Here is a 142,195-nt window from a genome sequence, read left to right as displayed (position 1 = left end):
AACGTTTTCTTCTTTGTAATTCCTCACCTGCCAGCACGTTTCTCTTTCTGGGGTAAGAGAGGGGGAGGGAAGAAGCGGGGAAGGTGGGGGCACGGGGACTCTCTTTCAGAGGACGCTAGTCAGGGATGGCTGACAGCCGTTTGAATCTAGTCAACTGCTTTATCCAGTGCTGGCATTCATGCTTATACATGAACTTGTTTATACAGCAACCTGTTTCCGTGGGTGAGCATTTCGTCCTCACAAAAGGCCTGTGAGGTAGGCCCTGGGAAACCGAGGCACGGTGAGAGGAGTAACTTCCCCCGAGTCATAACTGGCGAGCGGTAGACGTGGGCTTTGAGCCTGTCTGACCCCCAGAAACGGCACTCCTAACCGCTCCTCTGTGCCTCTCCTTGTCGTTAGGTTTCTCTCTCTCATAACATCCTGTGGGCTCTCCCTGTGATTCTCATTCTGTCTTTCAGAAAATAGAGGTCCAGAGAGGTTAAGCCACTTGCCTAGGGTCACACAGTTGCTAAGAGATGGCTATGAGATCTGATCGGAACTCTTACATCTGATTGTAACCCTACATTTCTGATGAAAAGTTTGGGGTGGCTTTGGGGCCCATGCTGTGTGCAGGGACCTCCGTGGAGCAGGAAGGGAATCCTTACACCCCCACATCCCACTGGTGCCCCAGTGCTGTTGCTTCCCCGCTACGCCCCCTCCCCCCCCATCATCTCAGAGCTACCCCCACCTCTGCCCTGACCTGAGGCTCTGCTGCCCCCTGGCTGTCACAGAACTTCTGGAACACAAATCTTACCCTGTAACTCAGCTAACTGAAGAAGAAAAATCGTCACTGGCTCCCCATCAGTTTCAGGATAAAGCCCAAACTTCTTAGGAATGCCATATAAAATCGTAAGGATCAGCCCTGCCTGTCCCTCCTGCTTCCCTTCCTCCCTTCCTCCTTGGCACGGCCAGAGCTGACCATCTAGGAGCCTGGAGGCTGAGCCTCCAGGATACTTGGTTTGGCTGCATGGAATCTACAGAAAAATAGGTTTATCTGCCTTTAAATGGGGCTTGCACCCTCTGGTTCACTCTGCTCCCCTCCCCTTAGCTCATCTTATGGCCATTCCCACATTCATCTTGTTGGTTTCTAATGGCAATCGAGTCTACTATCACTGTCCCATCCTGAACCTCTTGCTCCTACACTGGTTTACTAACTCCTACACACCCTTCAAAACCCAACCTAAATGCTCCCCTGACTCATGTTCGCTATTTCTTTCTTTGAGCTTTATAAGCACCTTACCCATCACCCCATCAGCACCTATCTCATTCTATTGCATTGGCGTAGTGACATGTATGTCTTTCTCCCAGCGACTGGTCATGCCTGAATTCTTCAATCAATGAGAGTTGACCGAAAGGAACCGAGAAATCTCAAACAAAGCAGAGAGATTCTCCCAGAGTGCCTCTAGGCTGCAGCGTCCCCCTCCTCCCCAGCCAAGCTCCCGGAAGGCCAAGAGGGATGGTCCCTGAATTCCTTCAGCAGTCCCCTCTGCTGCCGTATTGGACCAAGCAGAGAGAGAGAGAGAGAGAAGTCTCTGGCAGGTTTATTTTATTTTTCTCTGTTCTGGAGAATTCTGAGAGCTTAGGCTACATTTCTTAAAGGTGGAAAGGGCACCTCCGGGCTGCTCATTCAAACTGTGAAAAAGACCAGCTCAGCCCGGATTTGGCATTTTCATTTTGTGTAACAGAAACTCAACTCCCTCACCCACCCTTGCTCCCTGCAGGGCAGACGAAGAGAGAAAAACAGACCTGCCCACCAACCGTCTAAAGGTTGTTCTGACCGAAAGCTGTCAGTGTTTCGGGCTTGGCCGTTGGGCTCTCTCTGACTGAGCAAAGCAATGAGAGCATCCCTTTCTCTTGGGCTAGACGTTGCCTTCCCTTCCCACAGCTAGCCTGTGAGTCTAGGACCCCCAAACCGAGGCCTAGCGGAGGATCCTCCGTGGGGTGCTGGCAGTTCATAGGCTCATTCGCCAGTGCCATCTCTCTCTCCGATTCTGGGTTCAGTCATTCCATGGTTTAATATTAGTGGGAATCCTGAAATCAGCGATGGTGGGAGAATTTACACCATGGTCATTGGCAGGCACTACAAATCAGAGCCAGTTTCCCAGCATTTCCCAGCCCACTACTGCTTGGTCCCGTTCACAGAGGTCAAGCAGGGTCTGTGGTGGGTGAAGGCTGCATCCTGTGTCTGTGGTCAGTGGGGGGGGGGGTCAATGGCTGGGGAGTGGGATTAGAGGGTAGGCTGCTGGGAGGAGAGAGAGGAAGGTGGAAGAGATTTTGAAAACACTAAAAACAGCTCAGAATTCTTGACACCATTCAATCATTCATTCATTCATTCATTCATTCCAGAAACATTTTTCTGCTCCCCCTTCCCTCCCCCAAAGCACAGATTCAGAGATGCAAGGATCAGACCCTGCCTTCCAGGAGTCCAGTCCGTGCACGGCGTGGCCACTCTAACCCTGTCACAGCGGTTTGCTGGGTCCGCCCAGGTTTCTGGGCGGGGAGGCGGGGAGGAAAGGCAGAGACAGTGGTGGCAGCGAGGGCTGTGAGGACAGCAGGGAACCTTCACTTTTCAAAGCCAACCGCTTGTGGCTTTGAGGCCACCGGGGTGCTTGCTCGCTGGTGAGAATGAGCCATCCAGGAACCTGGCCTGCGCAACCTCCGCAGGGTCTGACTCCAGGGCTGAGATTTACAAACGGGGCACCTGGAGCTGGACGGACCCCTCCGAACCCCTCCCAACCTCTCAGGGCTTCCCTGGTGCTCTCTCCAGTGAAGAGCAGGGTTCGATGGGAGGATGGGCTTTTTAGAGGGAAGAGTCCTTTGTAGAAACAGCGACTAAAGGAGGCAGGTGACTGCGCTGAGGCGCTGGCTATGACTTCTCCGGGCTGAATGACCCTCGCTGGTCCATTTGATGTTGCTCATCAGCCTTTCACACGCAGGAGGCACGAGCAAGGCTGGTGGGATGTGCGGCCGAAAGAAACAACCAGCTGGCATTGGCGTGCATAGTACCATTTGCACAACGCAGTCACCTTGCATTTGCACCTCCTCCTAACCTCAAGAGAAGGGAGAGCCTGACCCCTATTCAGCAGGGCAGTAGGGTGGGAGTCGGAGGGGGAGGGAAGGGTCCGGAGCTCCCTGAGGACCTCTCCCTGGTGAGACAGGTCTGGAGAGCCTCACCCATCACCCTCCACCCCCTTGAACACCTGAAGCGAGAGCAGGTGCTGTCCAGATCAGCGCCAACACCAGCCCCGCCACCTTCTTCTGTCCCACTGTACTGGAAAGACACGACCTCGACCCCTTTGTCTGTCCTGGTACCAATGGTTACCCCCTCCCCTAGGGTCTGAAGGGCGCACCCTTCCTGCCTGGCATTCTGACTTCCACCAAAGCAGACCAGGACGTCTTCGGTAGGGTTTCCCGCCTTCCACCCCCACCCACCACCCCCACTCCCCGGAGTCAATCTGGGGACTGTTCTCTCCCACTCGGAGGCCCCCACTCACCCAAGTCCATGGTTCGCGCAGGGCAGCTGAAACCACACAGGAAGGCTGGGCCCCGGCTTGCGCTCCCCTGTCTGGGGAGGAAGTGGTATGAGCCCCTTTTAAGTCGTGAAGAAGAGCCACCCTCTTCTCTGCCCCTCCCACACCTGCTCCTCCCTCTAGTCCAGCCTCACAGGGACCCAGGGTTTGAGATGTGAACCAGTGCCAGCCCACGTGCTGGTCACAGGATCGTGAATCACTGAGTCATTTACAGTCAGAAAGCCCCCATGCAATCCTTCAGAACAAAGAAGGGCCCAAACTGAAATGTCATTTCTGACATGAACACATAAGGAACCGTTTGACACTGAAATTGGGTCTCAAAAGAACTGGTGGTTCAGAAAGAAGCTCACTACAGACTGATTCATATGCCTTTCAGCATAATGATTATTGCTTGTCTCATTTTTGATTCTTATAAGTATATTTCCAGTAGGACATGATCTCACTCATCTAGGGGAAATGGTGAACATACACTGATGAACAAGAACAGACCCAGAGATAAGGAGCCATGGGTCAGACTGTTGGACCTCTAAGGGAGGTTTGGAGATAAAAGGGAGAGATCAACCAAAGGACTTATGTGCACACATATGAGCCTAACCAGTGGTCAAGGACATTAGTGGGGAGGGGGCATGAGTGGGAGGGAGTGGGGGATTGGAATGGGGAGTTTAGGACAAATATGTGATACCTTAATCAATAAGAAATTAAAAAACAAAACAAAAACAAAAAACAAACAAACAAATAAAAAAAACCAAAAAAACAAAAAAAAACAGGGCAGGGGAATAGGGGCCATTTATTGATTCAATAAATATTTATAGACCGAATACCACGCACAGGGGAATCAGAGCCCAGTGACAGTGTGAGCTGTGTCTCCATCCTTTCCTGGCCCTGCCCAGTGCCACAGGGAACTACATTCCCAACTGCTTTGCCCTCTGGCTTCTGGGTAGGTTTGACCAAAGAGAGGCTCTGACAGATGATGGATAGCAGAAGAGAAGGGATATATGCCCAAAGGGAGTTTATTTTCTTGCGTTGCGTTTGTGTGATTTTGGTATCAGGGTAAGTCTAGTTGAAGGTTTGTCAAGTTTGCTGATCTTTTCCCTTACCAACTTTTGGTTTTATTGATTTTTCTCCTCCTTTCCAAAATTCTCTAGTTCATCTATTCCATCCTAGTCTTTATTATTTCCTCACTTATGCATGGTTTAGGTTTAGTTTGCTTTTTCTGATTTCTTAGGGTAAAAGATTGGGTTCTTTATTGAGACCTTTATTTTTTTAATTTTTTTAATTAATATAGGCATTTATAGCTCTAAATTCCTCTCTAAGCACTGCTTTAGCTACATCTCATAGATTTTGATATGTTGTGTTTTTATCTTCATTCATTTCAAAGTATTTTCTAATTTCCCTTGTGAGTCTTCTTTGACCCATTGATTATTTAGGAGTGAGTGTGTTGTGAACTCTTCAAATTTCCTCCTTTTATTGATTGTAGGGAAAAAAAAAGAAGTACTTTGTATGATCCTAATTTTTAAAAATGTATTGAGATTTATTTTATGTCCCAACATATGGTCTATCCTGTAAAATGTTCTATGTACACCTGAGAAGATGTGCATTCTGTTAATGTTGGGTGAAGTATTTTATAGATGTAAAGTGAAGAGATTGGATCACCTAGTCCAGTGATCGGCAAACTCATTAGTCAACAGAGCCAAATATCAATAGTACAACGATTGACATTTCTTTTGAGAGCCAAAATTTTTTAAACTTAAACTTCTTCTAACGCCACTTCTTCAACATAGACTCACCCAGGTCATGGTAGTTTGTGGAAGAGCCACACTCAAGGGGCCACAGAGCCGCATGTGGCTCGCGAGCCGCAGTTTGTCGACCATGGACCTAGGAGAGATCTAAACGTTGGCATCTGAGAGTGTGAAGTGCAGGACTTTCTCGTGGCATCCTGACCACTGCTTAACCACTCTCTGTTATTCCAAATTCCCTGACAGGGACAGGAGAAGCCTCACTGAACCTCCCCTCTAGCCCTCAGGCTTTTAGGAATTCAGCAATCTCTTGAACTAGGTGGGAAGGACTTTTATGGGTTATATCTGGGCAGGGTGTTGGGTCAGGAGGAGAAGAGCAACTTCAGTTTGGAACTATTCCAGAAGCTTCCTCCTGGAGCCCTTTTTCAGGTGCCAGGTGCTTCTAAGAAAACACAGAAGAACCGTGTGTCAGCCTTGCCTCTGCTCTAACTGACTATGTGACCCTGGGCAAGTCACTTTCTCTCGCAGGTTCTTGGATGCCCATCTAAAAAGTAGTGGGATTGGACCGTGTAAGCTCCAGGCTTTCTTCTCCGGATATTCCTCATTGTCCTCAAGGATTTTCTTGGTTCTCCAGCTGGTAGAGGCCCTTATGGAAGGTTCCATGTCAAGAGTGTCCACAGTATCCGGGGCAAGACTGGGGGGCTTTGTGGTAGATGCACCGTGTTGTCAGGGGGATAAAGGGCTGCTCCTGATTCTAATCTCAGCAGTCTCAGCTGGATGCCAAGTGGTGGTGCCCAACTCAGACCCTTTTCCTCCTCTTACTGTCCTTCCCAACCCCTTCAACTCTGGTTGCGTGGACATTGCTCACTTTGGTGTTTAGTTTTCGTTTCTGAGCTGGTCTCTGAGGTGGACAATGGGGATTCTCTAATACTTCTCAACGCTAACTGGGAGCTCCCCCTCTGTCTGTTCAGGTGCAATTAGTGGCTGTGAATCCACTCTCTGTGAGAGGGCCAGTGTGTGAGAGGAACCCAGTAAGACTTGTCAAACCCCATCCCAACTTGTAGGCCCAGGCAGGCCTACCTTCCCTGTGCTCCCTCCTCTGAACTCCCACAGCACTTAACTTTAGCGACAGCCACACTGGCGTGTACAGCGATGGCATGTGAACTGCTTTCTATTCTAGAATAGGCTTTGTGCTTCTTTAAAACAAGATGGTGCCATGTACCTTTAGGGTAGTCTTTTCATTGCCCCCAATGAGTGCTGTGATTTTAAAAACAGATTTTAAAAAATGTAGTTTGGCATAGTTCAATAATGGGTGATATCCTCTGTCACAGAAGGTTCTGTCTCATCCATCCTGTTGAGAGCGTGTGTTGCATGCCTAGCAAGGGACTAGAAGCTGGCTCCTTGAGACTGCTGCCTCCTCACCCTGGAGAACCTTAAAAGTCAGAGCAGGGACTTGAGAAGGGAAGTCCCTTATCGATGCACAAGGGTTTATGAGAGCTCTGTGGAGGATGCGCTTTGTTTTATAAGGGAAGGCATGCTCTCGGTTTCCTGTTCTCTGATTGAAGCGCCATGGATCCTCCCATGTGTCTGAACCAAGGACATGCCCATTACAGAGGCCAATGCATTGTGCTTGCTCATTCCTGGAGCATCTCTGGACCCCCAGGCCTTTGTTCCGTTTTGATTGCCTTCCAGAAATGGAGGCTGTTCAACACTGGATGCCTACTAAGTAGGTACTTAGTTCACATTTGATGGATTGATGAAATGACTTCAACTTTTTCCTAAGATGCCACCACTTTCTCCACCTCATTCCTGGGAACGCCTTTCTCTTCCTTTTCAATTTCCTTCATTGGGAGCTGTCTGCAGATCCTGGTCTCGGCAGCAACTTGAAGAGGACCTGCATCATGGCACAGCAGAGAACAGCCTGCTCTCGGGGAATGGGTCCTAGGACACCTGTTTTGCTTCTGCAGTGACTTCCTTCAACAAGTATTTGATGAGCTCTCATGTGGCAAGCACAGCGCGAGACTCTACAGACACAGAGATGAACACCCATGCTCCCTGGCTCACCAAGTTCACATCGAGCATGGTGGGTGTGTTAGTCAGTTCGGCTGCCGTAACAAAATGCCACAGGCCGATTGGCTTACAGAACAAAAACTCATTTTCTCACAGTTCTGAAGCTTGGAAATCCCAGATGAAGGTCCAGCTGGGTCAGCCTTTTTTTCCTGGCTTGTAGATGGCTGCCTTCTCACCTGTCCTTACATGGCCTTTCTGCACATGTGCAAGGGTTGAGACAGGGAGAAAAAGTGAGCTCACCGGTGTCTCTTCTTCTAAGAACATCCATCCTGTTGAGCCAGGGCCCCACTCTTATCACCTTACTCAGCTTAATAACTTTCTTACGGGTCCCGTCTGAAAATGCAAACCCTGGGTGTTAGGGCTTCAACATGTGAATGTGAGGGGACACAAACATTCATTCCATAACAGCGGGGGAGATAGAAAAAGAATGAGGCAATTACTCAGAAGCACTAAAAGTGTGAAAACATGCATGGGAAGGTGAGCATTAAATTTAGGATGGGGAAAGAGGAGGATGCAAATAGAAAAGAAAATCCAGGAGCACCAACTATGCTGATAAAGCTTTGTGGTGGACAAAGGTATCCCTGTGTTCTTTGAAACTTTATGCATTAAATAATTCATAATGTTTAAAAATAGTTGTCCTAAATGGTTTGGCTCAGTGGATAGAGCGTCGGCCTGTGGACTTAAGGGTCCCAGGTTCCATTCCGGTCAAGGGCATGCACCTTGGTTGCAGGCACATCTCCAGTAGGGAGTGTGCAAGAGGCAGCTGATTGATGCTTCTCTCTCATTGATGTTTCTAACTCTCTATTCCTCTCCCTTCCTCTCTGTAAAAAAAAAAAAAAAAATCAATAAAATATGTTTTAAAAATAAAAATAGTGGAAAAAATTATAGAACAATGTAGTAAGAGCGAATGTTGGGGACTGGCAAAGCCCAGCGCACCATAGGAGCACATAGGCGGGGAATTGGGAAAACCTTGGGGAAAGTGGAATTTATGGGACGTAGGAGGGACCCAGGCAAAGAGAGGACGGTATTGGTGAGTGGTCAGTAGCAAGTGTCAAGGCAGATGTTGGGCAGTTTGCCTACTTTCTCAGAATCGCTCAGTTTGAGAGTTCAGGAGCCAGGGAGAGCCACCCTGTTAAACTTGGCCTCCTTGCAATAAGCCCTGGTCACTACTGGCCAGAGAGCATGCCAGCTCACAGAAAACAATGTCTCCACGTGTGCACGGGGCTTCCACATTTCTAAGTACATTCTTATATCTTATCTCATTTAACCCACAGAGTTGCTATTCGGTAGGTTTCAATTTTCTGATTGAAGAAACAGAGACTTCGAAGAGAAGAAGTGGCTTGACCTTTGACTTCAAGCTCAGGGACTTTTCCCGCCACGCCAGGCTGACGCTAGGCATGACCTGAAGGGCCCAGGCCCTGGCTGTTCTGTCCCCGCCTGGAAAAGATGCCATCAGGCGAGGCTCCGTGTTCTCTGAGAACGTGCGCACTGTGTTTGGGGAAGTCCTGCTCCTGAGCAAAGGTTTCTGAGAAGGAGCAGTAATCAGAACCTGGGAGAAACCTTCAGAGTCATTCAGTCCAACTGTGACCACTTGGTTTCTTAGGAGGAAAACAGGCACATGATTTAGCCTTCCATAAACTCAGCCTCCTGTTATCCTAAGACAAAACAGGGCCGGAAAGAACAAAGACCTTCTAGAGAAGGTCTCTGATCTGGGAAGATCCAAAGAAGGAAGCAGACCCAGAAACCCAGTTCTGCCTTTCCTGCACATGGAGCTCTGGTCAAAGTGCCCATTTCTGGGCTCTACCTAGAGTGTCCTATGGCTCCCAGTCTCTCTGGGCTTGTAATTCAATGGGCAAAGTCTAAGATCACACCTCTTAACCCCTCCCCCTCCCTCTAACCCTATTTTATTTCATTTGAGTACAATCTATTCCCATGTAATGCCAAGGAAAGTGGCTGGGCAACCCAACAGGCAGATTTGGCCTTGAGTTAGGGCCCTGGCCCAACAGGGATGCTCCAAAGTTGAGGAAGGTTCTGCTTTGGACTTACCTAGAATTTTTGTCATCAGAACAATCTAGAAAAGAAGCTCCTTGAAGTTCAGCATATGTGTGTATATTTTATGCTGGCTGGTATTAGGAATTATATCTAGAGAGAGACTATAATTTTTTTTAGAGTTTACAATCTTTTAAAGTCTTGTTCAGATCTTGGGCCACAAAGAAGGAAAGAACCAACATGTGAGAGGCGAGGGATGAAGGGGCAGCTCGCCAGGACGAAGAAAAGGGAAGGTTGGCGGGAAGCCTCAGGTCACCCTCGCACCTGTTGCCACGGCCCGGTGGCGGTTTCCTGCCACTTGTCTGCGCGTGCACAGAGAACACAATGAGCTTGCCTTGACAAGAAGATGCTTCCTGTTTTGCTCTGTGGGCATTGAGATACAGGGTTTATGGGTCTGTGTTTTTCATGTCGCCAAGCTCCCTGAGGGAAGGGGTGGGGGCAGGTGAGGATGGGGGTCTGCAGGCAGGTGAAAAGGAAGGTAAGGGAGCAAGTTATTCTTCCAGAATTGCTCAGCAAAACCTCATGCCATTCTAGTTTCTGCCAATTGGGGGGAAGGGGGAAAGGAGGGGCGGGTTGACCACAATGTCCTACTGTCCCCAGTAGCTCCAAGCCAGAGACTTTTTACGTGGCTGAGGGTTGCACAGAGTCCCCATGGTTCTCTTTGTCCCTCAGTGAAACTGGTGTTGACTTCGAAAGCAAGGTGGCAAGGGCAATGGAAAACTTTGCCTGAAATAGCCTGTGTAGTAAAAGCAGGGGCAAGAAATGATGACGTTGGTCTCGTGGCAAGTGATGAATGAGAAGTGAGAAATCGAATGCCCACTCCTGCCCCACCCCCTGATTGAGCCCATCACTGGGCCAATCCGGCATATTTCACTATGGAGTTTCTGCATTTTCATTATTAGAAAGCCCAGGTGTCTTGATGCTTGCTTAGCTTGAGACTGTTGGTTTGGGTGGAAGAGTGTGGGGTCCCAGTTTCAGCTCATCCAGCCAAGCACCCAAAAGCCCCTCCTCTCTTGTTTCCTTCCCTGGGGGTTGAGCCAGATGATGTTGGATGTCCTCTCTGGCCACATATTTGGAGATCCCATTGAGCATCTCCCGGAGGGGCTGTAGAGAAGTGTAGGTTGTGCATTTAGGAAATCCCAGTAGAGCTCTGGTCAGAAAGGACAGCTCGGGGGGAGTCCTGAAACCATCCTGCTCCTTCTCACAATGGTTGAAGGAGCTCATGCTGCTCTCCCTCCTCTGGGCCCTCTTCGTGGCAATCAAAGCCCTTTTCAACCCAGCCCATTCACTAGCTCCGGCCTCAATCTCTGACTTCCCACATGTATCCACTGTGTATTCCAACCATTCTGGGCCAGCTGTGGGCTCCCTGCAAGGCACCGAGTGCTTTAATTCACCCGGGCTTTTCCCATGCTCTTCTCGCAGGCTAAGACGTCTCTGGCTCCTGGATCTCCACCTGTTAGATTCTAACTCATCACTTAAGACCTAGCTCAAAGAGCCCCACCCCCGGAAGAATTCCCGACACTGCGTGCCCACAGCACGCTGTTCATAATGCCATGATAGCATCTCTCGGTCTAATTTGTATCAGAGGCATATATCCATCTTTCTCCCTCCATCAGGTTACCATTAAGTGGCACCTTACTTACTTCTTAGGTGTTTAACATAGCAACTGGCATGGTCTTGGTGCTCAACCAGGGGGCATTCCATTAAACTGAAGCATGTTTCTATTGGTTTGACCACCCACAAGCTCTACCTAGAGCTCACGAAAGAGTGGTCACTCCTTGGGACAGCTAGGGAGGAGTTGGGCAGAAGAGGGACGCTTAGTGGGCATATCTCTTGCTATCTGCATGGCCATCTGCCCATGCTCTCCAAAGGTTAGTGCCAACTTTGGCTGTTGTGTAAAGCTCGTGGGTTCTGGGGAAGTGCCCAGGCTGATGAGGCAGATCGCCAATTTCCAGGATCATCTATTGTTTGAGGAACGACAGGAGCTAATACTTGTTCAGTACCTGCTGTCGGTGAGGCCTTGAGTTGACTCATGTAATCCCACAACCATTCTGTGAGGTAAGCACTGTGATGTCCATTCTACAAATGAGGAAACAGAGACTTGGAGAAGTTCAGAAGTTCCCCCGAAGGAGGCTCAGTCAGTAGCAGAGAACAAGGAGTGGAACTCCCCTCTCCCTCCTCTTTCCCTGCCACAACACTAGTTGGTGACCAGGAACTTAACTTCACAACCAGTGAAAGCCTCAAGGTAAAAAGTGGCCCAAAGTGGCTGTTTATGGGGGTGAGGACGTACCACATGTGTCAAACACAAGGCCTGCGGGCTAAATCCAGCCCGCCAGGCCTTGCAATGTGGCCCGCACCGCGCTGTCATCACTGCACTCCGCTGTCAGTTTATGACATTGTCAGTTTATGACTGTTCAGTAAACCATTCGGCCCGCGATTTAGGCTGGATTTTAGATTTTGGCCCCTTCTCTGATTGAGTTCGACACCCCTAATAGACAAAGCTTAGCTGGCAGCCCGGGGGCTAGGAAGAGAAGGGAAATGAGCCACAAGCCCAGGCTGGGGGCCAGGAGTCCGAGAATTCTAAATTTGAACATGGCCATCTAGATCATTATGAGATATATTTTTCATTATGGAAAATATATTTTTTCAAAATGGGATAGAACCCATTTTATTGAACAGTTTATTAGCTTGGTTGGCATATAAATATCTGGGCATATGGTATGGAGGTCTCTATGGGTACTCTTGCCAGGCCTACATGAGTCTATTGAGCCTTATCAGAGGTAGGCACCAGAGTTCCCTGCAGGCCAGGCTCCCTGGTGGAAGCCCTGTACCCCTCTCTTGAGGAGGTGAGAGAGGAAGAGAAGGAAACATTAAAGATGATGCCCATGTGCCCGAATCTGGCCTGGGCCCTTTCTCTCAGATAGTCTCATTCAGGTGTCTCAACTACCCTGCCACGTGGGCATTTCCTTGCCGATGTATAGATGAGGAGGAGAGGCTTAGTGACATGGAAGTGCCTTAGTGTTCAGACTGGGATTCCACCGCAGATCTGCGTAGCTCCAAACCTAGCAGTCTCCCATGCTGCTGTCCATGAGCTCCAACTCACTTCTGCTTTGCCCCCACCAGGATCCACAGGGAGCAAGAAGTCTTTTACTGACGTGGGTCAGAATGAAGCCTATGCCACTGCTTTGGAATGTGTGGACCCTTATGTTTCTAGATAGGCTGATCCTATCTTTGTTCCGAAGCAGAAAAGAGCAAGGTGCGGGCACCTAAGGCAGGAAGAGTGTGAACACGCAGGTAAAGAAGGTCTCTCTGCTCTGGAACTGGAGGAAGATGGAGAGGGGGAGCGTTCAGTACGAAGAACGCTGGCATTTGAGTAAGTTCTGGTTTCAGCTCCAGGTCCCACCACTGAAGAGTCGCTTAACTCCCCAGACCTCAGTTTCACTATCCGACAATGAGTGATGGATCGCAGGGCTTTTTCTCTGAGTCCCTGTGAGGATGAAATGAAGTGGAATCAGTGTGGTGCCTGCCCTCCTCCCCCCCCCCCCCCCCCCCGTTCCCCCCAGCAGGTTCTCAACTGCGCTCCTGTCTCCCCTTCTCCTCCTTCTTGTTGACTGAATCGCAGGAGCCCATTTTGAGCATTTTCTAGGTTTCTACAGCTGAGAAACCTAAAAATAGGCTTGAATTATGGTGGGTTGAGCACAGAGGTCCCTGGTAGGTACTTATGTGTAAATAGCAGAAGTGAAAAATAAAAAAAGGGCCATTTCATTTCTAGGCATTTGAAACTTGAGTTGAAGAACCCGCATCGTGTGGGCGTCCCCCCGTGGAGTGGCGGGGGCGGGAAGGGGGAGGTTGGGTAGTTTTTCTTTGTTGTTTTTGTTTTTGTTCTGTGATGATGTGGGGACTCTCCGTGGACATGTGTCACAGAGCTGGGAGGAGAAGAGGGAGGTGAAGGCATGGCCGGTGGGAAATTTGATTCTGTCCCTGACGACGTAATGGGGCAGAATTAGGGAAAGGGGGACTGTCGGTCAACAGATGGAAAACGAGACCCAAGACTCAAAGGTTCCAGGATTGCCATACCCTTCTTACCTCTCTGCTCCGAGTCACAGCTGGGCAAGTTCCTTAATTCATTTTCAGTGAACTTCTGAAGAAAGGCCAGGCCTTATTCCTGAAATGCTAGTACGTCAGAGACTTGGCATAAAGGGTGTGTGTGTGTGTGTGGGTGTGTGTGTGTGTGTGTCTGTGGTGGGTTATAGATACTCATGAAAATAGAAGGCAAGAGGCTGGCTAACTTGAGTCACAGGTTATTCTTATTATTGTTATTTTTAATGCATTCTATTCCTCAAGTCTAATTTTCCACTCTTCCTACTACCCACGATTTGCAGGGGTCCTCAAACTTTTTAAAGTGGGGGCCAGATCACGGTCCCTCAGAGAGCTGGAGGGCCGGACTATATGAACTACTAATCCCTACTGTAACACCTTGGCTGCGCTCACTGCCCAAAAAACCTGGCGGGCAGGATCAGACTCCCCTGGGGGCTGCATGTGGCCCGCGGGCCGTAGTTTGAAGACCCCTGACTAGAGGCTCAAGGAGATGTCCTTGGTGGACATCGAACTGGCTGCCTCCTTCTTTTATATTAGCCATCCTAAGAATGGTGTGTAAGTTGAGCTTGGGACCTGAGGCCTAAGGAACCCAAGTTATCCCAACATGTGCCCCGTGAGCTGGACTTCTGCAACTCTGTTTTTCAGATGAACATAATGACATTCTATGTCATGGCTGTTCTTTTTATTTTCTTATTTTTATTGATTTCAGAGAGGGAGAGAGAACTAGAAACATCAATGATGAGAGAAAATCATTGATCGGCTTCCTCCTGCAAGTCTCCAACTATGGATTGAGGCTGCAAACCCACAACCTGGACATTTGCCCCAACCGGGAATTGAACTGTGACCTCCTGATTCATAGGTTGATGCTCAACCACAGAGCCATACTGGCCAGGCATAGTTGTTATTGTTAATATATATATTTTTTAGAGGAGTGACTAATCCAAACAGAAACACAGTCTATCCTTCTTGGTATTTGTACTGATCTAGAAGATTCTGAAGGTGACTTTGTGGAGAATGAAACCAGTTGTTTACTGCTCCCCCTGCAAACAGCCAGAGGGAAGGGATTTCAGCTGCCCTGTGGGGCTGTGGGATAGATAGAAGGACAAGCTTCCTGGCTGTAGGGGGTTAATAAATGTAGGAGCTGTAACACCTTTGCAGACCCCTGAGCACCCAGCACCTTGCAGAGTTTGCCGGATATGTCAGTCTTAGTTCACCAGAGCCTGTGTTCATCCTTCTGGAGCCAGCTCAAGTGCCTCCCTGCAGACTTGCCAGCATTGCCACGGGGAATCACGGACTGTTCTTCTCTGCTCCACAGTGTGACTCTGGCACCCTCAGTGAGCACACATGTTGTTCTTCCTGACTTAAAGCCAAGCCCTTGATCTCCTCCTCTCCCTGAGATCTCAGAGGGCTGCGATGCAGTCCCACCTCTGTCACCAGGACCTCAGGCAGCACCTGGCTCATGGTGCTCACAAAGGATGTGCTGAACTTCACAACAAGGAGTCCTTGGGTTTTTAAAAAACGTGTTAAATTCGAAAATCTCAGTCTCCAATGTCAGCAGGCATAAAAGCAGGTACTCTCACCTCCTGTTGGTAGGAATGTAACCAGGTTCAACTTTTCTGGAGAGTAATTTGAATTACTTAGGATTTTGTATGTGTTTTGAGTACGTTATTTTATTTTTTATCTTTCTTCCCCTCTCCACCCCTCTCCTTTCTTTTCTTCCTAAGGGGTTAGTGAATGGCTTTGCATAAAGATATTGCTATTATTATATTCATAGCAATGTGTTTTTTTTAAAACAATAGCGAAGTTGGGACTAATATTAACATGGACTTGTTTAAATTGTGGTTGATATATATAGTATTAGAATATCATGTAGCCATTCCAGTGGGTGATATATGAATACTTGTTAACCAAAAGAAGCAAAATGACAAAAGCCGATTATAAAATAGAAAGTGTGATTCCAACCTTGCAGAAACCGTAAGAATATATCCACGGGGAAACTCCTGGAAGCGTTTACGCCTGAATGTTTAACCTTTCATTTGGGAGGTGGGATTTTAACGTTACTTTTTTTCTTCTTCTCTGAATGTTCTGCAAGGAACATATATTCTGCTTAGCACATGGGCTCCTTGGCCCTCAAATTTAGAAAACTGTAGAAACCAAATCAAAATCCAGGAAGGCAGAGTCGGGAGAGCTGCTGGGAGTCCTGTGGGCCAGAGGGGCTCAAACTGGGCTGCGCGTTAGAGTCACCTGTTCAGCTTTCCAGCCTCACACCAGCGCTGGTCCACTCGGTCCGCACCTGATGTCAATGAACAGAAATGTCCAGGATGGGTCAGGGCATCCCAGGCCTTCCATCTCCCCAGGTGATTCTACTGTGAGGACCATTGCTGTCCACACGTAGCTATTTATGTTTAATTGGCATCAAATAAGAGAAAATGAGGTGAAAAATCCAGTTGCTTAGTCCCCCTAGCCACATGGTCAGTGCTCCAGAGCCCTGTGGGGTTAGGGGCTGCCTGCTAGACAGGATAGCTCTAGATCTAGCCCTCCGTTTTCAGCAGAGGAGACCAGAGAGGCACCTGGCAGGCATGTGCCCTCCATAGAGCAGGCCTGATGCTCGTGGAAGGAGAGGGACCCTGTGCTGACCTGCTCCGGGCCTGCAGTCCCTATGAGCCTGGAACAGAGCTGCCTGGCCATCGGTGACTGTGCCTAGAAAGCTGCTCTGCTTCCTTGGCCTACCCTGTCCTCCTCCTTGAACTTGGGCAAGCTTTGCTCCACAGAATTCCTTCCGCGGGCTGGGAGCCTGGGCAGGCCACCGGCGAGCTGTTGACATGGAATCCAGGCGCGGCGGCCGGCAGAGCAGGGCTGAGTGTTTTCCACGCGGCGGGGAGGCTGAGAAAGGTGAGTGAGCCGAGGCAGAATAACAAAAAGCCACTTCAAAACACCCCAGAAAAAGTCAGAAACCGGAGCCCATCGGAGGTCTGACGAGAGAGCAAAAACAAGTCCCGGGGGAGCCTCTAGCCCCGATGGTTTCGAGACTGTCTGTGGTGGTTGCTGACTTGAGAACGGGCCTGTCCCAGTTCTGCGAGGAGGTGGGAGCTGGGGCTGTGGGGGCTCAGAAACCTCACCTGAGTTCTGAGAACGGTGCCAGCCGGGTGGCGGGACAGTCCCTGGGTGGCTGTGTCTCTGGGAAGGCGCGGGGGGGGGGGTGTGTGTGTGTGTGTGAGGGTGATGGTGGGAATGGGGCCCCCACGGACACAGTGCCCCGGGGAACTCAAAGGCCCATGGCCACTCGTGTCCAGGAGGTGCCTCCTCAGCGCCCAATCATGAAGACGCCAAGCCAGAAAGGGAAGCCCGGGGCTCCCTCCCCCCACCCCATTTCCCAGACTCTGCTGCGGGGGAGCGAGCCTGGGGGTCGGAGGGCTGGCCCCTCTCTTGCTGTGTGACTCTGGGCAGGCCTGCTGATTCCTCCGGACTGTTGTTTCTTGACTTGTAAATTGGAGGGTTGGTCCAGACCAGTCATTTTCAACCGGTGTGCTGCAAGAATTTTTAAAACATGCAATACCTGGCTATGTAGCCAGGAGCACTGACCTCTCTGCCCTTAGACCAGTGATCGGCAAACTCATGAGTCCACAGAGCCAAATAGCAACAGGACAACGATTGACATTTCTTTGGAGAGCCACATTTTTAAAACTTAAACTTCTAGCACCACTTCTTCAACATAGACTCGCCCAGGCTGTGGTATTTTGTGGGAGAGTCACCCTGAAGGGGTCAAAGAGCCGCATTGTGGCTCAAGGGCCGCAGTTTGCCGACCATGCCTTAGACTCAAAAACAATGGCAACAGCCACCACAATAGCCATCGAGTGCGAATGAGTCAAAATTATACCGATTTTGTGGTCAGATCGGCAAAATACATATATATTTTTTTTTGTGTGTGTGTGTGTGTGCCACAGGATTTTAGTCATGAGTTCATGTGCCATGAGATGAAAAGAGTTGAAAATTGCTGGTCTATCCCAATCCAATGGTTCTCACCTGGGCTGTGTATTGGACTAACCAACTGAGCTGCTTTAAAAGTAAACAAAACTCTAATTGTTCTGGTTTACAATGTGGCATCGGGATTTTTAAAAGCTCCTTTGATGATTCCTGTGTGTGGCAAAGACTGAGAAGCACTGGTCTATGCAGCGCTTCTCAAGATTAGGGTGCAAAGGTGTCCCCAGGTTAAAACTCAGAGTCTTATTCCTTAGGTCTCGGTGGTGCTCAGGGACCACACGTGGATAAGTCTGTCTTTAAAGTTCACATCACTCTCACCAGCAAGCTCTACCGCAACCTCTAGCAAATGTGTTTTGGTAGCTGGCGGTAACTGTGTCTTCTGCTAGTAGACATCCTTCTAAGTTCTTTCTTTTTCTCCCCTCTCTCCTTTGAATTCTCACTCATCATTTGAATTCTTACTGGAGGCTGTGGGTGTGAATGAAACAGGGATCTTTCCATCAAGGGCAGAAATGGAAAGATAAAGCCAGACTGTGATGCAAGTTCAAGGTGAAGCAGAAGCCACTTTTATTGGGAGGATTGGGGGAGACTCCATGTAGCTGATAATGATGGTTAACAAATAGTGAGCCTCCACTTCTGCTGGGCCCTCTTGAAGTGCTTTACGCTAGTTATTTAGTCCTCACAGCACCCCATGGTAAGTACTGATAATGGTCCCCAGTTTGTACATGAGGAAGCTGAAGCTTAAAGAGAGTCAGAGGTTTTGGAAGCAAGGCAAGAGACTTGCAATGCTGGGACTTGAACTCAGGTCTCTGTGTCGACCACTAGTTCACGTAAGGGCTTGGGCAGTATTTGAGCTCCATGCCTGACCAGATCTGACCAGACCCAACCAGGTGCAACCAGACCCAGCCTCTTGGCACTAAGTTGTTGTTGGCAGGGAAAGGGGTGAGATGGGGTTTGGGTGAGTTTAGTCTATTTATGTACCTCTCTGCTTGCCTTTTATACTTCTCCAGCCAGAAAAGGGCAGGTGGTCATAGCTCCCCACACTCCCAGCCCCAGGCCCAGGCCTCAGGGCCCTTGCACGGAGATCTGGGTTCGTACTATCTCCATTTGGCTGCCTGTCCCAGCCTAAATCTCTGCTGCCTGCATCTTTTTCAATGTGCACCTTTCCTTTCTCCAGGGGAGCAGGAAGTATATCCAGCTTTATGACTGTTTTAACTTCTTTTTATAAGCTTGTCCCTTACTAAGAGCCTAGACTATCCCTCCCTCCAAATAGTGCTATGTAGAAGGTCCTCTGAGACGGTCACAATTGCTGCAAATTCTAACCTTCTCAGATTCTACTGGGTTCTTAGCCAACGTGGTAGTCAACAGCCCAACCCAACAGTTTTTCCAACTTGACTCAACCCATCTTGTCTCACCTCCCTATATCGGGGTTACAGGGCTGGGGTGGGGGTGGCGGGTGAGGAAGAAGGAATGGAGACTTCTTTGTGGCTCCACTAGATCTTGAGTTCCTGGAGGCAGGACAGAATAGGGTGCCTGGCAGAGAGATTCTGGCATCATCATGTTGATCAGATGAATGAATGAAGGTGACTTGGGTACATTGCCTGAGTGCAGTGGTCAGCAAATTCATGAGTTAACAGAGCTAAATACCAGTAGTACAACGATCAAATTTCTTTTGAGAGCCAGATGTTTTAAACTTAAACTTCTTCTAATGCCACTTCTTCAAAATAGACTTGCCCAGGCCGTGGTATTTTGTGGAAGAGACACACTCAAGGGGCCAAAGAGCCGCATGTGGCTCGAAAGCCACAGTTTGCCAACCACGGCCTTAGTGCATAGAACGAAGAGCAGTGCTGATGGCTTGTCCTGCTTAGCCCTCAGGTAGGAGAGCCTCCTGGCACGGCTCCAGCTTGTGAAGGCCCCGAGCCTGTGGGTGCAGTTACTGGGAAATGGTTCTCTTTCATCTTCTCAGGTTCTGCAGCCGCTCAGGAAGAACGAGGTTTTCTGACAGAGCCCGACCCCTTGCCATGCGGGAGGGGCGAGGGTGGGTTGTAGAAAGCCAACTCTGAGAGCAATCAGCAGAGGCCCCGTACCACGGAGGCAACCCCGAGATTGTAGAATGGGACACCCCTGGAGAGAAGAGACCCTTCTCTTCTTTACCTTCCAGAGGGAGGATCACCTCGTGGTAGCATATGTTCCTAAAACTGTGTCTGGATAGCTAGACTTGGAGACTGGAATGAGAGAGGGAAGGGCTCAATGTACAGGTGAAGGAGTGCCTCTGCAGATGGTTTTTGTCCTGTAATTAAAAAAGAAAGGCCCTCGCTGGTTTGGCTCAGTGGATAGAGTGTCAGCCTGCGGACTGGAGGGTCCCGGGTTTGATTGCCGTTAGGGACACATGCCTGAGTTGTAGACACTCAGTTCCCAGTGGTGTGCATGCAGAAGGTAGCTGATCAATGATTCTCTCTCATCATTGATGTTTCTATCTCTCTCTCCCTCTCCTTTCCTCTCTGAAATCAATAAAAGTATATTAAAAAATGCAAAGAAAAATAAATCAGATACATACTGAGGAGCTAAATGTGCTCAAGATTGAATCCAAAGTGACTTCCCGTTGATCAATTGGACCCGGCCATGGAAATGTTCCCATTTATTCAACTTGTGTACTTAAGAAAATGTTGTCAAAGCAACTCTTTAAGACTCCCTCTTGTCTCTTGAGTCTTATGAGAAACCAGCCAATGAGAGGTGTGCCCTCATTGCCTGCGGGGCCTGTTCCACTCGGAGAGGGTCCAGCAAGAGGCAGAAGTTAAGAGAGGCCACCCCCAAGTTCCAGCTCTGGGTGAGGACAGGTGCTGTGTTGGCACCACACAGGCCCAGGCCTCTCTCTCTGGATTTCCCAGGGACCTGTGTGGTTAATCCATTCACACCAACTCTTCTGAATTATCCAGCCCAGGGGCCTGTAAACTGGCCACTGGTGCTGTTTCTATCCCCTCCTTCAACAAATAACCACTTTTAAATTTTTTAATTGCCAGGGTTAAAGCTTTGGGTTGTGTGGAATCATGAGCTGGGCCTGGGAGAATGGATTAATTAATTTTTCATTTTAACAAACATCTCTACTTAAGTGTCCATCTGCTCCCATGATTTTTATCTATATATTGTTGACTTTGAAACGTATTTCTTTGCTTTGACCTCTCTCCTTAACTCTAAACTCACATGGACAACAACATCAAGAGTGAAAGAGGCTGAAACTGGCTTGGCTCAATGGATAGAGCGTCGGCTTGAGGACTGAAAGGTCCCAGGTTCGATTCCGGTCAAGGGCATGTACCTTCGTTGCGGGCATATCCCCCGTAGGGAGTGTGCAAGAGGCAGCTGACCGATGATTCTCTCTCATCGATGTTTCTAACTCTCTGTCCCTCTCCCTTCCTCTCTGTACAAAATCAATAAAATATATTAAAAAAAAAAAAAGAGTGAAAGAGAATGGACGTTGCATGTAAACCATTGAAGTTAGCCCACGGGAGTGATTCACCAAAACATATTCAGTGACTCCATTTCCCAGAAGTTGAGGCCACAGGATGGGCTGTGATATGCCTCAAGTCTCATAGAAAATTACTGACAGCATTGGGACCACGGTTTTCCCCTCAAAGCCCTGGATAGGGCCTTAAAGCCATGGCAATGCAATCCATTCATATCTCCTTGGATTGCTGTTAGTGGGCACAATCTGCTTGCTCAGAAGATGGAGCTACTCATGGGCAGGGACCTCCACTGTACCCTTGCACCTCCAAGACCATTGATTGGCACCTACTGGGGGCACAGATGGGCGTGGGCGTTGAATGGGGTGGTTAAATCTGACTTTCAAGACTCTTAGCCGTAAACAGCATTGAGGCAGGCTGCCCCACCCCATCCTCTCCACTCAACTATGTCCAAAACGACGTAGCTCAACTCTCACCATAGTTAAGAAGACTTTTCAGACCAACTTAGAATGTGAATTTTGGTGCAATTCCTGTCTGAGTTTATGGGTATAAATTAAGGCCCAGCCCCACCATTTTCTAGATGTGTGATCTCAGGTGACTCCTCTGAACCTTACTGTTCTTATTTGCAAAACAGGTCTGGTAAGATATCCTTCCTTCTAGGCTGGTGGTGACGGTTCATTGAGATAAGTCATGCAAAATGTTTGGTGTGGTGCCAGGCACTCAGTGCGTTATTATTCTCACGTTTCCACAGCTAACGTGTTTTGTTTCCGCGCCTTCTCTAAGGATGGCGACCTCACCTGTGAACCAGAGGAAATAATATGCAATCTTGGAGGATTGTTATGACAACCAAATGTGAGAATACATATAAAAATGCTTTGTAAATTCTCAAGGTTTGGGTGTGAAGTGTGACTGCCCCCAAGGTCACACAGTTAGTAAGAGGTGTTGCCCTCCTGGAACAACCACACCCACCAACAAAACACACACACACACACACACACACACACACACACACACAAGCATGCACGTGCACATGCACACACCACCACCACCAGGAAACATCTAGGTAGTCTGACCCCTACTGGCATTCTAGGGAAGTTTATTTATTTTTGGTTATTTCAATAGCCACTCATTGAGTCCTGCAGGCCATCTGAGTGAAAAGTGCTGGAGTGGAAAAAAAAGGAATGAGACAAGGACTTCATCCTCAAGAAGTTTACAGCATGGCAGGGAGAAGTGTGAGCACATGTTATGCTAAACGAGGCTGAACGACACAAGAGAAGGAGCAACAGAAGGACTGAAGGAGGGGACATTTGGGAGTGAGAGGAGGTTTCATGGCCGGATTGGCATTTGAACTGGTCTTTGAAAGATGGGTAGTGTATTACTTTGCTTGGCTGCCATAACAAAATACCCCAGACTGGGTGGTGTACGCATCAGAAATTTATTTTCTCACAGTTCTGGAGGCTAGAAGAGAGACCAAGATGTTGGCAGAGTTGATTTCTTCCCCTTCTTCTTCTTCTTCTTCTTCTTCTTCTTCTTCTTCTTCTTCTTCTTCTTCTTTTAAATATATATATATATTATTGATTTTTTTACAGAGAAGAAGGGAGAGGAATAGAGAGTTAGAAATATCGATGAGAGAGAAACATCGATCAGCTGCCTCCTGCACACCCCCTACTGGGGATGTGCCTGCAAGCAAGGTACATGCCCTTGATCAGAATCAAACCTGGGACCCTTCAGTCCACAGGCCAATGCTCTATCTGGTTAGGGAGAATTGATTTCTTCTGAAATTCATCTCCTTAGTCTTCTTATAAGGACACTAGTCATATTCGATTAGGGCCTACCCATATCACCTAATTGGATCTTAGTTACCTCTTGAAAGGCCCTATCTGAAATACATTCTGAGGTACTGGGGGTTAGAACTTGAATCTATTAATTTTTTTCAGGGAAACACATTTTAACTTATAATAAGTTGGAATTTTTAATCCTCGCCTGAGGATATGTTTATTGATTTTAGATATATATATATATATATATATATATATATATATATATATATAGAGAGAGAGAGAGAGAGAGAGAGAGAGAGAGAGAGAAACATTGATGTGAGAGAGAAACATTAATCGGTTGCTCCCTGTATGTGCCCTAACTGGGGATCAAACCAGAAAACTAGGTATGTGCCCTGACCAAGAATCAAACACACATACCATCCCCCCTTTTGTGTGTGTGTGTGTGTGTGTGTGTGTGTGTGTATGTGATAATGCTCCAACCAACTGAGCCACCTGGCCAGGGGATTTTTTTATTTTTATTTTTTACATTTGTTTACTTATTAATTTTTTTTTTTTAAATAGAGAGGTAGAGAGAGAGAGATCAATTTATTGTACCCACTTATTTATGCATCCATTGATTGATTCTTGTGTGTGCCTTGACCAGAAATTGAACCCTCAACCTTCACATATGGGGTGATGTTCTAACCCACTAAGCTACCCAGCCAGGAACTTTACATTTGTTCAATTACAAAAGTACTCCTAAAAATGTGAAATGTTGAAAAGCACAAAACGGAAAATAAAACTTCTTAAGAGATAACCATCTCTGCTCAATCTTTTAAAAAACGGATATATACCTTTGAAAAAGACTATATTTATAGCACCTGCTGTTTTGTAACTGCTCTTTTCACTTGATAAATGTATCACAAACTTTCCTCTTTGTCATGAACGGTTCTTCCACAATGCCACGTTTCATGGCTGCGTACCAGTTTGTTGTAAGGATATATCCAGTCGCTGGATGCTGAGATCTTGATTAGCCAAGACTGGGGTGGAGAAGAAATAGCCTCTGGAGGGATTAACATGAGTTCCCAGAGCAAAGTAGTTGGTTGCACTTCAGCAAATTGGAATCGGACAAAGATTTCTCAGAATCGGGTACATGACACTTAGAACAATGTACAGTGTTTTGTCTGCGTGTAAGAAGAGACCATGGATGCCACAGTGCTTCTGGGAAGTCCTGAAGGGTCCCCAGAATAAGGCAGCCGTAGAATTTCTGTCTGATGAGTCGGAATCTCTATGAGTCCCTGCAGAGCCACTGAAAGTCAACATTTGACTCTGTAGGGTGAGACGGAATTTGATGCACACGTAATAGTTTTAACCGAGATGCTGCTTTTGTGCGAGTGACTTTTAGGGATTAGTGATGGTTGCTTTCCTCGTCTCTCACTCCCTTCTTTCTGTCCTCAATGCCATCCCCAATTCCATCCCCGATGAGGAGAAGTCTTTGGTAAAACAAAGCCACGAGACATGGATTTAGTTGATGACAACGATTTGTCTCATTTCACACTTCAGATTTTGAAGGATCCAAAAGGCAAGTTCAGGGGAAGGAAGGTCTATTGCATGAATCTTCATGCAAAGGGCCTCTAGTATTTTGATAAAAATCTTCAACCGATCACCATGTCAAATCTATCCTTTGAAACTGGATTTTTAGAAATGTATGTTTATTGATTTCAGAGAGGAAAGGAGAGGCAGGGAGAGAGAGAGATAAACATCAATGATGAGATAGCTGCCTCCTGCATGCCCCACTCTGGGCACTGAGTCTGCAATCGGGGCATGTGCCCTAACCGGAAATCGGACCGTGACCTCTTGGTTCATAGGTCAACACTCACCACTGAGCCATGCTGGCTGTGCTGAACTGGATTTTCTAAATTTTCTTTTTTGAACTGAATTTTTGATGGAGAGTGGCACGTTCCCTCCCCCGCTGCAGGGCAGGAAGGCCATCTCCCGCAGTTCCTTCTTAGAGGCACTTTGGAAGCGATTTTGTCAGCGGGCATTGTAAGGCCAAAGGCAGGCCTGCCGAGCCATCTTTTCCTGCGGAAACAGGAAGAGAATGAAGAGGATGCTGCCGATTAAAGGGGAGCGTACATCGTTTCTGCTGCACAGCACCGTCCTTGGGACTCCCTGCAATGGGGAACCGGCCCGGGCCGGCTGCACTGACAGCCCTCCTAGTCTGTGGGCAGGAGAGGACACCGGGAAAGTGAATCTGGGAAGCGGCCACCCCCTTCCAACCTTTAACAAATGCGCATCCTGGGGCGCTGTGGTGGGAGGGGGAGCAGGCTGGGCAGGGCGAGGGCATGCCGGGCACTGAGAGACCTGCCCGCTCCCCCCCAGGACCGGTGGGTGGCAGGCCCATGCTGCCTTGGCATAATGCAAAGACGGTGTCCTCAGCGGCAATGGCACTCGCCCTCATGTGGAAGCATCGTGCCCAGGATGGAGGCCTCTGCTAGGGCGCTCGGGTGGCGCATGGGACCAGAGGGTATTTCCAGCCGCGCCGTCTGTTGTGATCTAGTCATGCTCTCAGGCCTCAGCCTGGGAACGTCACAGCCCAGACACGTGGCTGCTGCCAGGCGATGATCATGGTAAAGGTTGTTTTGTGTTCTCTGAGGCCTCGGCTGCCATTCTGGGCAGGATTTTCCCCTTCCCAGGGTGGAGACAGAGAAGAGGAAGTGAGAGCAGAAGGGGAGAATTTGCTCTTAGCACCTCTTGCCCCGCAGGCGGCAGCCAAAAACCCCCTCGGGGCCGAGCGGCACCTCGTACTTTTTGGCAGCGGGTCCCCTTCCCGCGATCGCCTCCCCTGGTTCTCGGAGCTCCCCGAGGTGGGAGGCAGGACTCTGAGCGGCCCTGGTTTTGCTCTCATTGGTACTCGGAGGCAAGGGCTGGGGACCGGCTATCCCAGGAGAAGGAAGAGTTCTTCCGAGCCGTTCCGGAGAGGCGCTGGGGTTGCCGAGTGTCTCCGGGAGAGCTGGTCACGGGCTTGGGGGAGAAGGGTCCCTGGGAGCAGGAGTCTACACTGCCTGGCCCCTGGGTGGCATTGGCACGGAGGACAGGGCCTGGGTCCCCCGCCTTGAGTCACCACCTGCGTTTCTCTCCTGTCTCTGAGATTCTAACTCTTTGGGCCTGGGCCCTGGTCTCCCTCCTCTCTGCATACCCCATCTCTGACATGAAGCTCTCTCTAATACTGAGTGAACGTTAGAAAGATCCATCGCTGGCCCCTCGGCCTCTGTCTACCATCTTCTGGAGAAGAGGCGGTGTGTTCGTCTGTGTCGGAGGAAGAGGTTGGGGAGAGAGCGGGGCAGGGGCGTTCAGGCACCTGGGAGAGCTGACCTCCTTGGGGTTGGGATTGAGGTCAGGATTGAGGCTCTGGGGCCTTGCAGCCAGGGCGACGAGGAATGACAGCAGCTTTCTGGTCTGAGGCAGGAGGAAGGGGGTGGAGATCGTGGCCAACACGGCATCGTAGGGATTTGCCCAGCCTGCAGGCTTGACAGGGGGTCAGTTTTCAGGTGAGGCCCGGAGGTCTATTCCGGCTCCTTCTGCCTCTCCAGCGTGGGGTGACCGACAGGAAACGAAGGTGCTGGGCACCCTCCAAGGGTGGCCACCTTTGACCTCAGAACCGTGTTTCCAAATGGCTAACGCTCAGGTTTGATCCAAGAACTGTTCACCTGCTTTCTGCTCCTCAGCCCAGGCTTCCCCAGGGAGAGGCCTTGGGACCTGGTATCAGTACTGGGATGAGAACTTAAAAAAAAATTTTTTTTTTTTTTAATTGATTCCTGAGAGGAAGGGAGAGGGAGAGAGAGATAGAAATATCAATGATGAGCGAGAATCATTGATCGGCTGCCTCCTGCACTCCCCCTACTGGGGATCGAGCCCACAGCCCCAGCATGTGCCCTTGATTGGAATAGAACTCGGGACCCTTCAGTCCGCAGGCTGACGCTCTATCCACTGAACCGCACAGGCTAGCAGTGGGGTGAGAACTGAATGTGATGGGGCTTCTCTGGAGCCCCGGAGTCTTGAATCTGGATGAACAGGAAGCATCCTCTTTGAAACGAACATACACCATCTCACCTTCTCTGAAGTGCCATGGAGTGGGGAGGTGGTGCGTGTGAGGGGCCATGAGGGAGGGAGCAGCCGCCCGGTGGCTGCCAGAGCTGGGCCCTCAGCAGCTGGGAACCTGTCCCGGTGGCCCCTCGCCACCCCCTCTGCCCCGCCCCCCCCAGTCACCCCCACACACCCGAGTCTGCAGGCCGATGCTCCATCCATTGAGCCAAACCGGCCAGGGCCATCCCAGATCTTTGTTCCTGGTGTCTGGAAGGGTTCTTAGCATAGCATAAACTTGCAGGGGTCTTCAAACTTTTTAAAGTGGGGGCCAGATCACGGTCCCTCAGAGAGCTGGAGGGCCGGACTATATGAACTACTAATTCCTACTGTAACACCTCTGCTGCACTCACTGCCCAAAAAACCTGGCAGGCCGGATCAGACTCCTCTGCGGGCCTCATGTGGCCCGCGGGCCGTAGTTTGAAGACCCCTGGAAAGGCTCCCTCATGGTTTGTCGAGAGAATGAAAGTCAAAACAACGATTCACAAGGAATCATGTAGTCACCACCCCTGCCCTTTCCCCAACCTGGACAGCCACCCGGCACATGGCTCTGTGTAGGGGCCGGAGCCCGGTGGGTTTGACTTGGGGCCAAGGGCCTCTTTATTCAACAGCCTCCTTCTCTCCCCGAGGTGGGCCGGGCACCTCCTTCCTGGGAATCCTGGTCTCAGGTGCTCTCCGCTCCCCCACCCCCACTTCAACCACAAAGCCGTGACGGATGAATAGGGCAGGGTCCTGCTCCACGCCACTTGCGGTCACCCTGTATGTAATGGGGTGGCCGGCTTGTCTCAGCCTGCCTGGGACTTTCCCAGCTTGAGCACCGAAAGTCTCCACTCAGTCTCAGGGTTGAGGGGGGACAGCTTTGTCCTAGTTCCCTGAGTCCAATTCTTACCAGTGACCCGTAGAGGGCGTCTGAGGCACACCCGGGAGGCAGGTGCTTGGGGACAGAGCCTTCGCTGCTCTCCCAGGCAGGCGGCTGCATCCCCCTCTGCTGCAGACGAGGTGTCTGCCTCCGCCAGGGAGTCACAGAACAGCCTGTCCCCCAGAGGAGACGCCCCTCCCGGGGCACTGACGCCTTTTGGAGCCGGGAGAGTGACCTTGGGAGATGAGCCGGAACTCTCTCCGCTTCTGGATGCTGAGAAGGCGCATCACGGATAAATCGGCTGTGGCTCGTTTCGGGCTGTCAGGCTGCCCAGCGTGTTCCAGCTGTCACTGCGCTGACAGCCTGGCACCTCCGGCCACGGCAGGGCAGGTTGGCATGCCACCCTGAGCGCGCCCCAACCCGTCTGATCTCGGGAGCCAGGCAGGGTCGGGCCTGGTTGGTACTTAGTACTTGGATGGCTTGCTTTGTTTTTTGTTTGTTTGTTTGTTTTCCCCCCAATTGTATATCAACTATCCACCTTCTCCTGGTTTACAGACCTATCTTGAGAAATTACATGGGAAATCATCAAATTTACGTGCAAAGTGGGTGGTGAAAGGGGGGCAGGGGCGGGGGCGGGCTACAAGGGGTCAAGGGGGGAAAAGGTGGACATACGTAATACTTTCAACAATAAAGATGAAAGAAAAACCCAAAGGAGCTGAAGCCGGTTTGGCTCAGTGGATAGAGCGTCGGCCCTGTGGACTGAGGGGTCCCAGGTTCGATTCCCGTCAAGGGCATGTGCCTTGGTTGTGGATGCCTCCCCCATGGGTGTTGTGCAGGAGGCGGCTGATCGATGTTTCTCTCTCATCCATGTTTCTGGCTCTCTATCCCTCTCCCTTCCTCTCTGTAAAAATCAATAAAATATATATTTGAAAAAAGAAAGAAAAACACAAAGGAGATGGTGATAATGAAAACACAATCTTGCCACAGCGATTCTAGGAAGAGAGGGGAGGCACACAGATCCTGGTTTGGGCTTCAGCGTGGCTGCAGCCACAGCAAGGGAGCTCCTCTGATCCGCTCTGGTGTCTGGCGCTTCCCACGCCTCAGCTCCCCGCGCTGGTGCAGGAGGAGCTGCTCCCTGGGCTGCAAGGGGTTCAGGACAGATATGGTCCCCACTCTCCCCCTTGCTCACCCGTGGATGTTTAACGACATACTTGGGCGACAATGTCAGTGGCTAAGTGTTCTGTAAGGAGGGCCTGGCCGAAAACACCCAGAAAACGACGGACACCCAAGCTGCTACTTACCCCGGGGTGTGTGTGTGTGTGTGTGTGTGTGTGTGTGTGTGCGTGTGTGTGTGGAATCAGAGCGGGCGTTTCCATGTGCACAAATGTCGGGCACTGACTGTAGCATGCCGGCCTCCGAGTTCTGTAAAGAGAAGTGATTTCTTTCTAAGCTCTCCTCCTTCTTAAAAAAACCATTTAAAAACCGGTTTGGCTCAGTGGATAGAGCATCGGCTTGCGGACTGAAAGGTCCCAGGTTCGATTCCGGTCAAGGGCATGTACCTTGGTTGCGGGCACATTCCCAGTAGGAGGTGTGCAGGAGGCAGCTGATTGATGTTTCTAACTCTCTATCCATCTCTCTTCCTCTCTGTAAAAAAAATCAATAAAATATTTTTTAAAAACCATTTAAAAAACCGGAGGATTATGAGAAAAGTGTGGGTGTTTTTATTTTTATTTTTTAAAATACATTTTTATTTATTTCAGAGAGGAAAGGAGAGGGTAGGATAGATAGAAACATCAATGATGAGAGAGAATCGTTGACCAGCTGCCTCCTGCATGCTCTCCACTGAGCCAAACCGGCAAGGGCAGAGTTGGTGTTTTTATTTTATTTTATTTTATTTTATTTTATTTTATATTTTATTGATTTTGCACAGAGAGGAAGAGAGAGAGTTAGAAACCTATGAGAGAGAGTCATTGACCAGCTGCCTCTTGCATACCTCCTACTGGGGATATGCCCGCAACCAAGGTACATGCCCTTGACGGGAATTGAACCCGGGACCTTTCAGTCCCCAAGCCGACGCTCTATCCATTGAGCCAAACCGGTTTTGGCGAGAGTTGGTGTTTTTAGAGAGCTGCGGGAGAGAGAGGGCCAGGTGGCAGTGAGTCCGAGGTTGTGTCTCACCGGTGGAGTGTCTGTTACCACGGTCTGGCCTGAGACAGATTCTGTCTCCACCAGGAATTGGTTGTGTGATTTTTGGCAAGTTATTTATCTTCTCTAAACCTCCGTTTCTCCATCTTTAAGACAAGGATGATGTTTGTAGGAGTCTCTCATTGGGTTGTTATAAGGGTTAAATGAGATAATAGGGTAAAGCAGTTAGCTCTGACGATGGCAGTGAGAGAGAGAGAGAAACATCATTGTGAGAGAGAAACATCGCTGGGTTGCTTCCCGCACTCGCCCCTACCAGGGCTGGAGAACTTGCAACCAAGGTAGTACGTGCCTTTGACTGGGAATCGAACCAGAGAACCTTTGGTCCACAGGCCAACGCTCTAACCATTGAGCAGAACCGGCCAGGGCAAGCCTTTGTTCTTAATTAGCACTCGGCAGCGCCTCATTTCACGTGCCTAACCTCATCCTTTCTGGGTTGGGTTTTACAAGTTGTGCGTTGGGGAAGCACATCGAACCCTAGGTCCCTGGGTGCTGCTCCTACTGCTTTTGGGCCTCAGTACACAGGCATGTGGGAATCACTTAAAAATACCGCATGGGGAAGGGTGTCTTGGCAAGGTTCAGTCCCACTGGGTTGGGACATGTTTTCAATGCCCCGAGGTTCTGCTCTCTTTACTGCAAAGAGCAGTTCTAGTCCAGGCTCGGGGAGAGGTGGGTATTAGGTGAGTCATTCTCATCTCTGGGCCTCAGTTTCCCCTGTTGGAAGATGAGGGGGGTCAAGCCCAATGGGCGGTTCTCCAAACTTCCATGTGGGAGATTCCTAGGCCCCACCCGGCTGACCTCTAATTCCGCAGGCGGCCCCCCAGGGGAGAGCCTGGCACCCCATGATTGTGAGAACCATCCCCCTTGACTGTGAGCGACCTTGGCTTTTAAAGCTCACGTCCTAGATCTCGTGGAGGGTTTTTGGAGGAGGAGGAGGAGGAAGGCCCATCCAAAGCGCACACACAGGAAGAGGTGGGTCAAGTTCAGAGAGTAAGGAGCGCTGCACCACAGCCTTCTGATCGTGGGGCACTTCCTGAAATTTCCGAGAGGCTCAGCCAGGTCTCTGAAAAGGTCCCGCAAGACTCACAGATTGACAGGAAACCACAACAGGGGTAAAATGCAAACATAACACGCCCTGCGAGACACGAGGCCAGCTCTCCGTGCAGCACAATAACTTGTATTGTGGAAAGTTTGTAGGTCATATGTTTTACATCTCTCTCTCTCTCTGTGTGGTGTGTGTGTGTGTGTGTGTGTGTTTGTCTTGGTGGTATGGAGAACCCTGGAGGGAAAGAGGTGTGGATTCAAAGGGGACCCTCCCATTCTAAGAATACTGATCTCCTCCTAGAGTCTTTTGTCTCCAGTCTTTTGAATTCTTGATCCAAGCGATTAAATCCTTAGGACACATCTTCAATCTCCACATCACTTAGGACCTGGTGTTACAGCCTGAGGCTCCCCTCTCCCCTCCCCCTCCCCAAGAAAAAGGATTGATAACTCTGGCCCAAGATTAAATAGAGCTCCTTGGTGAAGGGATTCCTATGAACTCTAATATTAATTTCAGGCATTAGAAAACATGACCTAAGAAGATGGAAAGCCCACGGGCATACAGTAAATCCTCGGCAGACGTTGGCTTTTATGTTTATCAGGTGATCACGGGATTAACTTTCACTATTTGTCCTTGATTTCTCAATGCTGTTGGCTCCGGGGTGGCTTCTGAGAAGACAAGGTTCCTGCCTTGGCTGGGGTGGCTCAGTTGGTTGGGCATTGTCAGGGCATGTGCCTGGGCTGCAGGCTTGATCCCGGGTCATTCTCACATTGATGTTTCTCTCTCTCCCTCTAAAAAAAAAAAAAAAATCAATAGAAAAAATCTTAAAAAAGAAGAAGTTTGAGATAGCCAGAAATGTACCTTCCCTTTAGTGCGCCCCCCTCCAGGCCCCAGCTTTATCCAGGCTGCTGTGGGGAGATCCTTCAGATGGTTTTGATGGTATGCAGACTTTTGAAAATAATGTTCTTTCATATAGGATGTATTTAAGTATAAACATAATCAGTAAAATATCTGTCGAAGAGTCTTCTTTTCATGACAAAGACAACCGTTTCGCATTTGTGCTGATATAAAGTTTCCTTTTAAAATGAATGATTAAAGCAGAATCAATAAGTGGATTCGAAGAAAGCTGTTAGGTAAGACTGAGACAGGTGGTACCTAGCAATGGTGACAATCGTGGCGGTGGCATGCAAACGACCGAGAGCTGGAGCAGCACTGCGCGCCCACCTGAGCCTGCTCGCTCCCTGTTTTCCTCCGGGTGACCATGTCTTTTACGGAGCTTGCATGGACCACACGGCCACGACATGTCTGTGTTCGACAAGACCTTGAGGTCATCACAGAACGTCGCTCCTTCCTTTAGACGGGTGGTTTCTGAGGTCTGGAGATGGGCCCTGATTAAGGGCAGTGCATTGCGGAAGAGCTAGGCTTTATTCCGGTGTCAGACAAAACCTCAGGGCTTTCTGCCAGCCTAGACCTCCCCCACGGGCCAGGGACGACCCTTCCCTCCAGTTCACCAGCGATGTTGGGAGAGCTGGTCTGTGGCTGGATGCCAGCGTCTTTCCCTTGGAAGAGGATTCAACTTGTTCTCTCTGAGTTGGAGGCGCAGAAGCAGGGCCAGGGGTTGGAAGGAAAGGAAGACGGCGCTTAGCCAACGAGAGGGAACATCTTAGTTATTCAGCCCTGAATGTCACGGAGTCCGAGGTGGCTTTCAAATGGCTCTTCGTAGGGGCCCGTGATCTGCAGTTCTGGTCTCAGTTTCATGTAAAGAAGCAATTATAGCAATCGGGAATTTCCCCTCCCCACACAACACTTTTTACCCCGGAATGCATGCAAAAGACTGTGAGAAGCTTTTTTTTTTTTTTTTGAGAAAAGATGTGAACATAAGCCAGCTAGTTAACTTTATACATACTTTAACAGTTTATAATTCACTTAATTTTCACCCTTTTTCATGATTTAACTGATTTGAAATATTGGGTGAAGCCAGACTAAGCTTTGAACAAAGATAATTTATCCCAAACTTTTTTATGGGAACGCATAGTAAAGTTTACAGTACAAAACTGGCAATAGCTAATGAATGGAGGGCACACAAATACTTAAGGAAATGATTCTTTTTTTTTTTTTAATATATTTTATTGATTTTGTACAGAGAGGAAGGGAAAGAGATAGAGAGTTAGAAACATCGATGAGAGAGAGTCATCGATCAGCTGCCTCTTGCACACCCCCTACTGGGGATATGCCCGCAACCAAGGTACATGCCCTTGACCGGAATCGAACCCGGGACCCTTCGGTCACCAAGCCGACGCTCTATTCATTGAGCCAAACCGGTCTCGGCAAGGAAATGATTCTTAATGTTTGCAATTTCATTGCTTTGTGTTATCAGCAGTGCCCAGACTAGAATGGTCATTTGTTTGAAACCAGGCATGGACAAAATAATAATAATAATAATAATAATAATAATAATAAAATAAATGTTAAAAATTACTTTTTTCTGCAGTTTCTTTTAAATTTTGAAAATGAACTGTCTGTTAATAAACACTGACTCTGTAATCATTCCAAGTGATTATACATTTTGGAGGACACCCTATAATATTTTAATACTTAATAGTCTGAGATTTGCATTTTAATCAGGGTTTTGTTGAACAATATGCAGTGATTACTAGAGAAGTATAAGGCCAGTCTGACAAATCAAAAGTTCCACTATTTCACACTCAGAAAGCTGCTAAGAGTTCATAATTTGGACTAAAAAATGAAGAATTAGGTTGAAGCAGGTGAAACTATCATTTTATAGATAAAAACCTACATTGGTGCCCTAACTGGTTTGGCTCAGTGGATAGAGCATCGCCTGCGGACTGAAAGGTCCCAGGTTTGATTCAGGTCAAGGGCATGTACCTTGGTTGTGGGCACATCCCCAGTAGGAGGTGTGCAAGAGGCAGCTGATCGATGTTTCTCTCCCATCAATGTTTCTAACTCTCTATCCCTCTCCCTTCCTCTCTGTAAAAAAAATCAATAAAATATATATTTAGAAACACCTGCATTGGCAATATCATATGGTCCAACCTAATATTAAGACATTAAGTTTTATAATTGCTAACACATTGAGCATCATTTTCTACGAAACGCTTGAGTTTTCGTTACCCTACAGATCAAAGAAACATCATGACCATCAGCCAAATTAGAATTCAGCACGATTTCTTCTAAGAAGGCTCCAAGTTGACTGAGCTTATTACACTGTGGGCTTTTCATTGGTAAAGAACTTAAGCCCTTTCATGTGTAAATCACTGAGAGGGCCATTGTTGTTCCTACCAGGTTTGCCCCGCGGTGAAAACCGCTCCTGAAACCAGGTGGGGAGCCTGTGTGGCAGTGCTTGGGGGTGGAAGGGAGCTATTTGTGAAATGAGGACTTAACCAGGTATAATCCCAGCTTCACCGCCTGTTCACATGAGAAACCAAAGTTCATTTAACTGCAGGCAGCAGGAGTTTCACGCTGTCAGCACCAACTGTCTAAAACCCCAAGCTAGTGCCTCAATGGGAAGGACCCGAACGAACCATTAGGAGGGCATCCTTGAAACTTCAGATTCTCTTTTCAAATACAGTGAAGCAAGCATCATGTCTTTTTCATAGGACATTCCCAATTATCCTGTGAAAACGAGAGAGCTCCTAGCAGCCATTCCCCGAAGCTCTGCTTGGCAGGGTACATCATTTTTGATGTTGCATGAGAGCCGCTTAGACACGCTTGTTGAGATGGTGAAAACATGAAATTGAAACTCCTGTAAGAAAACTGGGGGACTGTGGGGGGTTCCCCTCTCTCCTATTTGTTAAAAATTAATATAACCCTGGCAAGGGTGGCTCAGTTGGTTGGGCGAATAGGTGGTGAGTTTGATTTCTGCTCAGGGTGCATGTCCAGGTTTTGGTTTGATCCCCATCAGGGTGTATGCTGGAGGCAACTGATCAATGTCTGTCTCTCTCTCTCTCTCTCTCTCTCTCTCTCTCTCTCTCTCCCCCCCCACTCCTTTCCTCTCTCCCTCCCTCCCACCTTCTTCCTCTCTCTCTCTCTCTCTCTCTCTCTCTCTCTCTCTCTCTCTCTATATATATATATATATATATATATATATATATATATATATATCTTTCTTAAAAAGCCATTATCTTTAAAAAATTAATATAAATTTAAGCCCTCAAACGTTATGTGTTCATATTAAAAATAAATGCACTAGCCCTCACTGCTTTGGCTCAGTGGATAGAGCGTCGGCCTGTGGACTGAAGGATCTCAGGTTTGATTCTAGTCAAGGGCATGTTCCTTGGTTGCGGGCACATCCCCAGTAGGGGGTGTGCACGATGCAGCTGATGGATGTTTCTCTCTCATCGATGTTTCTAACTCTTTATCCCTCTTCCTTCCTCTCTGTAAAAAATCAATAAAACATATTTTAAAAATAAATGCACTAAAAATCATGGCTATTGGAAGCAATCAGGGACTGAGACAGAAAGTAGTTCAATCCATTTTATAGTTGAAACAGGCTCAGAGTTTAAGTGACTTGCCCAGTGCCTACGGGGAAAGGGGAAAACTGAAGATCTTGATTATATCCACATGCTCAAAGAAACTAGGAGACAACTAAAACACAGGTGGTGTCTACGTACATTGCTCTGACAAGAGGGAATTTTAATCACCACCTTCCACTGCCTGTTATGAGCTGTCAGATCCCGTCTGATTTAAATTTGTCCTTCAGCCACTGCCACAGCATTGTTGAAGGCAGATATGCTTGTTTTGAGTGCCAACTCCAGCTTAGCAAAGGAGCCAGTTCCACCCACTGAGACTTCAATGCCATAGATAACCTGACATCTTGCTCTGGCACTGTTTTCCATCCATATTATTTTAATACTAGGGGCCCAGTGCACTAATTCGTGCATCTTGAAAGGAACTGTGTGTCGTGAGGCTGGGGTAGGCACAGAGGCTGGTCTCAGCCCATCTTCTGTGCCCCAGCCAAGCCCCTCCCCCTGCAGCCCTGGTCCCCTGTCTGCCAGCAGCCCTGCTCCCACCGCCGCCGCCGCCCCTGCACACTGATGGTGCTGGCCCTGCTCACGCCCGCTGATGGCGCGGAGCCATTGGGGATGGTGCCAGCAATGGATGTGAGTGGTGGTTGTTGCCCCAATCACTCCTCAAGAGCAGGGGGAGGTGGAGATGCCCTCAGGGGTGATTGGGGCCAGCAGCTACCGCTGGGACTGGTGCTGGGGGCCTGTGCAAGTGTGAGCGTTGGGCAGGACTGTGGTGTGTAGGAGCAAAGAATTTCCAGTAACCACCAGAGGTTTTCCCCAATGGCAGCAACCGGCTCCCCACCTTGGTCTGGCACCCCTGCTCACCTGCTCCACCATCCCACTATCGCTAACACTAGTCATCTTCCATGCTCTGCCCCTGGTCATCAGAGCACATCATAGCGGCCAGTTGTTTGTTTTGCCATTTGGTCCACTTGCATTTTAGGGTTTTATATATATAGAGGCCCACTGCACAAAATTCATGCATTTCGGGGGGGGCCTCTCAGTCTAGCTTGTGCCCTCTTGCAGTCCGGGAGCACTTGGGGGATTGTCTGACTAATGGCTTAGGCCTGCTCCCTGCTATGGAGGTGGGAGATGCTCCTGCCATCACTAATGCACCTGCCAGCTATAATTCTGGCTTCTGGCTGAGCAGTGCTCCCCTGTGGGAGTGTACTGACCACCAGGAGGGAGCTCCTGCACTGAGCGTCTGCCCCCTGGTGGTCAGTACACATCACAGCTGTCAATTTGTATATTAGCCTTTTATTATATAGGACATTTTTATTGATTTCAGAGGGGGAGGAATAGAGATAGAAACATCATTGATTGATTGGCTGCCTCCTGCATGTTTCCTGTTGGGGGTCAAGCCAGCAACTGGGAATTGAACTATGACCTCCTGCTTCATAGGTCGATGCTCGACCACTGAGCCATACCAGCTGGGCTCCATCCATATTATTTAACTTCTCTACCTGGTTTAATTATTAGGGAGTGAATTAGAACACATTCAATTTGCAGGGAATGAGATAGCTTAAGTTCTTAGTCCCACAAAGCCCAATATATCAAAGAGATTATCCAATGCACTAGTTCTGGATTCTAAAAGAAACGGGAGAAAGATCCCATGTGCCATTTACAATAGAAAAACAGGTTGTTTCCACCCAACGTTGAGCTTCCCTTTCTTCCTCTTCCTCAGGAGGCTGAACGTCAAATGGAATCCTACATGGTCGGTAAATTCACTAAAAATGAAGTCTTGCCTCTATAGAGAAGTTATCTCTATGTAAGCAGATTATTTACATCGATTGAGCCACATTTTCCACAGAGAACTAATCTGTCATAAACTTTTTCATATTGCTCATATGTAAATGTAGATACCGACCAGCCTCCCTATGTACATGTTCAGTGTTTTGTACCCATGAACTTGCTAGTGCAGCAGTGGGGTGAGAGAGGACTGTGAGAATGTGGTTTATAATGGCCGAGTGACCACTCCACATGGTCAGTGTGTTCCAGTAACAAAATCATTTGCTTGCTTGGCATATAAACATTGAATGCATTAAAAACACCGAGACTGTTTTCTTTTTCCTTTTATTTATTACATTTGGACCTTTAAGAAACATATACCATCAGATATTCCACTATTTAGTAAAAATCTAGTCTAGTTTTTAGGAAGCATGTGTCACAAACCATCTTGTTTCTACTCGCTAAAACTTAACTAAGTTTATCAAAAGGTAGGCTCTGATCTACGGATCCTGAGCCTTGAGGTTTTGAATGTTTTGATTATTGTAAAAACAATTTCAAGTGATAGAACTTAATTCCGAGCTGTTTTCTTCTAGAACGGGCCAATCATTTTGAAGTTATATACTCCCTTGCAAGAATTCAATTCCTTAAGCTTTTGTGATCTACTGTCTTTGGAAAACTTGATAAAAAAGTAATTTTTTCCCCCCCTGTACAATAAGGATGAATTGACCAGAACGTACCCAATATTAATTATAACAAAAAGCAGGACAGTATACATGTGCCATGTTTGCTTTAATGACTATTTCATAAGCTGGTGACTACTCTATGGAGACTATTTCTTGATCAATACGATCCAAGCATAGTTGCAGGTACACTCAACACTTTAACACAACTCTTGGTTACCTGACATTGATTACAAATGAAAAGGGCAAGTGAACAAACATATACTCATACATGATTATGTTTTCAAGAAGCTACCTTTGTGGAAGTACACAGGAAAGGGAACTTTCAGGAAGCTGTTGATGGGACTGAGAAGATTTAAAGCTATGGCTTTGGTAAGCACCCCAGTGAGCTGTAGGAAGGCATTTGTAAGAGTAGATTCTGCAGCATCAAAGGAAAATTCTCCAAAAATGGGTATTTTCTCAATTAATTTAAATTCCGAGGCTTTCAGCAGTGAAGGATAGAAACAAGACCTAAGGAAGAGAACCACCATCACAACAACTTACAAAGGTGACTATGGCCCAAGCAGGTTTGGCTCAGTGGATTGAGCGTCAGCCTGTGGACTGAAGTGTCCCGGGTTCGATTTTGGTCAAGGGCACATGCCCAGGTTGTGGGCTCAATCTCCAGTAAAGGGTGTGCAGGAGACAGCCGATCAATGATTCTCTCTCATCGTTGATGTTTCTCTCTCTCTCCCCCTTTCCCTTCCTCTCTGAAATCAATACAAATATATTTAAAAAAGGAAAGGTGACCATGCCATTTGGCTCATGATGTCATATGGTCCAAAAGCTTTGGGTGGCGTGATATGGACAAGGAAAACATTAGTACACAAACCACATAACACCATTAAAACTCAGAAACATTTTTTTTTTCATTTAAAAAAAGGATTTAGAATACATAAAACAAGGCATCGTTTATTCCTTTTTCTCATCTTCCGGTATGGGATCTGTTGGAGGCTCCTCCACTGTGGCGCTGTTGCTCTCGGAGCCAGTGTTACTGTCACTGGTCCCTTCCTCGGCCATACTGTCCACCCCCTCCTGTCCACTCTCCTTGTCCTCTGGAGTAGATGTGCCTTCTTCACCATTCTGCTGGCTTTCTGTGGTTTCTTCAAGGTGTGTCTCCTCTGTAAGCACACATTTGTCACTGTTAGTTCCGAGGCAGAAACTTACTCTTCTAATCAGGCCGACAGCCGAGAGTTCCACCGTCCCAGCATGTGGCTATTAAGCACCTAAACCGAGCTATAGTGACCGAGAAACTTCCAGCATGTTTGAGATAATTTGGGGGTAAGAATCTACTTTTTCACTGTAAATTATGAAATCTAAATACTTCTTGACCTGTATTTAAAAATGTAGCTTCAAATGTAGATGTGCTGTAAGTACAAAATACACATCAGATTCCAAAGGCTTTATGAAAAAAGAATGTTCAATACTTTCAGGCGGCTCCGGGCAGCCAGGGGAAGGCAGGCCCATTCTTGCACGGATGTTTGTGAGTCGGGCCTCTACTATAAAATAATAGTGATGTCAACTGCAATTGGGAAAAGAAGTGAATTACATGTTGAAATGATACTGTTTAGGATAAACTGGGTTCATTAAATGTATGTTTAAAATTTCACTTGTTTTGCTCTACTTTGAAAAATGTCATTAGTAGAACATGTAGTCACACAAGTGACTTATGTGCATATCTACTGGACAATGCTGTCGTGGAGTGCTTTGTATTTAATAATTAAGAAAGTGCATGTGGAAATGATATAAGGCCATTATTTTAGGTATCTCATTAAAAGTCATGTTGGGCTGTTTTCTGTAAGAAATTAAGAGCATGAGGTTTTTGCTCTAATAGGTTCGGTTTTCTTCTGTTGTTTTCCTGTTGGCTAGAAGGACAAAAATCTGAGTGAAGACCTACAGGCATGTTCTATTCATAGATGACAAAACAGAGGCAAAGGACAGAGTGTTCCATTTAGTTGCAAAATGAGCAAAGAACCATATACCACACTCTAGCTCTCAAATTCTTGCATTAACCACAAAAATCTGCCCATGTTCAAATTTTGTTAAGATAAAAAACCTGTTCACACAAAACAGAAAAAGGCTCAAATAATGAAACTTAAAATCTATCTGAAGTGTTAATCTGCTGAATTATATTCTGTAGAAATGCCTGGTGGCATTTACATTCCATTAAATGTTTTCCAGATGTCAAGCAGGAAGTTATCTGACCATCGACTGAGTACTAAGCATGATTACCACTCTTCCCCCTTCTTACGATGGTCCAGGAGACCTTTGGCTGTGTTTCCCGTAACACCTTTGCTTAGTCCTGTTTACATAGTACATTGGTTAGGGACAAAACTGTGCCAAAGGGTAGGGTAATCTCAAAATTTCAAATAACCAATTTAATCAGTATTTATGTAAGTGTTGCATGGTATTTTCCTTTCTTTCTTTCCTTTTTTTTTTTTTTTTTTTTTTTTTGCCTTGAGGAATGCTTTCAGTCAGAAATTCTGAGTACACCTGGAAGTTGAGATTTTCCAGGGTGGGGTCAACAAACTTTTCTGTAGAGGCTACGCAGGAAATATTTAGGTTACGTGGGCTAGGTAGTCTTTGTTACAACCACTCAACTGTTTGTTGTGGCCCAAAGCAATCACAGACAGCATGTAAACAAATGGGTGAACTGTGTTCCCACAAAACTTGGTTTAAAAGCAGGTGGCAGGCAGGATTTGGCCCTGTCCTAGGGCACCAAAATGATCTGTTTTAACAGCAACAACCACATCTTATTTAAATAATTTTAGCAACAAAGGTTAAAACACTGAGTGCCAATACCATGTCAAACCCAATACTGAATGATTTTATGTACATTTTTGAGTTTACCCACTGAAGCAGGTGCTAGAATACTTACAAAGGAAGGAACGGAGATTCAGTAACTATCCAAGGGCACAGTGCTAGCACGTGGTGAAGCAGTGTTAGACCCTGATCTGACTCCAGGGCCAGTCTCCTTAACCGTCACACTGTCTCACTTGATATTCTCAAGGTGGAAAATGACTTGACTCAATCTTGGGAAATAACTGAGACCTCAAAGAGCAAGACTAAAGATAACATACCACTGCTGTTCCGCACTGATACAAACATGTTACATGAACCTACTTTTAGAAATTAAGATTTGAAAGAAATGGATAGGTCATATAAAGAATAACCGAAGAGGTAGCAGGGACAGCATGACCTCTGAAAGGTATCGAGAAAGAGAAATAAAAACGAAAGAGCTGTAAAACCCAACATTTCCACTGTGTCCACTGGGAGGTTACCTGTCTCCATCGGAATGTTCTCGGCTTCTTTCTTCTCTTCAGTCTTATCTGCTGCTTGTTCTTCCTCAGGAACGATGCTGCTCTGGCTGCGTTCGGCTTGCTCTGCTGCCTCCTTCTCCCTTTCCTCCTGCCTTTTGCGAGCCTGTTCCTCTGCCTGTGCAATTTCAGCTGCAATTTTTTCCATATCCACTTCGATTTTTAAACCACACAACTAGTAGTCAGAAAAAGACCAACACAAAAAAACCTCTTAGTAATGTGCTTTTCTTACAATCTCTCAAAGAGAAAAAAATTACTTCAAAAATGGGATTTATTGGCTATAAACTATATGTACATGGGAGAGAAAAAGCATGGCTCCAGGTCTTCCCCGAGAGTCTGTGTCTATAGGGAAAGAAAGTTGCAGAGCCACGTACCATCAAAGATTACAAATAGTTGGCGAGGCAATGCTGAAAGTACTGGATTATATGTAAAGTTTCCATTTTATATTTTAGGCTACCAAACACTAGATTTACCTGTTTTAATACAAAGTTCAAACTGTGAGCTACATCTAACGACAACATTTGACAAATTTCAATGAAATGAAAATAATTCACGCTTGAGTGAGAGTTTAAATTAGAACATCAGAGGATTCTAGACTCGATAGGCCTAGTATGCATACTAAATATTTCAAACCTATCACAATTTTGCCAAAAAAAAATGGGAATAATTTTATAAAGCAAAGATCTACTGGTTATAGTGAAATTACCCGTTTGAAAGTGAAAAATATTCAACAAAAGCACTATTTTGGAAAAAAGAATGAGAAATATAAATAACAGACACGATATAGTTAACACATTAAGTTGTTACCCTCTTAAGTTCATTGTTGAATGAATCTGTGCTTTCCAGGAATTTCCTCTTCTTTTCCTGGTGTCGCTCCTCTATTTGAAGAAGTTCAGCTTCTAGTTTTCGCTGTAAGACATATGATCACGCTTTATAATTGTTTTATAATTACTGCATTACTTTAAAGCAAATGTCAAATAGAAAACATGTCTCATTTTTTAATAGTCCACACTTTCTTATAATATAACAAATGTCCTGAATTCTTAAAAAAAAAAAATAAATTAAAAAAAAATATATATATATATATATTTTTTTACTGATTTCAGAGAGAAAAGGACAGGGAGATAAGAGATAGAAGCATCAATGATGTGAATCACTGAATGGCTGCCTCCTGCACACCTCCCCTGGGGGTTGTGCCTGCAACCTGGGCATGTGCCTTGGCCACAATCGTACTCGGGATCCTTCAGTCCACAGGTTGAAGCTCTATCCATTGAGCCAAACTAGCTAGGGCCTGAATTCTTTTTTTTTTTTTTTTTTTTAATATATTTTATTGATTTTGCAGAGAGGAAGGGAGAGAGATAGAGTTAGAAACCGATGAGAGAGAGTCATCGACCAGCTGCCTCCTGCACACCCCCTAGTGGGGATATGCCCACAACCAAGGCACATGCCCTTGACCGGAATCGAACCCGGGACTTTTCAGTCCCCAAGCCGACGCTCTATCCATTGAGCCAAACTAGTTTTGGCCTGAATTAATTTCAGTCACTTATTACACACTATGTCTAGCTAAGGTTTTAAAATAAAAGTAAAATGTAGCATAGAGAAATCATTCTGACTAATAAGTATGTGATGTTAAATATTGTTTCAGGCCTGAGCAATTTTAGAATATGGAGTAAGGCAGTAAAAGGTTGGTAGGATGTCTCAAAATTCTAAATGGACAAATTTTCCATTACAAGACTCTATGTTACAGTTTTAAGGGTAAACATATGAAATCGGTGGGAGAGGTTCACTCCCTCAAGTCTCTTTCCTGAGTCAGGAACAGGTTAGATTGAACAGACATACTTGACAGGCGCACTGATGCATTATATAGAAGCAGGCCACCTGGGATCTGTGGCATAAGCCCGTTTTATTATAACAAATGTTTTGTGACTCTACCTGATGAACCATTAAGGACTGGACCTGTCGTTTGAGGACCTGCATTCTAGCTGTTGTGACAACCGACCGAACGTCTGGCACCACACTTTCACTGAGGATCTCACTGATGAGGCGGTGGTTTCTCTGGAAACGGGCGGTGGCTGTATGCTTCATTGAAAAGCCATCATCATAATCTGGAATAAAGGAGATGTTCTGGAAATTAGGTCACCAGTAACCATAAACAGGAGTGGAACAATGTACACACTTAATCCCCAAGGAGCATGGCTCTCACAAGTGGGTCTAAAGGACGCCATGGGAACACTGGGGCAGTCATTTGATAAAAACTACACAGGACACGCTGTGTTCATTGGCAAAGGTATTGGTTTTTCTCACAGAATCTTTAGGAGATGATCTGTGTCAGAGACAGATTTGGCTGAAACACAAGTGAGATATAAGCATGTGTCTTTAGCCTGGAAATCAACGTGAAGGCTGCATGCGATAGCAAAACTAGAATTCTGCCAATGTCTCTCTCTCTTGGTAGTACCTGTCCTTTCTTCGGAGCAGCTTTAAGATCCTATCTTAAACTTAAAAAACACAATGGGCAGAAGTTTGAGAAGCAGAGAAAAGGAACGCTTTTTAAAGATTGTTCCTGAGTGATCCCTTCAACCTGTCTCAATATTCATGCTGTTATCTTTCACCTAGTGAAAACTATTTTCTATCCATGGCTTTTACATTGCTAGCCTTTCTTTCCTCTTCTACTGAGCCCCACCCTTCCGATTATTTGTAGACTGGATGTTCTCCTACCTTTTTTAGTTTTGCATGCTTTTTTTTTGCATTAACCATTCACTCTGAGCAGTTAAGGTCCATGTATGCTAGTGTGTCTTTAGCACTCCTGATCTGATTCTGTTTAACACTTGATAGTTTCTATTCCATATGCTATTCGTTATACTAATATCCTATTCTATATTTATGAGAGTATCTGCCAATATCCCAATCTATTCTTTTAAAATAGCATTTTTGTTTTTCTTTTAAGTATGTCAGTTTATTTGTCTTTAGGTGGTATTACTGTGTCCTCTCTCAATGGTGTATCTTCTTTAAAGTTCTTATAAGCATTGTTACCACTACTTTAAAACGGGGTCTTAAATTATCCTGATGTTTCCTGTTGCTTGTAGTTAGAACTTCCAACCTTTTCCCTATCACAGCAGCACACAGAGATGTACAAGATGCCTGCTACGTGGACAAACATGCCCACAGCTAGAGGTGGCTAGCTCTGGGGCTGGCTCCTTGTTGCTACAGACTCTGTCTGGCTGCACATGGCCAGGGCGCAATCTGTAGACCTGCAAACTATTTATGAAATGGCAACGAGGAAGCTGATGTGTGTGTGTGTGTGTGTGTTAAATTTGTGTACCCTTATGTGTGCTATCATGAGATACATTTATAAATTCTAGTTGGATTTCTCACTTAACTGGGAAAGAAGTTTCATAGTACACACCCCCCCCCCCCCCACCTGCTTAACTTTCTCTCTCAGGAGTCCTTCATTCAGGGCATGGGAACCAATAAGAAACAGGGTGTGACTAGGAGGCATTTACCTTTTTTAAAGCAGTTGAGGCAAACTTCTGATTATGGCTCAAAAACCTTTCAGGCATTTTGAGTACAAAGATTTGGATAACAGATAGTTTTTGCTACTTTCTGCACTAAAAAGAATATTTCCTTTTCTTGTGGGAAATTCACATACAAATCTTACAAAAATAGTTATTCAAAATAAGGAAATGGTACTTAAATTAGGCTTTGTTTTCCATTTGGGATAGGAAGTAAAAACTTAAGGGATCTGTCTTATTTTAATTCTCAGAGAAAGCATAACAAAGCCCCGCTCTGTCTTTGTCATTTACCGTCCGGATCTTCAGCTGGCTGGATGCTCATGTAAGGTTCTCCTTTCTCCATGCGAGACTGCCTCTGTCGACTCTCTTCCTCTAAAGCGGCTTCGGCACGACTTTTTGCATTTATGTAAGCAAGGTATGCGGGGGAATTGTGGTAGGCCTTCATAGATTCATTGTACTCTATCTGAAATGCAAACATTTTGCAGTTTTATCATGAACATTTATCAGGTTATAATGATACTTATATTATCTCGCAGGAATATCCAAAGACACCATAATTATCTCCTTTTTACAGACATGAAATCTGAAGCCTAGAGAAATTAGGTGACTTGATCAAGGCAGACCAAGCCGCAGTGCAGCCTCAGCTGTCCTCGATCTTATGCTTCTTTTCTAAATCATAAGCAAATGTCCATGTCTTTCCCACGGGGTCCATCCCACTGCAGCCCCCACGCTACCTTTTCTGCTTCGTATTCGTTTAAATATTCTTGTTTTTCTTCATCGGTGAGATCTCGCCACATGCCACCAATGATCTTGCCAATCTCCCACAACTTTAGGTCAGGGTTGGAAGCCTTCACTTGGTCCCAGACCTTAAAAAGGAAACAGTTGAAATGTCAGTATTGATGCCTAGAAATACAGAGCTTTAAAAACACTTTTTAATATGAACATTTAAAAACAGAGGGGAGAGAACAAGTCTCATTAGCCTGCTGTACAATGAACAGTTGGCCAATCTCATTTCCTCTCCAGTCTGACAGACTGCGTTAAGGCAGATCTCAGACATCAACAATCACTACAGATATGTAAGAGAAGCTAACTCGGTAACAGAGTCTGTGTCTAAAAGTTGACAAAAATTCAGAAGTCGTTAATCTGCACAATACAATGCATCATCAAATACACATATAATTATGACCAACAATAAAAAAAAAAATTCTAAATAGTGATGGAAATAGCTAAATGCTCTTATCTTTAATGAAGGTATCACTGGCTGTACCTATTAAGAGTAATGTAGGTACATCACAAACAAAAAAAGAGGAAAAATTCAAGGTAGTGTAAAGAAAATAAAAATGATCATAGCTTACTACTTAGAGATAACTACTAAATCTTTGGCTTTTTCTTCCTTCAAACTAGCATGTAAGCTATTATTTTTATAAAAATAAGATACTTATACACACAGTAGTCTTATATCCCTTTTTTCATTCAAGATTTTTCTAATGTCATTAAATATTCCCCAAAAGACTACATAACGCTGGCTATTAAACACTGTCTTAAGGAGTGTAACAGTGTATTCAATCATGTTCTTCTTGTTAAATTTTAGCCCTGGAACTTTAAAATCAGAAGTCATTTCTTTAACAACTGCAATTCTTTATCCTTTCCTGTGACTGTGCGCAGAAAAGCTGGCCGAGCCCATCTGAAATCCAATGAGAAGCAAAGACAACAGTGCCCAGCCCTCGCTCCTCAGCACCTACCTTCCTGCTGTACCTCATGTAGGGCATCAGCGGCTTATCTGGAGGCTTTGGGGGTTTTGGAATCGTAATGCCAGAGGATGCCTACAAAAGAGTTAAAAACATTCATTATTCAATTGCAAGAAGCTCCCCAGTAAAATGAAAAGAGAGTGCCTTAAAAATTCTAATGCGCCTTTCTTCTACTCGTCCATGGATACAAGAGTCTTATATTTTCTCCACTGAAAATAGCTACCACTGCAAATTCAGAAATGTTCACATCAAAAGAAAATGAAGAAAATGACTTTACGCACATAATTTAAAAAATATTTTACATAGCAGTTTATTGCCACTGCTTTGACAACCTGGCTGCAAGAACAAATAAATTATTACAGAACAATCCATACATCAAAAATATATGGTCACATAGCAAATGTCCCACATTCAGGACATTACCTGGCACCCTTTTATTTTGCTTAATTTGCCATTACACATACAGTCAACACTTGATTATCTGCACCAGAATCCGAATGCCTTCAGCACTTAGCCACACTCACACTGTCTACAGGGCACTTTATTATTTCAGAATGCACCCCTACATAAACAACAACTATTGTCTAAGTTCAAAAACAGGCAACAAAAACCCCATCTCCTTTATCACGACTAGACATTTTAAGGTTCTATATTTAGTGGTTTTCTATAAAGAGGATCAAGAAGTGTGAAATAAAGTCATGCCCTTTTTATCCTTAGTGGAGGGGCAAACAAGCTTACTGGGAATAGAGAAATGGCAGACACGGGCCATTAAAGTATATCAAGAATCTCCATTTGATTAAAAAAAGAAAGAGAAAGAAGAAAGATCGGTTCTTTCTATGGGCTAATATCTATGCAAGAGATACCAGGTAACTTCTAGTGGGCACCCCACATAACTCCAATCCAAGAATGCCATTTCTGAACTTAGTCTCTTCTTAATATATTTATATGACTCTATTTGCTCAAGGACTCAGAATAAAACCATGGCTGAATGACTTTTATTTCCCCCCAATTTCTAGAAGATCCCCACTATTGATTCTTGCCAGGCAGGGGGTAAGAAGTGCTGACTTATTCTAATTACCAAGACAGAGATTGGCATATTTTTGTAAGAAAACTAGTGACAGTCGGTTCCCTTGCTTTTCTGTTGCTGGTGTGACAAAACCCTAGGGAAAACTCTGTTCTGGGCTAGGGCCTCAATCACAACCTTATTTTTCATCCATGGGCTCAGAGATTAGCATGTTTGCACCCTGCTCCACTGCTTTCAGATGATGCTTCCTTTCACTATGAGGGTCTCCTTCACCCCTCTATGCTTTTCAGTAACTTTCTTCATACACAAAATGATTAGTAAGCATTTCACCTTTGAAACAGTATTTCTTCTCTTCTCACTCTTCATATACTTTCTTACCACATCTAATGCTGGCGCCCATGCACAGACCTTGCTTTTAGCAGCAGTGGGCAATGGAAGGAGGTGAGACCTTGGGGATGGAAACTGTCAACAGCGGTGGTATGAAGAGTAAGGGGAGATCTGTCTCAGGGTCTGTAGGAGTTCTTCCAAGAGGAAAGGGAGGAGGGAGGAATTCCTACAAAGCTAACCTTACTAGTATGTCATAAAATCAGAGCAAGACATATAGAAGTCTGAGTATTCATACATGAAGTTACTAGAAAGCATTACCAACTCAGTTAACACAAATCTTCAGAATTTCATGAAGTTACAAATAAAGTTGAAATTGTGCCAATAATTGAATTTGGTAGGTCATTGTTAACAATTTTTTTTAAAAAGAGGTAAAAAATTCTAAAATGTCTATGCTTAAATATGTTGAATTAAAACACTTAAAAGATAAGTTATAGTAATATTTGCTCTTGGATGTTTTTCCAAGAACTGCATTTATGCCATTAATGGGTTTGCCTATTTATCTTCCTTTCTCCCAAAGAAAGGTACCTGAATAGCTCACACACTGAGTCCCTATTTTATTACATTGACCAATTTACAAATGCAAACAAAATAAAAAACATTAACCAAGTTAAATAGTAGTTGATTTTGAGGATACTGAAGATTTGTATCATTAAACACCTGTCATTTACCATCTCAGATGGACATCGTTCTAGAATGTCTCAATGCCCAGTAGTTAGGCTTTTTTTTTAAGCTTTTCTTTCCTTCCTGTTACCATGAAATCCATCTCTAGCAGCAACTCTCCCTCTTTCCAGTTTTCTGCTTCTAACTGGCAATGCCTTGGGGGAAAACAAGTAGCTATGCTTGTTAAAATGTGCTTACATAAGAGTATGGTCCTGGGATAGCCTACAAAATAGTCCATTATTTTGTGAAATTTATTTTGGCTACTCAAGAGTTTGTTGTTGTTTCTTCCCAATTCTCTGGTAGGACCTTATTAAGGGTTTTCTCCTGGGATAGAATTTCTACTGAAGTACAGAAATAAGTTGTCTTGTAACATTTTATCTCAACCTATTTTTCACACTGTACTTAAGAGAAGTTAATCATCATCTGAATGAAGACCTGACTAGGAGTGATTTCCATCGCAGAGCTATCACAAGCACTCCCAAAGGTTTCAACATGCTATACAGTTATTGTCTGAAAACTATTCAAGTATACAGGAGCCTACAGGGATGCACAGAATCATTCCTTCAAATCACAGACAGGACAACCCCGAAATCCAGCCAAAGTAATACATAGTTGGGTCAACTTAAATAAAACACTTTAATAATGGTCAAAACCAGATTTACTGAGTCCTAACATGGCTTAAGTTAGATATATAAAAAAGGTGGTGAAAAACTTTAGACTTAACTAATATTCTTGAGGATATTCAATGACCTAAGATAGAGGTCACTAAAAGTTGAAGGGGCTGGACACAGGCTAAAAGCCTTCATATTTTCTAGGCCATTCAGGTTAAGTCTAAACAACAGCTTAATTATAATTTAATTTGATATTGAGAGAACAATACAAAGAAAACAACTACAAAGATTCCAAACACCAAATTTTCTACCCCCAACAACCTTTTTGTCCAAATCTACCCTGAAGCTAATGCCCACTCCAAATGTTGTGGTCCCAACACACCTAAGAAGGAATGGGGAGAAACAGAGAATTTAGCCAGCTTCCAAAACAGAGAGCACACTTGCCTTTCCCTAGCTAAGTCTCCATTAAATGATCTCATTTTATTAAGAGAATTCTCACAGATAGGTCCAAGTTAACAACAAAATGCTTACGCAGACCAAAATACAAATGATTCTAGTATTATAGTTAACGCTATTTCTATTCCATTAACATAGATAATCAAGAGCTGACTGTATAGAGCAATTAAAATGCAATCATTCTTGTTTACTTGCTCATGAGCAATTTTCTGCATTAACACGAATGGTCCAAAATTGATTCCGTTTCTTGTTTAAATTAAAATGCTCTTTATCATTTGATAACCTTGCCACCCATTACATTTATGAAACAACACATTTAGGCCAAGAAAAAACATGTATCAATGCAAATAAAAATTGTATGCATTGTGAAATGCATACACACACACACACACACAGTCAGAATTCTTTTCAGATACCATGAAATATGCATGGCACATAAAACTTGATGTGCTTATGAAGTACAAATTATGCAGAAACAATGAAAATTTTAAACAAACAAAACCTATCAAGCTAAGCAATATGCTTACCAAGATAGTCTGATAGTAACAAGCTTTTTGCTCTAGCTTGACTACAGGATGAGAGGGCTTTTTTGAATTCACATAATCGAATTATTTATGAATACAGCAAATAAAAATCAGGTAGAGAAGTTTACAGCCATTCTGAGTGGTATGAATTCTCACCAAATACCGTAATCCAGTGTATGCAGATATTTGACTTTTGGATTCAATTTATTTATTTATTTTTGATAAATCCTTTTTACAGCTATTTTTTTCCTTTGGTACCTAAATTTCCTTGAATAGAGTTTAAGATGATTCTAAAACAAAAAGTACATCACCCAATGTTGATTATTTTAAATTTATAATTTACTTTTATATTTATTTTTGTCTTAGATTGATCAGTTTCAGAAATCATATCCCTTATCCTAAGGATTATAAGCACACTTCTAGTTGTCGTTATCTAGTCTAGTACTTCAAATTAATTCCTTTCAACTTTTATTCTGCAATTCTTTGATGTTGACACAAAAGTCTTTTTCTCTTTTTAACTGAAGACAAATGAATCTCAGAAGGTCAACTATTAAATCCAAAAGACAATTATGTGTAGCAATTCAAACTAGTAGGCCAGCCAAAAAATGCCAGGTCGGTAAGCCCAGCATTTGCTAAGAAACTTGAGTTCTTGAACCTAATGCTAGTTACCTTAAATGAAAGATAACGCTTCAGCTCAATTAGAGTATTTTAACCATAAAAACTTCTAGGTTTGTCTACATATAGTACAAACATTAAGTGCCCAAGGTTTTATCTCTACCAACCACCAAAAAGAATGAAGTTTTTTCTTATACATATCCAGATCTCACTATATATATATATATTTTTCAGTGTAAGATTGTACAACAAATGTTCAAAATAGTCGAAAAGCCAGGTTAAAAAAAATGTAATGGCTGTGCTGATGATTCGCAAGGACCTATCTCTGAAGGCATTTCTGGTCAATTCCAGTTGGTTGCCGGATGCTGTAATAGTTGATTCTCCTACCGTGACCCGGCTGTTGGTGCCCGGGTTCCCTCCCAGCCTGTAGTTGTTGTAGGCGAGATGACTGTATGGATTGTATCCCACAAACCCTGGTGTGCTGGGCATTTGCTGATGGAAACAAATGAGACAAAAACACGAATGAGAAATGAGCTCAAACGAGGAAAACACAGAAATGAAAAATGATCTGCATATGACATGCAAAAGCAACCTGAATTTAAACAAGCAATGATGTGTTGTAGTTGTTTTTTCTTTCATTGAGAAACCAGTATGCAAGTGTGTGTATGTGTGTGTGTGTTTTTTTTTTCCTCTCTCTTTGCAGGGGTCAGTGGTGTTTGTGTGAATTTGAATGTGTGCTTGAATTTTTGGGATAAGCAATACAGTGAAGTGTCTCAAACATTCAGGATTACTTTATGGTCAATAGTATGATATAACAACTTAGCAATATATGTCTGAGAGGAAAGCTTGAAATGTGGTCAACTACAAGTGTGAGAACACTTTACATGCAAAACAAAACATGATTTATTTGACAGTTATGTGGATGCCGCCAATGTATTTGTCTACTAAAAACAAAAAACAAGAAATGGACTGCTTTCCAAGACAGCTTTAAATCACTTTATATATGTGAGAAATGAGAACGGACTCAAATCAGGAAGTCAGACGTTGTCAATAGAAAAGAACATATGTGAGATTCAATGGATGTCACATACATGATTTCAAAACAAAGACTTGTAAGAAATGCATGGATTTCTTTCTGGGGGTACTGTCTGATCTTTTGAACCCAGCCATTCTTTCATAGGCTTTCTTTTCCATCTCTTCTTTGATCCATCTTCCGTAAGTCAGTCATGAATAATTTCTGCGTTTAGTTAATGTGAACTATTTTTCTAGTTGACAGACTTGAAACTCTCTCTTTTTAAAAATAAATCTAGTTCCCTGATAGCTTTAGTCCTTTTTATATGTTGATGTGATTACAAATGGGCTCTTATATAGCAGTCCCCTTGTGGTTAATATAATGACATCCAATGTTAATGAGAATCAAGATATAATACATAAAAAGAATATAGCAAAGAGACTAAAAGTAGGGTATTTTTCCCTGATGAAATTCAATAAAAACAAGTGACAGTAATTTCATTTTAACATGCAATCAACAGTCTTGAATTATATGATGTAAAATACACTTAACACATTCCAATTAAACTGTAACTGTTATAAAATAAACACAATTTTCTAAAACATGCCGCTGCACATATCCTTAGTCTCTGAAAGATATTCAAACATTTGATCTTCTTTAGAAGAGAACTGATCAATTTGTAATCTATGTAGTTATAGAGACGCAAATTAAGCTTATTAAAGTAGGCAAAACAGATGAAATATCAAAGGCACAAAAGAAGTGTATATTACTTAGAGTGGTACATCTGGGTGGTGGAGGTGGTAGTGGTGGTGATGATGATTGTGATGGTGGTGGTTAAAATAATGGGGGGGGAAAAAAAAAGGAAGGAGGATAACTCATTTAATTTCCACTCTGTTGGATGTCCTAATCCCTAGTCTTCTGTATTTATATGTCAATGTGAAGCTATAATGGTATATAAATATGACTAAAGAAAGGCAAAAATTTAAAAAAAAAAATCCCTTTCTATATTTGAGAAGGCATAAGTGAACACTTGGTTTTGGACTATTTTTATTATCTTAAAAAATCAAGTATGTGTTCCAGGCACTATACACTGTCTGAGGCAGTATTTATATAAAAATGACACCTTCAAAAGTTGCATAAAAAATGAGACACTTCAAAATTGAGGCAGTAATGTAAGAAAATTAAGCAGGGGAGCTTAAAAAAAAAAAAATTGAACCTAAAACATGACAATTATACCATTTCCAAAAATGAAGTACATGGTTAGTTGTTTGAGGTCAGGAATCTCAATTGTTCAGCTCCACCTGGATAGCCACTAGCAGAGTGCCAAGGAGATGGTCGAAAGATATGTTCTTTGATTTAAGAAAGCAAACACAGGACTTTAAGATTTACTGGAAGTAACTTGAGACGATATGTTACTATAAATTGAACTGATTACATGTGATATAGCATCTCTTTTTAAAAACATCTTACTGAAGAAAACCAAATTGCTAATAAACGTAACTAAAACACTTATCTAAGGGATTAGTAATTAAGAATGGTTATCTAGTGGAGAAAATGAAGTTATACAAAGAGGACCTAATTAGTAAACTAGCTTGAAATTTAGGTGGTAGGGGGTTTGGAAGAAGGGCTGACAGCTGTTAAAGAATTGCTTTTGTAGGGTATGGCCAAGGTTAATAGTGTTTTGTTTTGCTTTTTTTAAAATAATAAACAACAAGGAATCTATTTCAGCAAGGTCTGAAGAGTTACTGTTAACTTTGTTGTATGGATTGGACAATTATTTGACATGCTGACCAAGCTGGATCAGAACTTGCTGGGTGAAAAAACCAGTTCACAACTATTATTTGGATACTTTGAAACACATCAAATTCCAAACCAATGATATATGGAACGGAATAAAATTCAACAGCAGGATCTGACCCACAGGTAATAAAATCCTTACTTGAACAGCTTGAAAATAAAGATTTACAATGAATGTTTTTTAGAGAACTGGAAACTTTATTGTTTGACTTAATATGAAAATTATATATAGACAAGGAGAGAAAACAATGTAACCAATTTAAGGTTAGGTTTGAAAGTAACAATGCCAGAATGAGCATTCATTCACTTAATAAGAGATTAACAAGAAAGAAATTTAGGTGGTAGGGGGTTTGGAAAAAGGGCTGACAGTTAAATTTGTCAGTTATTTCCCATTTAAAAAAAAAAAAGGAAAAAAGAACGGAGCATAGGAGGTTGGCTTTTCAGCAGTATGTCTCTTTAAATGTTGGGGCTGGTTCAAAGTAAGGTGCAAAAAGGTATTTTTTTTAGTAGAAAGTGCTGGGGTTTTTTAGCTGAATTTTTCATCCTATTGCTGTGATGATTGAGTGACCCTTCCTGGCAGACATCTGGGTTTTTGTATCAAGGCCAGACTTGGCTATTACATTAACAAGAAAATTAAAACTTACTGTTGCAGGAGCTGGGGTGGGAGGTGGGGCATAAGATGGTCTTTCTGTTTGAAAGAAAATAAATAACTTCTTGTAAACAACTGAGATATAATACTATGCAACAAAACTACCAATGGTCCTGTTTGAAGAAAAAAAAAAAATGAGAGTATTTGGAATTCCCATTTGCAAGGGCATTAGTCTCTTATTTATATAGATTGAGAAATATAAAAAAAAGAAACTTACTTGACATTTTGGAAGATTAAGTTCTCAGTTCCTTAAGAATGAATCTGAGACACTAAAATAAAAAAGGGGGGGAAAAAAAAAAGAGAATCAAAACTCAGCAAGCATGAGAGAATGTTTTCCTAAATAGGGTAGTTTAATTGGTATTTCTTAGTAAAATTACATTATCTCCTAGTAACCAAGCCTTTTGCATATTTAACGAGTTCTTTTAGGTCACTGTGTTGATCAGAATTAAGACGACCAAAACAAAAATCTTTCTTATGCTACTGAGCCATCCCTTGCATGGGAAAGATTTTGCTGATGCCATGTACACATTTAATCAGACCGATTAAAACATAATGACGATAGAATGTGATACATTATCAGGGCCCACACTAAGGGAGGCCTACAGATACTGACAGCTCCCAAACCAGCAGCTTCCCTTCCTGTTAGCCCAACAACTTCTCTTACGATGGAGCAGCATTTTATTCCTGGAGGCAGTACCAAAGGTAACTAACTGGCATGCTAATGAACTTTATATTCCCTCTTAGTGGTAAACAGCTTCATAACTGTTGGGAATAAATTTTGAAAGAATCCATCAGGATAAAAAACAAAACAAAAAAAACCCCCAAACTCACAGCCTGTTGCAAAATTATCTCCTTAGTGGAGCTTTCTTGATAAACGACCTGGGCAGATTTGCTTCTTTATCTGTATTCCTACCCACTTTACATATATCTAGGATACTGTATATTGTATCGTTTACCGGTTAATGTGGCTAGATTGTGCGCAGCTTGGAACCAGAGACCATCTAATTCATTATTACAGTCCCAGTACCTAGCTCAACGCTGAATAAATTCTGCCCTCGTATTATTACCAGCTCATGCCATGGCCATGTACACGAGCTTGCTCCTGACATCAATAGCCATCACACGGTGCAAACAAAGCGATGTTCATTGTCAGAAAAAAGGCGGGTAACTTCTATGATTCCAGGATGTACTTCCATCCAACGCTCTGCGCAACAAACATGGTAATATGTATCTATTTTGGCTCCTATTTTGCATTTTAGGGGAATCCCTTGGAGCCCGAGGAATAAGAGACCCGGTGGGGAAGGAAACACTGTAGCTTATTTTCTCAATGACCTAAGCTGGGTCTCTCTTTCCTTGAGGAACAGGCGGAAACCACTGCCTCTGTGTCTATTTCCTTCCTGCTCACGTTCAGGGAGCTGTCAACCTTCTGTGGGGAGCCCTGGCGAACACTGCCACGAGCTCCCCGGGTGTACAGCGTTCACGGTTCATTCTTTTAAATGATTGAGCTCCTTGGCTACACCACACAGCCTAAGTGCGGGCTGCCCACCATGGATCCATCCCCACCGCCGGACCTAAAATACTAGGATGGGTATTTGCTGAATACCGTCTGGGGGACAGGCTAGTTACCCACATCCTTTCGTTTTATAGTCACCAACTACCAACAAGACAGGGACTGCTATTCCCATGTTACAGATGGGATTAGTGGGTTTTACAATAATAAAGGAACATGCCCTAAAACACACACACAGCCAAGGAAATGCCAGGGATGGGTTCCCGACCCAGGCCGATCTGCTTCAGAGCTTTCGCTCTTCACTCGGAGCCACACCGAGAGCCTCAGGTCGATGCCTGAACTCCGGGGAAACCACCTTCCTAGGGGTCGTGGGTGGGGAGAGGGAGCGATGCCCACGGGCCCGGCTCAACCCCAGGGCTTGCTCTGCGGCTGCTCCCTGCAGGCTTCTGGCGGTGGATGCACGCCACCAGCCACCCCACGAACGCGGGGGTACACATGGCTGCTGGGACCCGTTTCGCGGGGCCACTGGCAGGGGCGAGCCGAGCCGCCAAAGGAGGGAACCCGAACGGGACGGCTCCCTGCCCACCCTCGCTCCGCTAGGCCTCAGGGAGGGCGCTCCCAGCCCCAGGCTCTGCCCCGCGGCCAGGCCTGAATTCACCCCAGCAACCCCCGGGTTCCCGCAGTCCGGCCGCGCGGGGACCCCCGGCTGGCTCCCCACTCCCGGCCCGCCGGATCCCGGGCGGAAACACTCACCCGCGGGCAGAAGAGGAGCCCGCAGCTCCGGCCTCGCTTCCCTTTGTCCCGCGCAGGCCCCGCCCCCCGAGCGCGGAGCGAGCGTCCGCGCCCGCACTTTCCACACACGCGTCCTAATTCCTCCCCGGGCGCCGCCGGCCGGCTTCGGGGAAAGAAACCTCCTCGGGAGGACGCCTGAGGCTTCCTGCGGTCACAGATTTTTTTTTCAGGTCCTCTTTGTCCCGCCGGACCCCCCGAGTGTGGTGCCTTTCCGGGCGGGCGCAGATTCGTCACGGCGGGAGGCGGAGGGGGACGCCCGCCCGGGAGGCCTGCGTGCGGCGGCGTGAAGGGGGCGGGGCGGCGGCGGCGGCGGCGGCGTGAAGGGGCGGGGCGACGGCGGCGGCGGTGGGACGTGCGAGGTGGCGCGGAGGGCGGGCGGAGGGCGGGCGGAGGGCGCCGCGGCCTCGGCTCCATGCGCTGGGCCGGAAGACGGCGGGGGTCGCCGGGGCAGGCGGAGGCCCCTGAGGCCCCGGAACCACTGAGGCCGCGCGGGCCCGGCTCAGGTCACTCCAGCTCCGCCATTCCCCCCCCCTCCCCCTCAGGTCATTTTCTAAGCGAGCGGAGCTGAGGGAAGCGCGGTGTCCGCCCCCACGGCGCCCCTCGGGCTTCCTGCCTTAACGACACGGGCTTTTCCCGTTTTCCCAAGGTCGAATCTGTTGCTATTGCCGCCGGTTTCCGAGCCGCGGCCCAGCGGTGTGTGAATCCCCTGGGTTGGGTGCCCGCTGGTCTCTGGTCTCTGCCTAACGAGGTCTTGGCTCATTGGGTTCCCATCGACGGCAATGCCGACCCCACGCTTCCAGGTTAAACTCATCTGTCCTTTTGGACCCAGCTCACAAGTCCCTTTCTGATGCCCTCCTGCCCGACCCCCCCCTCCCCCCCCCCGCAGTGATCCTTCCTCTCAAATCCATGGTTCTTTGACATCTTTGTTGTAGTCTGTACCTGATCCAAGGTGTTGGTCATCGTTTATGCATGGTGAGGGTCTTGCAAACAGAGGTCCAGGCATCTGCATGGGTCATCTTCACGTTGCCAGTGTCTACTAAGGCTTGACGCATTGTTGGATGCTCAATGCATGTGTGTGGAGGTGAGGCCCAAATTAGCTTAGGGTGGGCTAGGGTCTAAGTGTGTGAGGGAAACTGGACAAGGCTTGTAGTGATTTGCACATAAACATTCTTTCAAAATGTTTATTTGTAATACTAGAGGCCTCTAAAAAGTATACACACACACACACACACACACACACTGAGTGGCCAGATTATTATGCGTTCAGAGATCATAATAATCTGGTCACTCAGTGCAATTTTAAGCAACTTCGAGGCAGGCGATGTTCCTAAGTACCATCTTCCCCCCCCCCCCCCCCCCCCCCCCCCGTGTGAAAATTGAGGCTAAGAAATGTGAGTAATTCCTTCCTGGTTACATGATAATTAGTGACAGTGCCAGGCAGGGCAGGGACACTACAATTGTTAGTAATTGTAGTAATTGGAATTATTCTTCATTTTTGTATTTTGTTATAAAAGCATACATTTTAATTATGCCCAAATAATGGAATAATATTAATTTATTTTATCTACAAAATGTGAGTACCGTATTTTCCGGTGTATAAGACGACTTTTGAAACGAAAAAAAGTCAACCAAAAATCGGGGGTCGTCTTATACGCCAAGTATATCCCGAAAAACCTCTCGATATGCCGCTAAACGAATTTTCCAACTCGATCCCGCACCAATCACTGCAAGGCTGCTCGGACCGCCTCTCTAACTCAGCCAATCCAAGCAGGCTTTTTATGCATGCAAATTATACATGTTCTGTACCCGAAGCTACACTGTGTTCTAGTAAAAAGCGAATATAGGCCTAAACCTATGTTTTAACTGTAAATTTAGGGGTCGTCTTATACGCCGGAAAATATGGTAACATTATACATCTTGTAGGATTGTTGTAAGGATTAGTGATTATGTACAAGCTCGTTGAGTGCAGTATGAGGAGCAGTGAGCATTTTGTAAATTCTGGCTATTATAGGATTATGGGATTATTTTGATTTTTTAACTAGAATATACTATTCATATTTTTCTTTTGTTAAAAGACTACAGCCTGGCCGGGACCGGTTTGGCTCAGTGGATAGAGCGTCGGCCTGCGGACTGAAAGGTCCCAGGTTCGATTCTGGTCAAGGGCATGTACCTTGGTTGTGGGCACATCCCCAGTAGGAGGTGTGCAAGAGGTGGCTGATCAATGATTCTCTCTCATCGATGTTTCTAACTCTCTATCCCTCTCTCTTCCTCTCTGTGAAAAATCAATAAAATATATTAAAAAAAAATAAAAAAATAAATGAGTGCCATATTTAAAAAGAAAAAAACAAAAACAAAAGAACAAAAAAACCCAACTACAGCCTGGTTGGCATGGCTCAGTGGTTGAGCGTCAACCTATGAACCAGGAGGTCAGGGTATATTCCCGGGTTGCAGGCTCGATCCCCAGTGTGGGGTGTGTAGGGGCTAGCCAATCAATGATTCTCATCATTGATGTTGCCGTGTCTCTCTCTCTCTCTCTCTCTCTCTCTCTCTCTCTCTCTCTCTCTCTCTCTCTCCCTTCCTTTTTGAAGTAAATAACATATATATATATATATATATATATATGTATATACTATAAAAGAAATTCTCTCTCCGCCATGGCTACTGTTTTGTCATTCAAAACAAATTCAACAGAATGTCTCAAACTCAAACACAATGCAGGTTTAGAGTTCATGTTTCAGTTTTATAATTTTTATTATAGTGGTATCATTTACTTTGGTAAATTCATATCCCAATTTAAAATGCCCCAAAGCAAATAAAACTTTGTTATAAATTCAAACACTGTATTTTAAAATATACGCTACACACAATAGCTGCATAGTGGAATTATTATAAGCAGTTACATTTATAATGCCCACTATTAAGTTTTTACACTGCATATCACTTACACTAGATATATTGTATTATGATTACTGTTGCTTAGTACAGTAACTTTAGTACAATAGCTTATATGACTGCATTTTCAAAGCTTTAATGAAGTTAGTAGCTTTTAACTGATATTAAATTAAACACTTTTACATATAGGATGTATTTTAGGTTAGATGCTTATGCAAGAATAAGCACTTAACATGCTATTGTATCCTTGACAACAAAATTATTCCTTTCACAAAATAGAATAAGCAACGCTTAAAGAAATCTGAAGTAACAAATAAAATTTTAACTATATCCCTGTATTATGTTAAAGATTAATTTTCTTCTGGTTAAAATATACCTTTTTGTTGTTGTTGAAATAAAGGAGAGAAAGAGAGACTTACGCAGAGAGGGGGAGAGACAGAGGTTTCGGTTGAAAAGGCTGTACTAAAATGCTAACATAGCTATAGCCCTTGGATAATTCTTTAGTTGGGAAAAAAGTATGGTGAGTGATACTCAACATATTTCCTGTTTAGAAAAAAATTAATAGCCTATAACTTTCTAATGTTTAAAACAGGTACTTTTTAAATTTAAGGTCTTAAAAGAAATATACTTGTATTAAACAAATTAGGTTGTTTAAAAAACTTTGCAACACTGCCTACTCATAAATATATTTTCAATCCATATTTATTACACTTTGAACAATTTAAAAACATAAATCCTGCAAGTACTCATAACTTAGATAACAATACTGTTATCTTAATTCACACAAATGATTGCAGGAAATACTAATAAGACTTTATATAATATTTTACCTAATACACCAAATACTCCCATTAATCACATTTAACTTTACAGATGGAACAACTGGGATGGGGAGAGGTTGGATAATTGTTCGAGAAATTGTAGTAATCAGCTTTTCATATTTTGTGCAACTGGCCTCTTTTTTGTTGTTGATAGAGGACAATTTTAAAATTCTTTGAATAAAGTAACCCTTCTGGAAATCACATAATGACTACAAAACACTTTGAGATGAAGGTTAATTTTATTTAATCAAATTAGAACTGGACTATGTTCTATACTTTGCTCAGAACTGCTCATGGAAAGCAACTGTTACTTTTCTAAGTGGCAAATGATTGTCTCAAAAGGATCATTTTTGGTTAAGAGAATAGAGAGTCCTCTTTAAAAGTTGTATCATTGTTTTCTTTTTCAATTAGAAAAATCTTTGTAGCTATAACCAGTCATAGAAGCGTGATGAATTACTCAGTATGATTCTTACCATAATACAATCCCATTTAAATAAACCACTCCCTTTTCCTTAGAGTATTCAGGCATTAAGTCAAAGATTTTACTAAGCCGCTAATGCTTACCATCTCTGATAAAATTTCAAGGGATCAAAAACGATTATTTAGAGGATAAATAAAATAGAAATCATACTGAATTTCTGATTTTATTTGTACTTTCTCTTTCCAAAAAATATATCCATAGTTAAATTCAGAGAAATTTTGCCCCTTACCATCCCCCACTCCAAGAGAATCACACATCAATCATAACATTCATACTTAAACTTCCATTTGGGACAGAAGGTGGTCAGCACGGCCCACCTTGGTCTATCCTAATGTCATTTTCAAATCAAGTCAAATACTGCCTTTGGGTTAATGAGCTGCTGACGGAGGTTTGATAGAGGGAATACTGCATGATCTTCTCATGATAAGCCTGACTTCTATATCTGGTAGGTTATCCTGTTTAGTCTGTAAACACCCTTCATCCGTGGCTGCTAAATGAAGATCGAAGCGAAGAGAAACAGATTTTTTCCTTAACCGAGGGTTATCTTTAAAGAAGGAACCTTCCCATTCTTTAATAACTTCATCCACTTTCTCTGTCCTGAAATGATAAAATAAACCTTTCTATATGAAGATGTATAGAAAAAAAAAGTAATTTATATTCCATATGAAAAAGAAATCAAGAAGCTTGAATGATTTATAATTTACATTTTAAATTTTACAATGTACATCATGATATTGATAATTTATATACTTAAAAAAAATCACAAAACTATAATTTCAAGGAATTTTATGGAATGCTCCTGGGTTGCTGTATTTTAAAAAAAAAAAAATGGTGAATTAAGGATTGAGCATTCCTTTATCTGAATTTTTGTTTCTATATGCTTACTCATGTCAGATTAAAAATCATAGCAAATTAAAATTAGCTTTGGAAACATTCAAAGATTACTGAGATTATTCGATTGAAGTTAATTTCTTTACACGTTTATTTTAATTCTTAGTCAGAGTTACTTTACTTACTGAATAGTACCATGAGCTTCCGTGCTCTCCTTCACGACATTTCCATTTAATATTGCCTGTTTGGTCACTGTTTCCACTTTTTCATTCTCACACTTTTGTGGGACTTTTGTTGAAAAGGAGATTTCATTTATAATGGCTGTGAAAAATTTATTTATGAAACATTAAATTACAATGTTGAAGTATCAATCACAGTCAACTCACATGTTAAAATTTATGTAACTATTGCTTATTTTTGCTACATTAGCATTTTCAATTTATAATCCCTACAAAATGGCACTTTGCTTTTCAAGTTAATTTACTTTATATCAGAAACTCACCTGAAGGTAAAACAAAACCAACTCTACTTGTAGGTTTTTTCTCCTTTTTTCCTCCTTGGATACAACCATAATATCTGAAATTGGAAAGAAGTATATTATGGGAGCAACAAAGTATTAGCAGACAATGGAAACAAATGCTCACTGATATGAGAATGGATACATTGTAGAATATCCATCCAACGGAAATACTCTTTAGCAGTGAAAATAAATGAATTCAGGGTACAATGTATCCTTCTGGATGAATCTCCCAAGTACAACATTGAGTGAAAAAAAGAGTAAGTTTATAAAGGTTAAAATAGTATGCAAAACAATTTCATATTTTGGTTAGGGATACAGACATATTCTTATAATAAGCATCAAATTGGGGAGTCAGGTTAGATTGAGGGAGGAGGATGAGATTGGGGGGATGTGGTTTAGGTGTGGGGGATGAGGAGTGGAACAGACTTCAACAACATTGTGTATGTCTCACTGAGCTGGGGGAAGATGAGATGTAATGGAACTATGGGGGTTCATTACATCTTTCTTGATACTTTCTTATATTTATTAAATATAGCATAATAAAATTATATTACAGAAATATTAAAGACCAGGTTACCAATATTTTGAAGAATTGGGAATTAATTAAAATTCACAACCTTTTATTTAATAATAAATTATATGTATCCTATATAATAAAGAGTAATATGCAAATTGACTGTCACACCCTCACACAAAGATGGCTGCCCCCATATGGTCACAAGATGGCCACCACAAGATGGCCAGCAGGGGAGGGCAGTTGGGGGCGATTGGGCTGGCAGGCAGAAGTGGTTAGGGGCAATCAGGCAGGCAGGCAGGCAGGTGAGCAGTTGGGAGCCAGCAGTCCCAGATTGTGAGAGGGATGTCCAACTGCTGGTAGTCGGACATCCCCCAAGGGGTCCCTGATTGGAGAGGGTGCAGACTAGGCTGAGGGAGAGCCCTTCTTTACCCCCTAGTACATGAATTTCATGCACCTGCCTCTGATATTTACATAATACTATTTTAAGCCCTTTACAAACGTTAATTTGTTTAATTTTCACAGCAATGCTATGAAGTAGGTAATATTGTTCCCATTTTAGAGATGAGAAACTGATGCACAGAGAGGTTTAGTAACCTGCCTGGCTTCACTCTGCTAGTAAGTGGTATATTTTGAATTTAATTTACGTTTTTCAAAGATTTAGTGTCAAGACATTATAGGTTAAAGCAGTTTCATCTAGTTTTATAGAAGTCTCAGAATTCTGAAGCAAGGAAGAATAAAGGTTTCTTTTTAAAGAAGAAGTGGTATTTATATACAGTGAAATATTACTCATCCATAAAAATAAAATGAAATCTTGCCACCTGACAAAATGGCAAGGAAGACAAATGCCATATGATTTCTTATATGTGGAATCTATTAATAATAAGCAAAACAAATGAACAAGCAGACCAGAAACAGATCATGGATTCAGAGAACATTTTGATGGATGCCCATGTGAGAGGGCTGGAGGTATGGGATGAGGAAGTACAAAGTGGTAGTTATAGCCTAGCCACGGGATGTACAGTACAGTATAGGAAATATAGTCAATAATATTGTAATTACTGTACATGATGTCAGATTTATTAGGTGATTTTTAAACGTGATATACATGTTAATCACTGGGTTGTATGTCTGAAACGAATATATTGTATGTTGACGATACTTGGAAATTAAAAACAAACATATTTAATCAGTTAACTGCCATGCATCCAAAACAGAAACCATCCCCACACGACACTGATGCTTATGGCGTACAAAGGGTTAAAAAAAAAAAAAAGAATAGTTGTGTTTTGATGGGAACATGCAAAATTGGAGGTTGTGCTGTGCTCAAAGCCATATGTCCTTATAAGTGATTGCAGATTACGAAGTTGTGTGAATCAATAAGAATTCCTCTTGGGTACCTTTGTTATCAGGACACCTGGAAGTCTTCTAAATCATATACTCCAAACACCATTGCTTTCCACGGTTGTAATATTTTGGTGTTTGATGTGTGGTGGGACTGGGCCTTTGTGTGTGTGGGGGTTGTGATAGTAAGAGTTTTCCAAACTTCCTTTGTGGGCGGACCGTATAAGGCAATGACTAATTTCTAAAAGGTTTGCGTGGCAAGGAAAGTGAGAAAGTTTAGAAAGGTCATTTTTGTATTGCTTGGCAATTCTTTGCATTTTGTTCCGGTCTTCCTGTGCTCCTGTTGTAGCTCAGGCCCCTGACTTTGGTTATTTTGCCTGTGATTTGTGGAGGCTGGGAACACTCATATTCTTTGCAGGGCGTGCTACTCCTATTGAATTGTAGAAACTCAGGGGTACTGCCAGGGAGATGATTTCTTTAGATTTAATTTCTCTGATTACATCATCAGTGACGTACGTGGCTCTGCATTCCCGACCACATGTCACGAACCGTATGGGACCAGGTACCTGATTTCTTCCTTTTCCAGGAGGCGGCGGTACGTTGCTATTTCTTGTTCTAGCCTCATCTTCGTGTTGAGAAGCATCTCATGCTCCTGCAGCTGCTTCTCGATGCCCTGCCTTACTTCCTGCAGCTCTCTCTCCAGGCCTTCAATCACGGCCTCCAGGTCTTGCAGCTGCGTCTGGTAATGCTGCTCGCTGGCCTGCAGGGAGTTTTCGAGGCCCCGTTCCTGTTTTAGATAGATCTTCATCAGTGATCAGTGGAACACAGTGAGTTTCTGAAATCTGATGTGCCATGTCTTCATTCTCGTGTGTTTTTTTTTTTTTTTTTAAAGGTTGTAATAATTCTATAGCACTTAAATGAGAGGTATAGTTTGACTTAGTAGATTAAGCATCGGCCTGCGGAATGAAGGGTCCCAGGTCCAATTCTGGTCAAGGGCACATGCCTAAGTTGCGGGCACGATCCTCAGTAGAGGGTGTGCAGGAGGCAGCCAATCAATGATTCTCTCTCATCATTGATGTTTCTGTCTCTCTCTCCCTCTCCCTTCCTCTCTGAAATCAATAAAAAAATTTTAAAGAAAGAATAAGAATTCTGCAGTGCGATCAACTTCTCATTCTTTTTTAAGTGTTAAAAATATAGACTATTAAATAACAAAGCCAAAGCAGAATGCATAGAAAAAGCATTTTAGGAAAGTGTTTAAATATTTTCTTATTAGACATCTCAAAAGTATCGACTCTCCACTTGGATGGTAGCTAGATGGTAGCTAGGTAGTCCACGGTGGTGACTTTGGATAATGACTAGAGCTCTATTCCCCCACTCCGACAGTTAGAGAACCACAGGGCAAAAAGCAAGGCTCACTCACTTTGTATCGGGCGAACTGAACCTTGAGGGAAGGAGGGAAAGGGGTAGTTAAACTTGGACCTGGGGTAGAATTCAGTGGCCTTGATTTCTCCTTCACAGTGAGTTTCTCACTGTAAGGTAATGGAGTCCGTCCCCCCCCCCCCCCCCTCGCCGCCTCCGCCTCCCCCTCCCCCCCACCTCCTTAATCAAGGAGCATCTGGGGACTCCATGGGCCAGTTGCTTTGGAGACCAGGCTTACCACAGCATGGAGAGATTCAATTTCCACTTGCAGGTGGTGCCACTGGCGCCGGGCTTCCTTGAGTTCTGCTTGAGCAGCCCTTAAAGCCTCTTCATCTTTGTCCATCTTTTTGCTCAGATCTTCCTCCAGCTAGAAGAGAGCCAACAACAACAATAACAGGAAAAGAAAGGGCACTCTTGAGAGTGAGGCGTTTAAGAGCAATGATAGAAAAATGGCGTGGGAATCGAATCATTGTTTTCTTTAAGTTGTTGGATTATAAGTGTATGTTCTAGTGCTTCGTTACGAATCATTTAAATGTCTGAGCAAGCCCATTGCACTCTCAGCCTCAGTTTTTTCAGATGTAAATGAACCTCAAAAATCTCTTCCTGCTGTGGCAGTCTGTGAAATGCAGGAAAAACACCCATTTTAATGTAGAGTAACAGTTTACAGGACCTACTTTCGAGGCCTCTGATTCTTAACTTTCCAGAATTTATGGCATTAATAAGGAATAACGATTGAAATTAGCTACTATTTCCCCCATATTTTCTTGTTGATTGCTTTATCAAAGCAGATAAACTGTTATATAACCTAAATTAATCAAGTATTGGACTGGATCCATAGATAGAGAATAAATGTTGCTGGAAAGTATATTATGAATAATTTAGAGCAGTTATCACAGGCATTAGAAACTCTAAAATAGATTTCAGTATTAAGCTCACCCACTATTGATTTATCTTTTTTAATATGGTCTTTTAGAAGGCATGCTAATTTTGTCTATCTACAGTAGCAGCAAAAGATGACTTCCTTAAAAATTGTTTTCTAAATGTCCTCATACTAAATAACAAACGGATTATTGTATAGTTAGCTTTAAATGTTCTTATACTGATGTTGAAAGTCAATGAAAGTCTCTTTTGACTGGATTCTGAACATTTGGCCCCAAGAGCAGTAGGAGCAGTATATGAAATTGGTTGTAATATTTTTAAGCAAAAGTTACTACCTTTTTAAGTTTTTATAAAAATGCATTTCAAAATTAAAAAAATGTAATATGATGGTGCAACAGATTTTATAAAGAAGGAAACACTGCAGTACATGCAAGTGTGTAATGAAGTTTAGGGCAAAGTATCATATACCATTTATATGTTTCTTTTGATTTGTTGTTCTCAGTATTGTTGGCAAAAGCAAGCAGCATCAGAGCAGCTACCAAAGAAAGTGTTGAGCATTTAGGAGCTAGGAGTGCATGAAAACGATGGTATTTGTTGGTCTTTTGGATTTTGGGATGGACAGCGAAGCTTGGATGCTAGCTAGATTCTGAAGATGGCCTGCAATGGACCACCCGTCCCCAAATGGATGTCTTTGTGTGGTGGCCTTCCACATCGCGTCTGGGCTGACCCATGCCTTGCTTTAGCCCGTAGAAGGTGGCAGAAGTGTCAGTTTTAGGCCTAAGCCTTAAGAAGTCCTGACACCTTGCACTTCTATGCTTTTGGAGCAGCATGTAGGAAATCTGCATACTCTGTTGTTGGAGGGATCCTATAGAGAGGCCAGACGGAGATACCCCGAGGCTGCATGGAGAGAGAGAAACATTTGTCTCTGCTGAGCCAGCCTTTCAAAAACCCCGAGGTGCCAGGTCCATGAATGAGCCACCTTGGATGACCCAGCCCAGTTGTGCCCCAAGATGATTGCAGTCCCAGCCAATGTCACGCACAGCTGAAGCCACCCCCAATGAACCTAGGCAAGCCATAGAATCGTGAGAGGGAACACAATGCTTTCTTTAAGTTTTGGGGTAGTTTTTGTATAGTAATAAGTAACTGAAATAGCTCCCTATTGTGTAATAATTAAACAGGTTTTCTTGCATCTATTTTAGCTGATTCTGAATTCTTTGAAAACAATCCCCTAAAGTAGATATGTTAAAAAGACTAACCGAAATGTGCTGTATGTAGTCTTGCTTTTTGACTGTAGCTTGTAAAGTAAATAACTTGTACTTTTACTAATGCAAAAAACCCCCTGTTTATTAGGTTTATAATTTGCAGAAATTGTCACTAAAATTAATTGTCACCCCCCCCCCCTTTCTTTGTAAAAGTGAACGAACTATTCCAACAGTTAAATATCCCAGTGACTCTGCTTAATCCAGGATACTGATCATTCTTTATGAAGACTGGCAATGTTATCCAGAGGTAAAACTTATAATATTACTAAAAACGAATAGCTAATGGAGTAAAAGTCACATGATTTCCCAGCAATACTTTCCCCCCTTTTTGTGATGTTCTTAAGTAAATTTCTTACAGTATGTGGGTGCTCAGAATAGGACTTGAACTCAGATATGGTAGGTAAACTAAAAAAAAGGAAAAAAAATTCTTGAATTTCTGAATGATTTCTAAAATATTTGTTTGTACCTTTGTTTAAAGATTTGAGACCCCAATTAATTGCTAAAGGTGTTTTGTCACTTTAAAACAAAGTAAGTCTATAAAACTAGAATTTAACCCTTATTTAACTTGGCTCTCTCTTGTTTTTAAAACTTAAATATAGCATGCCTAAATATTGGAACTATACATTCTCATCTTATATCACAAAAGCAAAAAGCTATAATAAGTGGAGAATCTATCAATTGGTTGTGGTGGAGTGGGGGGGTTGATTGTCCCGATTTATATCAGAATTGTTCTGAATGCCCTGTTCTAATGCCCAGATGATTTCTATTTATAACGATCTGGAATAAAAACTGAACTCATTACAAATATCTAGAAATATTTTACTTAGTTTTCCTCAACAAAGTGTGCACGCTAATAAATCTTACTACAAAGCTTGCCGTTTTAACGATGTCATTGAAATTATCTCTATAAATAACTCTATATTATCTTTGAAGGATATTTGAAATGCTTCCTTCTTGGAGGATGTCAAGAGAAGTTCGAGTGCACCATTTTATATCGACCCCATGGTTTATTAATAATCATTACCTCATAATTTACATAAAAAAATGAAATGCATCAATCAACACTTATTCCATGGTCACTTAACAGTATAATCACAGCATTTCTCCCTGTTAGTCCCCGTCACATTGCCCTAAAACCGAAATTCCTTCCCCAGTAGATGCTGCATTGAAAAGGAAATACTGTACCTCAGAGAGGCCGGGACAGGAATTGGCTAGACATGGATTGTCTCCTTATCCTGGAGGGTGTCTGTCTGTATGAAATCATTACCTGGATCCTTGTTGAGAGCACGGTCTCTATCTGATTTCTGGTGAGGAGCTGTTCATAGTTTGCCCTGATCTCATTGAGTAGCTGGGACAGCTCCATTCTTTTCCCATCCTCCACCTTGGCTAACTGAACCTTATCGATAGGATGAGTCGAGTTGCTGCAGCAGCAGCAGCGCTGTTCTGTCTGCCTCCCAGCCCAGAGCCCAGTGGAGCCTTAAAGACACAGAGCTCCTTTTTTTCACAAGCCATGGAAATTCCCGTGTTCCTATTTAATTATGCAAATATTTGGTAAACCCTTTTCTCCTGTTGTTGGTATAGTAGAAAGGTCAGAAAAACAACAACAAAAATGAAAACATCCTCAGTATTTCTGAACTGGTTCTCTGTAAAACTGAGTACTTTTTTGGGGAGAGAAAAAAGGAAAGGTAATGTATCTCATGGGAATGAAATCAGGCATTCTAGAAGGACAATTTTAGTTTGTTTTCCCAAGAGATTGCATGGAAATAAATCTGAGTCCAAAACATGAGAGCTGAATTTTCTTTTACAGTTTTGCTCACCATTTGAATTCCCTAAAAACATGCATTGGGATAGGGTGTAAGTCTTGGGGATCCTGACAGTTATTGGAGAAAGCCACCACCAGATTCAGTGGACAGTTGTCATTTGCCATAGGTCTGACTGATTGTATTTCTCTCAGATGCATACGGTGTGGCTCGTGTGGGGCTGCTGGCCTGACAGTGGGTTTGATGTGCTGATGTGAATTCCTGAAGGCACATTACAGATGAAACCACGTGAGAGGTAAGTGCTAGCAGAGTACCAGAGCTGAGAGCTAACGCTTGCCCCATTTCAACAAGGTTGAGAAAGGTACCACCAGCTGTTCCCTGACAGGGGATATTCACTGAGGTCGGATTCATTGTGCGGTTGCTCCTTCAATAGTCAACACGGAGTTAATGACAGCTCATGCTCATAAATATAACATTTGTGTAGCTCTTCGAACGTTAAAAAGCACTTTTCCGTCTATCATTGCATCCAATCTTCACCTCCCTGTCATTTTTGTGTCAGTAAAGACTGAGGCAGGAAGGGTTCAAGTGTCTTGCCCAAGGTCACGTGGTGATGTCATGGCATGGTTGGGACTGGGACTTTGATTGGTTGGTTGGGTTCTGTATATTGCTTCCCCTGTCTCTGCATTCTCCCTCTCCCTGCCTAAATTTCTTGTGGAGGCTGGCCAGCTAGTTGGTAGATGTGACTGAAATGTCTTTGGGACTATATCTGTTGTTATTGTTCTTTGTAGAATGGCTTGGCTGAAATTGTATCTGGAGCATCGTTCAGGAAATAGTCCTCGGCTCTCCCACTCACAGGACCTTTGAATGTGCATGCATCATGCTCTCTCAATTTTTGAATTAACTCACTGCTGGCCAGCCCACTCTGTGCCGTGCATTCCCACAGTCCCCTCCAAACAAAGCTGGTCACTTACAGCCCCTGCTCAGAGGAGGTTCCAGATCATTCCTGTACTCTGTTTAACCTGACCCATGCCCCCTTCACAAGGATTGGTCTAGGGGTGAACACCTGACTCAAGGACAGCCAGTCCATAGGTCAGAGACCTGTGATGTCCACGATACAAAAGCTGACTTGGGAGGGCCACTTATGGTTATCTAGGCCAAACTGATTCTCTTTCTTGGTAATTGCAAAGGAGAATTTAGAGAATCGGGCACTTGGCAATGGGAGGAGAAGGAAGAAAGTAAAGAATTATACTGTTGTTACTTTATGTAGTTCCTGCTAATCTCTGTCTAAAATACGGAGTGGAACTAGAATCCACAGAGGGCTGACAATCCTGGTATTTCTTATGCATTCTAAAACAGTGTTTTCCTATAAGAATATAATGCAAACCACACATGTGACTTTAAACTTTCTAGCAGCTGTATCAAGAGATAAAAACAGAAATAAGTGACATCAATTTTAATGGGTTTTACTAAACCTGATATATCCAAGATATTATTATTCAACGTATAGTCAATATAAAATATTCATGAGGTATTTTATATTCTCCCCTTTTGATGCTATCATTGAAATCCAATGTGCATTTTTATAGCTCATGCCAATTTGGACAAGCCACATTTAAAGTGTTCAATAGCCACTTGGCTAGTGGCTACCGTGTTGAATGGTGCAGCTCTAATGCTTTATCTGTCCTATTTATAAAGTTATGATCAATTTTTATCCTAAAAAGCATATCAGACAGAACTGATGGCAATGCAAGTTTATATGAAATGGATTTCCCTTCCAGGCAATTGCAACTCTGAGTCTTTTGTCTTTGCATAGATATAGCAACCAGTGCAGCTGATCTTTTAATTTTGGGGATAATCCTGTAGAGCCTGGGTATTCTTTTTTTTTATTTTTTATTAAGTAATTTATCAGCTTAAGATACTGCGAGTTTCTTTTTAAGCCACTCATGCATTGTAATAGGCTTATAGTTGCATAATTGTACTTCACAATATTATTTTAAGCGATAGGCCTCTACTTTACTGGTTTGTCCCTTTTGTTATATTGTTGATTTTACTACTCACAGGAGCATGCCTCTACATGGTACAGTTTCATGGGTCAGTTAGGCATATAATTAGACACAGAGATTTGTGTTGGAACGTGTTGTCAGCATTTCTCAGCATGTTCAAGGTGCATGAGCAATGGTTACATGCATTTCCATATGTCCCACGCATGACATTTCATACAGAGTGATTAAGCAGAGTTGACGGTAGTACATATGCAGGCATGTTCTGTACAGATACCAAATTCATTCTTTGTGGCTGTAACTCAAGTAAGAAGTATGGCTATTTCCCTGATCAAGGACTTTGCCTTGGGTTCAATTTTCTCTGGCATCTTCTCTATTGCTTCCCCTTCCTACCTTGTTTTTTGCAGCCCAACATACACAAAGAATGCTTCATGCTTAAAAATGAATGTTACTAGAGGGTGAGGCCAATTTAGTTAGGATCCAATGTATGCAGTTTCGCTGTATTACAAATCAGATTATGCCCTGGACAGTGTGCTAAGTGGTTAGAACATCAGCCGAAGTACCCAAGAGTTGTGGGTTTGATTTTCAGTGTCTTTCTCACGTTGATGTTTCTCTCTCTCGTCAAGGTCATGAACCTAGGTTGCAGGTTCAATCCCTGGCCCTGATCAGGATGCGTGTGAAAGACAACCTATCCATGTGTCTCTCTTATATAGATGTTTCTCTCTCTCTGTCTCTCCCCCTCCCTTCTACTCTCGCTAAGAATCAATGGATATTCTCTGGTGAGAATTAACAACAGCAACAACAAGCCATCCCATTGCCCACACTGGTGAGATGAATGAGCCTCTTCCAGAAGCGCACTCTCCATATCCCATGCCCCTTTCTGCCTTCTGACCTCTCCACGATGCTCATGCCTCCTGAGCTTCTGCCGCCAGGGAAGAGCTCCCGGGCTTCCTCTGGGCGGGACTCAGCTCCCTGCAGCTGCTACTGGTGCATCTGGGTCTGTCTCCCCATCCTCCTCTCCCTTTCCTGCTTTCAGCTTCTCCGCCAGTCTCCAAGTGTCTGAGCACCTTCCAGCTATAAAGCTTTAAAAAAAATAAAAAAATATTTTATTGATTTTTACAGAGAGAAAGGGAGAGGGATAGAGAGTTAGAAACATTGATGAGATGAGAGAAAAACATCATCAGCTGCCTCCCACACACCCCCTACTGGGGATGTGCCTGCAACCAAGGTACATGCCCTTGACCGGAATCGAACCTAGGACCCTTGAGTCCGCAGGCAAATGCTCTATCCACTGAGCCAAACCAGTTAGGGCCAGCTGTATAGCTTTGAGACACTATGTGCATAGCTCATAGCACACTTACACTTGCATATCCACCTGGACTCCTTTCTAAGGAAGCCCGATATATAAAATGGAGTCCCAGAAGTGGCACATTTAGGCTTTTCACAAAGACACATTTTACAGAAGAACTTTTAGCTGTACATTTTTTAAAAATTATGTTTCCTCTCAGGCTTGGAAGAGGCGGTAATCCAACTTTGGCAGCTAAATGGTTGGCATTTAAAATACACAGATTAACAAAAGTTTGATTTCCCCACAATCTTTAAGAGAGGTTCAAAATGCTGGGTAATTGTTTTCTCCTTAACTAGACTGTGAACGTCTCAAGGGCCCAGAGCACATGTCTTATGTTTCTTTGAAACCTGCTCCAACTCCCACTAATTTACTGGGTTACTCCACTAATCCCTTAGCCTTAACACTTATTTAATGCCTTTCAACAAACAAATGAATATCGGAGGAGGCTATCTTTTACTAACTTTATATCTTATCTTGAAAATGGGATGATGACTGTTACACTTCTCTTAAAAATATGTTTTGAATTCTGGAAATGTTCGTTGCAAAGCCTGGGTTTGTTTTGACTTTCTCATTATGTAACTCGGAGAGGAGTTGCTCTCTTAGGGATTACTGGTGAGTATTAGGTCAGCATGGTAATCTGTCTGTTGGGGAGTGGAGCTGTGTTCATATTAGAGACACTAATTCAGCATACTGGCAATTATTCAGTTTAATACAACTTAATTACATAGATCAGCGATGTTCAACCCTTTTCATCTCATTGCACACATAAAGTAATTACTAAAATTCTGTGGCACACCAAAATTTTTTTTTTTTTTTTTTTTTTTTTGCTGATCTTACAGAAAAATAGGTATAATTTTGATTCATTCACACTGGACAGCGATTATGTTGACTGTTGTCATTTTTTTTTATTTGACAATCTAAGGAAAAGAATTCAGTTCCCTTGACTGAATGGTCAGGTATTGCATGCTTTAGAAATTCTTGCAGTACACAGGTTAAAAGTCATTGGCATAGATCATAACATTTGTACATTAAAGTGAATCGTTTTGAGCATTTGGAGAAAGCTGGAGTGTGTAGTTTTTACCCTCAAAAATCAATATAATGCTCGGCTGGAGTGGCTCAGTGGATTGAGCATTGTCCCATGGATCAAGAGGTCCCAGGTTTGATTCCTGGTCAGGGCACATGCCCAAGTTGCAAGCTTGATCCCATGTTGGGCATGCAGGAGGCAGCCAACTGCTGTGTCTCTCTCATCCATGTTTCTATCTCTCTCTCCCTCTCCCTTCCTCACTGAAATCAATACAAATACATTAAAAAAAAAAAACCCAAACCAATATTATGCCTGCTTTAGCAGCACATATACTAATATTGGAATGAAGTTGAGAAGGTTAGCAAGGCCCTTGCACAATAACATGCAAATTTGTGAAGCATCCCATAAAAAAAAAAAAATCACCTCTGAACCCTCCCTAAGCAGCCACAAGACTAGCTATTCATGTCTTAAAAGAGACGTGCGTTGAACTCAGTGTTTTTTGAGAATTAAGAAAACATTTTCTATTCTCTTGGATAAATTCTCACTAACTAATTGTTAGTCTTAAAGACTGAATAAAACAGAGCCCAGCGCCCTTTCAACTATAGGACAGCTTTGAGGACGTGTTTGGCGGTCCTAGCAGGAGAAGTGCAGCTACTGTTACCCACTTGACTGAAGACTGGTCCTCTCCTCTATCGGGGAAGATCGCCAGCATGCAGCTTCGGGAGGGATGCTCATGGAATGGTGATCAGCTGGTTCAACCCTGGCCATCAATGGGGTGGCCAATATCACAGCCAGCTCACCCTCACATCCTATATGATAACTTTGATAGTTGAGCTACATCACTTTTTTCCTTTTACCTAAAACTTCAAATGGTTAGCAACCAATACGTTTTGAGCCCTATATGAAAAATTATCTGGTATTAAGATAAAAGCATGCCCTAATCGGTTTGGCTCAGTGGATAGAGCGTCGGCCTGTAGACTGAAGGGTCCCAGGTTCAATTCCGGTCAAGGGCATGTACCTTGGTTGCGGGCACATCCCCAATAGGAAGTGTGCGGGAGGCAGCTGATTGATGTTTCTCTCTCATCGATGTTTCTAACTCTCTCTCTCCCTTCCTCTCTGTATAAAAATCAATAAAATATATATATTTTTAAAAAGATAAAAGCATGCTTGATTCATTTTCTGACTTAGTGCTGAACACAGTTGCTGATTTCTTGAAGACTGTAGTCTGCAATGCGATGCTCATTCTGTGGTACAAAGTGTTCTGAAATTTGTGAACATTTTTTATTTCCTTTTAATTTTTTTGGCCTCCTCAATTTGATTTTTGCTTCTCTTTGGCTTCTTATACCACAGGTCCATTCAGTAAACATTTTAAAAAAGTTTAATACATTTAAAGTTGTCTTTAGGCTTAAATTATAAACAATTACATTTGGAAATTAATACATTTTCTGAAATTTAGTTCAGTCTCTATAAAAAACAAAACTGTTGTAGGGTAAGTATAGTTGCCCTTCCCTGATTCCACAGTCTGTCATACCTTTTACAAGTTATTTTCACACTATTGTCTTCAGAAAAATTCATCTACTAATCCTTTGAGCTTCCACCCCTTCTTAACCACTTTTTTTCAAATGTCTCATCTCATCAGTGGCTCAGTCATTGATCACTGCTCACTCCAGAAATAAAATTTGGTGATATGTTGATATACAGGTAACACACGTTCAGTTACTCTGAAAAATTATTATCTTTGAAATCTCTAAGTAGCCACAAAACAGTGATTCATACCTTGAAAGAAATGGTCATTAAAGTCAGCATTGTTTGAGAATTAGGGAAACATTTTCAATTTTCTTTGAGAAATCTTAAGTGTTAATCTTTTAGGATTAACTGATCTTTTTTCAACTGTTTGATTCTATATTCCTCCTTTGGTAGTTTAGCCCTATTATTTTACCACTGTACTTGCATATTATAGGCAACCAATAAATTTTTTTTTTTGAGTTGAGTTAAAACCTATAAGAGAGATTTTGCTTGATCCCTTTCTGAATATGGCATGTGCGTTTTTGTCTACGACTCCCTCTGGAAAGGATTCCTTTCTCTGTATCAGTTAGTGTTCCTATTCCCTTTGTAAGAAAGAAGATCAACATACAGGCATTTTCTCTCTTCTAACTTCTCTTTCAAATCTATTTCACTTTTAAAAGGGGGGTGAGGTTTGGAGATTTTACGGCAGGAGGAGGGTAGCTCACCCCTCACCTTATGGGTCATGCTGAGCATTTTGTATTATGTTGACATTTGCAGTGACTCAGCTATTTTGGGGCTGGAGTATTTGCAGAATAGGTGCTGATATCTGCAGGTAATAATTTTGCTTCCAGGTGTTTTTCTTTTTTAAAATATATTTTTATTGATTTCAGAGGGGAAAGAAGAGAGAGAGAGAGAGAGAGAGAGAGAGAGAGAGAGAGAGAGAGAGAGAGAGAAAGAGAGAGAGAGAAAGAGAGAGAGAGAGAGAGAGAGAGCCTTCCATGATGAGAGAGAATCATGATTGACTGTCTCCTGCAAATCCCCCACTGGGGATCGAGCCCATAACCCGGGCATGTGCCCTTGACTGGAATCAAACCTGGGTCCTTTCAGTTTGCAGGCTGATGCTCTATCCACGGAGCCAAACCAGTTAGGGTTTCCAGATATTTTTCATACATGAAATTGAAACTTTCCTGTCTGAGTTAGATTGAAGAAGCCCAAGATATTGGATGTTTCCCCCCGTGAAGAGCTTTTAAAAATAAACTTCATTAGGGAATATAATATTTTGGAAACATATTGCTGAGGCGAAATCATAAAGTTATCTCTGTGCAAAAGTTGATTTTTGGTGGATTTACCAGGAGGAGCTTTTTATATAGTTCTCTCTCTAGGACCCAAAAAGCCCACTCGGATGCATTCATGTCAGAATCGGATGCATCGGCAGCGGTGGCGTCTGCTGGTGTAGCACTCTGCTCTGAAATACCATTTCAAACCAGTCAGTCACTGAGATAATCCCTCTTCCCAGGATGGCAATGGATATTTAATGGCTTCCGAAACTGTCCTGGTTCTCTTAATTTGTTATAATATTCCATATTATAATTATCATAGCATATTATAACTTAGAACAAGTCTTGTGATGGGTAGGTTGAAAGATAGTATCTGTCTGGAAAGTCAGTTGTCCATCCCAGCTGACAGCCAACCAGGATTTCCAGACTGAACTTGATTGAGGTCTTCCCTGCTCTCTCACCTTTGGGTAGCTCCTCAATCCATTCTGAGAAAGATGACGAAATTATCCTCCAAATTTTAAATCATTTCCTGGGAAGTTTATGCAAAAGTCAATGTAATTTATAGATGCACATTTGTACAGCATCATATCAATACTTTTTGGGGGTGATCTTTCCTTCATCCTTTTAAAATGTAGCTATGGTCTTAGCTGGTTTGGCTTAGCGAAAAGAGCGTCAGCCTGTGGACTGAAGGGTCCAGGATTTAATTCTGGTCAAGGGCACATCTGGGTTGCGGGCTTGATTCCCAGTGGGGGTGTGCAGAAAGCAGCTGATCAGTGATCCTCTCTCATCATTGATGTTTCTATCTCTCCTCCCTTCTTCTCTGAAATCAATAAAAATATGCTAAAAAATAAAATGTAGCTATGGCAATGCAGCTTTCACACCTGTAATTTACCCTGCTACTCTGTAGATTTTTTAAACTACCCAAGTCTATGGTGTCCTTAAAGAGCAAGTTGGGGCCAGGCAATACATGTCTTATTGCAGTTTTTTAATGAGCTCTCACATGCTTTCATATTTGTTGTGGTTCGTCAACAAAATAAACACTGAATCTCTCTCTCTCTAGCAGGTTATGCATTTTACATACGATAGATCTGTGATACACTCTGGGCTTGTCCTTTAGGTGTCATTTAAATAGTAACAAAATAGTGTTTGCTTCTTTCCACCTTGTCATTTCATATTGACATTGATATTACAAATGAATGAGTTGTTTTTTTAATGGAACTTGGACAATATTTCCTGTTTGTCAAGTGTCCTATTTAAACCGCAGATAAAGTGTAAAGTGATTTATTGCTTGTAGCATTTTATTACTTAAGGAGACTTTTCTGAAAACATTACTTGAGCTTCATCCTGGGTGATTTATATTCATCACTTTGTCTCCACTTGTTAAACACTCTCTAATTCCATGACATCATTAAGCAAGTTTGGACTATTTTCTATAGAGTCTCAAATCCTTTGGCTGTCTCCTCTTCTCACTTTCTATAAACTTTGTTTCATGTTTCTAATCTCTGGATGCCACTTCCAGCATTCTCACCATTCTTGTTCGTTGTCCCTTGAGGTCAGAAAGACAAGCACAACCATATGAATCTGGATCAAAAGTCAACAGTTAAAATTCATATGCAAGTAGGCACTGGCTCTTCCTTCTTAGGGAAAAGTCTAGCTCTTAAAAGAAAGGAACACATTTCTCTAATTTATGGGCCCAGCACGCTTCCGCTGCGCGACTCTGCTACATTTCTCTAATTTAAAAGTTGACTGGAGAGCTGAACTTCAGTTTCAAAATAGAACATATGCCTGTTGTGTGGTTTTAAAATAATTTTAGGGCAGGTTAATAATCACCCTGTTCTTAATATTTTATTCAGAACTCTAAATATATTTCATGATGCAAAATGGTCCAACAGTACCCATTTTAAAAATTGAATGTGCTTTTAACATACTACAGTGCATCTCAGTATGTTCTAGCCTTTTCTAAAACTGGAAACAGTCATTTATCCTGTTTCCCTGAAAATAAGACAGTGTCTTATATTAATTTTTTTCTCCCAAAGTTGCGCTAGGTCTTATTTTCAGGGAATGTCTTACCTTTCCACGCGCTAGGTCTTATTTTCGGAGGATGTCTTATTTTTGGGGAAACACGGTAGTACCAATGCAGTGTCTTAACTCATGCCAAGGGAACACCAAATGAGGATTTTCACCTCAACATGGTTTTCAGACTAGCCGATTTGTTGCCTTAACCTGAGGATAATACTGGCCACACCATAAACGTAAGTCCCAGGTGATCCAGGCCCAGAAGAATAGATCTGGGAAGATTGATAGAGAGAAGCTTCTTTTTGCTAAAATGTATTTTATTGATTTTTACAGAGAGGAAGGAAGAGGGATAGAGAGTTAGAAACATTGATGAGAGAGAAACATCAATTAGCTACCTCCCTCCTGCACACTCACTACTGGGGATGTGCCCATAACCACAGTACATGCCCCTGACTAGAATCGAACCTGGGACCCTTCAGTCCACAGGCCGAGGTTCTATCTACTGAGCCAAACCGGTTAGGGCGAGAGAGGCTTCTTGATGTGGCTGAGATGGCCCAAGATTCTGGAGGCTGCACTCAACTGGTTCCCATGGCTGTCCTGCCATTAATCCAGGCTGGATCTGCTTGTTCATATGTCTTAATTTTTTTTTAGTACTAGAGAATCCAAGATTTAATTTTTAAATGATTATTTTATTTTTTGATTACAGTTTGCATTCCACACTATTTTGTATTAGTTTCGGGTGTACAGCACAGCAGATAGACATTCATATACTTTACAACATGTTTCCTCTGATAATTCCAGTGTTCACCTGCAAGATTTAATCTACTGTCATGGTTTTATGGGAAACATGTTGGATTTAAGACAACTTAGCATTGCTCTTTTTCTCTGAGTAGTGGTTTCATGCTTGGCTATTTATGCTGTGGTTAGCGATTTAAGTAGAAGTCTTGTTGTGACTATGGATTCATTTTGATATCTTATTCAATGTGCCTAGAATATGAAAAACAACATTTTTAGGTTGTCTTGATTATTAAGGCTTGATACTCCATACAAGTGTTGGTTTTATATTATATTTGAAGGTATAATTTACATGAACTCTATTCAGGCAAATCAAATAATCTTAAATTTGATTTGTTTTCCTGCCAAATCCCATGTTTTTTTCTTGAGGATTGGCTTGTGGGGTTGATTTTCTAATTTGTGATCTGCTCATATGAAGTTCCTCGAGTGGGGATGTTCTTACCCAGCCTGGCTTTGTCCTATGCCTGTTTCTTCCTGGGACTGACCTTATCCCGCCTCCTACCCTACTCTAACACGCTTCATTATCCTGAGCAAGACAAAGAGCCACGTGGACTGCCTATGGCGTAAAAGACTCAGCAATGGAGAGTGGGGAAGGGAAACACCACCCTGGCTAAGAGACCGTTTTTGGCAAGAGGTGTGGCTAGGTTTGGCACAGGAACAAGTATCTGAGCATCTCTCCTCTTTGGGGCTTTCAAGGCTTTCAGAAACCTGGCTCCACATCACATATCCCACCTCACTTCCCAAGACTTCTGTTTGACCAGTTTCCTAAATGTCCCGCAACCACACAATGTCAGATTCTGTGGCACTTCCGGTGAATATTGGGGAATCAAGCCCTTCCCTGTGAACACCCTTCAGTGTTTGCTGTCTTCTTTAGCTTTCCTCTCCATCTAAGGTGTAGCCTTCTTGATGAAGGTAGATGCCATATTTCTTTTTATCAGTGATGGGCCTTAAGAAACTAGGCATTAACTAATTGTAGATCGATAATTCTAGTAATGGCTTCCTTCTTTGTGGGCTCAACTATTGGCTCTAGATTTAGGGACACTGAGCTTTAAGTTCAGTTTTCACTGAGCTCTAAGGTGATGGTATTAAAAATGCCCACATAGGAAATAGCTATCATCCTGATTTTTATGAAGAAAGTGCTGGTAAATGATGAATTAAGCCTTAGCTGGTTTGACTCAGTGGAAAGAGCATCAGCCTGCGGACTGACGGGTCCGGGTTTGATTCCGGTCAAGGACATATGCTGGGGTTGTGGGCTTGGTCCCCAGTGGGGGGCTTATAGGAGATAGCCTATCAATGATTCTCTCTCACCATTGATGTTTCTATCTTCCTCTCCCTCTCCCTTCTTCTCTTAAATTAATAAAAAAATATAAAAAATAATGAATTAATATTAGTAACATTTCTAGGTAAAATATTACATTTCTTTAAAAAATTCAGCAATAACTTCATTTACTTGCAAAAGTAAGTTTATTGAAGCACAGAAGCAATCAGAGCAAAGTTGTCATTTCAACTTTTTCAAGAGCATTCTAATCAGAAAAGAAGAGGCTGCCGGGAAATTGGTTAGTCATCTATTTCTGCACAGGAACCTTTCCCCGAAGTTATCCAGAAAGCTGGGTAGATGGATGCGATGTTTTCCTTTGTGTCCTTTAGATTTTGTTCTCTGAAGGACACTCTTAAGGATCTGGAAATTTCTCATTTGACTTTCACCTCAGAGATATTGCTGACGTGAGATGAGACGACCTTGCCATCCACCACCTCCTCTATGATGGTCTTAGTCACTCTAGTCTTGCTTGGATCTGAAAATCATAGAATCACAATGTCAGACTGGACATGATCTGGAGAAATACAAGTACACTCCTGAATTATATTCTCTCTGGGTAAGGTTATGTGAACAACAGTATATACTTTATCCTTTTTAAATTTTTTTAAAGATATGTTTTTATTGATTTTAGAGAGAGGAAGGGAGAGGGAGAGAGAGAGACAGAAACATCAATGATGAGAGAGAAAATCATCGACTGGCTGCATCTGCATACCCCCTACTGGGGATTGAGCCTGAAACTTGGGCTTCAGCCTGAAACCTGGGCATGTGTCTTGGCTGGAAATCCAACCTTGACCTCCTGGTTCATGGGTTAGTGTTCAACCATTGAGTCTTACCAGCCAGGCAACAGTATATACCTATACTTTTAATATCACAAGCAAAACATGTCTTCGTTTTTTTTTTTTTTTTTAATATATATTTTATTGATTTTTTACGGAGGAAGGGACAGGGATAGAGAGGTAGAAACATCAATGAGAGAGAAACATTGATTAGCTACCTCCTGCACATACTGGTATGTGCCTGCAACGAAGGTACATGTCCTTGACCAGACTCAAACCTGGGACCCTTGAGTCCGCAGGTGGACGCTCTATCCACTGAGCCAAACCGGTCAGGGCTGTCTTTGCTTTTAAATTATAAAATTATGAACACTAAAAAAAATGCCTACCTCTTCCCTGGCTAGAATGGCTTCCAGACTTTGAGTCACCAGATGTGGAATCCCTGGATCCCATGTTTCTGGATCCCGAGTTTTTGAAGTCAGATCCTCCAAAACTGGAACCACTGGAGAAAAAAGAATGGTTTTCCTTTCCATGTGGCAAAGGCAGGAAAAACTCCTCCAGAAGAGGGCGCTCTGGGATGAAGGTAGATGCCATTTGATTGGGCCGTCACTGTGACTTTATGAATAGAAGTCTAGCCCCCAAACCCCTTTTTTGGCTTTCATTTACCCGCCCTCGCCATCGAGCAGGCGGCGGTAGGTCTCGATCTCCATCTCCAGGCGGGTCTTGATGTCCAGCAGTTGCTCATACTCCGCGTTCTGGCATTCGGTCTCGCCCCGGATCTGACAGATCTGCTCCTCCAGGCTGCCGATCCGCATCTGAATTTCCGACAGCTGAGCCATGTAGTTAGCCTCCGTGTCAGCCAGGGTCCCTTCCAGGGACTTTTTCTAAGAGAAAAATAAATAAATAAGAAATTCACGACGAAAAGAAAATCACAAAATTTTACAAGGTACTGGGAGACGTTCACCTTTGCCAAATCGCAAGTTGTATTTCTTATATTTTTTTTTTTGTTGGCATTACTTTAAAAAATTAAATCGATGGAAATAGCATATTATATCTTTACTTGGAATGTTTTATGTGTTCTGTGTCCACAATACTGTCCTCCTTAATGCTGCTTTTACCATGTGCCAAGTGGCATGTCTTGGCAAAGAGGGAAGACAGAATCCTTCAGCCCCCATGTCGGGGGCTGAGCGCTCTGCACACACCATGGCCAGCTGGGACTGGAGCTCAATTTCCAGGGCCTGCAGGGTCCGTTTCAGCTCCGTGATTTCATTCTTGGCGGAACTGGCTGCCCCGGCGTCGGTGGAGATCTGTGCTTGCAGGGATGCGCTCTGAATAGAAAGAAAATGCAGTCACGGCGGTGGCTGAGCGGACGTGGCTTCCCGGTGGCCACAGGCTTGGCCGCTCCACGGTGGTGACATGCCTGCTTCTGGAACTGCTCCTCGGCCTCCCGGCGGTTCTGCTCAGCCAGCTCCTCGTACTGCGCCCTCATGTCATTCAGTAACTTGGTTAGGTCAGTGCCTGGGGCGGCATTCATTTCTACCGTCACCTCCCCTCCAGAGCTCCCCTGCATAGACTTCATTTCCTGAAAGAAAGAAAGAAAGAAAGAAAGAAAGAAAGAAAGAAAGAAAGAAAGAAAGAAAGAAAGAAAAAAGGATCAGAGTGATAAAAACAGAGAAGCAATGGTCTTTCTTCCTAAAATGCAGAGTTGAAACTAAGACACTGAAGGGGAAAGACACCCCCCACCAAATCAAGCTACAATTTGCTCATTATTACTTTTTTTCTTTTCTTAAAAACATATTTTATTTTATTTTTTTACAGAGAGGAAGGGAGGGGGATAGGGAGTTAGAAACATGGATGAGAGAGAAACATCGATCAGCTGCCTCCTGCACACCCCGTACTGGGGATGTGCCTGCAACCAAGGTACATGCCCTAGACCAGAATCGAACCTGGGACCTTTCAGTCCGCAGGCCGACGCTCTATCCACTGAGCCAGACCGGTCTCGGCATTGCTTTTTTCTTGGCCATAGGAGTTGGAAATCCGTTCCGATGGTGCTATTTCATTTTACAGAATGGCCGTGGGGGAAGCAGGGAGGCCAGAGCGGTTCAGTCACATGGACGATGTTCTTACCTCTTCATGGTTCTTCCTCAGGTAGGCCAGCTCCTCGGTGAGGCTCTCGATCTGCATCTCCAGGTCAGAGCGAGTCATGGTCAGCTCGTCCAGGACCTTCCGAAGGCCATTGGTGTCGGCCTCCACGGCCTGCCGGAGGCACAGCTCGTTCTCATACCTGGAAGGGGCGGCCGAGAGACAGAGCGATACACGTCAGAGAGTACACCCGGCCTTATATCCTCAACAAGGAGTGTTCTCCTTGGTCAACAAATCTTAGGATTTTTTTCCCTCGTAAAGAAAAAGAGAGCCTAATGTTACTTCTATTGCGGGCGAATAGTTTTTATGCCAAAAAGGCCATTCTTCATTTCTCTCCTTTCCTTGTTGGTCGGATGATGGTCTTTTAAATTTACATTTGGGACGTTTGTGAATTTAGGTCTTGATCTGCTGAAAGTTGGTTTTTATTTATTTATTTTATTTTTTATTTATTTTATTTATTTACTTTTAAAATATATTTTATTGATTTTTTACAGAGAGGAAGGGAGAGAGATAGAGAGCCAGAAACGTCGATGAGAGAGAGAAACATCGACCAGTCGCCTCCTGCACACCCCCCACCAGGAATGTGCCCGCAACCAACGTACATGCCCTTGACCTGAATCGAACCCGGGACCCTTCAGTCCGCAGGCCGATGCTCTACCACTGAGCCAAACCGGTTTCGGCTATTTTTTATTTTTATTTTTTTGTATTAGAATGACCTAAGCAAACAGATTGAATTTCGCTTTTCCCACAGCACCTGTTTTCAAGGCTTCAGCTTTCTTACTTTAGTCTGAAGTCATCGGCAGCCAGTCTGGCGTTGTCAACCTGCAGCACCATGGAGGCGTTTTCAGCGGTGGCAGTGATGAACTAGAAAAGGCACGCATAGTGAGTGAATCGCGGATGCTTTTTACCTGTGTCCGCAAGCCCGCCTTGGGGGTTGAGGCCACTGAGGTAGCTTTCAAAGGTGGATTGCTCTGAGAACTTGCTTAGCGATGCCCTTGTACTGAGGATTGGGGTGTAATTAGACTACATCTTCCCGCAGGAAGGTAGCAGTTTGCAGTTACTGGAACAGGCACAGAACACAGCCCTCTGCCTACTTCCACTGCTCTGGAAAATCAGTTATTCCACGAGCTCTTTCAGAAAACAGTGTGACAAGGGAGCTCCACTTCTGAAAAAGTTTTGAAAAATATATTTTCCGTGCAACGGTGGCAAGATACTTTAGAGCCCACCACATTCTTATATGATATTTGCACCAGATTTTCTAGAAAGAAAAATGGTTGTAAAGACTATTTAAATCTAGCAAGACTCTAAAGTATGTCAGCCTGCCGGAATCAATCCTGAAATAGATTGAGCTAGTTTTGACTCATTGTCATCATTCATATATACATGTTAACCAGCTGCCTGTCATTGTATAAATTTTGCTCTTATGTAGAAATACTCAGATTTGAGATGCAAACAGAAAATTAATGTGGTTGGATGCCAGTCATAGTTGAAACACACCAACTCCCATTTTAAATACCCAACAAACAACCATGTTTTCAAATAATTCCTTGGCTTACCATCTTCATTCCTACACATATTCTCAATAAAAGCAAAAGAGGCCAATAGAAGCTCAGCGGTGGGTAGGGTCTTACCTGATTCCTGAGATCTTCAATGATGGGCCAGTACTTACTGTAATCTCTCCCGGACCCACCATCTCTAGACTTGGGCCCATGCTTGTCATACCACTCATTGATTTTGTTCTCCAGATCAGCATTGGCCTCTTCCAGGGCTCTGACCTTGTCTAGGTAATTGGCCAGGCGGTCATTGAGGTTCTGCATGGTTTGCTTTTCACCTCCAGAAAAAAGCCCGCCATCGCCAGTACCACCACCCAAACCACCACCATAGCTGTAGAAGCCTCCGCTAGCACCGCCACCGAATCCAGACCCACTGCCGAATCCAGACCCCCCGCCGAATCCAGATCCCCCGCGGAATCCAGATCCCCCGCCGAATCCAGACCCCCCGCCGAATCCAGAAGCCCCGCAAAATCCTGAACCCCCACCAAAGCCAAGTCCAGAGCCTGAAGCTCCCCCAAAACCACTCCCGACTGAGCAGCTACCAAAACCCCCTCCAAGGCCACCACTCAACCCTCCACTCAGGCCACAGTTGCCGGCTCCGCCTCGGAAGCCCCGGGCAGAGCTGCCCCCCAGACCACATCTGCTTTTGCTGCTGCCCCCAGCAGACACCCTGACCGAGCTGCTGCCTCCAGCCTGGGAGGAGGAGATCCGAGATGAGCAAGACATGATGGGAGCAAAGGTTGAGCGTGCCCAGGCGAATAGGAGAGGCGAAGAGCGTATGTGTTTGCAGGCTGCCTTTTGGCCCTTATATGCACTCTTTTAGGGTGTTCCTCTCCTGTCACTTCTTAATCCCCATTACAGTTTTGCTAATCCACAATTGGATAATGTCTTTTTCCTGAACCCACTCGCCTGGCTCTCTTGTTGAAGCTGGGTCAGAGCCCGGGGCCATTTACTATAACAAGGAAACACCAACAAGGTGGGGCAAAGGAAAAAAAAAGTTACTCCCAGAATGACAGTTTGACTCTTTCAAGTTTGGCCTGATAATTCTTTTCTGAAGGAGCGACTCTATTAGATTGGCTTCATGATTTCCCAATTGCAGGGCACAGATTCACACGTCAGTACAGTACGTAATGTGAGGAGGGGGATTTTCCGTCAGGCTTGTAACTTTTCGTTTCGATTGTTCTCTTAAAGTTGAAACTGGCTCCAGCATCAGCCTTGGTTTTGGATGGACCCGCCTTTCCCTATGATATTTCTGAGGTTGTTGAAGTTTGTGATTTTCAGGTTATTGTCTTTTTATTTTTATTTTGAGATCAAATGAGATATTTTTACTGTTGATAAGAAAAACAAATAAAAAAAAAACAGTCTTCCATGTACACATTATTATGTCTCAGCAACCTGTTTACTCAATCAGAGAATGTCTAAGAAAGCTGGTAGACAGACTGTGTTAGCATCAGCTCAGTGACTGGTACGTTGCTACAAAGAGTGGGACTTTCTGATTGAGTCTCACAGAATGATACCAACTTCCCTCTTTAGAATCAAATCTTATGAAACTAGAAGATGAGACTGATTTCATCTTTGTTTTAAAGACGTCTGGAGAAGAGGATCCGAATCCACTTCTGCTAACCGATGTTATCGAGTCATTTGCAGATACTGAAGTCTGGAGTTTCCCCAGTACCTCTGCTCTTGTTTTTTATTTTTTATTTTTTTAAATTTTCTTTTCTGTTTTGTTTAAAGACATTTAGAAAAGAGAACCTGTACCCACTTCAGATAACTCATGTTCTGACTGGGGTCATTGTATAGACACTGAAATCTAGAATCCTCCCCAGGTCACTTTTTGCTTCCTGTTTTTCTGTCTCTCTGTACTTTAGATTTTTCCATTCACTTCTGCGAGTCAATGAAAGTATGTGTGCGTGTGTGTGTTTAAGGTATATACTGTATGATTCTACTTATATGATGTAGCTGGTGTAGTCAAACTCAGAGACAGGAAACAGAGTGGTGGTGCCAGGGGTGAGGGAAGAGGCAGTGGGGAGTTGTTTAATGGATACAGTTTTAGATTTGCAAGAGAAAAAGAATTCTGGAGATTAGTTGCTCAGCAACATGAATATATTTAACACCACTGCACTGTGCTCTTAAAAATGGTTACGATGGTCCATTTTATGTTATGTGTATTTTACCACAAATTTTAAAATCTTGTAATAAACGTATAGATGCTTTAAATATATTTCTTGACCTACTTAACTTTATGCTCATGTAGCTCGCTGACGTTCGTTTATTTAAAACTTTCTCCTTTATCTTGGCATTGTCTGTTAAACCATGTACACGCTTTAATCCTTACATTTGATCTTTTTTTAAAAAAAATATTTTATTGAGTTTTTTACAGAGAGGAGGGAAGAGGGATAGAGTTAGAACATCGATGAGAGAGAAACATAGATCAGCTGCCTCCTGCACACCTCCCACTGGAGATGTGCCTGCAACCACTGTACATGCTCTTGACCGGAATTGAACCTGGAACCTTTCAGTCCGCAGACCGACGCTCTATCCACTGAGCCAAACCGGTTTCGGCTGATCATTTTTTATTCAGTGTTCTGCCTTCTTTTAATTTCCCCTTAGACTGCCTTTGATTGGGACAAACTATTAAGTGAGTGGTAATTCCCTTGGCGTGGAGCTCTTTAAGGGAATAAGTAGCTTTTATGTTCTTCCTGCATTGTTTTCGCAGTAGTGGTGTGTTTTCAGTCTTAGGGTGCTGCTTCAAGGAGTACAAGTGTTTTATAAACTTTAAATCGTTAAGCTGGGCGTAATTGGCATCACTCCCTTCCCAGGTAGGAAAAAAACGCACCACCCAGCACAGTCTGTTGGTCATATTGCTTCACCCCTCCCCAAAACCAGGAAGCCAGAGAAGTCTCCACGCTAATGATTTAATGGAATGTGAAGGCTGGAGACGGGAGGGACCATCACTGGGCTATTCCTTTTTCTTAAAATTATGGAATGGAATCTTTCTACCTGCATCAGCCTGGCATTTGGTTAAAAGAAGGTTTCAAGAAAGGAACACCTGGTAAAACAGAGATTTCAGAGCACAGAGAGCAAGAGTTTCCTGTGAAAAGGTGGAGGAAAGACACTGAGCAGCATCGCTGGCCTCTGAGTGGCCTGGGCTTTGTGGCGTTTTCAGTCAGTGGTCCTCTAAGGGGTAGCTTTCTCATCCCGGCAGCTTTGTCTACCTTCTGAGTTGGGATATCTGGACACCTGGGTCTCCACTGAGGAAGCGGGTGACAGCAGGTGTTCCATCTTGTGTTTCATTTTTTAGCTTTCTTGTTGATATAATTTTATTATGTACATAATAAAAACGTGTATACTTTTTTTAATCCTCACTCGAGGAGATGTTTATTGATTTTTAGAGAGAGGAAAGGGGAGGGGAGAGAGAGAAATATCTTTTTTTTTTTTTTTTTTTTGAGAGAGAGAGAGAGAGAGAGAGAGAGAGAGAGAGAGAGAAATATCAATGTGAGAGAGAAGCAACAATGTGAGAAAGAAACATTAATCAGTTGCCTCCCGTACACATCCCCACCATGAGATTGAACCCGAAACCTGGGTATGTACCCTGACTGGGAATTGAACCTGCACCTTTCGGTGTATGGGACAGAGCTACCCAGCCAGGGCAAAATTGATATAATCTTCATGCTGGCATATGTCTGTTCTTTAAAATTCAGCTTCAAAATCAAGTTCACTTGAGATGCTTTTCTGATTCTCTATACTTCAGAGATGACTTCTGGGCAGGGCATGTACTTAATAAATAAAACAGCCATTATTATCTCAAACTGTGTGTCTAACGAGGCAGTGTACAAACAAAGGTGGAGGTAAACCCACAGGATTCTCTTGTTTCTCACTATTTCCCAAAGTGCAGTTTCATGCTGTCTTTCTTTTCTTTTCTTTTTAATAGATTTTGTTGATTTTTTACAGAGAGGACGGGAGAGAGATAGAGAGCTAGAAACGTCGATGAGAGAGAAACATCGACCAGTTGCCTCCTGCACACCCCCTACCGGAGATGTGCCCGCAACCAAAGTACATGCCCTTGACCGGAATTGAACCCGGGACCTTTCAGTCCACAGACTGACACTCTAACCACTGAGCCAAACCAGTTTCGGCTCATGCTGTCTTTCTGTGTATCTGTGTGCCTTTCCAGTGGTGAATCTATCTGACTGATCTCGATTCTGTGACTTGAAAACTATCTACAACTTTGATGTCTAGTGGATTAAGGGATTTTTATCACATCTATAAATACAATTCTGTTCTTGCCTGAAGTGTTAGAATTCTTTCGTCAGCTTTGGTGTCCGCTGTTTTGAGACATCCCCAAATTTAATACTCACTTGCTTTTATTTGAAATAACGAATTATCAGAGTTCACAAGTTAGTTCTTGGGATTTCTTTCATCTGTAAAATGGAAACTTCAAGAATCTGGTTAGGTGCCAGTGTGGGTAAATGTTTAGAAATGCCGGCTTTGGTGCCTGGCACCTGTTAATTATATGACAGTTTAAAAGAAATGGACTGGCCGAAACTGGTTTGGCTCAGTGGATAGAGCATAGGCCTATGGACTGAAAGGTCTCAGGTTCCATTCTGGTCAAGGGCATGTACCTTGGTTGCAGGCACATCTCCAGTGGGAAGTGTGCAGAAGGCAGCTGATCAATGTTCCTAACTCTCTATCCCTCTCCCTTCCTCTCTATAAAAAAATCAATAAAATATATTTAAAAAAAAAAGAAATGGACTTATATCTCTGGGCTCCCGGTTCAATGTTGCCATCACTTATACATTGTTTTGAATAGTTAGTTATTAGCAGCTTATTTTTACCTGTAAAGAATAAAACATGACCTCTGTAGAATATGACCACTGTAATAATTGCAGAATTATTTTCAGATAGTCACCATTACCATTTTTGTGAGATAGGTTACTAGTATTTTTAAAATTTCAGATGAATATATTGCATGCTCTTAGGTTAGCAGGAAAATCAATACTGAAAAGCATGACATATTGTCCCTGACGAATCTTTAGCATTGAAAATAGAACAAACTTGGGAAATTCTATCTTCTGCTCACTCTAGAGAATATTCTGTTATGTTTTCCAAATAAAAGCATAAGACCAGAATAGTTAAGGGAAGTAACTGGGCACAGAGTATTTATTGAGTGTTGGCAGATGGTATGGCAAAAGGAAAAGCCCCACTTTGATGAGGGCACAGCCTCTTTATAATACCTAACGTGTTGTAGAGAGATAATAAAGAGCCCTTGAATTAACAACAACAACAACAAAAAACAACAACACAGCTTGACTTGCTTCAGGAACAGCCTGGGTTACTGATTGCTTCTGTGCTTTATTATGTGTTCTGTCTTTTATTTTTGTTATTTTGTTATTTTTAAAAATATATTTTATTGATTTTAGAGAGGAAGGGAGAGGGAGAGAGAGATAGAAACATCAATGAGAGAATCATTGATTGGCTGCTTCCTGTATGCCCCCCACTGGGGACTGAGCCCAAAACCCAGGCATGTGTCCTTGGCTGGAATCGAACCTGGGACCCTTCAGTCAGATGTGCTATCCATTGAGCCAAACCAGCTAGGGCTGTGTTCTGTCTTTTAAATCTTTATTCTCCACCTCTGGGTTTGTGGTGTGTGTGTGTGTGTATTGGAGGGGTTGTTAGTAAAAGGAGGTGTTTGCAGAGGGGGCAGGGAAGGTCACACCAGAATCATGTGGGGACTTCCCTGCAGAGAATTATTATTTAGGGCAGTGTCATGGTGGTGGCCACTGTGAGCCTCACCAGGCTCAGCTACCTGGATGAGAGCAGAGATTTTGCAGTAATATGTGTCCTGAGAAGCCACTCCCAGTGGATCTGGCACCATACATAAATCGATTTCAGTCCTGTGCCATTGCCAGACACCAAAGGAGTTATAAAATACCTACCGAAATAGAGCTGAAATGCACCAAATTCTGTGACTGTTTCTCTTCCTTCCTTCTTTCCCTATCATTCTTTCCCAGTCTTTCTTTTTAGTTTCAGTTAAGCATATCTGTTTGAAGGCTTCCTTTTCTCTACCAGCATCTGCTCGATGACACCATTTTGCCAAATTTTGTTCTGGGAGAAAATGACTTAGCTTCATACTTGTTGTGTTTGAATGCTCTAGGATCTCTTTAAACAGCTCTTTTTAATTTTTTTAAACTTTTCCTGAAGATTGTCTAGTCGGTTTACATTGAGTTAAGAGAATGGGCGTGTGACTTTGTAGGGTCAGAAGTATTTCTGCCCTTCAGAGGCCAGAGTCGGTGTTGATTGAAGTAGGCACAGAGTTTGATTATGTTTACTTGAACGGTCCTTGGGACCTTGCCTCAGACCAAATAGACAATAGCTTCCTATTCACAGAACCCACAGACATATATAACCCAGACATATAAAATGTGAGCTGTTAGCTCTCAGTCTGCGTCCAGCCATCCCCAAAGAAGGTGGGCTAAAGTTCCTATCTTCTGGGGTAAGTAGGGGAGATATGGCAGGTGGACAGGCCGTGTTGGGAGGGGTGGTTAGAGAAGGGAAGTTTGGGAAATGGGAGGCTGAAGACAAGCCAGGCCAACTAAACAGGCTGCAGATTCCTGCAATTGCGGCTTTCTTGGAAGTAGGCTCTTCCCAGAATCCTCTCTTGATTTTAGGCAGGTAAGACAGCGGCCAGCAGGTGGCGCCAAACTGCAGCAAGGCCAGGTTGAAACTGCATCAGAAAACTGGAGTGGCTTGGCTGGCTAGCTGCACAGATTTCCCCTCGGTATTGGAATAGGTTTTTAGCACATTTTATTAAGGTTTAAAAGGTTTTCTTTTAATTTTGTTTTGCTTTTTACTGTGTATTATTTTCTTCCTACAGATACATCTTTACCTTCATGCTTCAGCTTTTGTTTGATTTAAAAAGGCTTTATCATTCCCTAAGTATGTAAATATTTTTCTTCTTCTTTTTTAAAAAATCTGAAGTCTACAAAGGTTTTCTTTCTTATATTTCTGTAATCTCTATGGAATAGCAGAAACAAGTATAGCAATCGTTGAAGCTCTGTCTTCCAGGCTTGTTAGATTGTTACACGGATTCAGACTCATCATTTACTTCTTGGGACTAGAGCACAGGTGCCTACATCTTGCTTTCTTGCTTTTATTTGAATTTTACATCAGAAACATTGCTGACTTGAGATGAAATCTCTTGGCCATTATCTGTCACTGTCCTGGTTCCTATGTCTTTATTTCAAGGGAGAATTTTAGAGCCATAGTTTTCTAACCTGTAAAATTAAGAATAGTAATTCCTGTCCTACCTAGTGCACAGGATTATAAGATTATAAGTGCTTTGTAAATTGTGATTCTATATTTAAACACATGGCTTGATCATTTTTAGTTTAGTTTTTTTTTTCCTTGTACAGTATTGTTTATTCCATAAGACCACCTGCTGCTGAATTGGAAGATCAGCCTGATTTCATCTGATTCAAGTGCTGTACAGTCTTCACCACTTTTTAAAATGTATATCTAATATCCGTGGTACTTTTACTAAGGGATTTTATTTTTGAAAAATTTATATGTAATTATTTATAAAAATATGTAGATCCTATCTATATCTATTTTTTAAATCCTCATCTGGGGATATATTTTTCATAGATGAGAAAAAGAGAGAGAAGAAGAGAAAGAGAGACAGAGAGAGACAGAGAGAGAGAGAGAGAGAGAGAGAGAGAGAGAGAGAGATCTGTTGCCTTTGGTATTTGCCCCCTGGGGATTGAATCTGTAACCTAGGTATGTGCCCTGAACCCCCAAACTTTTGGGGGCTCCAACAAACTGAGCCACCTGGCAGGGCCCTATTTATATCTTTTGGATTTAAGTTTAAGACTATAATTAGCTGTTCTCACAAATCTTAGCAATTAAGGATTGTCGTTAAATGTCATGGTTGTGAAGACTGCATTTCAGTTTTGTGATCTCATCTCGGCTTGGTCAGCTGCTTCCGGGAGAACTGAGCTGGCCATGATTCACCCTGGCCTGTGGCGTCATGGTGGGACAGAGCTCTGAAATATACTCCCATTTTACTTCCTAATGCATATTTCACTAGCCATGTTAATAATTGAACTGTTCTTTTGCATCCTTATAGATTTACTTGCCAACAATTTCATGTTATATTTATCAGCATTCCAATGCTGAGATAGGTCAGTAGGTAGGGCAGCATTCCTTCCAGTAATTATGCTAATACTAGAATCTTGTTCCACCTCTTTGCCTAATCTAAAGGAACAGATACAAATGAAACTAACTCTCACACTTCAAGCCGATACTTCCCCTGCCCTAAATCATCCAGGGCCAGGCACCAGACAACTAGAGACTGTCCTTCCAGCCTAAAGCCCAAGGAAATGATTGAAATTAGGGAAGACTATTACACATTAGTTTCAACACTGTCTCCCTCCTTCCTTTTGATTATTCCTATAACTGAATATAGATCCACCATTTGGGCAATTGGATTGCCTCTGCAGGTCTGTGTGAATATAACTTTCAGCCTACATTCGATAAAATTTGGTTTCCCCATAAAGTAAGACTGTATCTGGTAAGACAGCCACATAAATACCTGAAAATTCTCATAGTTGCTGTGAGTAAACTCTTCAGTGAACCAAGAATGAGGTGGTGATGGCAGCAACAGTGGCAGAAGGAAGATAAGCATTTCATTAGGAGCAGTGTTGACACACTGGCTACAGTGTATGAACTGAGGCTCTGAAAATGCCCCACGAAGTTGTCTTTTTCTGTGACACAATTATCATTACATTTCAAAAATGCTTTCAAAATTAAGTAGTAAGTGAAAGTAAGTAAATAGAATCATATTACTAGAAAAAAATTTTTTTTAAACCTATCTTTATTGATTTCAGAGAGGAAGGGAGAGGGAAAGAGAGAGAGAAAAATTAATGATGAGAGAGAATCATTGATTGACTGCCTCCTGCACACCCCCCACAACCCGGGCAAATGCCTTGACTTGGAATCGAACCCTTATTTCCTGGTTCATAGGTCAATGCTCAACCACTGAGCCACACTGGTTGGGCCTGAGAAAATTCTTGGTTGTTATTATTAAGTGAATGAGAACAGTGGCACATAGCCCAAATGGCATGAAAGAAAAAAAGTATTTTCTATTTGGCAAGGAATGTCTGTTATGCTCACATTTATTGAGAAAGCTGCATTTCTGAGAACTCAAGAATTTTCTTTCAGATTGTATTGTTTTTGTTTCACATAATATGATGGGGGACATAATTAGATATTTTGACTCTAGTGGCCCCTGGCTAAGATTGCATTAGAAATAGACAATAAAAATAATTCAAGAATAATTGTAGTACCCTTAAAAAACCCCAGTTGTTTTTTCTGCTTAATATTTTCAGATGGAGCTTGAAATCAAATTTTCATGGATGGGTTGTAATGTGGATAATTCATCTGTAGAGGATTGAAAGGTCAACTAAGTCTCTAGAGTAATATTTGATTTGAGGAAATTATGTGACTCCATTAATAGAACTTGAATTCTGAACCAGAACTTGTGCTTTAACCTTCTTTATATTTGGAATATTATTTAAATATATATTCAAAGTGAAATGATACTTATAAATATCAAGTATTTAAAAGAAAATAAGCATTTACTGAGTGCTTATTCAATAAATACTCTTTAGAATAATTCGTTTAATCTTTATAATAATCACTTGAGAGAAGTATTATTATCCAAATTTTACATATGAACCTGAAATGTGTACATTTTAGCTATTATGATAGGGAATAGACTTATTATGTCAGAGTATGGCAAATTGGGGATTTAAGTGCAAGTGTTTTTATTCATTCTGAATTTGTCTCATTTTGAATTGTTGAGAAAGCCTCATGAAAATCTGTTAATTTTTAAAAAGTTTTTATATAAATGAAAAGCTGTTAAGTGTTCATATATCTTGGCCACAGACATTTTAAATATAAGACAAAACCATCAGTGATAACTTGCTGAAGGAAGGTTTATTGAACACAAAGAATTGACAACATTTTCTATAATGAATTCAAATGAGTCAATCACATTTGTATGTGACGTTCTTCCAGATGAATGGGAGATATCACTATTGATGGCTAGAGGTTATATTTCAGTAACAGAAAGACAAAGGGACAGACATTTTTTTTAGACTTGCTCATTTTTTCTGGACAGATATATGATGCGTTTTCTTCTCGGAAAGCACTTGGCATATGCTAGCTCTTGTGTCTCAAATTAATTGCTTTGAGACTTCTCTTCCAGGGAGTGGAGCCTGGTGCTCAGTATTTTACTGCGTTGGTCTACTTCCTCCAAAACTTTCTTAACCACGATGGCTTTGGCTGGATCTAAAAATTAAAATTTAAAAGGAGATTTTAGAGAGATAAGATGAATAAGATACCAATAGCTAAAGTGTGGAAGCAACCCAAGAATTCATCAATGGGTGAATGGATAAAAAAATATGGTAAAAGCATACAAGGGAATATGACTCAGTACTAAAAAGGAAGGAAATTTTCCTGGCCAGCGCGGCTCAGTGGTTGAACATTTACCTATAAACCAGGAGGTCTCGGTTTGATTCCCCAGTCAGGAATGGGTTGTAGGCTTGATCCCCAATTGGGGGTATGCAAGAGGCAGCCAATCCATGATTCTCTTTCATCATTGTTGTCTCTCTCTCTCTCTCTCTCTCTCTCTCTCTCTCTCTCTCTCTCTCTCTCTCTCTCCCTTCCTCTCTGAAATCAATAAAAAATAAAAAATAAAAAAATAAAAAGGAAGGAAATTCTGACATGCTACAACATGGACAAATCCTGAGGATATTATGCTAAGTGAAATAAGTCAGTCACAAAAGAGCTAGTGCTATATGATTCTGCTTATATGAGGTACCTAGACTAGTGAAATTCATACAGAAAGTAGAATGATGGTTGCCAGGGACTGGGGGGGGGGAATGGAGAGTTGTTTAATGAGTATAGAGTTTAAGTGTTGGAAGATGAAAAAAGTTCTAGAGATAGATGGTAGTGATGGTTGCACAGGAATATGAATGTACATCATGCCACTGAACTGTACACCAAAATGGTTAAGATACTAAAACTTGTGTTTAGTATGTTTTAACACAATAAACTTAAAAAATGAGTAAGAAAGAATATCAATGAAAGGAATAATAGGATTTTTATATAGGGTGAACTATTCAATAAGCACAAACACTTGGACTCAGTTTTTGGTAAATTTTGATTAGCTAAAAATATGGCAACATGTTACTTTGTTTAAAATTAGCATAAAAAAGAAAAAAATTAAAAATATTAAAAAAAATTAGCATACATCTCTAAAGACAGACATCTAGCACTCACTACAAATTTGTCTACTACAAATCTTTATCCACTCTTACATATAATATATAATATATATTCTGGGAATATAAAGGCAATCAGGCTGTGCATTGAAAATGAAGTAGTATAGCATAAAAACAGAATTTTCTTAATTACCTTTGACTTGACTTCCCATGCTTCCAGACCCGTAATCTTTAGACTTGTAACCTCCAGCCTTGCAAGCCCTGTAAACACATGTTGTTGAAAACATCACAAAAGAATGAATTGGAGAGAACCCCTTCAATTCCCAATTCACTATTACATTTTATTTAGCTGTCTGGTGAGCACATGTCAGTGGGCTACATCTGCTTTAGCATCAAGAGGTGAGTCTTACATTTTCATACCGTAAATAAAGGGCTTGCTGCATTTTGGTTTTATAAGATGTGGCTAATTTGTACCTTGGAAGTAGAGTATCATGTTTAATATTTAGTGACTATGATAATAAATGTGGTCATATCAGTTTCCAGAGATCTAAGTTTCATGCAGATTTCATTTTATTACTTCTTTGTAGATTATTTTACCTACCCGTCATCTCCACCTATGAGGAGGCAGTAGGTCTCAATCTCTTTTTCCAGGAGGACCTTGATGTCCAGCAGCTGCTCGTACTCCAGTTTCTGGCCCTCGGTCTCGGTTCTGACCTGGTGCAGCTGCTCCTCCAGGGCCCCGATCTGAGCCTGGATCTGGGCCAGCTGCCCACAGTAGTTGCTTTCTGTCTCTGTCAGGGAGCACTCCAGGGACTGTTTCTGTAAGGAAACAATGAAGAGACTGAGACGGATACACACATATACAAACTTGCTTTGACATATGACTTTCTCCTCTTGTTAGCTCTGCTATAATTGTTGATTTCCTGTGGACACATGGTTAAGAAGACTATGTCATTCTTAAAATGAGCAAGTCTTTCTTTTTGGAAGAACAAGTCTAAAGACATTGATGTTGCTGTTTTAGCTGTTCTAGATACAATCCTATTCTCTCTTAATGCTTTAAGTTAATTACATAAAACAATATATGCATACTAGAGGCTCAGTGCAGGAAATTCATGCACATGTAGGGTCCCCAGGACTGGCTGGGGATCAGGGCTCATCAAGGACTTCCGGCTGCTGGCCGGGGCCTCCCTTCTTTCCGCGCTGCCCCCTGGTGGTCAGCACACATCACAACGAGCGATCGGTCTCCTGGTCAAACTCTCAAGGGGACAATTTGCACATTAGGCTTTTATATATATATAGATATTCTGAACATGGTTAAGAGATTTAAAAACATATGTATATATTTTTTATTGATCTCAAAGAGGAAGGGAGAAGGAGAGAGAGATAGAAACATCAATGATGAGAGAAAAGTCAGTTGATCAGTTGCCTCCTGCATGCCCCACACTGGATGTGAAGTGCGCAACCCAGGCATATGCCCTGACTAGGAATTGATCTGTGACCTCCTGGTTCATAGGTAAATGCTCAATCACTGATCCACCCCGGTCAGGCAATATGGTTAAGAGCTTTAAAACCCACCGGCACATAATTAAAATAACCTTTTAATTATGTTAAAAGGTTAAGACATTGTCCTTTCCTACCGTGGCTAAGAGAGACTGAAGCTCGATTTCCAGTGTTTGCAGATTGCGCTTCATCTCAGTCAGCTCATTCCGGGCGGAGGTTGTGGCGCCCACATCCTCAGAGATCTGCTGTTGCAGCGAGGCGCTCTGGAAGGTAACACATGAGGGAGCACAACTCAGGTGTGAGCATCACCAACATGCAGCAGGCTTGTTTGCTGACAGAGACTCACCTTCTCATTGAACCAGGCCTCCGCATCCCGGCGGTTCTGCTCGGCAAGTGCTTCGTACTCGGCCCGCATGTTGTTCAGCAGCACCGTGAGGTCCACCCCGGGCGCCGCATTCATCTCCACGTTCACGTTGCCCCCGGCCGCGCACTGCAGAACTTGCATTTCCTAGAGGCAGAAAAGTGTGCAGCTCAGCTAAGCAGGGAGCTCATAGAAAGTCTGGAAGCTGGAGAAGCCTAGCTTTGGAAGGGCTCTTAGCGTTCACCTGGTTCCCTCTCCCAGTCTGTGCAATGAACTCCCTTTACATTTTATATATCCTGTCCAGCAGACATCACTTTCAACGACAGTGAACTCTCTGCCTCATGAAATAGCCTGTTTCGTTCTTGGAGTTTTAGTTGCTGCCGAGGTCTTTTCTCTGATGAACCCAATTCCAGCTCATAATCTCCAAGTCATCTATCAGTTATAGTTCTGCTGCACAGAAAAAGTCTTAATTCCTTTACCAAAGGAAAGTCCTTAAAATATATAGAATGAACCCGGCTGGTATGGCCCAGTGGTTGAGTGTGGACCTATGAACCTAAAGGTCACTGCTAAACTCCTGGTCTGGGCACATGGCTGGGTTTACAGCTTGATCCCCGGTAAGGGGACGTGCAAGAGGCAGCTGATCAATGATGCTCTCTCAGCATTGATGTTTCCATCTCTCTCTCTCCCTCTCTGAAGCCAATAAAAAATATTAAAAAAAAAAATTAAACAAATATATAGAACGAGTGATGTCATCTCTTTTTCTATTCATTTATAGCTTAAATGTCTCCACCTCTGCGGACTTGGTCATTATTTTATTTTGAGACCAGCTTGGATGTGTTCTCTGCTCAGCAATATCCTGAACTTAGCATGAACATGGCGGAGGGGCTGAGTCTGGATAATTTTGAACAGTTGAAATAACTATAAGTACATATTTATGTTTCTATGTTTAGACCTGCTTATCATTATAAACTTATTTATCATCTTCTAAAGAATCCTTAGCTGTCTATGAAGCTATTAAGCTTACGCAGGCCATTATAGTGTCTTGATGGACTTCGGTGTCAAACCGATCTCCATGTGAATTTTGGTCCTGCCCTGTAGTAGCTGCCTGGGAACGATGCTTCACCTCAAATCCCAGTTTTCTTATCTGGAAATTGAGGCAACAAATAATATCCTTCTCTGTGTTGTTGGAAGATGTGACATAGTAGTAAGACCAACAATACTGCCTGGCGTGTGAATACTAAATAAATGCTAGTCATTATGATCATTATCATCATCAGAGGGCTTGGAAGCAGTTTTGCATATTATTTCATCCGAGGTGTGTGCTGTTGGGATGCAGTGAGTCATTCTAAGATTGTGGATGGCAGACACCACTGAGTCTGTGTACCACTGAGACAACGCGGAGCGGCTTACGCCTCTGCTGCTGGGACCCTCCTCCCCATCCATGTCCCGGGCCCTGGATGGGTCCCAATGACACCAACGAGGCTGACTTTCCTCCCTGTACCAAGTCCCTCTGGTGACTCTAGCATTCGTTCCTCCTTGGTGGTCCCCATGCCTTGTCTCTCTCCAGGTGGGGTTTTTATTTCTGAGGATTTAGGGAAATCTTCCCCAGTTCAAACAGAAACAGATTAAAAGATGCAACGGGGGTTTGTCTGTGAGTCATTAAAAAAATGAAATCAATTGCATTCAGTTCATCAAACATTTGTTGAGTAACCACCAGGGAGCTATAGCCATACTTGAACCCATATATTTATACAAACGTCGTTCTTCAAATACTTAAATTTATAAGACAGCCTCATAACCAAGCAAGCTGCATGTTTAGCTTTTCTCCTTTAAGCACTTGGCTTGACTTGGAGAAGTTTTTTGGCTGTTTAAAAACATCAAATTCCTTTTCAAAGAATAAAGATATTACAGGAAACAGCGGTTCTGAAAGCAATCCCAGAGATGTGTCTGCAGTAGTGGCTGTATGCTCTAATTTAGGATCTAGCTTCCCATGATGACCACTTTGGACATACACTATTTATTTGGAAGTGTACATTGTAGTGGAACAGTTTAATCCCAGTCTCATTATTTTTGTAGCCACACTTACTAAGAATATGTATTAATATTAAGTATATATACTTAATGTGTGTACGGCGTAAATGTTTTAAACCTGCCACTGTGGTATAGAAATTTAGATCTAGTTTCCTTAGGCAGTCCTTACAGTACGCATCTTCTATCTCATTAGATATAATCTTTTAAGCGTACCATTTTAATTACCTATAGCTGTAATTATCTAGCTGAATACTGCTCTTTAACCCTGACTGGTCTGGAAAACATGATTATTCTCCTCCCCAGTCCCCCTCCTCCTCCCGTGGGAAACAATGAGAGAGCAAGGGTGAATCTGTACAAAGACTTCGCCACTTCAAAAGACAACTCAGGCCTCATGTCTGTCTGATAGTGGTTTGTTAGGACCAATTTCTTGTCTAAGAAGGCAAGTGTGTGATCTCCTATCAGGTGGGGCGTGTCTGCAGAGGGGCAGCAAAGCAGAGACAGTCAGCTCTCACCTCTTTATGGTTCTTCTTGAGGTACGTCATCTCCTCGCTCAGGGTTTCGTACTGGATCTCCAGGTCGGTCCTGCACAGGGTGATTTCGTCCAGGACTCTGCGCAGCCCATTCACGTCACTCTCCACGCTCTGGTGCAGAGCCAGCTCGTTTTCATACCTTAAAGGGCGTCAATGATGTTCCAGTTGGTCACATGGTTGGAGAAATAGTCAACAATCAAATGAGCAAATAGAATTCTGAGGTGCCCCATGTGGCCACAAGAGACATTTTCAAAGTCTCTTGTATGGTAATTATTATTTATTTTGATGCATTTCTTTGACAAAAAAAGAACTAGGGCATTGAACGTTTCTTTTCTGGCAGTTCATACTTTATATCTTGTGGCAACAGTATAAAAAAGTAATAGCATCCTGTTTGCTCTCAAGCCCGGTATTTTAATATTTAATGGAGGGATTAAAAATAAATCCAGTTTAATGCTTCCCATGAACCTCCATGGGTTCTTTCACTCGGAGAGTCTACTTACTTGAGTCTGAAGTCATCGGCTGTCAGCCTGGCATTATCGATCTGTAGCACGGCACTAGCATTGCTGGTGGTGGAAGCGATGATCTAGAAATGGAGAGTTTAATTTTCTTAAAGGCAACTTATTACAATCAATGAAAAAAGTGGTTATTTTTTTAAGGTTAGAAAATGGAAGTAATCAAAATTAATATAGTGACATTTTAAATCACGAGGTTAACCAAACGAATCTACTTCCTGCTTATTTCTAATGCTACATGGAAATTCCGTTTAGGAAATTACAAGGAGGGATGATACATGCGTTTAGAATTCAGCGAGGAAAGGCCAAGAGCCTTTAGAAATGCAAGTTCACAGAAATGATTGCAGGGTGTAGTTTCTTACCTGACTTTTGAGATCATCAATGATAGGGAAGTATCTGCTGTAATCGTGATCCAGACCGCGGCAAGAGCCAGGCCCAAACTTCTCATACCAGCCCTTGATCTTCTGCTCCAGGTCGGCGTTGGCCTCCTCCAGGGCGCGCACGTTGTCCAGGTAGGAGGCCAGGCGGTCGTTGAGGTTCTGCATGGTCACCTTCTCGTTCCCGGAGAGAAGACCCCCCTCATTCACAGCAAAGCTGGCACAGGAATTGCTCCCGCCTGCATTTCCTCCCAGCGCGCTGCCCCCGAAGGCACAGGAGAAGCCACTTCCAAAGCCACTTCCAATTCCGGGCAAGCTGCAAGCATTTCCAGCCCCGAAGCCGGATCCCCCAGCCGAGAGCCGGAGCGATCCGGTGGTGGGACGGGGACAGGCCCGCCTGGAGCCACTGGGAAGTCGGAGAGACATGGTGTCCGGGCAGGCGCGGAGCAGAGCTGTTCTCCTGAATCCCAGCCTTCTCCTCGCCCCTGTTTTGTGTGCCTTTTTATAGACAATTCTCAAGTGGGTTCTGGACGCTGTTTTGCCTACACAGAGGAAAAGGGAGCTTGCCAGCCTCAGCAAGTTCGCATAATTGGATGATTTTTCCTAATTAGTAACTGACTTTGCTGGGCAGCTGCCCTGGGGTCGGTGGTTATCTGAGAAATGGGTCTGGGTGGAGCCATTTCAGGTTCCTTATTACATTTTAAAATTGGGAGTGAGTCATTCTTCCTCCCCTCCTTCGGAGATAAAACTCATCAGTCCGCCACACCGTAGCCATCTGGCGTCATGGTTTTGGGCTCTTTATGCTGAGGCAGATTTTGATGTTTTTGAGTCTTTATTATTATTTTTTCACTTTTATTTTATTTAAAAAAATATATATTTTATTGATTATTTACAAAGAGGAAGGGAGAGAGAGAGCGAGCTAGAAACGTCGATGAGAGAGAAACATCGACCAGCTGCCTCTTGCACACCCCCCACTGGGGATGTGCCCGCAACCAATGTATATGCCCTTGACTGGAATCGAACCTGAGACCTTTCAGTCCGCAGGCCGACGCTCTACCACTGAGCCAAACCAGCTTCGGCTCACTTTTATTTTAAATATATTTTATTGATTTTTTACAGAGAGGAAGGGAGAGGGATAGAGAGTTAGAAATATCAATGAGAGAGAAACATCCACTAGCTGCCTCCTGCACACCTCCTACTGGGGATGTGCCCGCAACCAAGGTACATGCCCTTGACCGGAATAGAACCTGGGACCTTTCAGTCCACAGGTTGACACTCTATCCACTGAGCCAAACCGGTTACAGCTGTTTTTGAGACTTTAAACACATTTTATTGGTACAATTCTTTCCACTTAAGTAGGGAACAGAACTGGGATCCTGATATGCCCATTCTGGTCCTTCCAATACCAGTCCCGCCCCCATTCTCACTCACCACTGTTTCCGATGGGAAGTAGCTTCCATTTTGGCTGACAAGCATCATGTTTTGTTGACACTTACTAAGAGTTAGGCAGAGCTGCCTTCTCTTATCCATTTTGGCAATTAGGAACACACCCCTAATTGCTGTTATGAGTTGTGGGAGTTTGGAAGGATATTAACTTATTTCCTGACCCAGCAAAATTTGATGCCAACCTGGAAGCAAATATTTCATCTGTTTTTTTAATCTCGTGGTTTAGCTTAGGTGAAAGTCATCAGTAAATTAGCTATCTACTGGGTGGGGATCCCCATATACTTATTGAAAACCCTAAATATTATGGAATTTTTTGAAAAATCTGGAAATTGGCTTATGGACAAAATTTCCATGGACATTTATGTGACACAGTTATGAACATATGAATTCATTCATTCATTCATTTAACAAATATTTATAAAACACCTACTATGTTCTGGGGACTCAAGTTAAGTAGAATAATGCATCGTTTTGCCTTTTTGTGACTGGCTTCAAAGTTGTATCATGTGTCAGAATTTCTTTGTTTTTTTAAAGGTTTAATAATGTCCTGTTGCATTTATATACCATTTTTTTTAATCCATTCAACAATAGGTGGGCACTTGGGTTGCATTCACCTTTTGACTATTGTGAATAATGCTGATATGAACATGGCAACCATAATTTTACTCTCTGCATGAAGACATTCTTTTGATATAAACAAACCAAGCAGGATCTAAGAGTATAGAGTAAAATGTTACAATCCTTTCTCACCTTCCTCTTTCTCTCTCCTCCTTACTCTCTCAGGCAACCACAGTTCACCATTCCAGATGTCTGTAGCCTTCCAGGTGGTTTTCCATGCATTTGCATAAATGCATAGCATGTAAACACACATGCCTAGGTGAGTCATCTGTGTTATATGTCTTGCCCTGTAACTTTCTTTGTTTACCTTACAGCCTTAGAGCATGAATTGGTAGGTGTCTAATGAGATGGAAACTGTTGGTTGGTCCCCCAAAATTTTAACTGAGCAATAGCTACCCACAGTAAAGATTGCTTTCTCTACATTCTTTGTAACTAATTGTGGTCATGTGATTAAGCTAGCCAATGAGATGTAAGCAGAAGTATATGTACTAGTGTGTTCTAGATACTTCATCTAAGACGCAGCTGACACAAGTCTCTGTCCCATCGTCCCCCTTTCCTCCACCCTGCTGGAATGGCTGTGATGGCTGGGTCCCTGGGGATTCTCTGGTGCAAAGATACCAGCCCAGCCCTGAATACCTTACCTCTGGATTTGTGTGTGGCAAAGAGATAAATTTCTATCTGTGTAAAGTCCTGTTATTTCGTTATATTACTCTGGGCCAAACCTAATATCAAATAATTTTTTAACCATTATTAGGAGACCTTCCGATTGTTTGCATTTTTTGTTGCTATTATTAATAATGCTGAATATATTCATGTTTTTCTTTAGGATATATTCCTTCAATATATATATTTTTTATTTTATTGATTTTTTTTTTTTTTTTTTTTTTTTTTTACGGAGAGAAAGAAAGAGGGATAGAGTTAGAAACATCGATGAGAGAGAAACATCTATCAGCTGTCTCCTGCACACCCCCTACTGGGGATGTGCCCGCAACCAAGGTACATGTCCTTGACCAGAATTGAACCTGGGACCCTTGAGTCCATAGGCCGACGCTCTATCCACTGAGCCAAACCGGTTTTGGCTCCTTCAATACTTTTTGCAGTTCTTTTTCATTGGATTTATTGAGGTTTCATATACGGAGAATAAAATTCATCTTAAACATACAGTTCTATGAGTTTTTATAACACATAGTCATGTAACCCCCACCACAACCAAGATACAGAACAATTCATTAACTCCGCCCCCAAATCATCTCATATCCCTTTGTAGTCAATCTCTCCCACAGCCTTGGCACCGTACTATGCCTATAATCTTGTCTATTCCAGAATACCATATAGATGGAATTACATAGTATGCACTCCCAAAGATTACATGCAAAGAACATGAGTAAGGAAGAGAAGGAAAACAAAGTCTAGCCTTTTTATTTGTTAAGAACAGAACTGAATGGTTTCCTTGGGTTACTTAGCCAGTGGGATTTTGCGAAGGCAGGCTTTAAAAAACAGCAACCCCGTCGTCCCTCTCATTATGGTGTCTTAGAAGGTACTCGTTGCTCCATTGTAATATTGCTTATTTTAGAGGATTTTTCTTCAACTGAGTGGACCCTCAGTGAAAGGACACTGCTGAGTTGATCTAGTTCCTCAACCATTGTTTTAATAACAGTTTCTTCTTTTGAGTCTAAAATAAAACAAAGGAAAGTTTAGTGTTTATTCTTTTTTATTATATTTTATTTATTTATTTATTTTTATTTTATTTTTATTTTATTTTATTTATTTTTATAAAGAGGAAGGGAGAGGGATAGAGAGTCAGAAACATCAATGGGAGAGAAGCATCGATCAGCTCCTCCTGCACACCTCCTACTGGGGATGTGCCTGCAATCAAGGTTCATGCCCTTGACTGGAATCCAACCTGGGATTTTTCAGTCTTCAGGCTGATACTCTATCCACTGAGCCAAACCATGTAGGGTCAGTGTACATTCTTAACAGGTTGAAAGGGATTTAGTTACAAAGGGTAAGCTTTTTAAAAATGGTGTTTGAAAGTTTGTGGCAAATGAAATGTCTATGCTTAGCAAGGCCAGTAGTCTCTTTCTTTCTTTTATGTACCACTGTTTTTAGAGAAATGGATGTTTGAAAGCAAAAATGAAACATGGATTATTAAAACATGTAAATGCTAGGCAAGTTCAAGCCTGGAGCAACTAATGTCTTCTTTTAAAAATCATCTTGCCCTAGTTTTGTGGTTTAAAATAAAGTAGCTCTGCTATCAAAGCATTGAAACTGGGAAAATAATAGTTTCTAAGTAAAAAAGATATTGAGGATGGGTTCCCCATTTCAGTAATTTCATAATTTGATCACATCTGTTCTATAAGAATATGAAATACAAATATAAAGAACTGTCATAAGCTTATAGAAATAACTGACTTATTTAATACAATTGCTGGAGTTTAAAAGATTTACAACAAGTAAAAATCCTCCCATACCTTTGACTTGATTTTCGGAATTTACAGGCTCACACCCCTTTGATTTGTAACACGTGGACTTGCTTTTTCTGCGAAGAGAAGAGTAAGTTATTGCATTTATTTCATCCGGGAGCTCATAAATAACGATGAATTGGGAATAAAAGTTTTGGAGTTCTAGTTTCAGGAAGATTCAAATTCTTATGTTTAACAGACATTAGTAACTTTTTTCATGACTTCAATACAGTAAAAATGATTAAATGGATGTTTAATCTAAGTGGATGTTTAGATTAATGAATAAAAAATTCCCTAGTGATCAGACATTATCTCTTTCATCTAACAATAAGGGGACTCCAAATTCTCACTGACTTTTCAGTCCATCACCTGGTCAATGAACACGGCTGGTGTGTCTACTGTACAGAAGGCACTAGACTGTGTGCTGTAGAAAATGTACAGCCAAGACACAGAAGTTTACATTGTTGAAAAGAAAAGGAAGCACATGCAAGTAAAAAGTTGCCTCTAACATGGCATGAAAGGTAAGAGAAGTGAAAAGTGAACAGTGTAAAGAGCACGTTGTTCGCAGGAGTGAGCCATCACTGTTAGGGTTCTTCAGAGAATCCGCTGTGAAGACTGACACTAGTCTTGGAAGATGCTAAGTGATGGTGAGACCCTGGGCAAGATTTAGGAATAGCCTCTGATTACCGAGTCCCTTTGTGTGCAAGCCACTGTCATAGCACTTTCCCTACATAGTGAGGTACTGTTGTTCCAAGTATTTCAGAGTATGAATTTGGTGTTATCATAGCTCTACCGATAAAGAAACGGGTTGAAAGAGCTTAAGCAGTGTGCATAGATTCTCCCAAGGGTGTCATTCTGGCAACTAAGTAAAAAATAAAAGAGGATGTGTTATGATAAGAAACGTACTTCAATACTAAATCACAGAAAGCCACTTGGATTAGAGGAATTGTTCAACATTCCACAGTTACGTGTTCTATATATTAGCGGACTGCAAATATTTTACAGACTAAAACATTTGATTTTGCTGCCTGTTTTCATTTCAACTGGATGCAATAATAACTTTCAGAGGCCAAAGCCAGGTATGCTCTTTAGAGCAGGACATTCTAGGACACAATATTAATATACACGTATACTGAGAAAATCTGGTTGATGAGAGATGCATTTTTTAATAACTAGGTTATGTTTTTCCACGAGTTAATATTTACCTTCCGTCTCCATCTATTAATATGCAGTACGTTTCAATCTCTTTTTCTAAAAATATTTTGATATCTAGAAGCTGCTCGTAGTCCAGCTTCTGGCCTTCGGTTTCCGTGCGGATCTGCTGCAGCTGCTCCTCCATCGCCCCGACCTGGTCCTGGATCTGTTGGAGCTGAAGGCAGTAATAGCCCTCGGTCTCTGCCAGGGAGCATTCATAGGAATGTTTCTGAAAGAAGAACAAAGCAAGGCTTGCCTGTGGAGCCCATCAACGACACGTTCCTCTTTTAAACACTCCCAAGGTGGAAGGAAATATTTGTGTGGAGTCTAAATTCTTTCAATCAAAATCAGCATTAGCAATGTTAAAAAAAATGTTTTTCATTGAAAAAAGTTTCTTTAAAATTTTTTTTTGGGGGGGATTGATGAGTCAGAAGTAATGCTTACGGACAAAATTCTTGATATTTAATATTTTTATATGTATTTAATATATTAATATGTTAGGTATATTTATCATTTCAGTTACATATACTTAGTTACCTATTCTATTATATGATATTTGTATTTACTTATCACATACATAACACACACACACACACACACACACACACACCACACACACACATTCAAATCAGTGGTGATTCCTACACACCGTGGCCACGAGGGACTGGAGTTCTATTTCCAGGGTCTGCAGGTTGCGCTTCAGTTCCATCAGCTCGTTCCTGGCCACGGTGGCTGCTCCCACATCGTCGGAGATCTGCTGTTGCAGCGAAGCGCTCTGCAGCAGAGTTGTCAGAGGGTTAGTGGCCGGCCTGGGGGCCTATTGAACAAGCAGGCCCTTGACCCGGGTGTGTGACCTGCCACAGACGTACCTTCTCGTGAAACCAGGCTTCGGCCTCTTTGCGGTTCTGCTCGGCCAGGTCCTCATACTCGGCCCGCATGTTGTTCAGCAGGACAGTCAGGTCCACGCCCGGGGCCGCGTTCATCTCCACGTTCACGTTGCCCCCAGCCGAACACTGCAGGACCTCCATTTCCTGGAGAAGGGATCAGCGTGGCTAGTTAAGGTGGAATTTTTGAGAATCAAAAGCGCTGTGACGTGAACAGTGAGCCCGAGGCAGGAAACCTGATAGACACAGCGCCTGCCCGCAGTGTCCTGACCTCCTCATGGTTCTTCTTCAGGTAGGCCAGCTCCTCAGTCAGGGCTTCGCTCTGGATCTCCAGGTCAGCGGTGCACAGGGTCAGCTCGTCCATCACCCTGTGCAGACCGTTGATGTCGGCCTCCACGCTCTGGTGCAGCGCACGCTCGTTCTCATACCTGGAAGGCCGTTGAAGAGCGTGGGAATTGTAATCGCAGGCAGGGGCCAAGGGCGCCTGCCTTCTCCAGACATTTCATGTGCTGAGACAGGACGTCTATACACACTGCTGAAGCTGATTGTGATGGCAAAGCGATGGATCCCTTTGGAATCCCCACTGATCTATGGATATTATTTTGGAGGAGTTGTTTTTCAGAGTTGATTTTTGTCATCCAAAGATGCTTAAGAGCTGAATGAAAATATGGTTTCAAGTTTACTATGTTTTTATTTTATTTTGTATTTTTATTTTTTATAAGGATGCATTTAATCTCTTCAGTGATCTAGTCTGACTTTATAAAAACAAGTTGGTACAAGTAGGGGGGTGAGGGTGGGGAGACATATGTAAGACTTTAAACAATAAAGAATTTAAATAAAAGAAATCATGTTGGTTTTTAAAGCAAAAGATATGTTCTTTACTCCAAATATAGTCTTCCCCCCTTTGTTATAATGAATGACTTTATGTTTTACCTACTTCAGTCTGAAGTCATCAGCGGTCAGTTTGGCATTGTCATTTTGTAGGACAATGCTGGCATTGCAGGTGGTCACAGAAATGATCTAAATAGGGTAGATGGTGCAAAATGTTAAGTTTCAAAAGTCAAGGAAAACTCCAGATTTAATGTGATTCTTATCTTCTTACCCCATCAAGTATCTATTTTAGTACAATTTTTTAATTTTTTAAATTAAATTATTATCTGTGTACATATCTTATTTTAGTACAATTTTTTCTACATTAAAAAGAATCTGGATTTTCCTTGGATAACAAATGCCTAGAACTTAAGAGCCAAAGTGCAAGTTTTATAACCATGAATACTTTTACTACTCTTGATTAAAAACTATGAGCTAAATATAAGATCAACAGAATGATTCTGTAGTTTTAAAACTATTTCTTTTTCATTCATTCATTCTATAAATTTTTATTATCAGCCCCAAACCACTAGGAATTCATCATTTATAGTTGCTAAGCACATTTGCTATGTTGTGTTGTTTTTAGAGTATGGACACCTCACATCTATAATAAAAGTCTGCCAATCCGTATTTCTTACCTGGCTTTTCAGATCTTCAATGACTGAGGAATATCTACTGTAGTCATGATCCAGTCCCCGGCAAGAACCAGGCCCATATCGCTCATACCAGGACTTGATCTTCTGCTCCAGGTCTGTGTTGGCTTCCTCCAGAGCTCGCACGTGGTCCAGGTAGGACGCCAGGCGGTCGTTGAGGTTCTGCATGGTCACCTTCTCGTTCCCGGAGAGGAGGCCATGCTCATTCCCAAGAAACCCAGCACAGGCACCACTCGCCAGCCCTCCGCCACCGCTGTAGAAACCTCCTCCAGAAGAAACGCTCCCAAGAGAACAAGAAAAGCTGCTTCCTGCTCCAGACCCACCGCACACATCCCCAGCCCCGAAGCCTGTCCCTCCACCAGCCAGCCGGCCAGGGCCAGCTTGAGAGCAGACCCGCCTGGATCCACTAGGAAGTCGAAAGGACATGGCGACAGCACAGCTGAGCAAAGCCAAAGCGCAGCACCCGAAGTATGTACTCCCGTTGGCCTTTTATAGGATTCGGTATGTCACTTCAGCCTTTATTATGCCGATTTATAATAAAATGTTGCTCATACTCTAATTGTTGTTTTTCATAACTGGGTGGTTGTCAATACTGTCCAGGCTGTAGGTGGAAAAGTGCCCGAGGACATCTTTTCATATGAAGAGGCGCCAGGCGGAGTAATATTGAGTCATAGCCTCAAAGGTCAAACTTAAACAGACAGCTTTTTGACCTCTGGGATAGATTCATTTCTATCCCTCTATAGAACAAAAATTTAATAAGTCAAATGGGAAATGTCTACTGCTTTTGTTCTGTAAATGCTTATGGAGTATCTTTATTATTATTTATGCTTTATTGAGTGTTTTCTTTCTTATTAAAATCAGATATTCTCAATATAGAGTGATCCTTTGGTGATGGGAGTTTTTTAATTGTTTTTTTAAAAAACTGAAATAATAGAAGTACTTTGCTTATCATTTTCACTAAAAAGAATGAATGTGGGGCCTTGACAGAAAGTTAATTGTATTGAGATTTCTTGGTTGAGTCCAGGAACAGAATGTCAATTCAACTAATTTCTGTCTCCACATTGTTCATTTCTCTACCTCAAAAATATTGTTTACTGCCTTTTAGTTTAAATTTATGTACTTAAGGCATCATGGATTATTTTGAGAGGCGAGTATCAGTGCTCATGTTGATGAGTGGGGAGTTAAATAGGTGAAGAGGAGCATTTTCATTATTACCTAGAAAGCCAGTGATTTGGTACTCTGAATAAAAGGTTAATTAAGAATGAAGGCTTTTCATTCTCTTGCCTTGATGCCATGGGAAGTTAACCTGTCTGGTTGGGGTTCATTTCCCTATGGGCAAATGAAAATAATAATGTTGAACAGTCTCAAATGAATGTTGAGCTATTCCAATGATTAATGACTATAAAACAGTTTAAAGGGCACAAACATTTTGTAAATGTTAATTACTTAAATTATTATAATAAAGTGACCATGTCAGAAGGGTCAGGTCTCTATCATTTATAATTGTACAAATTGATTGGTTGACTAATTATGGGTTTGGATAGCTTTAAAACTGTAATTTGTTCTGAATGAAATTTTTTTCAAGGTTGTGGATATTGACTAGTTTGAAAAAACCTCCAACGTTACTATCCATAAAAGATAGAATATTGGGTGGCCCAGAATGCATGGATTTTTTTTTTTACCAAAAAATATATTTTCAATAATTTCTTTCTTTTCAAAAAATAAATTTTATGATTTTTTACAGAGAGGAAGGGAGATGGATAGAGAGTTAGAAACATCAGTGAGAGAGAAACATCTATCAGCTACCTCCTGCACACCTCCTCCTTTGGGATGTGCCCGTAATCAAGGTATATGCCCTTGACCAGAATTGAACCTGGGACCTTTCAGTCTGCAGGTCAATGCTCTATCCACTGAGCCAAACCCGTTAAGGCTGACCAAAATATTTTAAGATAATTAATAGAAAACTGAAATTCAGACCACTTGCTCATGTATAGAAGAATGTGTAATGAGTTAAAAGATGCTGCTCATATTCAGGAACTTATTACTGATTTTTTTGTGACCTGATCAAAATTCTAATCTTTTGCTCATATCACCCAGGAATAAAACAAGAAAAACAGAGTAGTTCATCAGTGTAATAGTTTATCATTCTTGAATTATAAGAGGTATTATGAGACTGCAAAGTATTATTAACATAAACCACTGGTCTCTAGATATTTTATAAGCAATAATTACCTTGCAGTCTTTTGTGAAATGAGTTAAGCATATGTTATTAGGACCATTTGGAAGATGAGTTGACTCTGAAGCTACGTGGCCACACAGATCACGAAACATTTTTATGTCAAAGCAAGACTGGAATATCTGATGCTTAACTCCTCAAAATGTTCTCATCTGCTATTCATACGAGCAACTCTCCTGACTTTTCTTCATCATAAATTTCTTCTAAAATAATAATTTAGCTTTAGTCCTTTCTGGAAGAGGGAGATAGATTTAACAAATTCTATCCATGTACTAGTATTTCTTCCCTGAGAATGGTTATTTTATTCATGATACATGTATTCAGCCACATATTATTATCATTTTTTCAGAATATATTAGATATTAGAACATTCATTATATAACGTGCATACTGTACTTGAACTAAACTTTAAGTTACTCAGTGTTTACGTCAGCTATCTCAGAATTAAGTTTTTCATTATATCATCTTATTCTAATGACCATACACTAATTTTGCCCCTGATAAATTTAGTGTTTCGCTTCAAACATGCTACACTATCTTTTGCCATTCTTTGAAATTCACATTCTGCATTTGTTAGCGGGGTTTAGAAATGTATTTCTCTTGGACATGAATGACGTTTGTTTTGTCACTAGATTTCTAGTTTTTTCCTCCCCTGGAATCAGATTCTAGAATGCTAACTCCTCCCACAAAATGGCTTCCCTGGTTTGTTTGGGAAGGAGACGCTGATGACTTTGCTTAATCTTGGACTAACTGGAGTTAGAATGCACTTGGTTGTTTTTATCCCGGCCCTTTCGAGAAGGAAGGTAGGCTCATGAGGTTCTCCCTAGCATGGTGCTATGTTGTGGTTAAGTACACTGATTCTGAGCCACAGCTTTTTTATCCACTCCCCTACCGATGGGTCCTTGGGCTGCTTGCATATGTTAGCTATTGAAAATGATGCTCTAGTGAACATAAGGGTGCATATACACTTTTTTGAATGAGTGTTTTTTTTTTGTTTTTGTTTTTAAATATTCCCAGAAGTGGAATCACTGGGTCATAAGGCAGTTTCATTTTTCATTTTTTTTTTTAGGAAACTCTTATAGTTGGCTTTTTAAAAATATGTTTTTATTGATTTTTAGAGAGAGAGGAAGAGAGAGGGATAGAGAGATAGAAACATTGATGAGAGAGGAACATCATCAATCAGCTGCCTCCTGCATGGTCCCTACTGGGGATTGAGCCTGCAACTGAGACCAGAATCAAACCTGGGATCCTTGTGTGCTAGTGCCAGGCACCTGCGAGGAGCCTGCCCTGTTCCTGCACAGCTTCTTCCAGGTGAGCTGGGCCGCAGCCACTGGGACCGCAGGAGCCATTTGGGCTCCCCGTGGGTTCACACAGGTGCAGGTCTGCAAGGCTGGCTAGGAGAGAGTGCACTGCCCTCCTGGCTTCCGTGTGGCACTGCTGGGTGGCCCAGAGGCTCATGCTGTGCCCCAGACCACTGTGTCTGGCTGTGCTCACTGCATCTCTTTGTGGGGACTCGGGCACTGTGACTCAGGCAGATGGGGGTGCACAGAGGCCCAGGGGTCCATGTGCTTCCCAGGGCCCAGAGATCAGCTGGGACCTGCCCTTCCCCACCAGACATTAGTGCTTCCATTGGCGGCACAGGGACCCCACCTGTGCATGAAGTTTGTGCACCGGGCCTCTAGTATTGAATAAGAATGGTGAAAGCATACATCTCTGTCTTGCTTCTGATCTTAAGGGAAAAGCCCATTGAGTATGATGTTGGCTGTGGGATTATCATGAGTGGACTTTATTATGTCCCTGGCAGACAGAATCCCTGGTGATTTTCACAGCGAGATGTTATGTGGGCGCCTCTTCCTGGCTCTGGTGCTCTGGGCTCGGGAGCCTGGTGTGGGGTTGAGACCCCACTCTCCTCAGGGAGAATCTTTGCAGCTGAGATATCCCTCTTGGATCTGAGCTGCCACCTGTGGGAACAAAGCCAGCCCTTTTTGCATTTCCACCCTTCCTACCCGTCTCGATGTGGCTTTCTTTGTAAATTATTGGTTATAGGACTTCTGTTCAGCTAGTCTTCAGTTGGTTATTCAGGTTGGTTGTTCTATGTTTTACAATAGTTGTCATTCCAGTTTGATTCCTGGGAGGAGGTGAGTGTAGCTTCCACCTACGTTGCCACCGGTTTGGATCTCCCAATCTTTCATCTTTCTTAAGGTAGGCAGTTATCACTATAAAGTTCCTACTTAGTACTGTTTTGCTGCATCCCATAAGTTTTGGTAAATTGAATTTTTATTTTCATCTGTCTCAATGTATTTTTCTATTTCTCCTTTGATTTCTTTGGCCCATTATTTGCTCAGGAGTATTTTGTTAAATTTATATATATTTTTTTTCTTTTTTTTTTTCCCCCCTAAAAGTTCCAATTTTCCTGCTATTATTGATTTCTAGTTTCATTCTAGCGTGACCAAAAAAGATACTTGTTATGATATCAGTCTTCTTAGATTTGTTTTATGGCCTAACATTGTGAAATCGACCACTTGCCTTATCTAGTCCTCACATTTCTCTCTTTTCCTTTCTACCTTCAAATATGACCATATTTACTGGGTTTCCCCCCCATTTTTAGGATATTTCTGATTCTCCAGTTCCTTATTTCCACTTCTCTGTCATGCTGCACTTAGGGATTAGATTTTGTTCATTGTTTTAGTCTCATTACTTAGTGTGTGCTTAGTAAGTGTTTATACAAAGAAGGACAATATAAAACTTTACAGAAATGTGAAAAAGACCCCTCCTACTTTGCCTGTTAAAATTTACTCCTAATTTCTGAAGGTCATTGAGTTAAACGGAAGAAGTTTAAAGCAAAATTCTGCTCCAACTGGGGGTTACGTTTACAACGCAAAGACTGACCAGAACCAGTGACAATGACTTGCAACAGGAAAACCTTTTATTGAAACAGCACCGCAGAGAAAGCCAGAGACACGTTACTACTCTAAAAATGAGTTGTCCTCACTCACTGGGAGAAAAGCAGAAAAATAAGAGGGCCCTTAGTGAGGGATCTAGCTTCAATTTGTCATTTTAATTGAAGGCCATTCTTTTGGGGCTCAGGCGGGCACCCTCTGTTCACTCTTCATGTTGGTGACTTTGGTGGATTTCTCTTCCAGGGTTTGAACTCTGGACGAGACAACTTTGCCACGAGGATCTAATTCTTCCACAATTGTTTTAATCACGGTGCCTTTAGAAGCATCTAAAATGACACATACGGATGGTTAAGATTTCTCAAATTCATAAAGAGGAAACGACATGTCCTTTGGAACATATACAAATAAACACTCAACACCGCTTTTGTTTACCTTTTATCTGACTTCCTGGTCCTTTGTAGCCTTTTGATTTAACGCAAGAGCTGTAAGAATACAGAGAGCTGGTATTAACAATTCTGCTCTGTGTTTTGCCAAGGAAACGGAAAAATATTGATTTAGCATGGGAGAGCATTGTATTCTTAAATAACAGTAGAAGAAGTTTAGGTACACATGATGTAGGCCATAGATACTTTGTACTTGATTTTAAAAAATAGTTAACAACCTTAAAATAAGTTATTTTAAGGTTTTAAATAACGGAAGTAGTCCTTACCCATCCTCTCCATCTATCAGGCGGCAGTAGGTCTCAATCTCTTTTTCCAGATGGACTTTGATGTCCAGCAGCTGCTCGTACTCCAGTTTCTGGCCCTCGGTCTCGGTTCTGACCTGGTGCAGCTGCTCCTCCAGGGCCCCGATCTGAGCCTGGATCTGGGCCAGCTGCCCACAGTAGTTGCCTTCCGTCTCTGTCAGGGAGCACTCCAGGGACTGTTTCTATGCGTCAGGAAGACAATTTAGTAGACAGTGTCACGGCGTTGTAGTAAGGCAGAGCACATAGATATTTAGGAGCCCTATCTTTATGTAATGCAAATAATATTTACTCAGAAGATCCCACTTGCTCCATATTAATGGTTGCCTTTATTAACGTGTCATACCATTCTTATCTGTGAGAATAACACAGCCGCTGATGATGTTACTCATAGACCCAGGAGCGTTAGCCAAGATGGAGCTGTTTCCTCATAGGGCACAGTGTATAGAGGCCCCCCCACCCAATATAGCCTGTGCTTGTAGAGTCTGACACAATTTTCCACTGTCCCCCCAGAATAAAAGTTCCCCTACACTTTGCTACCTCATTTCTAATCACGGGACAGCCTTGTCTCATGAGGACTGTAGCTCTTCTATGAAAAAAGAATCCTGTAAGTGATCTGCGTATCTTTTCCAGAACTAGAATGACCCAAAGAAAAGAATGCCCTTTTCATCTTTAAGTCCTTTGATTCATGGGCTTGTGGGTCCACGTGGGTTTCTATAGGGTTTATCCCTCAGAGGGGTGCTTGCTGTAAGTTTACACGGAATAAAGGTGAGGATGTCTTTCCCATTCATCTGCAATGATTTTTATACCCAGTCCTCATTTCATATACAATTATAGCCTCTTTTGTGGGTAAATCTGGAGGTCTACTAGCCATTGTGGAAAGAAGGATAGACTTGGGAATTAGAAAATTTGGAGAGAAGTTATGGTTCCTTCGGATCCAACTGTGGGACTCTGGGAAAACTGCCTAACTTCTTTGAATCTCAGATTCTCCTTTTGGAAATAATGACAGGAATTATAGTCTTTCCAGCCTAAGCCCCAGAGCTATTGTGGACTTGTGTGGGTGAAAGTGCTGGGCAAACCCTTAATAAATAAGGTTATTATTATCATCATGTATGTAGGCAACCTTCAAGCCTCTGCTTCCTGTTTGTGCCACTTAAAAAGGAACATGTAAGTGCTCTTCATTAAGTGGGCAAAAGGGATGCTAGATGAAGAAGATGTTCAGTGGTTTCTGATCTTCGAACTTGGGAGAGAAGATTCATGGTAAATCTATTTTTTTTATGAGTGCCCCAAAATAATTGTAGTTGCTAATTTCCCATGTTTTATAATAATTAGCATCTAGGTATAATTTTCAGGCAAAGAGGATTCTACTGTGCACAGTGCAAATGTGCCTTCTCTCAAGCATTAATAATGAATGGATACATATCATGTAGAAGAAAACTCTTCTTTGAACTATTTCTTAGCTTCCAAAGGAAACGTTTGTTGTTGCTGTTATTTTTTTTTTTTTAGTGATTTTGTACTGACCATTGCTAAGAGGGACTGAAGTTCGATCTCCAGGGTTTGGAGAGTTCGTTTCATCTCGGTAAGTTCATTTCGAGCTGAGGTGGTGGCCCCAGCGTCGTCGGAGATCTGCTGCTGCAGCGAGGCGCTCTGAAAGGGAGGAGTGAGGTTAGGGTGCGGCTGGACCTCAAGGCCAGCTCCGAGCGCCCCGGCGTGGGCTCACCTTCTCGTTGAACCAGGCCTCCGCGTCCCGGCGGTTCTGTTCCGCCAGGTCCTCGTACTCGGCCCGCATGTTGTTCAGCAGCACCGTGAGGTCCACCCCGGGCGCCGCGTTCATCTCCACGTTCACGTTGCCCCCGGCCGCACACTGCAGAGCCTTCATTTCCTGGAACAAAGTTGTTAAACCGTGTTAGCTAGGATCGGAATGTTTTAAAAATATATCTATTTAATCGATTTTTTACAGAGAGGAAGGGAGAGGGGATAGAGAGCTAGAAACATAGATGAGAGAGAAACACCGATCAGCTGCCTCCTGCACACCTCCCACCGAGGATGTGCCCAAAACCAAGGCACATGCCCTTGACCGGAATGAAACATGGGACCTTTCAGTCCACAGACCAACACTCTATCCACTGAGCCAAACCGGTTAGGGCATGGATCTGAATGTTTTTAAAGGAGCCAGATAGGCATGATCCATACAAGTTCGACATTTTTTTTTTTTTTTAGGGTTCATTTCTTTAGAGGAGGATGAATAGAAACATTCTAAACAATCAAACCGTATGGAGAAATTGACAGGTTCCTTCTTGCAATTGATTTAAGACATTACATCTGTCATCTGAAATGTATTTTTTTTTTTTTTTTTAAGTTTGGGAGGAAGGCCAGTTGTGGAATGGGGCTGGGGTGGGTGGGGGTGGGGTGGAGAGGCATCTACCTCCTCGTGGTTCTTCTTGAGGTAGGCCAGCTCCTCGCTCAGAGCCTCCAGCTGGATCTCCAGGTCGGTCCGGCACAGAGTCAGCTCGTCCAGCACCCGGCGCAAGCTGCTGACGTCCGCGTCCACGCTCTGGTGAAGGGCCTGCTCGTTCTCAAACCTCAGAAAATGTTTGGAAGTTTGGTCACATTAGTCGCGCCCCTTTTTAGGCCACTGGGAAACGTTGAGGCCAAACTGCTAAGATAGACTCAGAGCTTCACTTGGATGGGCCATCATGCAATACGTGCATTTCTCGGAAGCAAGAGAATGAAAAGAGTCCAACATGTTCTTTCATGTGATCTTGACATTCATCTATGTCAGCCCTCAAACTTCCCAAGCAAAATATATAACTCAGGCTAGTTATCATAGTACACATTTGACAAACAAATAGAAACAAAGAATGGAGCCAGCCTCAAATAGCCTAAATAAAAGAGTGACGTGCTTAAATAACTTAAAAAAAAAAAAATTCTCTTCAGCTCTACTTACTTTAGCCTGAAGTCATCAGCTGTTAGTCTGGCATTATCGTTTTGCAAGACAACACTGGCATTGCTTGTAGTTGCAGAAATGATCTGATGGATGGAGAATGAGAGAACAGTGAGGAAATCCTTTTCAAATTTTCAAATTTCCTTGAAGGAAGTCACCAGTGACATAATAGTAATATTCCGGGCACCCTGTCTCCAACAATAAGATGATTCTTTCGACAATGGGAAATCTGAGTCTGACCTCTTTTACTCCCCCTCCCCCCCTAAAAAAATAAAACAAAAACAACAACAACAAAAATTTCTTTTGATAGCAAAGCCTATAAATGTATAGCTGGAGACATTGGGCAGTTTTTGATATTTTGATATTATGAAATGCATCAATATGCACACTCTATACTGGGTGCTAAGTGAGACATGCTCAAAGATAAGAATTTTAATATACATTATTTTTAATATCCATTATTTTCTTAACATTAATAACGAAGTACCGAGAATTAGAATCTGAAAGCAAAGCCCTGCTTCCTATACGTGGTTGCTTATATATTTGTGAGTGTGTACATGCAGCTAACTAAATACTCTTAGAGGTCTTAACCCCCATGACATCGTGTTTCTTACCTGGCTCCTAAGGTCGTCAATGATTGGGAAGTATCTGCTGTAATCGTGATCCAGACCGCGGCAGGAGCCAGGCCCAAACTTCTCATACCAGCCCTTGATCTTCTGCTCCAGGTCGGCGTTGGCCTCCTCCAGGGCGCGCACGTTGTCCAGGTAGGAGGCCAGGCGGTCGTTGAGGTTCTGCATGGTCACCTTCTCGTTGCCGGAGAGGAGGCCGTGCTCGTTCCCCAGGAAGGCGGCACAGGAAGCGCTCCCCGCGCCCAGCCCTGCGCCATAGCCTCCTGCGGAGGAGCCGCTCCCAAAGGTGCAAGAGAAGCCACTTCCGATGCCCGGCACCCCGCACGCGTTCCCAGCCCCAAAGCCGGCTCCCCCGCTGGCCAGCCGCACCGAGCCCACGCCCGCGCACGAACTCAGGGAGCCCAGGCGCCTGGATGCGGAAGAGAAGCGCACAGACATGGTGTCCAGACTGGAGCGAAGCTGGTGCCTGGGACGAAGCTCTGATGGCGAATGTCCTGCTCAAACAGTTCGGTTTGGCTTTATATACACGTGATCAGGTGTTTCTGGATGAATCTTGCAACCCACAGGAAAATGGTGCTTGCCAGCTCATCACGAATTACTTATAATTGGGTGACTTTTTTTTTTTTTTTTTTTTTTTAATGAATGTCTTTACCCTACTGTGTCCCTTTCTGTAGGTGGATAGTTACCTTGGGGTTATATGTTATCTCCAAATTGGGACAGGAAGGAGTATTATCAAGATTATTATAGTGATGCATTTCAAATTTAGGATGAGTAAGGCTTCCTGTCTCCCAGGGTTCAGGAGTATGAAATCTCTATAGAATAAAAAAGTGTCATAGACAAATTTCTCTTTCTCTTGATTAACCAACACCACTCCATCCCTCCCGTCTCCCCAGCAAGTGAGGTATCAAAGTGAAGTAGCGTATTTATGGTTTTCTACGGATAATATGATCCTTCTTTTTGATATGTTGAAAATATTCAATATTCTCAAGTCCTTGGGCTCATGGTACCAGAGGAACATGACCAGGTCTTTAAGCGGAAATTGAAGCATTAGATGGATTCTTCTGTGATCCCCATCCCTCCTGAATTACCATTCCATCTTTACTGGTTTTCTGTCTAAGTTCTTTTGCTAACCAGGGTAAGTGAAGGTATTGGTTAACCTGTGTAGACCTCAGACTCCTCATCTGTGAAAGGAAGGGGCTAGACTACAGCCTGTATGTTCGCTTCTATTTCTAGATTTCTTTAAAAAATGTAAATAGGGTTGCTTCTGTGTGGTGGCATTATAGGTGGATTTTATTGTTTTTAAAAAAATGTTGTCTTTGTCGATTTTTAGAGAGAGAGAAAAGGAACATTGATGTAGATCAAAACATTGATTGCCTCCTACGTGTCCTCTGCTGGGGATGGAGCCCACAAGCTGGGCATGTGCCCTGCCTGGGGATTGAATCACAACCGTTTGGTGTACTAGACAAGCCTTGATCAACTGAGCCACCCTGGCCAGAGCTATTTCTGCATTTCTTGTATTTTTACATTTCTTTCATTATTTCTAAAAAACGTTTCTGCATCCATTTTCTCCACTTTTCATTTCCTACTCCCTCCTGAATTTGATCCTGCCACTTTATGAAAATAACCTCTCAAAGATGGCTAATTACCCCGCATCACTAATCCAGTCATCATTTCTCATATTTCTTCTCCTATACTTTCTTAGACACGTTTGATACTAAATTCAGTTTTCCTGAATTTTTAATAATTGCTTTCTGAGAACACTTCTGTATCTCTGCTCTTCTTCTTTTTTTGTAGTTCATAGTTTCTTGCTCTAAAATTTGCCATTCCTGACATTCTGTGCTTGGTGTTCCTGATTTGTACACACTCTCTCTTGGTGATCTCATCCCTTCTTGGCTCCAGATGCATTTTCTAAATATACATCTTTAGCGCCATCCTTTCCTCCCTTCTAGATCCACACCTTACGACACCTCCAAACATTTCTACTTGGATATTCTGTCTTGACTTTAACTCAACACGCAATTACGTTGGCATCAAAATTTGATCTTTTGCATCTTTCTTCATTAGTTGCTGGTGGAATTACTGTGCCATGCTCAAGATTACTAAGAAATCTCTAACTGCTATTTTCTACTAGCCCACAGACAATAGGTCAGTAAGTCCTCTTGAATCTACTTTTGCAGTGTCTCTTGAAGCATTTTTCTCTTTTCTATTTTCCTTGTCACTATCATTTTCTTTCAAATCAGTTAGTAGAACCTTAATTGGATTTCTGGTTTCAAGTCTTTTCTTTTTATCACGGTCATTAAGTTGTTGGGTGGCAAGGTTATTATTCCTGAAGTACACCATCATTCATGGAAGAACTTGGACTGTTTAAAAAATTTTTTCTATTGATTTTATTTTTTAAGAGAGAGAGGGAGAGAGATAGAGAGGTAGAAACATTGAGAATTGAGGCCAAAACCTGGGTATGTGCTTTACCGGGAATCAAACCAATGACCTCTTGGTTCCTGGTTTGACGCTCAACTGCTGAGCCACACTGGTGGGCTAACTTGGACTCTTGAATCAGATATATCAGGATTCGTATCCCAGTTCTGCCACTTTCTAGTTGTGAGCCATTGATGGGGAAATCAGAATGGCTCAGAATGTCTCAATAGCCCTGGAAGCCATGATTCCCGTGAAGAGTGTCTGAAAAATTCTAACGGAAAACACTGTCCAACCTAAAGGTCTCTACTTTGACAACTCATCATGAGTGAGGGTGAAATAAAAATATTTTCAGACAAGAATATCTCACAAATTTACCTTTTGCAAACTTTGTCAGGAAACCACCAGAGGGCAAAATGAACAAGTAAAGGGAAGGCTTAGAATCCAAGACAAAATAAATTGCAAATCATTATTTATTAGTCATGAGTGAATGTAAATGAATGCACATTACGTTTTTATTTATTTGAAAATAAACACCCTTTTTCCAGTAAAAGGTAACAAAGAAAGCAGCCCCCCCCTGTAAGAAACTTATCTTTAAGGTAGAAAGTATTTTTATTATCTCCTTGATATTTAGAATAATGCAGTAGTGCAGGATTCTTCTCCAAATTATTATTTTCTCAAAAATGACAGCTAGAAAGAAACCCTTTGATCTGTCTTGCCATTGGTAATTTTAGATGTCTTTTCTTCAATGGACTGAATCCTCGAAGAAAGGACTTTACCACGTTGATCTATCTCTTCAACCACTGTCTTTACCAGCGTGGTTTTGGATAAATCTAGAAGTAAAACATATGTGAGTACATATATTTAACCTAAAATATTGCATGACAAAGAATTCAACTGTTGGTTGTAATATAATATATTATGTACATTTTTGGTGAGGGAATAAATATCTCTATATATAAAAGCTTAAGTGACTGGCCGACAGCCAACCGGCTGACCAGCCGACTGACTAGTAGCTATGAGAACACTGACCATCAGGGGTAGATGCTCAATGCAGGAGCTGCCAAGCTTTGGTCACTTGGCAGCTGTGGTTCTTAGGTTGCAAACCTGGAACCAGAGAGGAGGGAGCCCGATTCTGGGGTGTCTCACTCGAGAACCACCCTCTCAAAATCCAGGACCCCTCAGGGGATGTTAGCTGGTTTTAGCCCAATCCCTGCAAGCCAGGCCAAGAGTTCCCACTGGTGCACGAATCCATGCACCGGGCCTCTAGTAGATTTATATTGATATTGAATGTCCCAAAAATATATGCATACATGTTGAATAATTATAAAGGCAGTGTTTATTAAAATACATTTCATTTTTAAAATTGAGCTATCAGCTGTTAAAGTGTGTATACATTGGGGGAGGGGGATGCCCCATAGTATAGAACAGTTTTATCCATTTAAAATAATATTTTAAGTTCCAAGCTAAGCACTTTGATTTAAATTGTTTAAATATAGACTGTTGCTGTAGTGTACTGTACAGTTGCCATTAATGCAAAAGTATTTGCTGCAATAGAAATACAATTAGGCCTTGACTGATGTGGCTCAGTGGATGGAGCATTGGCCAGCAGACTGAGGGGTCCCGGATTGGATTCTCTTTGGGGCCATGTACCTTGGTTGAGGTGGAGGGTGTGCAGGAGGCAGCTGATGGATGTTTCTCTCTCATTGATGTTTCTAGCTCTCTGTCCCTCTCCCTTCCCCTCTGTAAAATATCAATAAAAAGAAAAAAGAAAAAAAGAGATACAATTATATTTTATTACCTTTAGATGAATTCCCTGAGCTTCCTGATCCAATGCCCTTTGATTTGGAGCACGAGCTATAAAAAACAGCAACAGTTTAGTTTTTAATAATTCTGTTTATCACTTTTGAATTGATAGGTGAACATGAACTGAGTGAACTTTGTATGCCAAAGCCAGATCTTTGTTTTTTTTATAAAGGAAAATAGATTTTGAGGGGCAGGAGCTGAAGGTAATTAAATGCTATCTAACGAGAGGATATAAAACAACCTTATTTAGATTTGATTTTTTTAAACCCACAGGTTTAGAGGCTGTGGTGTACAAAACATGGAAGAGATGAAGGCAGAGGTAAGAGACGAACAGGCTATTCTGCTGTGGGAATAAAGAAGGAAAGGATGGAGGCCTGGAAGGTGAACAGACAATGCGTGGTGCTACTTACTTTCCATCTCCATCTATCAGGCGGCAGTAGGTCTCAATCTCTTTTTCCAGGTGGACCTTGATGTCCAGCAGCTGCTCATACTCCAGTTTCTGGCCCTCAGTCTCGGTTCTGACCTGGTGCAGCTGCTCCTCCAGGGCCCGGATCTGAGCCTGGATCTGGGCCAGCTGCCCACAGTAGTTGCTTTCTGTCTCAGACAGAGAGCACTCCAGGGACTGTTTCTGAGGACATAAAAGATGTCAGAGCAAAAGGTGAAGCCACTTGGAGGGCTATGTAGGCCAGTGTTTTCCAGCAACAGGCAGTACTGCTGGTCAGGCAAGCTTTGGAAATTTGTGGGGCTTGTCACAATAAAATGGGAGGTGGAGAAGAAGGGGAAGTGACTGGTTTTTACTGGAGATTGGTGAGGGGTAGGCATGCTAGATGGCCTAACATGGGCTAAATGGCCTTTTTGCCCTAAGGCGTTTCTAATGGACATTCATGATATTTAGGTAGTAGTTCCTATTATGACCTACCTAGGTATTAAAACGCTTTCTGGAGGTAGCACAATAAGAAATCAACATTGGAAATTGTATATTTTGAAATTGCATATGTATTTTTGGGTTGCCTATTGTTTTCGATCTTATTCTGCTACTGTCCTCAGAGATCTACCCCACCACTGTTCCCAGGCCTCTGTGCTGTGTTTTTTGTTTGTTGTTGTTTGTTTGTTTGTTTTTTGTTTTTCTAATCTGTCCTCGATTTTCTAATGTCAATCAAAGGTCTGTTCTTAAGCTGAAATGGAGATTTCGGCTTGACAGAAGTGGACTTTCAAGACGAGAGGCGTATTTAATAACTCAGTCCAGGCCATTATTTCAACACTATTTTATGAATATTACACCTACTAATTTCTACTTCCATGGTCTGTAATTTGTCTTGTCATGTGTTCCCTACCTTAATTAAAGTAATTTTCCTCTTTCCCTTATCATATATAAATACATCTGGGTGCTTATTATTTCTCCTGATATTAGTTATTATCCTAGGGTCCACCCCCATCCACTCTTCCATTTCCCTTTTCTTCTTGTGTGGAGCAATTCCTGGTTGTTCAAAACAAAACTCATTTACCAAAGAAATGTGTAAGCCTCTGTCTCTTTCATTCCATACTCTAGGTTCATTGGGCCCACGTATTTACATATTAAACTCATTTTATGTCAAAATACATTTAATTCTCCTTTTTATTGCAGTTATGACACTGCACTGGTTTAAAATTCTTTTTTTTTTGTATGTAAATTGTTAGATATATTATCTATTGACTTCATTTTAAGATTATAAAGAGGAAATTATAAAATATTTGTCATGACAGACAAGAGGCTGATGGGTACATTACGGTGGGTGCTACTGGGCTCTCCAGGGGCAGAGGAGTGGAAGGTGACCAGGATGGTAATGGGCAGGGTGAGGCAAAAACTGGCCATGGGTCAATGAGGTGTGTGGTGGGCTGTTCAGAACTTTAGCTTCCTTGTTGATGGTATTCCTTTCTAAGGTAATGAATGCTGTCTCACATCAGAGGGGACAGCATCTCTATCCCATAGCCTTCTGTGTAAAGGTTGGCTCCTAGAGGCAGAAGGAGGGCAGGATGAACTTGGAAGTAGGTGAGCTACTTGGAAGTTGGAAGCATATGAAACCTTTATCCATTTAGACAACTCCCAATTTACACAGGATTTGTGTGCTTAACTATAGGAGATCGTACTTAGAATTCATCTACGACAAAAGAACCCCAGATATGGAAGTTAGTTCTATGCCACCATATTCTAGAATTCATTTATGTTGTATGTTAAAAAGGGTTTTTGTTTGTTTGTTTTGTTGTTGTGGATTATTTCATGAGCCCAAACTATAGTGCTATATTGGCTGCAGAGAATCCAACTACTTTCTAATATCATTATTTCTGTGTGAAAACATTTCAATTCTGACCTGGAAACCGAGTAATTAATTTCCTTCAACATAGCTCCAAAGTGAGAGGAGGGCTTCCTATTCAGGGGACAGCAGCAGGAACAGGGCCTCAGGGTGCCAGTTGTAGGAAAGAAGGGGGTGGGGAAGAGAGGAGGGTTCCAGGAGCTCTCAGTGGCCAGGAGGGTTTCGGGTACCAGCCACAGTGGTGATGAAGGTAAAGAGATTGGCATGGTGGGTAAGTTGGGATTCAATCAGTGGTAAAATAAGTCTCCAATCTAAATGCTATATGATAAGAAAGCTCTGCCCCTTTTTAGGGTGGCTAAATCAAAATACCTTCTTATTGTTTTGAGTCATCTTTTTTTTTTTCTTGGCTTACTGCACTTATTTGTATAATAATGGCTCTTTGTGTTGCGACCTGGTGTCCTCAGGGCGCCTGGAACCTCTGACAGTAACAGGGAACCCCTGGGCCCATATTTGCCATCATTCTCAAAATCCAGTCTGCCAGGTGCTGCCAGCTGACACTCAGAGGGAAGCTGGTTTTAGTGCTGTCCTGGACCCCCTGGTTCTGAGGAGGCTGGCAGGGCTCACACAGAATCAGAGAGGCACCCTCTTTTCCTCTGCCCGAGGAAGAGCGCCATGTGGCTTTTAATAGGCTTTCATCAATGCTAGGAGATGCTGAGGGCATCCATACCCGCTCTGCCCCGTGTGCTCGCCTGCTGTCAGCCTGCACTTAATTTTGTGGTCGAGCACACTGCCTGCTGCTTGCCATGCAGGGCTGAGACGAGCCGCCCCAGGAAGGAGCTATGTCATGAAGTAGGCCCTGAGCACCTGCCAGGAGAGAAATCCTCAGGGACCTCAGGGAGGAAGGGAGCTCTGTCTTGTCCCTCTTTCTGAGAGTCTCAGCACCTGTCTTTCCTGCTGTCTCCAGGAGGTATTTGCAGGTAAAAGCTCTAACAGGGGAAACGGGAGGACTTCAGTTAGATTGGTCAGGTTCACCAAATCCCGCTGACCTGCGCCGTCACCTACCATGGCCAGGAGGGACTGCAGCTCGATCTCCACGGTCTGCAGGCTGCGCTTCATTTCCGTCAGCTCGGTCCTGGCCGAGGTGGCTGCGCCCGCGTCGTCGGAGATCTGTTGCTGCAGGGTGGCACTCTGGAAGGCAGGGTGCAAAGGGGTTCACTGGGCCTGCACCCTCCGGGGGGGGGCGGGGCAGAGCAGGGCTGACTTGGGGGGCCCTCACCTTCTCATTGAACCAGGCCTCCGCGTCCCGGCGGTTCTGCTCCGCCAGGTCCTCGTACTCGGCCCGCATGTTATTCAGCAGCACCGTGAGGTCCACCCCGGGCGCCGCGTTCATCTCCACGCTCACGTTGCCCCCGGCCGCGCACTGCAGAGCCTTCATTTCCTGGAGGAAAAGGCCAGCCTGACTTTAGGGGCCATTTACGTTGACCCACGGTCAACAGTTTGACCCACGGTCAACAGTTTGAGAAGCGTTTCCTAAAGGGTTGCTTCATGTCTCAAAGGCTGTGGTTTAAATTCCAGTGTACAATGCTGTTACAGAGAACCGGGATAATCCAACAATGCCGGAGAGTCTGGAGTCACACTTTATTACACATGCGGGTCCATAGGAAAATGTCTCTCAAATTCTGGGCCCTAACCTGGAGGAATTTCCCCTATTTATATGTTTTTACCTTCTTTGTCTCCCAAAATATGGGGTGTTTCTGGCCTCCTTTGCAAGTTCTTAAAGAGCCCCTATGTGCAGGAGCCTTGAGACCTCAAACAAAGGCCTGGCCTGGTGCCAGCACTGGTAATTTCCTCCAGGGAAGGTTTAATGGCCTCTCTGAAATGGGAGTAGTCTTATTTTCCTTATTATTTAAGCAAATAGTGACAAATCAGAGGGGATGTGGTAAATTTGACACTCTCAGGGTGATGTTGAGATGTGAGTGGCTCTTTGTTCCCACCTTCGGTGCATTCAGAGGTACCTTCTTTTGGTTTCGTGTCTTTAAGGAGAACAATGAATCCTGCTCCTACCCTAAAGGCTGCCATTTCTTCTCTTTTGAGATTGTTTCTTTTCCTGATGTCACACCCTCTGCAATGCATGGATCTGCTTCTCACTCTCCTACTGATACTTACTCCAGTGGCCTGACTCTTCCAACCCCCTGCTCTGGGACACTCTCTCCTCTCCCTGTTTCTCTTTTATTTTTATTTTTTTCTTTTGAAGTACAGTACTACTTCTCTCTCTCTCCCATAATCTTACCCTTTGGGGACAGTAGATTTGGTGTTTTAGCCATTTCTACCCAATGATGGGGCAAGTTTATCATAGCTTGTTTTCAGAAAAATTGGCATCTATGATTTTGGAGACTTTTGCAATTACTTTTGGGGTAGTAAATTTTTTTTGGGGGGGTGTTGAAGTTTCCTGGTGTTATGCGTCAAATAATGGGGTTATCATTGTGCAGGGTTCAATATTAGAGTAAACCCAGGCTCGTTAAGTAGGAAGAACATTGGCATCTTTTCCTAGTCTGAGAGGTCTTTTGTGAGCAGATTGACGGCAAGATAAGCCTATGTGAATAAAAGAAATAATGTCATTGAAAGAAAGATGGTTGCATTAATGCCAAAGTAATGTCGTAGTTTCAGAAAAATAGAATATTATATCAGTCTAGAAAATGGAAGGATACAGATCAAATTACTAACATTTATTACCTTGAGGGATGCGATTGCAAGGGCAGAGTGAGAGAAATGAAATTCTTTCTCTATAAGCCTGGGCATTGTTTGAGTTATGGTGATGGGCGTGAATTCCTATTACAATTTAATTGTTCCCCGAAAGTATTTAAAATGGGTGCAGTTGGGATCTGACCAGAAGTGAAGCTGCTCCTACCTCTTCGTGGTTCTTCTTGAGATATGTCATCTCCTCACTCAGGGATTCGTACTGCAGCTCGTGGTCGGTCCTGCAGAGCGTCAGTTCGTCCAGAACCCGCCGCAGCCCATTGATGTCGGCCTCGGTGTTCTGGTGGAGGGCGAGCTCGTTTTCATACCTGGAGAGTGAACATTGGCACAAGTGAGACTACCTCCAGAGACAGGACAAGAATGCCTCAATTCCTTTTCATTGAAAGTCAGCCATTGAGTTAGGACTCCGAATATCATACAAGTACACAGAGAAAGCCCTCTTCACTCCTCTCACCCAATTCTCTACAGGATAATCAACAGATATTAAAAAATAAATAAATATATGTTTAATTGATTTTTTACAGAGAGGAAGGGAGAGGATAGAGAGTTAGAAACATTGATGAGAGAGAAACATCGATCAGCTGCCTCCTTCACACCCTCCACTGGGGATGTGCCCACAACCAAGGTACATGCCCTTGACTGGAATCAAACCTGGGACCCCTCAGTCCACAGGCTGATGCTCTATCCACTGAGCCAAACCGGTTTTGGCTAATCTACAGATATTTAATCACACAAATGCCAATGGTATATCCCAATTAAATAAAACATGTCACTTTGTAATTTACCTTGGTTAATATTTTTTACTTAGTCAACAAATATTTACAAACATCTTTGCTCTTGGCTCTATTCTAGACAGGCATAGAAACGCAGTGATATTTTGTCCCAGCAATGTAATAAGTATGTGTACATTCTAAGTATAGCTGATTAAAAGATTATAACATGCTTTGTATTATATTATAACATGCATTACTTCCTTTAATCTCTTAGGTTGTACTTTGTTCTATGTGGGATGACATGGAAATGCTTATTTAACACAGTAAATAGGTAGGGAACTTCTTCTAGAGTGTGATTATTTTCTGTCACCTACTTTAGCCGGAAGTCATCAGCAGCCAGCCTGGCATTATCAATCTGCAGAATGACATTGGCGTTAGCAGTGGTGGATGAGATAATCTAGGAGAAACCCAGAGGGAGAACACAACAAATAAGTTGCTTTTATAATTTATTATTTCAGGAGCTAAGAAATGTTACACATGAAGCTTTTGCATAAAACTGACTCCCTTAGGTAACAACCAAAATGTTTAATTCTTAAAAATTACAAGTATGGTTATGCTCATATATATGTTTTTTCTCATATATTCATATAACTTTAGAACATAATACTCTTTTTTTTTTATCAATGAACATACTTCAAAATAAACAACAGTGGAATTATTATTATTTTTTTTAATAGTGGAATTATTAACAGTTAAGCTACATGGAAATTCTTGAATCCGAGTGCCTATTTCTGACTAATAGGAAGAATTACTTACCTAAATAAATAAATGCAATGTAACTCACAGATAACAATTATAAAGCATTTCTTGTTGTAGATCTGTTTTTTTTGCAAGGTAATTCTTCCTTTGAATTACTTTGAATAGTTCCAAATTTGCCATTTCTCACCTTATTCTTAAGATCGTCGATTGTTAGGTGATATCTACTGTAGTCATGATCAAGTCCTCGGCAAGATCCAGGACCATATTTTTCATACCAACTCTTGATTTTTCTCTCCAGTTCGGCATTCGCCTCCTCCAGAGCACGCACGTTATCCAGGTAGGAGGCCAAGCGGTCATTAAGGTTCTGCATGGTCACCTTCTCGTTCCCGGAGAGGAGGCCCCCTTCGCTCCCAGCAAAGCCGGCACAAGCTGCATTTCCAAAGGCACCGCCGGCCTGGTTCCCACCAGGAACACTGCCCAGACTCCCTCCCAGGGCACCAGAGAGTCCACTTCCAGCAGCAGAGCTGCCGCAGGCATTGCCGCCTGCAAAGCCCACCCCTCCACTGGAGGGTCTGCCGGATCCAGTCCCAGACCGCAAGCAAATACGTCTGGACCCGCTGGAAAATCGGAGAGACATGGCGGTATGAGAAATGTGCCTTGTCTGGGGATAGCTGTGGCTTCAGAGGAGAACAGAATATTGTGCACTGGTGGTTTCTTTTATACACAACATTTGGGATGTTTCTACATGAGTTATGCATGCCAAGAGAAGAACGGCATCAGTCAGATTAACATAAAATTATGTGTAATTGGATGATTTAAAGGAATTAATGTCTACCATCTCTGGCTGTTGCTTCAGGGTGTTTGTTATCTTATATATAATAGGGTTCATTCTATATTAAGTTCATTATTTTAACTTCTAATTTTGGGTGAGTAATCCTTTACTTTCATCTTGACCCTAAGAATATACCATCATTATCTGACACAGGATATTATAAAGTTTTAAAAGTTAAGTAAGACTGTAATAGGATACCAATCAGCTACAGCAGAGTCTTAATTATCAGAGAGGTATATAAAGAACCATTAACAACAGGAACACACATTTTATCCCACCAGGACAGAAAAAAAAGTGTTATTTTAAAATATATAATCCTGGTAACTTCTCTGGTCTTACCAGGATCATAACATCTACCAATTACCCCAAACAATAACATAAATATTGACATATTCCTTTATTTAACACCCTCCCCAGCCTAAAAATATCTTTTCAATTGAGCCCAGAGAGGCTTGCAAAAAGGGTTCAGATTATTGTTAAGATGTGGATAAAAGAGTTTCCAACTCAGTTTGTTGAGACACTAAAGGAGATTACGCTTAGCACAGTGTCTGGCAAATGAAAAACTGTCAATGAAGAGCAGATAATATTATTATTAATATTGTTATTGTATTACAGTGTGTGTGTGTGAGTGTGTGTGTGTGTGTGTTGGGTCTGAGGAGGTCAAGCTGGGAAGAAAGGTGAGGCGATCAAGGAGAAATGACTGAGAAACCTCCTCTTGAAGCAGGAACTAGGAGGATGGGGGTGAAGCAGGTGGAGGGGTAAGAGGGACTTGGTTGGACTTGACTGGTTTCAGGTTCAGGCATAAAGTTGGTTTGTCACCAAAACAGTCAGGTGTCTTCTGGAACTGTGTTGGCACAAGCCGTCCAAAGCCTGCTCAGCCAATACTTGTCACCAACATCAGCATGGCCTTTAAATGAAATTTGGCGAAGTTGTAAGATCTTTTTATTATTGTGGAGAACCTCAGATTTTGCCTAATTCAGTCCCTTTTTTTGGAAGATGAGTCAGCTGAGACTCAGAAATGTTAAACAATTTGCTCAATCACCAGGCACATGCCAGGGGGAGACTTGGCATATGTTCAAGATGGCCTTGAGATTCCGGCATCATGAGCATAGTTTATATATTCTCTAAATGAACCATGCTAATACATATACCTGCTGTACATGTTGTCATCAATAGTATTAACATGCAGCATATATTGTAAAAATTATTCTTTTAATTGTTATTGGATTATTGAATCAAAATATTAGAGATTTAGAATATTAAAGTATATAAGGAATTATAAGTCACTACAGTGCCTGCTTATTAACTGTAAATAATAATTAGACAACTTATAGATGTAATGTGTCTACATCCTGCATATCTAAAGAAACTACTTCTAAAAGAGCATTTGTGACAAAAAAAGACAAGAAGTATAAATTTAAGTAAGTGGTTTCTCTTTGCCGTCAGCATCACCCTTGGCAATGCCACATTGTTAACCACACTTGCCCCTGCCCTTCTATTTCCACAAGGGGGCAGTGTTCACCTTCAAATGGATATTGCTTAGCTTCTGGACCTCTGCTTTGGCCTCAACTAGAAATTATTAAACCCATGATCAGAAGCAACCTTAATATTGATCTTTTCAAAATGCCAGAGCACAATGAATGTAAAGACAAGTTTTCCTCAGATTTATATGGTGCTTTACAGCTTCCAGAGGGATTTCTTGTGTATTATCTCATTTGAGCCTTTCAAGGAATTAGGGAGAGAGGTTTCTTTCCTCTGCTTTTAAGATGAGAAAACACATGGTTCATTTAACAACTTATGTTTTTTTAAAATAAAACTCATAACAACATAAAGGAGATTTTAATGAGCACCTACTATAAACCAGGACTGTACTAGTACAGGGAATATAAAGGAAAGAAAATAGTTGCCTCAAGCTCTTATTGTGAATAATGCTGCTGGAAACATCACCCTGATTTCAATTCTTTTGGACATTATTGTTGAATCATATGGTAATTCTAATTTTGATATGCATATATTTAAATATATTTTTATTGATTTCAGAGAGGAAGGGAGAGGGGGAGAGTTAGAAACATCCAAGATAAGAGAATCACTGATCAGCTGCCTCCTGTATGTCCCCTACTGGGGATCGAGCTCACAACCCAGGCATGTGCCCTGACTGGGAATTGAACCATGACCTCCTGGTTCATAAGTCGATGCTCAACCATCGAGCCACACTGGCTGGGCTAGTTTTAATATTTTTGAGGAACTATAATACTATTTTCCATACAGCTGTACCATTTTACATTCCCACCAAAAGGGCATAAGAGTTTTGATTTTTCCACATCCTTGCCAACACTTGCTATTTCCTATTTTTTGTTATTTTAAAATTGAATTTACTGGGGTGACATTGTTTAATACAATTATATAGGTTTCAGGGGTACACATCATATTGAGTTCACTATCCCAAGCCAAGTCTTATTTTTTTAAATAGCAGTTACCCTAATGTTTGACTTGCATTTCTCTAAAGATTGTAAATATTTTATAAATAAAAGGGAGAGAAAGAGAGATAGAAAGATAGAGAGATGAAGAGATCAATTCATTGGTCTACCCATTCATCTGTTGATTCTTGTATGTGCCCTGACCAGAGATCAAACCCACAAACTTGGCATATCAGGATAATGCTCTAACCAGCTGAGCTACCTGCCCAGGGCTTATCCAAGAGAGTTTAATATAAATAACTGTTTAAGGAGATATTAGAAGATTGAAAAGGTCAGACAACAGGATCACCATGATTCAGACCTTTCAGAAATGAAGATTTCACTCACCACACAATCAGATAAAGAACTCTGATGCACTGAGATTCTGGCATATGGATGGGTAGAAGAAGAGACAAAGCTTAATAACAAACAACTATCCTATATAATAAAAGAGTAATATGCAAATTGACCGAACAGCAGAATGGCCAGAATGCCTGTGGCTCCTCACCCTGGCTGGCCCCACCCATGGCCCCTCACCCAGCCAGCCTACCCTGATGGCCCTCATCAGGGCAGGCCGGATGGACCCCACCAGTGCATGGATTTATGCACTGGGCCTCTAGTCTTATAATAACATATTTGTAAGTTTGAAAACACTTATCTTTTCAGTATAAAGAGAATGGTCATCTCAGATTATGAAAAACTGGAGGTCTGGTACACATCATTAGTGCACTGGCGGGGGTTTGGGGAGGGTTTTCTCAGCCTGGCCTGTGCCCTTTTGCAGTCTGGGAGCCCTTGGGGGATGTCTGACTGATGGCTTAGGCCCATGCAGGACTAAGCTGTCAGTCAGGCATCCTTAGTGCTGCCACAGAGACAGGCTGCTGTGCTTGCCAGCTGTCATCCCGGCTTGTGGCTGAGTGGTGCTCCCCCTGTGGGAGTGCACTGACCACCAGGGGGAAGCTCCTTTGTTGAGCATCTGCCCCCTGGTGAGCAATGCGTGTCATAGTGACTGGTCATTTCGCCATTTGGTCCATTATCAGGTCAATTTGCATATTACCCTTTTATTATGTAGGATTATTATATAGGATACTCCAGAGGCTTGGTTAACTTTGTTAAATAATATATTTTTTAAAAAGATAATGTTTTTGAACAGCAGTCAACATGTACACAGTATGTGACTAAGAGTCCTTACCCAGCAACATGTGTTTCAGGGCTTTACAATGTGGTGTGTTGGGACTTCAACAGTGAACCGCAGAAGAGTGGTCCCCCAAAAACAGTGGCTGGTACATCTATAATAGGACATATGAATTAAGTGGAAAATCTTTGAACTATGGTATTATTCGGTGCCAAGCAGATCATGGAAACTTTACTATAGTAAAATTTATTCACATGGAAATAGGGTTTCAGTCATCAATCTGTGGTACAGAGGGCAGGGTTTACCAAACAGGAATGCCAAGCAAATGGCTTGGGGACCAGGGCTCATGTCCTGGGGAAAACTGGAGCTCAAATCAGGAAGGATATTGCGTAATGCTGTTTGGTAGACATGGGTAATGCAGGAATCCACCGGAGAACATAAGGTAGCTTTAGGGGCACAGAATAACTCCAATCCTTACTCACCCCATATACTAGCAGAATATGAAGTAATGTAATTTGGGTTCTTACTGGCTGGAAGACAGGGTGATGGGGTTGACCCTACAAGTACCAGATTTTTAGTATTTATCACTGGGCAGGGTTGGTTGGCCAATGCAAAAACATAGATATGTCCTTTTGGCCAAATTGGTATCACCTGGCTTGACAGTGTTTCTCCTATTCATCTGATGGACACCACATAATTTTGTGTGATATTTCACTGTGCTAGAAAGCACTGGAAAATATCTCTTAAGCCATATGGCAGTTGGGCAGAAGTAATATAGTAATGGGAAGAAAGTACGGGAAGGTAAATGTGAGAAGTCAAGTAATCATGAAAAGTGAAATTTCCAATTAACTTTACTTTTGGATCTTAGTTGAGAGATTTCAGAATTTCCAGGCTTATAATAATTTAAAGACAGAGATCTGGGAGCTATCCATTATTGTGTATCGTTAAGAAAAAATAAGATTGGAGACTCATGAACTTTTTGCTCATTGAGGTTGCTGACATTGGTCCAACATGCCTACAAGGTTAAAGAATGCACTCAGAGAAGTCTTAATGACAATAACCTTCTCTCCAAAATTTATGTATAAATCAACCTTCAAATGCTATAGTTGACTGATGTTTAAGGTTAAAAATATAGCCTAATTTAAATAAAGACAATTCTGACCAAGTAAAATTGTTTGCATCAGTAAGAAAGTTTATTATGAAGACAGAATTTTTTTTTCCCCTTTAAAGAACACTTTCTGGTAAAGTGAAAAGAAGAAATACAGAAACCACAAAAACACCTTTTAGACACCCTATTTTCAAAGTGGGAACCTATTTCCATAGACCATTAAGATGGAAGGTTCTGTTCTTCTCGGAGGTTCTGTTTTTCAAGCATCTGTGCAAAATGGCCTCTGTGAAGGGAGACTCTTTCCTCCTGATGTGGTTTACTTGTAGTGTTTCTTGGTTTCTGATTCAACCTTAGATGAAAGGACTCTACCATCAGGTGTCACTTCTTCAATGATTGTCTTGATCACTCTGGTTTTACTGGTGTCTGTAAGTGAATCACGAAGAAGAAAGTAGAATTTAGACAGAGAAATTTGGGGGAGGGCGACACTAATTAACAAGCAACATTTCTAAGAGAAAATGACACCAACTTTAAAAGAAGAAAATGTAACTTTCTAAAGTTGCTTAAACAATCCGAGCAATGTTTCAGCGATAGCATTTTCAAATACGCAAGTTTTCCTTCAAGATTGGTGTCAAGAGTATACTTTACTTTTTTTAAAATGCAAGTGGGAACCCTAAGATTTTAAATTTTTTGAAAGTTAAGACGAATTCTTATTACCCCAGCCAGGTTCTCCTGACCTTGATCCCTTAGATGAGGACTCCCCAGTGGACCCGGAAGAGGTCTTGTGGCCTCCGCCAGAGCTTCCGCCGCCGTAGCTACCGCCACCACCTCCGCCGCCGGAACTTCCGCCGCCGTAGCCGCCGCCGGAACTTCCTCCGCCGTAGCCGCCACCACCGCCGGAACTTCCGCCTCCGTAGCCACCACCGGAACTTCCGCCTCCGTAGCCGCCGCCGGAACTTCCGCCGCCGTAGCCGCCGCTGCCTTTCCCGCCGCCGCCGCCGCGGCCGTAGCCGCCTCCGGAACTACAAGGAGTAAACGTCACAGTCAGTTAACTCAGACATTGGAAGACGGTGGGTCGCTTTCCAGCTTTTTGTTTTAGAAAATAAAACATGCTTTAAGCCGAAACCAGTTTGGCTCAGTGGATGGAGCGTCGGTCTGAGGACGGACTGAAAGGTCCTGGGTTCGATTCCGGTCAAGGGCATGTACATTGGTTGCAGACACATCCCCAGTAGCGGGTGTGCAAAAGGCAGCTGATCGATGATTCTCTCTCATCGATGTTTCTAACTCTATCCCTCTCTCTTCCTCACTGTAAAAGTCAATAAAATATATTTAAAAAAAATGAAAAAGCAAAACAAAACCCCCCCCACATGTTTTAAGGGGAAAAAGTATGCACTTAAAGTTTTAAAGCACATTCTTTACACACAATTTTATATACACACAACCCTCAGAATCAAATTCCAGAATCCAATTCGTGAGAAACGGAGGCTGGTTCCCTGCGCCTTTTTTTTTTTTTTTTTTAATTCTGCCTCCTCACTGCTTTCACATTTCCCATTTCCCATTCTCTGGCACGTCCTTGGGTTTTAGGAAAGCCTGGCGATTTGGAATAACGAATCAAAGCTACTGGGGTAATTAAAAAAGAAGAAAGATATAATTTACCCTCCCTCTCCTTCTAGCAGGCTGCGGTAGGTTTGGATCTCATTCTCCAGTCGAATCTTGATGTCCAGGAGTTGCTGGTACTCAGAATTCTGGCACTCGGTTTCAGCTCGGATCTGTTGCAGCTGCTCTTCCAGAGTGGAGATCTGGGCCTGAATCTGGGAGAGCTGCACGCAGTAGCGACCTTCTGTTTCTGCCAGGGAGGCTTCCAGAGATTGTTTCTGAAAAGGGAGAGAATATATTGTGGCTTAGCGACCCCCTCGTTCAGTAAAATTTATTTAACAACTTAAGACATCATATAGAAGCATAAATAAAATGAATGAAATTTGTGTTTTACGTTTGATGCCAATGATGCTCTTCTCCCGTTAACAAGAGCTCCAATTTTTATTTCTACTTTGTACCCCAACTCCACATTTGTGTGTGTGTGTGTGTTACATATTTTTGCATGAGGGTGAAACTGTGTATGAGAGAGTTATTAACATACCAGGGCTAGTTGGGACTGTAGTTCAATCTCCAGGCCTTGAACAGTGCGTCTCAATTCAGTAATCTCAGTTTTTTGGCTGGACATTTGTTCAATGTTACTGTCGATTTCTGTAGTCAGTTCTTTGCTCTAGAATATGAGAAAAAGGAAGAGATGAGCAACATCCGAAATGGTAACCAACCTCCATCGGCTTCACCGTGAAGGGGAAGGTAGGTTACCTTTTCATTGAACCAGGCCTCAGCGTCTTTGCGGTTTTGTTCGGCAAGTTGTTCATACTGGCTTCTCATGTTGTTCAGAAGCTGAGTCAGATCAACCCCTGGGGCAGCATTCATTTCCACGTTCACATCGCCAGTGGACACATTTTGAAGGTCTTTCATTTCCTGTTTGAGGAACAGAAAAATGTAATGTCTGCACTGTGACCAAAATGAGCACTCTTTCGGCTGGGGGAAGTACGGATAACTTTTTGCATCACCTCTTCATGGTTCTTCCTCAGGTAAGCCAGCTCTTCAGTCAGGCTCTCGATCTGCATCTCCAGGTCGGCCTTGGTCAGGGTCAGCTCGTCCAGCACCCGGCGCAGGCCGTTGATGTCTGCGTCCACGCTCTGGCGGAGGGCTACCTCGTTCTCGTACCTGAAACGAGCATGGTGCAGTAACTGGTTATAACATAAACAGGGGAGGTCTGCTTGAGCAGAGACTACTTAAAAAGCAAAGATAGAGTTGACTTCATATCATGGCGACATTTATCATGTACCAATTCACTTAGGGATATTAGCGGTTTAGTGCAAAGAAGCTTAGCAGTTACTTTAAAATGCGTTTTCTTCTTTTAATGCTCCAAAAGGTAATATTGAAACGGAAGATATCTTGGATGGCTACAATACTGTTTAACTTGAAATGAATTGAGGAAAATGTAAATGCTAGTGTGGATTTCCGAAGTCATTGCTAAAACAACTCATTTATTAAGTGTGATAGTACAGTACTCCATTCCCTTTGCTTACTTCAGTCTGAAGTCATCCGCTGCCAGCCTGGCATTGTCGATCTGCAGCAGGACATTGGCGTTGTCAGTTGTTAGATTGAGGATCTGTGGGAAGAGGTAAAGAAATAAGACATACATGTGGCTTTTATAGTGGCATAGATGAACTACATTTTTATTTTAAATATGACATATTGCAGGCTTATCCTGACACTTAAACTTGAATCATTTGTTCTCTTGAAGGTTCTATACTCTTCTATTTCTCTATCATCTCTTTCTGAAAACTGGAATTATATAGCTGAGTTCCTACATATGTGTCGTCCTCTTATACTGTGTGATTTCTTTGCATTTCTGCCAATGCTGGCTCATACCTGTATTTGGTTTAATTTCTTATAAAAATATATATTCTAAATGAATACACTCCAAGCTGGTACACTGTAGGTACAGTTCACAAGTCTGCCGAGGCAAACAATATATCATTTCCTTACTGGAGAGTTCATGTCTCTTGCAATGTAAGTAATGAGTATTTTTTGTTGTTGTTGTTATCAGTTCTTTCTGTTTTCCTATTTGTAAATGATCTAGGGTATTTTAACTGTGGACTCATTTATACACTCACTAAAACAAAAGCATTTTCATTAATCCACCATCGTATAAGACACACAACACACATTTTTGGGTGAAGATGGAAATGACCATATCCTCATAAATACTTACCTGTGATAAGACAAGACTGATTTTGGAAGCAAGAAAGTAACATAGGCAAACACAGTGAACAGCTACGTCATGGTTAATTTAAAATTGATCTATCTGGATCACGTGGATTAGAAATAGGCTTAAAGTTGGATTTTTAAATGCCTCTTACCTGATTTTTAAGATCTTCAATGGTTCTGTAGTATTTGCTGTAGTCACGAGGCTCTCGTTGGCCTGTGTTGCCATACTTTTCATACCACTCTTTGATTTTGCCTTCTAGCTCATAGTTTGATTCTTCAAGAGCCCGAACTTTGTCCAGGTAGGAAGCCAGGCGGTCGTTCAGATTTTGCATGGTTATCTTTTCATTTCCAGAGAGAAGGCCACCATCTCCCAGTCCACCACCACCAAATCCTCCTCCATAGCTGCCTCCACCGAAGCCCCCTCCAAAGCTGCTTCCTCCAAAACCGCCTCCTCCGTAGCCCCCACCAAAGCCGCCGCTTCCGTAGCCTCCACCAAAGCTACCTCCACCAAAGCCCCCTCCACCATACCCACCTCCTAGTCCACCCGCATAGCCACAGCCTCCACCGGAGCTCCCACGGCTGAAAGAGCCACCACTGAAACCCCCCCCTGAGCTATATCCTCCACCATGGGAGCTTTTGCTGCTCGAAATTTTGATGGATCCTCCTCCTCCTCCTCCTCCTCCCCCCCCACTTCTGGAGGAAGAGTAATTCTTGCTTGAGCTGTATCGAACAGACATGGTGATGCTAGGTAGCCCAGGGAGTTCCTGCTGCAACCAAGGACAGTGGCAAAGCCTTTATATATGGACTGGAGGTGTGTCCCCATGTGGTAGAGTTTGCTTACTTGCATGGTTTTCTTCTAGCCAGCTTAGCATCTTTGGCTCATGATTGCATAAATTATCTTCAGTAATAACCAATCCCAATATGGATGGCTTAAAATTTGCCTTCAGAACAAATGAGAGGTTTGCGGTGTTGAAATTGTAAATGGGTGTAGTTCAGATAAACAAATGCTTTTCCACCTTTGAGAACATTGAGCAACTGTTGAGATCCAGTTTGATCCGAACACTGATTTAGGCTGTAAAGAATGTTTGCAAAGTTTGGAAAAAGAATTTTAGCTGCAAAGTTACAGTTCAAGTAAGATTTTTTCAATTTCATGTTTTAAGCAGTATTAGTTAATTGGAACAACAAACAGCATGCTATAATAGAGATCTTGTAGGAAACTGTAAGCAACTAAGAAGAGAACACATATGCCAAACAATTTAATTAGTGTTCAAAAGTTGCCATATATAAAAAGTTAAAGCTATAAAAGCACAATTTAGGAAGAGTGTGTGTGTGTATGTGTGTGTGTTTGGAGAATGAAGATATATTGCTATTTTGCCTAGGAAATTGGAAGTGAGTAATGATTTAGGAATCTAATTTAATGGTGCTACTGTTTTTTTTTTTTTTAACATTAAAAACAATAAATAAATAAATTTTAATTAAGGCTTATATGAAGACCATTATATAGAATTTCTTAGCACAAGATATAAAAAACTAACCTCCAGGACTTACTTATATTAAGTTTGATTGGTTGAGAGGGAAAATTTTGATATGTTATGATTATGAGTAAAAATTTGCTTGCAAGAATATAAATCTAGATAAGAGAGTGATACTTGCTCCAAAAATTATGAACTAGACTGTAAACACATGTTTCCAAGCTAGATTCTGTTTATTAAAAAGAAAAAATTTCCATGGGTATATTGTGTATAGAATTTGGTATATTAATTTGTCTAGGGAAGTATTTAATTGGAACTTTAATACATTATATAAAATTATTTTATATTTATCCATAAACAATGACATTGCTGTGTGTGTTTGTACATGTGCATATATATATATGTATAAATTTTCACACATTTTTCAATTATACACTGCTTTTGTGACCCAGTGCTTTTATAATTTCTGAAATAAGGTGCTGAAATAGGATGGTGGTTATTATCTCTAGTTTATAGAAGGGGAAGTTGAAGCTGAGAGAGGTTATGATTTTGCCTAAAGATATATCATAGGTGGTTGAACTGAGATTAGAAACTTGGTCCTTTGATGCCTGGTTTTTAGCTCTTTCCTATTATACCTGTGTGTGTGTGTGTGTGTGTGTGTGTGTGTGTGTGTGTGTGTGTGTGTGTTCTGTGCTCCGGTGGATTGGTCTGATAGAATAGAAGGTTGTTATTTCTTGCCATGAACCTCTCCACCTGGGAAAACAAAACAAAACAAACTTGGAAGCATGAACATTTTGAAAGGAGGATATTTGGCACACAGTGTTCTAGTCTTAATTGCTATTTCAAACTAAATTTATAGCTGCACATTCCAATCTATGAGAACTCTAGAAATAGTTTCTGTAGGGAAAGGGAATGCGGTTGGCAGAATAACGAGGAGTTGATTGTTAGAATGGAGGTTACTAAGCAGCAAAAGTTGCAGTTCCTCCAGCCTGTTAGCACATGCAAGTGGGGCAATCGTTAAAAGAAGAAATGAAACCCAACCATGGGAATTGATTCCTGATGAAGATAATATACAATGAAGGAAAGCCATGATAAATCAGGATAGAGAAAAGATATTCCAATAAGTTTAGAGAAGATCTTAAAGGCTTGATATTAATGAAAGCAATTTGGAAAGAAGACATTTTAGTCAAAACGTTTGGGAGATTTTATCTGTATTTATTACAAGTTTTGAATTTTGAACTTACCAGTTTTGTCTTAATATTAGTCTTTAATTTTGTACCCTGGTGGGAAGATAGTAAAATATAAATCTAGTTTCAATTCATTAACAAGTAGCATAAAGAGATCTGCTACAATTATAATAAATAAAAGAATATGTGAAAAGAAACTATTGCATAAAAGCACATGGGAAAAACATGCATAGTCTTCTAACACTGTAACATTTATTTTAAGCCAC

General features: G+C 42.7%; 9 protein-coding genes across 12 annotated transcripts in view; all 9 read right to left on the bottom strand.

Annotated features, from left to right (window-relative positions):
- CCR7 (C-C motif chemokine receptor 7) overlaps positions 1 to 3,600 on the bottom strand; it is a 9,350-nt gene extending 5,750 nt beyond the window's left edge. The window contains exon 1 of the mRNA XM_084861628.1: positions 3,534 to 3,600. Within this exon, the coding sequence (XP_084717754.1) occupies positions 3,534 to 3,543 (10 nt within the window). The 5' untranslated portion in view covers positions 3,544 to 3,600. The remainder of the gene's footprint in view (positions 1 to 3,533) is intronic.
- A 33,946-nt stretch (positions 3,601 to 37,546) lies between these two features.
- On the bottom strand, positions 37,547 to 56,637 carry SMARCE1 (SWI/SNF related BAF chromatin remodeling complex subunit E1). The gene is made up of 11 exons (XM_084862174.1): positions 56,507 to 56,637; positions 54,461 to 54,512; positions 54,239 to 54,282; positions 51,173 to 51,277; positions 46,503 to 46,583; positions 45,495 to 45,626; positions 45,052 to 45,223; positions 43,184 to 43,356; positions 42,059 to 42,160; positions 41,216 to 41,426; positions 37,547 to 39,055 (listed from the first exon to the last, which is right to left on the bottom strand). The coding sequence occupies exons 2-11, from the start codon at positions 54,465 to 54,467 to the stop codon at positions 38,847 to 38,849; spliced, it is 1,236 nt and encodes a 411-aa protein (XP_084718300.1). The 5' UTR covers positions 54,468 to 54,512; positions 56,507 to 56,637; the 3' UTR covers positions 37,547 to 38,846.
- Positions 56,638 to 59,214: 2,577 nt separating this feature from the next.
- KRT222 (keratin 222) lies at positions 59,215 to 68,979 on the bottom strand. 2 transcript variants are annotated; one of them, XM_084861857.1, is made up of 6 exons: positions 68,694 to 68,979; positions 65,606 to 65,734; positions 64,515 to 64,735; positions 62,073 to 62,146; positions 61,756 to 61,891; positions 59,215 to 61,336 (listed from the first exon to the last, which is right to left on the bottom strand). In XM_084861857.1, the coding sequence occupies exons 2-6, from the start codon at positions 65,708 to 65,710 to the stop codon at positions 61,108 to 61,110; spliced, it is 765 nt and encodes a 254-aa protein (XP_084717983.1). In that variant the 5' UTR covers positions 65,711 to 65,734; positions 68,694 to 68,979; the 3' UTR covers positions 59,215 to 61,107. The 2 variants fall into 2 exon arrangements, with proteins under 2 accessions (XP_084717983.1, XP_084717982.1); XM_084861856.1 differs by having other exon boundaries at positions 68,776 to 68,951.
- An 11,744-nt stretch (positions 68,980 to 80,723) lies between these two features.
- KRT24 (keratin 24) lies at positions 80,724 to 85,746 on the bottom strand (the record flags this gene model as incomplete). 2 transcript variants are annotated; one of them, XM_084863707.1, is made up of 8 exons in its annotated part: positions 80,724 to 81,027; positions 81,715 to 81,827; positions 81,992 to 82,209; positions 82,528 to 82,653; positions 82,746 to 82,907; positions 83,453 to 83,609; positions 84,249 to 84,331; positions 85,099 to 85,746. In XM_084863707.1, 8 exons carry the CDS (start codon positions 85,744 to 85,746, stop codon positions 80,924 to 80,926), a joined length of 1,611 nt encoding a protein of 536 aa, XP_084719833.1. In that variant the 3' UTR covers positions 80,724 to 80,923. The 2 variants fall into 2 exon arrangements, with proteins under 2 accessions (XP_084719833.1, XP_084719834.1); XM_084863708.1 differs by having other exon boundaries at positions 81,715 to 81,782.
- Positions 85,747 to 94,998: 9,252 nt separating this feature from the next.
- KRT25 (keratin 25) lies at positions 94,999 to 102,042 on the bottom strand (the record flags this gene model as incomplete). Its single annotated transcript, XM_084863718.1, has 8 exons — positions 94,999 to 95,370; positions 96,499 to 96,566; positions 96,907 to 97,124; positions 97,943 to 98,068; positions 98,152 to 98,313; positions 100,710 to 100,866; positions 101,228 to 101,310; positions 101,602 to 102,042. 8 exons carry the CDS (start codon positions 102,040 to 102,042, stop codon positions 95,261 to 95,263), a joined length of 1,365 nt encoding a protein of 454 aa, XP_084719844.1. The 3' UTR covers positions 94,999 to 95,260.
- Positions 102,043 to 105,200: 3,158 nt separating this feature from the next.
- On the bottom strand, positions 105,201 to 110,206 carry KRT26 (keratin 26; the record flags this gene model as incomplete). The annotated part of the gene is made up of 8 exons (XM_084861778.1): positions 109,729 to 110,206; positions 109,158 to 109,240; positions 108,492 to 108,648; positions 108,206 to 108,367; positions 107,986 to 108,111; positions 107,348 to 107,565; positions 106,152 to 106,219; positions 105,201 to 105,352 (listed from the first exon to the last, which is right to left on the bottom strand). Exons 1-8 carry the CDS (start codon positions 110,167 to 110,169, stop codon positions 105,201 to 105,203), a joined length of 1,407 nt encoding a protein of 468 aa, XP_084717904.1. The 5' UTR covers positions 110,170 to 110,206.
- Positions 110,207 to 115,062: 4,856 nt separating this feature from the next.
- KRT27 (keratin 27) lies at positions 115,063 to 119,632 on the bottom strand (the record flags this gene model as incomplete). Its single annotated transcript, XM_084862331.1, has 8 exons — positions 115,063 to 115,205; positions 115,312 to 115,361; positions 115,589 to 115,806; positions 117,143 to 117,268; positions 117,342 to 117,503; positions 118,047 to 118,203; positions 118,569 to 118,651; positions 119,180 to 119,632. 8 exons carry the CDS (start codon positions 119,630 to 119,632, stop codon positions 115,063 to 115,065), a joined length of 1,392 nt encoding a protein of 463 aa, XP_084718457.1.
- A 2,664-nt stretch (positions 119,633 to 122,296) lies between these two features.
- KRT28 (keratin 28) lies at positions 122,297 to 130,569 on the bottom strand (the record flags this gene model as incomplete). The annotated part of the gene is made up of 8 exons (XM_084864257.1): positions 122,297 to 122,439; positions 123,408 to 123,463; positions 123,823 to 124,040; positions 126,766 to 126,891; positions 126,980 to 127,141; positions 128,612 to 128,768; positions 129,548 to 129,630; positions 130,120 to 130,569. The coding sequence occupies 8 exons, from the start codon at positions 130,567 to 130,569 to the stop codon at positions 122,297 to 122,299; spliced, it is 1,395 nt and encodes a 464-aa protein (XP_084720383.1).
- A 4,954-nt stretch (positions 130,570 to 135,523) lies between these two features.
- Positions 135,524 to 140,025, bottom strand: KRT10 (keratin 10). 2 transcript variants are annotated; one of them, XM_084863704.1, is made up of 8 exons: positions 139,423 to 140,025; positions 138,586 to 138,668; positions 138,064 to 138,220; positions 137,810 to 137,971; positions 137,595 to 137,720; positions 137,114 to 137,331; positions 136,175 to 136,479; positions 135,524 to 135,883 (listed from the first exon to the last, which is right to left on the bottom strand). In XM_084863704.1, the coding sequence occupies exons 1-8, from the start codon at positions 140,005 to 140,007 to the stop codon at positions 135,777 to 135,779; spliced, it is 1,743 nt and encodes a 580-aa protein (XP_084719830.1). In that variant the 5' UTR covers positions 140,008 to 140,025; the 3' UTR covers positions 135,524 to 135,776. The 2 variants fall into 2 exon arrangements, with proteins under 2 accessions (XP_084719830.1, XP_084719831.1); XM_084863705.1 differs by having other exon boundaries at positions 136,195 to 136,479.
- Positions 140,026 to 142,195: the final 2,170 nt, after the last annotated feature.

Source organism: Pipistrellus hanaki, assembly GCF_964339955.1.
Source record: "Pipistrellus hanaki genome assembly, chromosome: 16".
NCBI lineage: Eukaryota > Metazoa > Chordata > Mammalia > Chiroptera > Vespertilionidae > Pipistrellus > Pipistrellus hanaki.
The sequence above is the reverse complement of the archived record's forward strand: the minus strand, read 5'-3'. Positions and strand labels throughout refer to the sequence as shown.

Coding starts and splice junctions, on each gene's coding strand:
- SMARCE1 (XM_084862174.1), bottom strand. Junction 43,357..45,051: donor GCCAGCTGAAGATCCGGACG/GTAAATGACAAA, acceptor CCTTTATTCCAG/ATTATGATGATGGCTTTTCA. Junction 39,056..41,215: donor GAACATTCCGATGGAGACAG/GTAACCTCCCAG, acceptor GTGTGCTTACAG/AGGAGACACACCTTGAAGAA.
- KRT10 (XM_084863704.1), bottom strand. CDS start 140,007: ATGTCTGTTCGATACAGCTCAAGCAAGAATTACTCTTCCTCCAGAAGT. Junction 138,221..138,585: donor GCGGATGACTTCAGACTGAA/GTAAGCAAAGGG, acceptor TGCTCGTTTCAG/GTACGAGAACGAGGTAGCCC. Junction 137,972..138,063: donor TGAGGAAGAACCATGAAGAG/GTGATGCAAAAA, acceptor TTCCTCAAACAG/GAAATGAAAGACCTTCAAAA.
- KRT222 (XM_084861856.1), bottom strand. CDS start 68,871: ATGGAGCTGTCCCAGCTACTCAATGAGATCAGGGCAAACTATGAACAG. Junction 65,735..68,775: donor TGCTCTCAACAAGGATCCAG/GTAATGATTTCA, acceptor GCTCTCTTCTAG/CTGGAGGAAGATCTGAGCAA. Junction 62,147..64,514: donor CTGGAAAAGGAAGAAATCAG/GTACCTGGTCCC, acceptor TTCCAATTTCAG/ATATTATGGTTGTATCCAAG.